This window comes from Ischnura elegans, chromosome 9, assembly GCF_921293095.1.
Source record: "Ischnura elegans chromosome 9, ioIscEleg1.1, whole genome shotgun sequence".
Lineage (NCBI taxonomy): Eukaryota > Metazoa > Arthropoda > Insecta > Odonata > Coenagrionidae > Ischnura > Ischnura elegans.
Genome location: NC_060254.1, coordinates 103307572 through 103451750, shown reverse-complemented (window position 1 = coordinate 103451750; position 144179 = coordinate 103307572). Strand labels below are relative to the sequence as shown.

General features: G+C 38.0%; 1 protein-coding gene and 1 long non-coding RNA gene across 2 annotated transcripts; one reads left to right on the top strand and one right to left on the bottom strand.

Annotated features, from left to right (window-relative positions):
* The first annotated feature begins 70366 nt into the window (after window positions 1–70366).
* Window positions 70367–131680, top strand: LOC124165760 (organic cation transporter protein-like). The gene is made up of 11 exons (XM_046543250.1): window positions 70367–70735; window positions 94092–94326; window positions 103687–103793; window positions 115346–115500; window positions 117318–117486; window positions 120331–120496; window positions 121110–121216; window positions 122775–122992; window positions 125313–125497; window positions 127731–127886; window positions 130952–131680. The coding sequence occupies exons 1-11, from the start codon at window positions 70584–70586 to the stop codon at window positions 130997–130999; spliced, it is 1698 nt and encodes a 565-aa protein (XP_046399206.1). The 5' UTR covers window positions 70367–70583; the 3' UTR covers window positions 131000–131680.
* On the bottom strand, window positions 104570–105413 carry LOC124165761. Its single transcript, XR_006866311.1, has 3 exons — window positions 105109–105413; window positions 104826–104995; window positions 104570–104742 (listed from the first exon to the last, which is right to left on the bottom strand). It is a non-coding gene; the product is annotated as an uncharacterized LOC124165761 (long non-coding RNA).
* Window positions 131681–144179: the final 12499 nt, after the last annotated feature.

Sequence of the window (144179 nt, the reverse complement as noted above, 5' to 3'; positions counted from 1 at the left end):
TTCCAAATTATTTGACGTTTATCTCATCGGCGATATTTCAATGTATTTTCATTATTCTTTAAATATTTTAAAGATATGATCGGGCAATATTAAAAATTTTCCCGGAAATCATTACGGTGAGCTGAGTCTGTTATGTATATACCTTTTTTTACGACATACTTGGACTTCATGGGTATTACTAAACATTGATAGCAAATATATACCATTCTGCATTTAATATATGTACTATTATGTGAATTGGAAAACAATAATGAAATTATAAAAATCAATACGTTGAAATCATTTAAAAAGACGAAACCAGATGTTACAAATATGGCATCCATATTAAGGACACCACACCTATCCAGGAGGATGTAATTTTATAATTAAGTCTTCTGATACGAAAGAAATAATATAAGTTGATTCTCAAGATCATGCAAAGAGCCAGAGGTCAAAGTATCACTTCATAAAAAAACAGCCGAAAAAAATGAGAAATTTATACTGATTTTTCCGAGACCATTGGATTAATAAATATTTAATAGCAAGGAAAAATGTGTCACTAGAAATTAAGTACCCAAAATTAGACACAAAAGAGTATCAATCATTGTGACATTATTGTTGCGACTTTTTTTTAAATATGTCACTTATTATATATTATATATATTATACTCATTAAATTCACGGAAAAATTCAGGAAGGTAGAAAATATTACCGGAATCTCATGTTTCCCTCAGGTAGGGTCTCCGAGGAAGTAAGTACTTGAGCGCGCATGACGGTTGCTGGGTTATCAAAAGGAAGGCTAATATGGAAACCTCGACCTCCACATTACAATGAGAAAATTAAAGAGAAAAGTAAATACTTAAGATAGATTTACGAAAATCCCCATAACTGTCATTCATTTGAATTATTAAATTTAATGGAAATGAAGTAACAAACCGAAATATATGAAAGCAAACGCTATCGTCGTCGTCAACCAATCAATGCCTTGATATTCAGTGCGGGATTTAAGTATTGTGAGTGTTGCAAAAAAAAGCACGAGATCTTAATTTTTGGTGCGGTTTAATTAAATATTTTCGCGTTGCAAAAGTGAAAATATTTATTTATTTTATCACACATTCATTACTTTTATCATCGAGGTTCCTGAATATAAAAATTACAGTATACCTATGTGATCACTAAATAATGGTTCTGAACTGAACTCAAAACTTGGAAGAGGAATGAATGAAATCTTACCGTCTGCCTGCGTCAACGAGTTGCATTCTTTCGATCTTTTTGCTCGTGCTTTCATCGAAGCCTCGAGTAGTCAACTCACACAAGACGTTCCAACGAACTCTGCAATGGAAGAAAACGAACATTCATGAAGAGACAAATCAATGTCCTAGAAAACCGGCTTCATGGCCGAATCAATCAATAAATTTTCTTATAGCGCATAGACGTTTGAGAGTGGATAGGCTCACCTTTTAATAAGATTAAAAAACTTCGAGTGAAAAATAACATTTCCCGTACTGCAGGGGAAATTAAAATAATATTCAATTAAGTAATAATACTTATTAAAATAAAAAATTAATTCCAATTAAATGGAACTATATATTTGTTTAAATAGGAAAAATTAAGGACTGATTTTGAAATGGGTAACCTTTCATAGGATAAAAATAGTTAAATAATTCTGATTCAGAATGAAAAATCAAAATAAAATTTGTAATGAATAAACAAATAATTAGAAACTAATTACAAATAAAAAATATTCGCACTGCTTTATAATGCGAAAATATTTTGCGGAAACTGTTGAGGGAGGTGATATTTCGACATGAAAACACTTGTAAAGAAAATACGTTAATAGGTGATTATGAGTCATCCAGAAAAATGTTGGCACAAAAAAATATTTTGCCCATTGCAATATATTTCTTAAGTTTTCAATTCAATTCGAAGTTAATAGGTCAATGAAATATCACTTCCGGTAACTAAGTACCAAGTACAATTTTCAAACTAAGCAGTCAATGACAAAATTGAGGAGGATATTAAGTTTATTTGTTTATTTTGATTGCATTATGAGCAAATTAGAAGTTCAGTATAAGCATGAGCACAATTGAGTTCCGTTAAGGAATGCAAAATTGAACTTTCTCAAGCGACTCCTTAACTTAAAAATTTGTATTGGAAAAATTAACCAAATTTGAATGAATATTATGAGATCATACCGCTCCTTATCTGCTGCAACTCATGTAGAACCGCAAGAAGCCGGCTCGGTAATGTGCACATCCAATATTCTTCCAAGCGTCTTCTTTCTCCTTAACATCATGTCCAGCGATGAATCGCGCCTAAGGAGAGAGCGGGTTAGTGCATACACAAATAAATAACCCTTCCGAGGATTTGCACCACTCCAAAGCAGCACACAAGAACGTGACAATGGCATCGATAGGAAATCACACATTTCCTACCTAGCCACAGCCACATTCCTGCATGACGCGATGGAATCCGTAATGCAAAACCACGTCACAAAAAACTAAAACTAACGCACGGAAAAAACGCCTAGCCTTACGCAAATTTATGTTCACTGGCCAGAAGGGCCGAAAGCTAAGATGTCGTCTTCTTCTGGTTCCGCGATGCAATCCTCTTCTGTCTTCTCTTCTTCCGATGACTCTTCATTCTTCCTTTCACATCCAGCGATGGCTTGCGGACCTAGGGAGAGAGCGGGTTAGTGCATACACAAATAAATAACCCTTCCGAGGATTTGCACCACTCCAAAGCAGCACACAAGAACGTGACAATGGCATCGATAGGAAATCACACATTTCCTACCTAGCCACAGCCACATTCCTGCATGACGCGATGGAATCCGTAATGCAAAACCACGGCACAAAAAGCTAAAACTAACGCATGAAAAAAAGCCTAACCTTACGCAAATTTATGTTCACTGGCCTGAAGGGCCCAAAGCTAAGATGTCGTCTTCTTCTGGTTCCGCGATGCAATCCTCTTCTGTCTTCTCTTCTTCCGATGACTCTTCATTCTTCCTTTCACATCCAGCGATGGCTTGCGGACCTAGGGAGAGAGCGGATTAGTGCATACACAAATAAATAACCCTTCCGAGGATTTGCACCACTCCAAAGCAGCACACAAGAACGTGACAATGGCATCGATAGGAAATCACACATTTCCTACCTAGCCACAGCCACATTCCTGCATGACGCGATGGAATCCGTAATGCAAAACCACGGCACAAAAAACTAAAACTAACGCATGAAAAAAAGCCTAACCTTACGCAAATTTATGTTCACTGGCCTGAAGGGCCCAAAGCTAAGATGTCGTCTTCTTCTGGTCCCGCAATGCCATCCTCTTCTGTCTTCTCTCCTTCCGATGAATCTTCATTCTTCCTTTCAAATCCAGCGATGGCTTGCGGACCTAGGGAGAGAGCGGGTTAGTGCATACACAAATAAATAACCCTTCCGAGGATTTGCACCACTCCAAAGCAGCACACAAGAACGTGACAATGGCATCGATAGGAAATCATAAATTTCCTACCTAGCCACAGCCACATTCCTGCATGACGCAATGGAATTCGTAATGCAAAACCACGGCACAAAAAAACTAAAACTAACGCACGGAAAAAACGCCTAGCCTTACGCAAATTTTTATTCATTGGCCAGAAGGGCCCAAAACTAAGCCGCAAATATAGCACACGTCTTCTTACGATGCTCCTCTTCTTTCTTCTGTGAATACTTGCGTCTTAAATCTTCTCTTCTTCGTGCAGTCTTCACTCTTCCTTCCTTGAAGTCCAGGGATGGCTTGAATCTGTGAAGAGGTAAGATTAGTACATGCACAAACAAATAAATAAATAACACTAACATGCAAGCCCTAACGCAACGCAACGGAAAAATAATCGCAGCACACGAAAATATGAATCACACGCAGAAAAATATCACACGAAATCACACGATAGATTAAAAAACACACGCAATCGGATTCTTGCCGTTCTTCGAGCTCAATTTGATGTCTTCAATCTTCATGGCTGGAAGGGAAAGGGTTACAGACATGTTACAATTAAGTACAAAAAAACACTCAGTTCAGGCGAGGGATTATCAATGTCCACTCATTCCCGATACACACACGCATTATCTTCTCTCTTCATTCTTCGAGGCCCCCAGCGATGTCTTCAATCTTCGGGGCCTCAGCTACGTCTTGTTTCTTCATTCTTCACTCCTAGAATAAATGGTGTTAGTACAAAACCCACCCAAATACCTTAAAAAACTACACACACAAAAATACCCACATTTATTTCCTGCCTAAGAATGCATTCTTTGTCTACTAGGACCGGTCTCATTGGTAGTAAATAACTTTTAAGTGCACTTTCTGGTACCTTAGTTTCAGCGGTGTTTCGAAACCTTTTTGAACTTGCTCCTTCGAGCCGTTACCTTTTGTGTACTGTTGTTACCTAGAGGTCGTGCTTTGATAGTAGAGTGTGAATTCACTTTCCACCAGGAGTCTCTCATAACTCCAGGTGTGTGGTCCAGGTCGGCCCTAATTTACCATTTCATGTTCAAGATAACCTGATGAAAAGCTGATACGGCAATGACCAGCGTCCGAGGAAAACTGCACTCTTCCCAGCCTTCAACGTAAGTCGATGAATGGTATTCTAATTCATCAATATTCATTCTGAAATTGAAAAATCAAAAATGTGGATTAAAATTCGAGTCAAATCTCTCCGAATAACATAAAAGGAATTAGCATTGGATCCCGAGAGGCCATCGTCTTCTTCTTTTCTTCATTCTTCCTGCTCCACCCTTCATTCTTCCCATCACGTCCTGGGATGGCTTGCACCTAAGGAGAGACCAAAAAATGTAATTAAATTCGGGGGTTAGATTATTAAATACGGGTCACTCCACCTAAATTCAACAAGCGTTTGTCCCTAAGAGTCTCAGATTTTGATATCTGTATAGGTCTACATCAACCACAAACTAAATACCATGAGATCTTTTTTTAATGTGGTTTTAATACGTTATCGATTTTTTCCCCAAAAAATTGCCTTAAATCATATAAACCCCACAATTTGACTATCAAATTGTCGTATAGCCATTATTTATTTCTTTTTTTACAGCTAAATCCTTTCGGAAGTCACTCTGAGTAAAATATTTATAAAGTGCACTTCCCTATTATTGTTATATCTCAAAATTGGCCCAAGCATTTATTATTTAGAATGTAGGCTCATTCATTACCTTAGCATTACAAAAATTAAGTTTAAATCACCTTCTGAATGATATTTTTGAAAATATTTAAACGTTTACTTTTTCTTCCGTGCGTCTTTCCGATTACTTTTAATAGCATTCTATGGACGTGTACTCGGAGACTAGTAATCTATATCATATTAGTATGACCTACAGCGTCAACTATAAAATATCAACCATGAATTCATCAAAATCTGAGACCCTACGGGACAAGCTTTTTTTGGAATTGAGGTGGAATGACTATTATACCCGTCTGTCTTTAAAAATCGTGGAAATGGATGCTAAAACAAAGGCTGTGATGCTAAAACAAAGGCTGTCCAAAGAAGGACACCCAAAAATTTCTAGAAATCTAGAAATTCACATATATTTGTTAATTTCTAGAAATCTAGAAATTCACATATTTGTTCAATGACTTTTAAACAACAGGCATTTTTTAGGGAGCTTGCTACAGTGATATTGAATAGGGTAGGTATATTAAAATCTCTCGTAAACAGATTAAATTATTGTACTTCATTGTAGAATTCTTTTAGCCACTTGATTTTAGCAGTGAAAGATTTGTATAAATATGTAAAATGACTTAGAAATATATAACTTTAATTATTCTAATAGCAGCACTAGAGAATTCGTAGAATAAGTAGTACCAAATAAATACATAGCAAACCAACATTTTGGGAAATATTACATCGTATTAACTCTTTTGTTTTTAAAAATAGGCAGACAGAAAAAGTTAAATATTTAACTCAAAAAATTGAGGTTATTGACCGCACGATGTTAGTATATTACAAGTTGAGCAAGATTCTTTATCTATATTGGATTTGTACAAATCGGAATTCAAAGTTGCTTTGTTCCACCGAGAGCACGATTTAACTATCTACCTAGTTTATTTTGGATACGCTTATTTTGGATAAATGAGTACGGAAGCTCATTTTTAATCAATGATCTGAGTCAATATTTATATAAAAATTTCCTTCTCTCTTCACATAAATCGTTGGAATTGATACTGGAGACAAAGGAGGCAGTCAAGTGAACCTTATTTCAATATTTCACGAATTATCGTAGTGTTAAAATGAAAAATCAATACCTTAAAACCATGGCCCATAACCATGCGTTATTATCGCGACAGAATTGAATGCGTATTTTCAGTGTAAACACGTTAATCTAACCTTCATTCGTTAGATTTATTAAAAAACAATGTTTTATCATTTTTTATGAAAAAAATTACGTGACACTTGCCAAGACCACCTGGTCCCCCACGTGAGATTGGGTGAGAATCGGCTTGACACCTTCGCCCCTCCTAAACACCATAACCATCTAACCCTTTCGCTACTAGCAATGTAAATATTAGCTCGGACGGTTTACGACACGGAAGACGAAAGCAGCATATTTTCGTCTCATATTTTCCTACGCAGGCGAACGAATATCCGTTTCGTTGCCCTTTTATGCCGGTCGCAGCTACGCGAAGTCCTATCGGGACCTAACAAAGCGGGGACATAGGCCGTACCCTCGAAATCCGGGAGCAGGTACCCGGACACCTCGTCTTCTACTACCCCTTTTTGTGGTAAGGTATAGTGATCATTCAGTCAGTTTTTGAAATAAGCATTTGTTCCTTTCTCAAAAAAATATAAAATAATAAGTGAATTATTTGCCTTTTAAAGAGCGTTTAAAATTTTTAAATGAAATTTTACCATAAACATTAACTTATATCTCGATTTCGATATAAAAATCAACATAGAAATTGTTGATGCATTAAATTCGTTAATTAGGACGGTATAGCTCCGTTGAAAAGTTAACAATGCACAGAAAAAACCGAGGAATTGAATTCGAAATCTGCAACATACGGGCAAACAACAATTATCCATGTAACTAATTCACAAAAACTAACCATGAGTTGACCCGGAACCAATTCCGCTGCAAGGGCTATCAACCCGGAAAGGAGGAAGACCAACTATACTTTGAGTCCGAGATAATGCGGAGTCCCCGCCTGGAAAAGTCGAATAAGGTTGGCGCTGAGAGAGTGCGATTATCCGTGAGACCCTTCTTAACCAATGGCCTGCAAAAATGGTCCGTACAGAGGGGACGGATGAGACCCTTGGGGCTCAGTCATGCTAAGGAAACAAAACCACTGTGTCGAAAGGGTTAATGGATATCCCCAAAGATGTAATATTCGTAAGAATTGGCTTGTATGATACAAAGTAAATATAAAGTTGACAGACGAAAGTGGTATATTTTGCTTGGATGTTGAAAAAAATAAAATCCTTTCAGGAAATAAGGAAGGTGGAATAGTAAACCAACGTAGCATTATTTGACATTAACGTCCGAAAAATATGGCTCTGTTGTGCCTACAAGTCAAGGGGAAAGTGGAGGGTCTATCAATTGATATTGAGAGGAACTCTGAGAATAATATGATAATAATACTCGGTTCTCTTATTTTTCACCTGTATAAAGGCTTTAGTATCGAGTACGGACACGTCAAAGATAAGCGTGAAAACTCCATCTGCGAAAAAATTATGAAATTAAAAGTATGAAATGCTAAATATTGAATAAATATATTATAATTTTTCAAACGTTTCAACTTCAGTGGTGAAGGATATGATTAAAAAATAATAAAAGCACGGTCTTATCCTATAACTCATGTCATAAATGATTAGCCTCATTCACTGAATTGAACCACGTACTAGCTTTCTGTACGCGAGAGACTATTTCTACACTTAATCAGCTTCTTTGCTTATTTATGCTTCATGTGACATTTTTTCCGATGCCCTTTGAAGCTTTAGGTAAATTAGCGCCAACGAGAGTGAGACATGCATCCCGATGTCAAATGCTAACCCAGCATAATATCCAGCCAGCATTGTGCGAAAAATCCACGATGAAAAAATTCATTCGCCAGGATTCGAATCCGGATCCCCCCGAATGATCTTTTTTTCCTCAGTAGATTTTAGCACAATCTGTGCATTGTGGGTGACCCTCGCAAATTTACCGCCGTGGCTAGTCCCGGTATACTTATAAAAAAAGAAACACTTATCCAGCCAGCAAACTGAAAAAGTATTTGGCAGGGTTGGCTTATCACAAGCTACCTTCCATAGTTGTTTACGAAACATGATATTAATGTAAGAGGAGTTTGGTCCGTGATTCCAAATTAAAATATCGTTGAAAATGTAATTTACTGCGTTCCTTGGGTCCTAACTTCCTTTCTTCGCAAGAGTTATCGCTCACGGACACTATAAAATTAATCTGAATTTATTCATTGGCGGCATACAAAGAACTCGAATCAATTTTGTCATATGTCAATTTTCCAACAAATATTCCAGTAATTTTCCTGGGCAATGGTTAGTACTTCCCGAATTCCAATGAAATTATTCAAATGATAGAGATTTATATTATTGTATCAGCTTTAAACTAAGGAGCCCCTTTTCATTTTTTCCATAAAAACCAGCACTAACTGATATTTCAATTTTCTACGGACAAATAATGATTGAAAAGCTAATTTTAATCACACAGGATCACTACTACTATGTAGTTTTCCTATTATTGCTCTCAGTGCATAACATATGACGTTCTTTTACTCAAATATCTTCTCTTCGGCAACCATTATTATCCTTTGTATCGTGAAATTCTTTAGAACTAATATCATCTACTTCGGACACCGCAAAGTACAAGTTTCAATATTTCTGACTCTCGACAAGAGGGCAGGTGAAAAATTCTAACGGAATGAAAAAGGAAGATTACATGCGTTCAGCGTAAAGAAAAGTTTTAACTCGAAAGCACACAATATATTTATGAGCGCATTTGTAAAAATTTATACACTAACGAAATTTATCATTAATTAATCGTTACTCGTCATCTGGGCGTTATTTAGACGGTGCGTTAACCTTTTACAGAACTAATCCACAACATAATTTAAATTATTTAAAAATTGTTTTGATCACCTAAATCTACATCTACACACTAACCAGCACGCCGCCTCAATGGGCGTGTGGCAGGGGGTGTTAGGTCGCCTGCCGTTGACAAATAAAAATGATATGCTCTAACAAAATTACGCCCAGCATTTAGTAAAGTCCTTTATTGTCGACTGGAGAAAAACTAATTCCCATACGTATCCGTTCGGCAAAATATCTCTCTCAATTTATCGTTTCTGTCAGACCTGGAAATGTGGCGGGGCTCTGATATGATGTTCTCCGTTTTCGCTTCGAAATATTTCCATTGTCAATTGCTGAAGCATTCCAAGTCTAACGCGCAGCCTCCGAATCTACAGCGGTTCTCAACCTAATTCGTTTAACATCTGTGTAACACTTTCTGTACGCCCGAAGCTGTTTTATTACGAACCGTGCATCTTTCCTTTGTATTTTATTATCTTCAGGAATTAAGGCTGTCTGCAACGGATCCCATACGCTCGCTGCATATTCAAGGTGTGGCCTGGCGAGTGCGAAATAGCACCTCTCTTTTACTTTCTCATCCGAAATTCCACCCACTAAACGCTTGACGAATCCCAGCTTCTTCAGGGCTTTTACAAAAATATTTCTGAAGGCCTGTTTGCACGGTACATTAACAGGTATGTATGAACGCGAGAATAAACGCCAAAACGCATCGAATAACCAACCAACTTATGCGAATGCATGCACAGAAAATAGAACCTGTTCTAATTTGGTTCATTCATTCATACGTGTTCCGTTCCGATCCACAAAAATCATTCATGGAAACAGACATTAACTCGCACGTGTTAATGTATCGTGTAAACAGGCCATTATATGCGTTCCCCAAGATAGGGTCGAGGTTATGGTAACTCCCAGATACCTTACTTCATCTGTCACCATAATGTTAAAAACATCCACAGAAAATACATGGAGATAGTAGGGCGACCCGAGCAAAACAATCACCGTCAGATTGCATTTGATCAGATTAAGTTCGAGTCCCCACTCTTGGCTCCACACATGGACGTTCGTAGATGGAATTTGAAAGCCAGAGTGATCACTAATACGGCGGGATGGATGGCAACGTCGCGATATCGATATTTCATCGACTGAATGACTTGAACCTGAGATTTTTCTATAAGTCGGCCGCCTTATAATAAAAACTTCGAGATACTTGTTTCTCGATGGATACGATGGGCTCGAATTACTTATGGCACTTGTTCAATTTCAGTTACGGGAGGACATAGAAAATTCCAAGATGTTTAAAATCAAGGAAGGAAACATGAAAATAAAGAGAAGCGTTTATCCTCATGCATTCGAGTGCCAGCCAAGAAGACATCGTTTTCTTCTGCTGTCGGCGTCAAAATGATGAGACGCTGTACTTCGCAACTTTATATCTTGGCTTCAGTGCATGCTATAATTTTTTTTATTTATTTATTTATGTCACACCAAAAACAGCACTAAGGCCTTTACATTGGGCTTATAAACAAGATAAATAATATAAATATAATAATGAACAAGTAAAAAAATAATATCATAAATAGCAATCATTTTCAGCTTATACAACAGATACAAAAGGTCATAAAGATAGACTTTTCACTTGGTTATTAAAATTAGAGCGGGAGGCGAAGATGTCAAGAGAGGAAGAAGTATTGGAGACTGAATTGAAAATAGAAGGTAGGCGGAAATTGGGCTGCTGTAGAAGTTCAGTATTGCAGGTTTTGCGAGCAGGAATGCGAAGTGAAAAGAAGGATAGGAGATCACAGGATCTGAAGGACCCATTTAAGATGCTGTAAAGAAATTTTATGTCTATTGTCAATCTGCGGTGGTTGGGGTGTAATAATCCAAGTGAATGAAGTATTTTGGCACGTGAAGAGAATCTGAGGTGAGGTATGCGATGTCGAACTATTGCTAAAAAGAAATTGAGTGGACGGTTGATTAATTTTAGTGTGGCGGGAGAAGCAGTTGACCAAATGGGAGAGCAATATTCAAGGATGGGTTGCACACATCCAATGAAGACTGATTTTAAGGCACTCGGTTCGGAGATCTCGCTCAGACGATATAGGGTCCCAACCACTGCCATAGCCTTGTTAACAACGGTTTTTATATGCTCGTAAAAGGTTAACTTTTGGTCAAAAGTGACGCCTAAATCGGAGTTGGATAAGACAGAGGGAATGGGTTAATTATTTATAATAATGAATGATACGTCATTTTAAAGAAAATTTTATCCTAAATTCCGATTTTTTTAAATTAAAAAATGTAGACACACCAGTGCAATTAATGACTCCGCGCACCGTATAAGTAGCCGTTTTGTCAACTTAATGAACTTTGAAACTCAGCCTAGGGTAAACTACTGCGTCAACAGTACTCTTCTTCCATAAGTATTTACAAACATCAGTGTAGATTAAAAATGGCTTTTGGGTATTTTTAAAGCGCATATTTTGTTTTAAATTAATGAAAATATTTAAACAGTATCTTGTCCTGTAGTTTACCCTGAAAGAAAAATAAAACTGATAGAAACACCTTTTATTTTATTTGTAATTTTTATATGACCCATAATCTATAAAAATATTGATATTTGTGAATGTTAATCAACTCTATTAATGCCATGTTGCCAAAAGGGGCCGCGGCGGAACCTAGAGAGCTGTTGCGAGAATGGATCGGAGACGTATGATAAAGTAAGTTGTAGATGGAAAAAAATGGAATACAGAGGTGGTCACAAAAAATGAATCGTAGCATTCTTTGATGTTATTCTACACCGTTGCTTGCTTTCCAGAAAAAGTTGAATCACAAGAGGAATGGTCCGCGGCCCTTGATTTGGAAAATGTGGAGGAAGAAGCAGAATACATGTGTGGATCAGCAATTTCCATTCAGCATTTTATTTTGGTTGTCAGGAAAAACCAAGGATCCATTTAAAGTTTGTCAGGCCATCGTATAAAGTAGGACTGATCTGCACCACAGGGAAAATGGTGAGAGTGCAGGTGAAGGTTATCCCTCTAGGATTTCCGATACGGAATTTTTAAGTGGCAACGCTCGCAATGACGATGAGCTCATATTGAGAGTAGGTTCCAGATATATCGCGAGAAAAGCTCCCAAAATGGACGCTCTTTGGAAAATGTTCATATTTTAATGTTACATTAGAAAGGCCTTAATTACAAAATTAACTTATTAACACCTGAAGACGTTGTGTTTATTATATTGATCGAAGTGCGATTGACTGATTCTTTCTGCAAAACAGGAAGTGACTTCTGAGTTTTTGAGTCACAAGCTGGTAGATTGTGTTGGAAATTCGTGCATATTATCGCTACTAAATTGAAACAATTAATAGTCTGGCTTGCTCAGATTCTAATCTCAAAGAGCTTCCTGTTGCCTTCCAGGCAAACTATTTTTTAAGTTGAAAGCATCATTGACTGCCACGAGGTGGAAAATAAGTTCACCATAAGACTCTCTACCGGACTGCCAAGAGAATACATATTTCACATACGCTTTTCCCAATAATTCATGCAAGTCTCACGTTGTTGTTAATTATAAAACATTTCAGATGCACATCAGCTACCTTTCCATTTCTCGGCATCGACATTCGGCGCCGACGAAGTCTACAGTTTCACTAAAATACCCTGGTATCATGATGGAATCAGTAACAGGAAGCTTGCTAGGATCAGCCAAAGAATAACTATATTCCTTCATCTTCATGCAATCTATCGCTTTCAATAAAAGAAAAATAGATCAAATAATAGCCCTGTAGTCACAATAAACAACTCCGATACGTCTGCACTTCAATAAATGAATCATAACCACGCCGTCGCTTGTATTCAAGTATGCAACCTCTACCATGGCCGTGCCTCGTGTCCTCGTACTGAATAATGACGTCACTTTTCTACCAGCGAATCATCGGGCGTTTTCGATTCTCACTTGCATTTGAAAATTCTCGTGAACTTGAATGACTCGTGATGAATTAAATATCGCAAACCACGTAATAAAATAAAATAAAACTTTCACCGTGGTATGCAAGCATATATTTTTATATAATTTTGGGGCTCTTGATTATATCTGAAATATATGCAAGTTCCCTATTGTGAGGTACCGTGTCAAATGCTTTCTTAAAATCTAAGAATAAAGTGTATTCATGTCTTATCGATTCGACAGATAGAAGGACATCGTGAAGAAAGAGCGCGAGCTGTGTTTCCGGAAGCCGTGTATACAACTTTATCAAAGGCCTTAGAAAAATCTACTATTACCGCGTCTAATTCTTTTCCCGCATCTATTAAGTCGGCAATTTCATGACAAAACCCTAACAGTTGGGTTTCAGGTGAGTGGCCTTTTCTATATCCATGTTGGCGGTTATACAACCAATTCTCGCATTCCCATAAATTCCAAAGGTAATATGCTAAGTAAAACATGTTCTCAGTAATAAGGTAAAAGGATAGATTAAATCGAAATCCCTCCGTGAAGGGATTCAGGGCAAAATTTTGGCAGGTGGCTCCTCAAGTTTATTGAAGCCTCCTTAATCATCTAGTTACGACAATTATGATATTTCACACAAACATTTTATTTTCGCTTCGCTTCATATGTTTTCTTATGACGTATACCCCTGTCTGTCCTTCCCGTATTTCATTTATAGTTAAAGGGTTCCTAGAGCCCGTCCATATTACTATAGTATTACTTACATTAAGTCATCAACATTGTATTCACTACAGCGTATCAGCATTCAACGGCCACTTGAACACCTTATAAAAACTGTTACAACTGTCATATAAAGCCTAAATAAGGTTTTAAAAAGGAGTACTGATATCCGTATAAATAATCGGTTATAAACTAGGACTCAACAACAGCTGTCAGCTCCGAGTTCTCAACGCGACGAAAAGTCCGAAAACATTTCGCAGTACAAGACTTCTAAGCCTCTGATGAGCTCAGTTATAACCCCGGAACTTTTCCTGAACAACCGCGCACAGTATAGACGTACTTGGCGGCGGAGCCACGTAGTAGTAAGAGACAAACGGTGAGTCCAAATGTGAATCTAAAGATAGGCAGAACCTCGCCAAGGAGCCCGAAAGAAAAGACTGCACGGCCCAAAGTGAGTGTGGACGTGGGTTACTTCAGTACATTCCATCAGCTAATCTTAATTCTGATTGGGCTTATGCTAATGGAGAGTGACTCCAGATTCGGTGGCTAGGTCGCGTTAGGTTGCTTACGAGAGAGGGATGCAGGTCGCTCTGTGTACCAACCTCTCAATTTTTCACCGACTCGGCCCCATCAGTTAAGTAGGACTACTGGGTGTCTATATACTTTGGAAAACGATAGTACTTACATTCTACGTATGAGGGAAGAATGGTAAACTTTCCGAGAAGTAATCGCGCGATAACCAAATGAATCCTAATGTAAACCACCTCTAACATTTTCTGTTATTATTATTATATCCAAATGAATCCTAATGTAAACCACCTCTAACGATTATTCGCGAGTGCATTGGAAATTTTGTGGCTTGGCTACGTATATGACGGCGTTGATAGAAATTCCTATTATCAATAAAAACCGTAAATTACTCTCACTGTAGCGTTCATTTTATTAAAAATATATTAATATGCGTTGTTAGTCGTGATATCTAATTTTCGTAATTGAATTCAAAATGGTGTAGCCTATCTACCCACATGACGATGCTGATGTAAATACGTATTCTATTTATCAATCGCTGATTGATAATAAACGTGAAATATTTCAAATTCGTGTCGTTATGGCGTGTTGTGAGACTTGGACGTTGACAGCAGCAGAGAAGTCAAGAGTGGAAGCATTCGAAATGTGGTGCTACCGGAGAATGATAAAGATATAGTTGAATGATGAATATGAAATGAATCGACTGAGTAAGTATAATGACGAAGTGCCAAGAAAAAAGGGAGAAAAGAGAAATATTATAAAATCCTTAGGATAAGACGGGAAAATTGAGTTGGCAATAATATGAGCCATGATAATCTGACGAAAATCTTATCTTAGAAGGACAGGTGGAAGGAAAGAAGGGCAAGGAAAGTCCCCGAATGTGACATTTCGGATAATATGTTTTTAACGAACGGTTTTTTTTGCATAAAGAATTAATACCTTTGCAATAGAGAAAATTGAAATATCATATGTGAAATATCTATGTGAAAAAAATCATTTTTTATAGTCTGTCATGAAACTTTGTTAAAAAAGGTGGATTTCTGGAAAATATCTGCGTTTCTAGAGATTGAATTTAATATTCTGTAAATATTTGTGGGCCCTTACGGATGAAGTCACAAGCATTCTTCTACTTGACAATTCGCAGTGTGAATGTCTCTTCATCCGACCAATAAAAATCATTATCAGCCCGTTGCGTGCGAGAGGTGAGTATGTCGTGTGCGAATCTCCACGTCCGCCTTCAAAAATAATTCAGCGTGCTACCTCTAGCTTTAAACTAATCTATTTAATGTTAACAGAGTACTATGTTGTGTTTCATCGCTAGAATTTTGTGCATTTGAGTGCTTGGAACGGCAGAGCAAAACGTATCTCATCTCATTTGATGCCTCATCTATGCAGTGAATAACCCAATATGCAATAATTACCATAAGTGTACCTCATCGGAGTTTTTGGTTGGTTATCGAGTAAAACGCATCGGATTTCTTAAAACGATTACTTTTGCAGTCATTTGTATTTGTAACAATTACTTTTACGAAATGCAAGTTTTATTTGTAATTAGCTACTTACGTTGGAAGAGGAATCGGTACTATCGATGTAATCATTAATTGCTCCTAATCGACGCTAACATTATAGATTTTACTGATTTGCCTAGGCCTACGTATAACTTCTAATCCTTGAGTGCCATAATTTCCTTGCTTAGGTTCAGCCACTCTTCTGTTGTAAGCAACAACACAAATGGGTACAAAATACGACACCACTAGTGTCGTATTTTGTACCCATTTGTGTTGTTAAAATAGTTATCATTGTATGCATCGCGAGTTAAAGTGCAACTTTAGCCATTTCTGACTCTAGTTTTCCATATTTTTACTCCAATATTCGACATTAATTGCCAAGTGGTCTTGAGAGTGGACAATTTAGAAGAAGTTAATATAATTTTACTGATTACTATTAAAATCAGTAACTTATACCCGTAAATGATTAACTTTTAAAAAGTAACTGCAATATAGCCGAGTTTCTTTTTCTCAGCACTTTTACAAACACTGCTCATTGGATAAATATACGATAACGGGCAAGTGGTGGAGGGTTAATTTCACTGGCATCCGAGAAGGTAATTGATTACCGAGGAGCAATATGAAATATTTGACATCTGGTGAGACCTGCCTTCATTTTCCATTTCGCTGATTGTCATTTTGGTACCGCTAGATTTGTGCAGCCGAGCTTCTTAGCCAGGTGAGATTCTACAGCCTCGAATTAATATTGATATGACTCCCTTCATTCTGTGTAACGGAATTAATTACGTTCGACTCTTTTAGTTACTCCGGTAATCAAAGATTCATTTCCGTGTCTGAAATCTTCACGATGCCTCTTCGCTTGATTAAACTGTGGTATTAGCATAAAAGCAAAGGAGGAAGTGAAGTACTTGGGAGTTATGATAACTTACAATCAATCGTGGGGAACACATGTAAGGAATATTTCTGGCAGAGCCCTAAAGAAGTTAAGATTCGTGAAGCGTATTGTGGGAAGATTTTCGGATGAAAAACTGAAAGAGAGGTGCTATTTTACGCTCTTCCTGTCCACACCTTGAATATGCAGCAAACATATGGGATGCGGTGCAGAAAGACATAATCCGTGAGCTGAACAAAGTACAAATAAAAGCTGCCTGATTCGTAATAGAACTCCTACGGGCGTACAGACAGCGTTACCCAGCGAAGTAGCCACCGGAGACTCGGTGGCTGCGCGATAGGCTAAGATTGTTTGAACAATTGAGAATAGATATCTTTAAGAGTGACATTGAGAACATGATATTAGAGCCCCTCTATATTTCCAGGTCCGACAGAAGCAATAAATTAATAAAATATTTTGGCGAACGGATAGATGTGTGAATTCGTTTTTCCCCCGAACCATAAAGGACTTTTAAAAAATGCTAGCCGTTATTTCGTTAGAGCATTTTCTTTCATATGTAAACGGCTTTTGTCCTAACACCCCCTGCCGCACGCCTTTTTAGGCGGCTTGCGGGGTAGTATGTAGATGTAAACTAAAGGGCAGTGAGTGCAGCGAGGTCCGGTGCTAAGATTGACTACATTCAGTTCGTGTTCCGCTCCCGTCGGGTATGGATGTGTTCTCATTCCGTGTGGTTGACTCATCGTCTAACGTTGTGGAATGCATCGCCGGTTGCGAGACATTTAGTTTCCGGCTAAATGTGTGAAAATAGTTGCCTTCATTGAGTGGAAGCCTTATTTGTGTAAAGAAAAGTGTGCTAAATCGAGCTTACAGGAGTGATATCCGCCATGCCTACAACATCTTTCTGTCATTAGTTCGTGTGTAAAGTGTAACACATCTACACGGAATACAACTTCCATCAATAGCGATACCTGCCGTAAAACCTACCATGGATTTTCTCTTCAGGAGTCGCTGACATCGACGGGATTGATTCAAGAGGACAATCCTGGAAATGTGTGTACTGCCAAAATTTACGAAAGACATGCCGTATGGACAGAAGTAAATCGGAAGGTAAATCCCTTCAGGAAATATTTTATTTGTTCATAGATGTTATAAAATAACTAAATAAAACGGATCAAAAAAACTAGGGAACACTATTCATAAGCCATAAGATAAATTGGGAGACAGGTTAAAGTTAATTGAATCGCAGGGTAAAATATTAGAGAAATTTTTAGATCAAATATCCAAATTGCAAAGTGAAAAGGTGGTGCTGAAGACGCAACTTTCTGACGCACTAAACCGTTCTGATGGCCTCGCGAAACGCATGTTAGGTATTAAGACGAAATTTCATGGCATCCCCAGCCAATGTGATGAAAATATGGAAGTAGTAGTGAATAAAGTTTGTGCAGCATTAGATGCAGAAATAAATAGTAGCCTAATTGTCCACTACTACCCGGTTAAGACGAAATCTAGTTGGGAAACAGTAGGAATTCAATTCCGAATTCTGAATCAGCACGTAAATGATAAGCTGTTACCTAAGTGCCAAGTAAATTTTTTTTTCTATTCGACTCTTGACCCTGTAATCCTACCTCCTAGTGATGTAAAATCGTTTTCAATAATATCATAGACATCCACGTGTCCCATTTTAGTGAGTTAAAATAATTTACATACCCTAGGGCTATAAAATGATTTCAACTACGAATGTAGCTGGTTAGTTATCGAGTATTGCCGATACTATAAGTTGGGATTTTACTCAATGGATATTTGACAGTGATTAGCCGCAAGGAAATTAAGATACCACTGCCACCTCCCCGAATTATTTTACCTCTGTGATTTAATCTGTTTAGAAAGAAATGTGTTAAGGTAGATAGAGGCATTACTTTTATAAATGTAGTATTGACTCTTGTATACTCTATTATTTTATAAAATGTAAAAGAGAATAATTCGATTTTAAACCCTCCCACATTTCACCGCAACAACCGCACACGTAATATATAGAGCGCACATTCAAGCTATAGAGCCACAACTTCGTAAGTCAGAAACGGTGAGTCACGTATGAAAATGAAAAGAGGATGTACCATGCCGCGAAGTCAACCTTTTTCCGGGGAGATATCGCGGAACAAAATATCGAATTGATGCAAAGATATCGTACTGCCCACTAATTTCATTCCACTCCTCACAGCACGTGTTTCGATTCCTATATAGTCATAATCGGGTACAAACAAATTACTATTCCGGACAGAAATATATATCTTCAAAAGTAGAAGTGGCGGATACATATGCCCCTCCCTCTTGCGGGACCGCCCGCGTCGCCTAATATTTCAGAACCTAAATTGTAACTTTTTTATATCATAAGATAGCATTGTCTTGTATATGCGTATAATCATTTAGAATAAAACTATCTTTAAAAAAAAAACTTTGCATGTGACTTGATAATTCTTCATTACGAGTAAAGCACAGGAGGCTCAAAATATCTTTTGCGCTCCCCCTTGAGTTTTTTCCATATCCGTTACTGAAAAATAGTGAGGGGGAAGTATCAGAAGGAAGTAGGTGGAGGGGTTGTAGGAGGACGCACAGACGGTAAGTCAAGAAGAGTTCATCATACAGGCAACCTAAATTCCGGACTTGCGTCATGTCACGAGGTAAAAAAGGTTTTGGGGATGGAAGTGGGGTTAGGTAGCAGTCAGGGGAGTACATATAAGATCAGAGGGAGTGACTAAAAAACTCATTTCCGTTCAGTAAGTCAAATTTCTTCCTTTTCTTTTTCACCATTTCCCACTTTTCGGCCGCACCTAAAATACGCCCTTTTTCTTGGAACCGAATAATTTTAATATCGAAAATTTGATGTATGTTTTTGTGCCATTGGGCGTTTTGAACAGTTGGGTAACGGTTCTCCAAGCACATATTGCGTTCGGACACACGAGTAAAGAAGTTCCTCCCAGTGTGGCCGATATACACCCCCTCAAGTGAGTCACATAGTTTGTACTTGCCGCTGAGCCCGAAAGAAAAAACTCAGACGGCCCAACGTGTGCGAGAGTTTCCTCAGTGCATTGTAACCGCTAGGGTTTTTGCCCCGGGAGTTCGACTCCCATTTCGCTAGCCGGGCTGCATCCGCGTCCGACCTCGTCGGCGACGTAAAGCAAAGGAAGCAGCTCGCATTGAGTGCCAACCCTGTAAGTGGTCACCGACACGGCCCCATCAATAAAATGGGACTGGTGGGTGTCTGCATATTATTGAAAACAATAATACTTGTTTACATTAATGAGACCCTTTGTGCTGGTAGAAAGGTGGGGTGGCGCAGAATGATAAGCACTGTAACCATATTTGGATTTGTGGTGGTAAAATTTATTTGAGAAAAGTAGAAAAGGAGCCAGTAATTGTAGTTAGCATTATGGATGACGTAAAACAACTTTGATCATTGCTTTTGTGATTCATAATTCATTGATATAGAAGGTATACCTAGACTATAAGTCAATTTTATGGATATAAAAATTATTGTAAATGCCTTTAATGGAAGAATTCCCTATTGATCGTCCATCAAAATATCCGAAGTGTTAGACACAACTTTAATTTACTACTTTCACATTTAAATAGCATGTCACAATTACCCGATATTATAGCTTTGAATGAAATATGAATACAATCTGATTAAATTAATGTATATACAGTGAGTGGGTAGGTACTATTCTTATGGAAGTTGTAATACTTTTGAAAGAGCAAGAGGTGTGTTAGCTTTTATAAGACATGACATAACAACCGTACTGAGGCCTTGTCATATAAGCCCTACTGATTGCTTGTTGATCAATGTTTCATGCAAGTTTTGTATATTTGATCTCTTTGTCGTCTACAGGGACAAAAAATTTCTATTGATCAATTTGTTTTAGATTTTGAACCCTAATCAAAGGGCATATCTAAAAAATAAGTAATGGTCTGTGATATGAATGTTCAGTTACTAATGCCCAGCTGCGATTCCAAGCAGTTTACAAATCTCATGAGTTCATGTGGCTTGACTACCTTAATGACTGAAGCAACCAGAATTACTATACAATGAGCTACCTGTTCAGATCAGGTAATCACTCGGTGGTTTAACACATTTAATGTAGACCTCCAAGCCAAGGTTATGCATTTAGGCATAACGCATTACTCTTGAGTCCAACCCAATATCCAATCTTTCTTCTCGCGAAGAAAACGAAAGCACACCCCCTAATTTCACTTCGCTATAGTATTGCTGCCGTAAATCATTAAATGAAAATGTTCGACTGTATTCTCTGGAAGTATTGTATGAAGAACATGAAATTTCCTAAACTTTTACTACAATTTCAAACATACTGTTAACATGTGTAAATGAGTCTTAAGTATGGTCAGGAATGAACGTGCCGTAAAATTAAAGCCCTGGATGACCGACTCCTCGATGAGCAAAGTTGCGCGTAAAAAAAATCTTTTTCAAAATCTACGTCATCACCCGCACAATAGCGGCTTGAGAAAAGAGTACCTAAAGATAAGAAATAAACTGTGTATATGTGTCCGTAATGCGGCTAACTCCTATTACATGAAACAATTGGACAAAGTAAATCGAAATAAAAAGACATAGTGGAGGAGTGGATCAAGGAATTAACGAGAGCGAAACAAACTTCGGATGCATGAACTAATACAAGGAAATCGGACCTTAAATGACCCAGTTATTATTGATATTGACTTCAAGAAGGAGTTCATCAGCACATTTGAGTCTCCTAAATTGTATCCATTTGTAAAAAATAATTCAATGATTGATAATTCATCAAATAGTAAAAATCATCTAAGCCTAAACTCCTTTTTGGAACCAGTCACGACGCCTGATGTATTAAAAATTGCCAATAGCCAATCTTTAAAAAAGCTGCCCGTCCGGATCAACTAAATGCTGGTATGATAAAATTATCATATAAGACAATGCAGATGCACTCTGCCATTTCTTCAATCAAAGCTTGCCAAATGTAAGGTTCCCTGCATCCTTAAAGCAAGAAATTATTGTTCCCGTTCACAAAATAGTCGAACTACGTGGTATTCACAATTACCGTCCGATTTCTTTGCTCTAAACTTATTCTAACGTACTTGAAAAACTTGTAAAAAGAATACTGGTAAATTTTCCGGAAAAGGAAGTAGTTTTGTGACAGTCAATATAGTACGAGGGTCGTTCAATATGGCTATAGAAAAAGGTATAAAAACAAATTGTATTGGACAAATTATTATATGTTTGAATTTAGTCTCCTTTCAGCTCTATAATTTTTGTTAGCAAAAGTTGTTCTCTACAATCGGTAACAACAAAGAAACTATGGGATGGATACTGCTGACAAGTCACAAGTGCTAATTTCTGAATAACATTAATTTTGGATACTAAGAGAGCAATTTTTCGGAAATTCTAAGGACTTATAGAACGAACCTTGTATTAGGATAGGTAAAAGTACACAGGACGCTTGAAAAACTTTATCACCCCGAGATTCCAGTCCATTATATGTAATAAATAAACCACTGCTGTATGCATATTTATAAAAAAGCTTTGGATACAATAAAATACAAGATGTTTTTGGATAAACAACATCTTGCAGAAATTCGTAGCATTTCTTTAAAGTCATTTCGAAAGTTTCCTGACTGCGCGCTTAAAGTTTTTAAGGTACTACAACAACCATAGAAGTTCCGAAAATATTTGTTCTGGAGTGGTTCAAGGATCAGCGTTAGGTCCAATATGATTTTTATTATAAATCAATCATCAGTGTAATCTACATTTCAGTGGTAAACTAACCGCCTTTGCGGATAACCTAGTCCTGTCTTACAAAAGTGTGAACTGGATTAATGTACAGCAATGCATAAAATGTGAAATAAACGATATCAACCAATGGTTTGCATCGAACAAACTTAAATTAAGCGATAAAATACAAATTATGTTTAAATTGATACAGCAGCTTCCCCATTGACTAATGTTGTGTAACGTTCTTCCAAACGGATTAAATGACATGCTGACAGTTTCACACTGTTTCGCGTTGAGGAATACGAATACCATGGTTTAGTAATTGATGAGCATCTAAAATGGAAGCATTATACAAATAATATTGCAAATAGTTCGAAAAATTGTAGAATGAAACACCACTTGATTCGTAATAAGTGTTCTTTAACTGTAATTTGAAATATTTATTATGCTGTCGTAAATTCGAGGGTAAATTATGGTATGTTGAGCTAGGCTAGTGCATTTAAAAATTCGCTCAAGCGTCCACATACAGCTCTTAGAGCAATTACACTTGCCCCTGCAGCCGGAGCAGATGGCCTTTCACTCTCTTTTCCTATAATTGTTAAACTGCAGGCACTTACTACCCCTGAGACACTGATAACCCCAATCTATTAGTTGCTAAGGTTTTCTACCTTCGTGGTGGATGGAGGTAGTCCAAAAGTCTCGGACAAGCCCCAATAATACTATCTACGAACAAATACTTCATGTGTATTGCCCAAACCAAATGTTATTTTTTTAAAGGCAGCTTTCTTTTCTTGGGACCAAAAATTTGCACTAGTTCGCGAAGAACAACCAAAGAGAGTAACAATATGTATACGACTACGAGAGTAACCACATATATACCATCCTTAAGCAAGTGAACCTGGCTGTATACTAAAAAAATATTATAGGGGATATCTAATAGAAGTATTTTCAAACCATATTCCTTTTTTATTGTTTATTCCATTTTTTAGTTCATATTTATTGTGTGTTTCCAATGTATCAAAAGTTCATCTGGAAGGCATTTCTTGTTTCGCAGCAATATGCACAGAATTACGATTGTATTTCTGAAGGTGATCCCTCCAACAGACAATAGACTCTGAGGTCAACTATAGCTCCAAAATTATTTATGTATGTATGGTATTTAACTTTTTAAATTGTTTAAGGAGAAATGCATGTAACTATTATGGAGGACTGATGATAAAAATAAAAGGTAGGCATTTCACCATTGCAAGTCAAAGCTAATGGTTAAAATCAACGAGAAACTTAAAACGATAAACACGTTTTATTAAATTTGGGTTTTATACGCTTGCATTAATATGGCGACAGGTATGAATAAAACCGTAGGAGAAAAAGATGACTGAATAATTGACTCGCTATTGTACAATGGGCTTCAAAAGTAAATGTCTAGTTGCGACAGGCCACAGATAGTAGGCATAATTCGCTTGACATTTTTTCCGCTTTGGAAAACAGGCACGACAAGAAGAGGAAGACTCGGAGAAAATCATATTAGAACAACACTGTATTTCCAGGTCCTTCAGAAACGATAACAAGAGATATTTTTTCGAATGGATGAATAATTAAATTAGTTTTCCCCCCGCACGATAAAAGAATCTAATAAATTATCGGTAGAAATTCGTTACAGCCTTTCCTTTTTATTCGTTAACGGCTGGTGTCCTAACACCCCCTGCCACGCGCTTATTGACGCGGCTTGCTGCGTAGTATACAGATGTAGAAGAGTAGGTTCTGAGAAAAAGTTAAAGGGGGAAGCTGCGCCTAATATATTGTGCATAAAAGTCTGCTCCTAGTCTAGACCCTATGTGGTAGGTCAATAAAAAAAATCGCAAAGTAACCGATCTACAAATGTTTTCACAGGAAAACTCCTAATTAGTTTCACAGGATCAAATCCAGACCTCTAAGGTCTCCCTTGTCATCACACCACCAACCCTCAGCTCACATTCCATATTACATCCCTTAAGTCATGGAAATTCCCCTTCAAGATTTTGAAACGACATTCATTTGATATGTCTTTCAAAACTAAAGTTATGCGAGCATTTATTGAAAGAACGAAATTTGAGTTGCGGTTGGTTCGGCATATTTATAATTTCAGACATTCGAGAGAAAAGAAATCAAAAATTAAACAAAATCACATTTTGTAACAAATGAAAATGACGAGTCATTATCATTAGTCAATGCTGACCAGTAATTGATTGAAACATGATAATAATTAGTGGAAACTATTGTGCATCCTTGCATAAATGTGGAAGAAGTGTACTTGGTATTTTGTGACGTGCCCTAGATCAATGAATTTATATCAGCATCAAGAATTTCTTTTTCTTACAGATATCCTTATAGATTGCCTCCTATTTCCTTAGGCAGCAGAGATGAGAGGTCTTAAGCATTTTCACGCCTAATTTGGGGGAAAGGAACCCTACTCATGTGTATGATAACAAGGAAGGATGAGAAATACGAGAACAGGCCGGGTCGTAGTGCGCAAGTCAGTCGAAGTAAGCTAAAATCATGCATTGGGCAAGTAAAAATAAACGGCTCTTAAGACAGTTATTTGACTTTAATGCCTACCGATTGAGAAATTGAAAAATTGAGAGAGGAGAGTCTGGACTGCCCAACAGTGAACCAAGCACTAGAGACCCACGCCGCTAAGTATTTCCCTGCAGCCCTAAGAAGGCAACATTTCACAATAGGGTCGATTACTCAGACAAGAAACCGCAATTCATTATTAGAATTCGGTTGATGAAGTGGGAAGATTACTTACGAGGAAAAATGATCTTCTTCATTCAGCCATTCTCTGTTTAAAATGAAAAGATACGAGAAGGTACCCCCACATATTATGAGTTGGTGATGCCATTACATCTCTGATAAATCAGAACCGATCAGAGAGGGAAAGCATTTCTAACTAGAGAACCGTCTAGTTGATCTCTTATAATAATAGCCTAACCTTCCTGGGCTAATAATTGTTGTATTTATTTTGTAAGCAGTTATTTTTTAACTGTACGCACAGTGGCGAATCTATGGGGGGGCTAAGGAGACCATAGGGCCCCCCCTTGGGTGTCCATTTCACTTTAGATAGAATAGTACTTTTTTTCGGACCCCCACTACTGCTGGTCGGCTAACCCCCATTTAGCCTCCCCCATTGTCCCTATTCTGGATCCGCCACTGCTGATCCGCATCTTACTATATTTCTACTGTTTTCATTCTAGTAATAAAAGTATTATCGTCGGAACAAATAAATAAACCAAGCGGCAATGAACTTCGCTTGTTACGCGAGGGATGCTTGGGAGTTCTAGGGGCGGTGACTCGCTCTGCATTAATTTGTGACGGTATCAAATTTTCTGCCAAAGTCTCGATACCTTCGATTTTTCACCGAGAATTGCTCGATAAGTGGACGACGGGTTGTAAACGGAAAAATATGTCAGTGCTGTTATCAAAATTGACGATAAAAGGAAGTCCTGAACTGGTCTATTGTGTCAAAAACAAGTATAAGCTCAAATAAAGACGTATCACTCGAGCTGAGAAATAGATCGAAGTAAGAATGGTGCATAGGAGGCAAAGGAGACAAGTAAGCTGGGCAAATCGTAGTGCGCAAGTCATTAAAATTAAGCTTTAATGATGATTATTCATGGTTAAAGGTAAACCTATTTATCTGAATGAAGCTGAACAAAACTGCAAATCCTCGCAATGGATTAACATGACGACTATTAACTTATCACTGTGAAGCTGAAACATACGTTTCATTCGTTGATGATTGAAACATAATTCTAAAATGGTTTCTTGAATGTTCTCGTGATGCCTTACCTAATGCCACCTCATTGCATAAAATTTTTTAGTATATTTTGGATATTTTTTCCTGTGAGTCTCCCTCACGGAGGAACAAAGCAGACAGAGAAATCTACGCCGAGAAAAAGTTTACAATACCCGTGAATCACCATATGAATGGTCACTACGTCATTAAATAGTTGTTCTTTGCGAGTGCATTGAGACAATGTGAAGTAAAAGCAGAATATACATGAATCAGATGCTAAAGGAAGCGAATGAACCACCAAGGATATGTAAAATTAAAATGAACGAAAATTTGACTGACTTACCATATCTTAATCAGCACACCTCTCCCATGTGACCTTGTAAGGATTTCCCGCAAAATCTGATTTCACTTCACGCAATCGACAGCGACAACGGATTTGCATTCCTGTAAAGAAAGAAAAATAACAAATTCAATTTCGCCTCGACTTAGTGCTCGATTCAAACGATTACTATCCTTTGTAAACCTCAAGTCATAATATAAATATTATCACTAGAAAGAATTAAAATATGCGAGTATGCGAGAGAATATCTGAGTGAGCCATTTTGATACATTTCTCAAGTAGAAATAAACGAAATTAAAGAAATTTATTGGAATTCGATCCCTACCGACTGAGAATTTTTAAAAATTTCGCGCCTAATAGTGAACCAAGCGCTACTAGTAGTCACCAGTAGTCACCCATGCTACAGTGCTTAGGAGGCAAAATGCCACAGTAGGGTAGATTTTTCAGACCCGAAACCACAATTCAATATACATATAAAATGAAAAACACGCGAAGGTAACGCCCACATTTCACGAGTTGATGACGTCATTACAGCTCCGGTAAATTTAACCGTTCAGGTGGAACAAATCATACAGGGAAAGAATTTATAACTTCTTGTCGTCTAATTTCTAATTCTTATTTCCAACTTCCTCAGAATTATGGCCCAACCTTAGTTTCAAAGAAGCGTTTCATATTATGTATCAATGTACTAATTTCCTAGACCAATCCGTGGAATAAGTGGCTGCAAGGTGGAATATACCAACGAAGATTGGCAAAAGATATGATGCTACAGATTCTGATTCACATTACTACATAGTTATGGAATATACGAATACTTTGATTAACAATTTTTGACGCAACCAATATAACACACCGGTGAAAACTTGAAAAGACAATGTCAGTACCAACTGATTATGACGGTATAGAGCAATGTACGGTTCCGAGAATCGCCGATTCAAAAGCCTACATTGAAACCCCGGTCAAAAAATTTCTGGAGCACGTCTTACGACCTTGGTTCACGCTTGCCGAGAAATAGTGAATTTAAAATTTGAGAGGCAAGAGAAATTCACCACACACAAAGATGGATATTTCATACGTTGCAAGTATTTTGCAGTCCCAAAACATGAAAAAAACGAGAACATTTCATGTAAACGAACGATGGAAACTTCCCTCCGAAAAATATATTCACGACCATCATATCGATAACGATTACATTACGTAGCCTCAAACATCGAATAAAATATGAGGATTACTCTTGATAAGCTAGAAGACTATACGGGGTCACTGGTTCTCAGCACTTCGTTGAACACTATTTTCCGTAAAATTAATTTACGGGTTCCACAGTCACTCGCTACAAGAATTATTTCACATGCCTAAAGTCGAAGTCACACACCATCAACACGGTAGAGGAATGTAGAATATGGAAGCTGTTAACTTTTTGGGAACACTCCAGTACTCACCTCTTAACTCGATGCAAGTTGCCGCCAGACTGATGAAAGATTTTCAGGAGAAGCATTGTGGGCCTCTTCGAGTGTCACGTGACAACTAGCCACCACAATAAATAGTTCCGGTAAATTTAAAAAAACAGTAAAAAGAAAGCGACAGCATAACATAAATAACTTTTAAAATATTTAAATCTATTTATTTTAATATTTGATGTTGCTTATTAATTTAATAATACGTTTAGGTGCGATTAGAAAATTGATTCGTTACGCGGAAGAACGAATTTAATTTTAAGTCTTCGCGGAATAACTTTAGCGGAAAACAGATCCTTACGCGAATGTCACGATGCAATTTTTCCAACCTTTTTCGCGCGTAGACCCTCTAGAAAAATCATCCTGTGGAAGGGGGAAAATCTGCTTCAAAGGTCATTCAAAGACGTCATCCGCAAGATTATCATCATTTCACGAAAGTATTGCATTATTCCATTGCCTCTCCTAACAGTCTGCTCCGCGACGTAAAATTGGGCAGTAGTCATGGCTATTTGATGTCGAGCCTACCTTAATTCGACGGCCTCAGTAACTGCCCTACCCCGCCTCCTATCAAGTCTAACCCCCCTCTAGTCTAATCGTCACGAACCTTGGTGTCATTTCAAGCAACTTATTTCTTGATTAGACAGCTGATAAACCAGCCAACCCTCTTCGTCAAGATCACCCTCTTCCTCAGCAGTTACGGAAAGAAGGCAGTGCGAAGGAGACTACGAAAGAAACATAAAAACTCTTCGGATGGCCATTTACGTGAGTACGAAAATGTTTTACTGGCGGTAGAACAATTCATAGGATAAACTTACTTTGAGAAAGTCATGCGGGATTTTTACGATAATGTTCGTAATTATTTTACTGGTTGTATCTGGAGGGTGGGAAGAATCGAAAAAAATTAATAGGCATTTGTAAAATCTCGCTATTTGAGATGTGATTTTTTCGTCAAAATAGCAGTGTAATTAAAGGACGCAAAAATCGGTCGCTAACTGATCTCCATGGCACTTGTTGAAAGCATTAAAATTATTATTATTTAAATGAAATAATTTACTGCACTTTCAAGTGGGTGGTTGAGTTGTACGTTAAGATTCAATTGGATTGCTGTTTTTGTGTTGCTTATCACTTTCCATATATTTACGGTTTCGGTAGTTCCACATAGTACATGAAGAACTTAATGGTAAAGATCAACTCATCCGAATTTGCGAGCATTTATTTTCGTAATGTTTTTTCAATGTAATAATGGTAATACCTTGAGGACATTGGCGTGGTAGCGGTGGGAGAGTCATGGCGATCTCAATTCCTCTTCCTATCGAAATTCTAGAGAGAATGATCATATGCGAAATCCCTCATAATGAACCCCTCCTACCCGGACATTTTATGTGTATGGCAGGAGCAGTCGTTGTACATCGTTGTTTAGGGGATTCATAAACTTCCATACCGCCTTGTTGTACAATACTTGCCAGTGATATTACGTATGAAGCCTGATATATGTTGACGAGTGCCACTGTGGTTTTCATGAATTATTGTTAAACATTGTTCATTCATCTGTTCAAACGAAAATTTTCATTGGTAAGCCATCTAAAAGCAATTGCAATATTTTCAATTTTCCCAGAAATTACGTGGGTGGTTCTATCCCCTCGTACGTTACGACTGCGGCCTTGATTTGAATAACGGTATAGGTAATATAGTAACTCTCTCACACATGGCTAACACCAATGCGATGCCTCTTCAAGTGTTTATTCAAGTGTCGAATTACTCTATTTTCTATGCCAATTCACATAACATTCCAAAAATCATTCAAAATTCTCTGTCCATCTTGATGATTATTTTCTGCCATTCACGTGAATATTTTCGAGACCGCAACGATTTCAACAAGTTGGGCTAAACGATGAAATTTATAGTGCCTGAGAAGTATTTTTTTCTGCTGCTGTTTTCCCGTTGAGCTGCGGCGATGGCTTTTTCTCTCTGGGTTTCCGTCCGGGTTAGGCTCCCCAATTTCTGCCAACGTTTCGATGGACGCGTCTCACTAACAGTATGTCGGAAGTCCGAGAAAAATTCATGGTATATTAATTGCCATTTCCGTAAATTCTGGGTGGCGGAAATATTTCTCTAGGGCATGAAATTAACTGCAGGGAATGGTGTGGCCAATTTTCTTCAATAAAAACCTTCGGTTTGCATAAATTTAACTTATTTCCTATTAACTTTCATCTGTTGAGGCGTTAGACCTATTTACCACTTAAAATCAGTCTCCAACTATTTTCCATGCGTTGATATGACCGGTTAGGCCCAACCTCGCATTACCTCTTTTTGGGGCGAGTCAAGGCCTGTAGACTCAACTGGATCTGAACCTCTCTGCTCGAGTAAAGTGCCCATATAACAATAAATACCATTCTACCTCCTAACCTTTAAGCTCCCACCTCCTTGTCCTTGCTTCGGCCTGCGCAAACCAACCAGGACAAGGAATGAACTTCTCAGCCTAAGCTATAGGATCTTATCTTCGAATAACTCCTATATTTTAAGCTTTGGTTTTTATTTTGTCTCTAGACAGGTTTGTTTTCATTGCCTAACTCTTGCAAAGCAGCTACGGTCTTCTACAAATCCTAACACACCTCTTATAACTCATTTTCAGTGACATCGCCTTACCACAGCTCCGTTGCTTATCAGTTGCCAGCCCTAGTTAACCGCTTCGATTTATCATGCAAAAAAACTGTGCTCATACAAAAACTACCACGTAGTGCCCAACATCAGCGCTGATATTTAGTGTTAGTTTTTAAGAGGACGCATATCTCGAGCTCAATCGGTCTTTTTTGTGACGGATTACTAGCTTAAAACTCATGTACCAACTTCGAATTTTCAGGGTGCATAAAAGAGATCTGCAAGGCAGCTGAGATGGGGAAACATCAGGCTGAGACCCTGCAAGGAACCACATCCGTGGATGCAGTCAGCAGGAAAAGAACGAGAGCTAAAGCATTGAAGGATTCAGTGAGGCATACTGATAAGTACCTACCTAAGGCAGCAGTGAATTTGTGTAAAACGTGCAATTATAAGCATAAAAAAGGAGAATGTCTAGCATTTGGTAAAATTTTCAATAATTGTGGAAAGCAAAATCATTTTGCAAATGCATTTAAAATTAAAAAAATTGTATAATAATACTAAAGTAAAATCAGTTGACTTATCTGCCCAAGACGTAAGTGTTGAACACGTTCTTAATGATTTTGTAATTGAAAGTGTTGCGAGCAGTTTGAGTATACAGATGATTCGAACGTCTGGTCTGAGATTATTAATTTTAATGGTGTAAACGTCAAATTTAAACTAGATACCGGAGCTCAATTGAATGTTCTGCCTTACAGAATACTGACACATTGTAAAAGTGATAATTTGATGAAGGTGGAATTGAAACCCACGTCATTAATATTAGAATCATTTGATGGTCATAAAGTGAAGCCACTTGGGAGTGGCAAGTCAAAACACTACGCAGAGGAATTTTCAAATGTTCTGGATTTCTGGATTCCGGATTTGAGGTCCTCAACTGTAATATGCTGGGAAGGTTCATCAAGAATTGCTCTTTTTACTGAAAAGGATGAAAATGAACAGTGAAATCTACCTCTTTATCTAAATGAATTAATGAACCAGAACTTAACAACATCACTAACTCATGAAAAATAGGTGGTAAATTTTACATTTTTTCAGTTAGAAGTTATGAGAAAATGACTGAATGAGAAATACCTTTTTTGTCATAACTTATCTTTTCCATCCACTTACAGAATTGCCTGGTAGAATTGTAATATTGGGTCTGACTGAAAGACCCCATAGGAAATGAACATGAGCTCTCGAACATGAGGTGATTTTTTTGGAGAAGTTTGCGATGAAAATGGAGTAGCCTTAACTCTTGCAACTGAATGTCAGGCGAGGGAAGAGCATTGGAGGTTTCACTCTCCACCAAAATTTTTTCCTTTACGGCAACTGCCGTTGATATATCTGTTGAGGAGACCACTAGCCCAGGGCAATCCATCCTCAAATTCTCCATTTTTCCAAATACATTGGAGTCCAGCTAATACAGACACATGCAACCCAAACATCTGCTTAATGCAAACAGCTCTAAGACAAAATATTTTCGAAGAAATTGACTTTTTTATTTACAGTATAGTTATTTTCTTTAATATTTAGGGGCTAAGCACAGTATAATAATTCTTTCATGTGCACATTTTAAAGTATAGTACACAATAAAACAACAAAATCCATACAATATTCAATATTTTATTTAAAGTCAATAACTGTACAGTATTGAAAGTCATTAATTTAGAACAAGCGAAATAAAGAAAATTAAATGAGTGAAATTAAACTCTATATAGAATTCTGATACTTTGGCCTACTTGCTATTAGGCATAAACTCAGTCATTTCCGTTTGTCACAATCGGTAGACTTTAGGCCTATGTGTAGTTTTGCCATCGCCTCATTAGTTATATGCCATATCTAATGTCTGCAAAAAAAACTTCGAATTCAACTTTCAGCAAGATTCCAATGAAAAATATGTGTAGCTGGTTTAATGATGTGTACGATTTTCTAGTGTAGGAATTGCTAAGCTCCCCAGGAGAAAATTGCTGGCCTCATACCTGTTGGGAGTGTAAGATGCAGTAAATAGACAAAACAAAAAAGTAAGCTTTTCTTACTTTTGACAAGTATTTATGTAATTGTAATTTTTCTTTCTTGTTCCATCTCTCCCTCCCATGGTGGCCTGAGGAGCCTATGGATTCCCACCTAACTTACTCACTCGTGTGGCCATGTGAACCCATGATGGTTTTTGGCCTCGCAAACGAACCGCATTCACTCTTCTGTCATTTCTATTTCCAGTCCATATCTCTTTACATCCTTTGGCACTTTGTCTCTCAAACGCAGTCTTGGTCAATCACTTGTCTTATCAATTGGTCTACAGTTAAGATGCTATTTTATCATACCGGCTGTTAGTTGACAATTTAAAGATGGGAAAATATAGCGACTAAAAAGAAATGGCCAAAAACAGGAAATAATGGAGACAGCGTTGGCGCAAGGGACCTGCCAACAGGCAAAACTCCAGATGATGATGATATCCATCTTAAAAAATTGCTTTTTATTGTTGTAATTATATCTGACTCACTACATATAAATCTCTCTCAGTTATCTTTTTATTTCTGATTCTTAAAACTACCCTTCCTATACCCTTAAGCAAGGATAGACGGAGCGTATTTTAGAACATTGGCGGGTAGGCCCTATCCTTCCTGGAGTGTAGGGTAAAGGCAGATGAAGGGTTGGGCCATTCTCAATGAAGGGTAAAGGAAGGGTAGGACTAATATGAAAACAAAAAATCCATAAAATAATATGAAAATAAAAAAATCGCAACTAAGCTATTACAATCGCAACTAAATTAAACGAATGGGGATGAGTTGTAACAGTGATTTCTAAAATTAGAAGACAGAAAAAAATTACCCTTCATGTGGACTTGAATCCGGGACCCACACACCGTGAGACCCACGGCTACCAAAGTAACCTTGCCTATTATATATCTATTTATTTGTTTCAGAAAATAACATCGGCATTCAAATCCCGTACATCACTCTCGCCATGTCTCCTTGACAGCCACTTAGAAACATTAGGTCCTTTTCACACAATTATAGCAACTACTTTTCCTTAGAGGGCTTTTAAATATTTGTTGTGCATCCCGTCTAGCTTTGCTATCAAAGGCTGCTTATGTTCTTTTACAGAGAAGAGGTTACAAGGAAGGATGGACGAAGGATAGTCCTAAACTTGCCTTACCGTTGATTGAGTGTAGAGGAAGGGCAGTCAAATGGAAGGGGAAGGAGTCCCAAGGAAGGGTATACCCTTACGTTACACTCAAAGATGTTGGATGAAGAACATGATATTAGAATGCCACTACATTTCCGGGTCCGACAGAAACGACAAATTGAGAGAGATATGAGAGAGAGATAGAGAAAAAATTGATTACTTTGGACTTGATCCCTCGCAAGATTTTCATGAAGTTACAGCGCACAGTATAGACCCACTCGGCTACGGAGCCACGTATTGTTCAAATTTCCCTCCCACTGGTGCAATGGAAAATACCGAAACTCGATTTCAAAACTGCGGCGAAAGTGGCGCCGCTCCATTTGTTGCAATACTTTTGAATCCGACTGTACATATAGATGGATAAAATCACGAAATATATGTGGTATTAAATCGGTTGCTACATACATAAATATTTTGTATACGTTAAGCTGTTTGTACTTCAGTCATTTTGAACTATTTCTTTCGACTCATTTTGTCGCTGAGATCTCTTCCATGATCATTTAATTTCTCTCTGGCCGAGGACTATGATTAGTAGCAGTGGCGTAACTATGACTGGGAATGAGGGCATATATTCCTCCCCTAATAAGTTTAATAATATAATGAGATAAATATTTAAAAAAATATTTAAAGCTATTGTCTAGTTTGGACTTGAATTGACTCTATCTGCTTAGTGTTAAGTAAATAGAGGCAAAATGATGTAAAATCTATTTCCAGGCATGCCATGTTTCAAAATTTTGCCGTTGAACCCTCTCCTTACCGATTTTCGCCACCCCAGGCCATCCCATTCTCCCCCTCCCCCCCCCCCAAATGTCCTATGTTTTGTATAAATTAAAAATAAAATCAAGCCATCTTCATATGAAAAAAAATATTGAAAACCGTTGAATGCGATAATTTTTGTTCAATTTTTTAATTGAGAAATATTCGAGGAAATTTGGGTTATGGAAAAATTTTAATGAAAGGATTATATTCGTAATTTCAATGCTCGTTATTTCTAATGGTTGTAATGTATTTATAATATGGTATTTCCTGGAGTATAGGTCATTTATACAAAAGTTAGCAGCCAACGTTTCGGTTTATTTTCTTAAATCATCTTCAGGGCTATGTTAGAAAAAGTGTGAAACAATATAAAATACAGAGAATAAGACGATACACAATATTTGTACATAAAGAAGGAACAATTGGGTATTGTAATGTATTTGTAATGACGAAATGTATTGAAAACATTAAGTATGTTTTAAATGGAACATTGTAGATTTTGAACGTCAGAATGTAACGTAAACACTCTTTTAGATTGTGATTAGCTTTTCTCCATGCCAGCCTGCTGAGCACTATTCTCTTTATCTTAAGGCGCCTGTAATAGAACTTAGTTTTGTAGCAGTTCATTGTCAGTCGATATTTTCTAGCGAAAACCCCATTTTAAATGAAATACCTTGTGAACACCGTCGATTTTGCTGTGATGACTTTGAAAGTAAGAGTGAAGCTAACTTGTCCACCTCGATATTGTCATTTCAGACTGTCTCCCGCAGGCGCAGCTAAGTAGGTCACCGGTGGACATTTTAAATTTTCTTTTTCACATCACCGGCACGTTACGGAAAGCTACATGATGCATCTCTTGGACTGAGTTGCTCCAAATTAAACCTCATCTTTCCAGACGGTAATTGTGGACACTGTCTCAATTTAGAATCATCGCATTGAATCGTAAGTTATTTTCCTTCTTACTTGGACCTTGAAGTGAGTGATTCTTTGGCTTTCTTGTCATTCTCTCCGAGTTTTTGGGCTGCCGTACCGCACCCAAATCTGGAAGTGGACTTGATACCTTTTTTATGTCGGAGAAAATGATTTTTTTCTCGTTAAGCGGGTGTTCTGTCCTCCCAAGGATACATCGATGCGTTTTATTCGCCAATAAAGGAATCCAAGTGGGAAGCGAATTTGGCAGCTGGTCGAGGGGTCCCGTGTTCAAATCCCGGATGAAGCCGAGTCCCCGAAGTGAGAGATGGCCCACGGAAAAAGGAAGGGGCTGAGGGATAACCTCCCAGCAGTTATGGGGGTCCGCGAGGTTGAGAAAATTTTGAGAATTTCGAGGCATAGAACAGCCTCGAAGTGAGAGCTGGCCCACGGAAAAAGGAACTGGGGGGTGTTTCAGAGTCTCGTAGGATTGGCGGCGTCGGAAACGGATTCATTCCGAGTCGATCGGGAACCTATCCTACGCTCGTCTTCCGTGCGTTTCACACATACTATCGGAAAGCGTTCCGCTTTTGGTATGACGTCAACAGTCATCCTCCTCCGGGAAACGAGAAAACGTCACAATTTTCAAGTGACAAGTGAGCAGCGAAAATAACCTCCCGCAAGATTTGATACTTGACAAGGGAGGCGAAAGGTATGTACGGGCATAAATAAGTGCTAATTGATACATTGTCACATAATTGACGTTGTTGCCGGGTAAAATTATTTTAGAATTGTTCGTATGTAGTTTTTTTTAACGTAATACCCTGTCGTTTTGAGCAAATTACGGGAATGAAGGAAAATTTTGAACGAGTTTGTTCTGTCATTCTCGTGAGAGCATAGTTGATTGTTCCTAAGAACTAAATTACAGGCAGTCACGAAATCCATAATTTTTTCCAACAACATATGGTTTACTTACTCAATTGTTTAACCAAATTGTCATATTTTCATTCAGTATCTCAATTAAATATGAATATTGACCATCATAAATAATGTTATGGCCTTCATGATATGCCGTAAACGTCTTAAAAATTTTCCGTGAAAGTGGAGGTACGCTGGAAGAAAATATAGCGATTACATTAGGTTGAATAGTGTACATTAATAGTAATGGCTCGAGTTATGTACGTTAAAATAACGCAAAATAATTTTGTTAGTTTGTTATCTGTTTTGCACGTTCTCGGTTATTTCTATAACACCATTTTATTTGGTACGAAAATGACAAATTGTTGCTACTGATGCAACTTGAAATACATCTTCTAAATTATATTTCAGTGAGCGATAATTCCACAAAGAAAAAAATATTCGCTGCAAAAGGGAATCGAACCTATAACCTTTACCTCGCTGCATACTGCCTTAACCCGCTGCGCCACCGTCAATTGTTACAAAACGGCCGAAATTTGTAAGCTATAAATAGAAGGATGGTATGAGGGAGCTTCGGTATAGTTGTTATCGTGGCTATTCCCGTTATGCTTGAACTAGTATTTCATATTAAAATGAATATTTAGAATGTACATGGAATGTACTGAAACCATGTACCACGTAATCAGCTGAATTAGGTACATAACCACGTCTAATTTCGATGTGACTACGATGTCAAGCCACACACACAATCATTTCAAACTATACAAATTGTTATACTTCCTAACCCACGGACACGTATTCAATGCATTATGCTACCTGCATATTTGTAAGTCGTTACGCCATGCATTCCAACTTGTTTCACGTTCTTTTTGCCAAATTACTCGTCCAAATAACAACGCAAACGAACTTGTACCGTCAATGATACAGTCTGCCTATTTATCGCCTAATTTGCACGAGAATTAAAGTCACTTGCACTTATATTACTCTATCAGAATATCCGCATATATCAGCACTCATGAAATAAAGTGGTATGATTTTATTATAGCCAAATACTTAATAAAAAACAGCAATATAACATATCTCCACTCGCCACGGGAATGAGTTTCCGGCACCTCTAGCCCACTCGACTTCTATCCGATAGGAAAGCCGGCCTTGAGTCGATAGGAAGCCAGTCTGAAACGCACGGATTGCCTGGCCGATAGTAAGTGACGCAGAATCCGCGTCAAGTCTCCCGATCCGCTCGGAAAGGGAGACTCTGAAACACCCCCCTGGCTCCCAAACCCTGATTGGTTTGCGCGCCTGTGGCCTAGTTTTGAGTGAGCTCTAGCCTCACCTAACCAAACCAGCCAGCGCCGCTGCAGCGGCTTGAATCACTGAATAAGAGGGAGTGAGGTAGACATGTGGCCATCAAAGCCATTTCTCTATATCCTTGGAATTCTTCTCAATTTCGGGACCAGATTCCCGTTTGATAAAGTGTGATAGCGTGGAAATCTTGTCGTATGCCCACTCGTGCCACATTTAGATTGATTTTATTTCTAACTTCTGGCATTATTTTAAAGTCTGAAACGACGCAGGAATAGTTTATCTTTCATAACCCATTCATCTTTGGGTGTGCCTTTGCTAACATGCGTACATGCACGCGCCGCCACTGGTGGAATGGCTGGAAAAAAAGTGCGTGGAATCGATATCCCTTGAGAGAGTATTCAACATGGATAAATCGAAACTTTGAGGTCAAATTAATGGATAAATAATGAAACTTGAGATTGCATTTTTCGTCAGAAGTCGGTGATTCATTCGGTTGACCATATGAAGTGATTTATTATGATATTCTAATTATTGCTTAGTTGGAAGCCGTTGGCTACGTTGATGTTCGTTTCTTCTAGGCTAATTTCAATCGCTTCTTTTACAATGCAATCTCAATAAGGGGCATAGTCCTTCGTATTTTTTAAATTTAGTCTGGCCGAGGTCCAAGCAATGTTTTGCTACCGCAGATTTCATTGGGTAAAACAAGCGTATGCATCTCTCATGCTCTGGGGTTTTTCTTAACCAATTGATGTTCTCTTTATCACCATCATAATTGGTCAACAATCCTATTTGTTTTGACGCAGCTCTCCATTCCTCTCTCCTATCCGCTAGCCTTTTCATAGTGACGTATTTTTTCTCTTCTACTTCCTTTAAAACCCTTTGTCCCATGTAACTCATTCGGGGCCGTCCCTTGCCCATCTTCCCTTCCACCTATCATCCTACGATCATTTCCAACATGCCATCATGTCATGTGACCAACTAAATTTTACCGTCACCCTTTTAAGGTTTTTAGAAAACTTTTCTTTTCCCTTACTCCTCTTCGAAGTTCCTCAATACTTGCACGGTAGATCCATTCGATCGTCGATATTTTTTATTTTCAACATGAGTTTTCAATGTATATAAGTGAACAATATTCTTTCATAAGGTAGCAATTCTGTGTATCAAGAGCAATTCACTCCCAGCTATCTTCTGTGATCTATGGTCATTGAGATTAATTGCCTCAATTCCTGCTCCTTGACGCACACGCTGTGAAAATAATAATAAATGTAAAATGTCTAAATATAATAATAATAATAATAAATAAATGAAATAAAAATAAAATTTCATAAACATAAAACTCCAAAATATCTCAAATTTACCACTCTGGTAACAAAAAAATAAACTAGCTTCAGTAGCCAACACCAGATTATATCATTATACTTTATGCAATAAGTGCACCTATATCTTTCAGCATTTCGAATTTTTTGCACCAGTGACTTACTGTGTCACGTGTAAATAAGCGCAACCAGATCTCTGGAGTTTGTTTTGATCTCCACGTGTACAAAGATAAAATTTCATAATCCAACGCTTTTCACGCTAAGCCTTTTATCGTACAAGGATATTTTCATTGAGATAAGTGAAAGCACTTCACAGATTGTGAGATAGAAATTGTTATTTTTTTTAAGTTTTGATTAGGATAAAACATATTATAGTAAAATATAATTCCACTTTTACACAATTGTTTTAATACGTACGAGGCACTTCGGCCCATATAGCCATCATTTGGAACAAAAAATCATAGTATACATGAGAGAATCACATTTATACATTTATTCATTTTATCTAAAGAAATAGAATGCAACAGAAATACGATCAATTTTAGCTAGGGTGGTGAATCGGCTGCTGTTTTCGTAGAAAAAAGCAAAGACTGAGTTTATTTTTATCATAAATCACTTAAATTTCATGTTAAATAATTCTTTTATGTTTCTAAAGAAAGGTTGTAAAACAAATTACAACTATATTTTAATTCCCGAAAAATGAATAGTTTTCCCGCTATTTGACATGAAATATCTAAAATATGGCGTTTAACAAACAATAGCTAGTCATTAACAAGCCTTATCTCGATTGTTACTGGTTGCCAAGGAAACATAAAAAAGAATTTTCTTTGTTGTTTTATAATCTTCAATTTTACAATCTAGGTAATCTTCAATTTTTGGATGAATGCATATTTTTCCAGTCATTTGCGAAAAACTAATAATAAGCATTGATTTTTTTCGATGAACAATTGTAACTTTCAATGGCGAATCACTCGAAAAATATTAATGTTACGAGATATTAATAAAATAATATGGATATAAATAAGAGATATAAATAAAATATTAATAAAATGCGAGAACAATTTTCTGCTTATAATTAGTTTTCCATCGATTCCGATGGTCAAAATTTAATAAAAAATTTCCATCCCCGAGATGGGGTGGAAACCACCCCCAGGGTAAAAGCGCCCGTCAGCATGACATGGATTTTGATCCTTGGTCTATTCCCTACCTACTGTCAAAATTTCAAGTAAATCCATCCAGTTTGAAAAATTTGCAAGCCAAAGTGCTTCATTTCGTGTACTAATTAGGGGAAGAGGTGGAGGAGAATTCGACCAGTATGAGTATGGGGTGGGAAAACTTTGAAAAAAGGTAACCAAGGAGATACGGAAAACCCAGGGCTAGAATGAAGACTCTAGTAATAGCTGTAGGAGAGAGACAGTGAGAAAAGTTTTGCTAAAGCTATTACTTGAGTTAAATACAAATCAAATCCTCCTCCACCTCTTCCTCAAATGTATAAATGTGGTTTTCTCATGCACAGTGATGTTTTGCATCAGATGATGGTTCAGTGAACCGAAACGCGTCATACACATTAATATAATTGTGGATAAGTATAATTACATTTATTTTCAAATGTCGAACCTCCGCTACGTCACGCCGGAAGCCGTTGGATTTATAGTGGAAAATATCTTCCCCTTTAAAAGATACGGAGCTGATCGTGCGGTGATGACCGTCAGAGGTTAGTCTCTCATTCCTGATATGTCTTACCCTATCTAGGTTATGAAAGTGACTCCGCGATATGAATGCCTCTATGAATGAATTTATTGTTTGGCGTCAAATAAAAATTGTTTTTAAAAAGCAGTAATTTGGTGTAACTCATCCTAGTTTCATTGCAGTAAATTATTTGAAATCGGGATATTAATCTACCAATGGGGAAAATGCCCAATTTTTAAAAGTATGGTCCCTACCTCAAATTTTCTCTCCGGAAATTTCGTGGATGAATAATGTTTTTTAGCTGAGTTATAAGCCTTCAAAAATAAATCTACATCGGCTGCTTGAAAACACGACGTCATCGGACCGTGACGTCACGGGACGGTATCCACTGATGACAGACTGAGGAAGTGGATAGAAAATCGGTCTATGCAGGGGTTCAAACGCAAATTTGGAGAAAATAATTGCTGTTTTAACGTCTAACGGCAAATTTTGAATATTTTGGGTCGCCAAGGCGTTGTTGAAACAAATAAAAGGAAATGGTTTGGGGAGATTTGGAAAGATTAAATGAAAATAAGTTGATTGCAGATTGTGGTCTACGTTACACACCTACATCATTGGCTTAATGGAAAAAGTGTTTTGCCGCATGGATACTCAAAAGAAAAGCGTCCATAGCGTACATAGTATTCGAAAATTTTTTTTGTGTCTCTGAAATACTTTTTTATTACCTTTTAACGATCATTTGGATCTCAAATCGGGACCGATTGGGAAAGCTATGTAAGCTCTGATTGCCAGGTTATTAAGTAAACATATAAGAAGAATTTTCAGCTGGCAATGGATCTATTTAATCTTACTGGGTAGTAAATAAAAAATATTTTAAAAAGCTCGTAATATAATTTTTAATAATCGAATAATTATTTACCGGCTTGCTTCTACTCAACGTATCGCGGTTGTTACGAAACAATCACTGTTTTTTATCAGAAAATCAGCCGCCTTTAAGGAGTCGACCAAAAGTAAACTGTCGTATTGTGCCTTCTTAAATCTCTCCTAAGTCAATTTGTCCTTTGAGGAACTACTACAAAGCTCAACGATGATTTTTACTTCGATATCTTGAATTAAAGGCTCTACCTCTCTGCTCTCTTAGCGAAGTGAATGGTGTACCGTGCGATAACGTCAGAAGGCGTTTCAGGTCACGTGAGTTCAAGCGATGTTAGAGCGCTTTTAATTAGCATTTAATAACGTTTGTGGAATACTAGGAGAGTTTTGGCTTATATATTTGGAATCGTGAGAAAATTGTCCATTCAATGAGACCTATTAGTATGATGAGCAAATCTCATGCATATTCCCCATTCTCAAACATTCTCATTTTCCATGGATTTTCACAAGGTAAAGCCAGAAACAAATGAGTTCATGTTCCCCATTGTTATACCCCCCTGTTTCTAGGTGTTTAGCCCAGTATTTACTCTACTGCCCGCGGAACCTCTAGGTTGCTGGTTCGTGACCCGTCGAAGTTTCTATCCTTCACTAATCAAGAATATTTCAAAATATTTTTCGACAATAGAATTTTTGTGTATATTTCACTCACTTAAAATACTTTTCATCTACATGAGCTGATCAGCTATCAGTGATTAATGGCAATTATCTGTTTTTTTTGACCCCTTAATCCTGTATGGCGGGCCCAGAGGTTGTCCATAGGGTAAGTCGTGGTGGTGGGATACTATAATCTACCTCACTGTGCGACGCGAACTCTATATACGCCAGTGGTGTGAAGTGTTCGAGGAAGGTCATTTCTTTTCTCTGTGCCGCCTGTGATGTCACTCGAAGCTCTGAGAAAAATGTCTTCGCACACCAAGGGGGTAACTTTATTTGAGCTAAACGGATGGTATGCACAACTGGCCAATATCATAATAATCGAGGACGCTTACCGTACGGAAGTTGTAAATCAACATTTATCTAAAAAAGCAGGTACGGTAATGTGGTTATTAACCTCTTCTAAAGATGGAGATAATTTTCTGTCATTTTAGATTCATGTTCACCATTACAAAAGGTTATGTTGACATTTTTACTGACTTATAGAAACTCCTGATCAGCTGACAATAGTGACAATCGGTGGGCTAATTTTAAATAATTTACTACAATGAAACTAGGAGGTGGAAGACCGATTACTTACAACATGATCATTTCCTATAGCCTTTTGAACCAAACAAAAAGTGCGACATTCAACTCGCGGAGTCGACTTTCGTAGCCTCCCCTTGTGAGGTTAACATCTAAATGTATTCGTTGCAAATTTAAAAAAGCTTCGATAGCTAAATCAAATATTTTCTCTAGGTCAAAGTCAGATTTTTTGTATCAAACAATGAGTAAACCAGCTAATATCAGCCAACACAAAGATAAGGAGAACTTTGTGGATTTGAAGATTACGAATTTAGGTTTCATAATATTTCATCTATTATTATCTCGTTGTTGTTATCTGGCTGTTTGTTATGCGATCATTTTTTTGTTTAGCATCCAAAACTATGTTGAGTTAAAGGAGACGTTAATTTTCCGCAATTTTATTGCGTTCCGTGTAACACGTTTAGACCATTTTTACATTCTCAAGCATCAAGATTTTTGCGAAAGATCCACAGAGAAAAAATCATTCGCCTTGACCGGGATCACCGCAAAAAGTTATCACCGCAGCTAGTCCCGGTATACTTTAAACTAATCAAGATTTCTTCTCATTATGCCGTTCCACTGCATCTTGCCAGTCCTAAGTTATGTTTTTTCTTGAGCTGGAACTGGGCATTGTACTTGAGTATGACCTAATTGTCGACACATGTGGTACGGTAAGCAATAAACTTGAATGGAAACTTGGATGGATGGAGTGCGGAATAAACTTGTGGAAAAGTGGCATCTCTTTTTCGATACCTCGGTGTGTCAACAGGGTCAAATGGCGCAATAGCAATTCCCCCCCCCCCTCAATTAGGTCGAAAGATAAACTACTACTAATAGATGGATAAAATCGAATTTTTTCAGGTTGCCTCTTTGTACAAATAATTTTATATATTTTCCGGTAAATGTACCAAGTCAAACGAATTAAAATAAACATTTGTTTTAAAATGAGGGTCTGTTTTACGCGATTTGGCATTAGTAAAATGACCTTCTTCATGTGCATAGTAGTATCTTTTTTCATCAAAGAATTTGCGTAAAACTGCTGTATTTTTAATCTTGTAAATCCCGTATTTTCAAAATCGCCGAACTCCCTTCCACTGGGGAAATTACCAAGACCTCCCGTTTTCCCGCCCTTTCCGTTCCCACCCCCCTTGGCCCAAACCGCCACTGTGATCTTCCACTATATCTTGCCTGCCTCAATAAATTTTATGCAAAACCATATCTCATCCGGAACTCATTCTACTTTTTTGGTGAAGTTTGGTAATATTGTGAGCGGAACACTTTTACAACAAACATGTAATACCGTTAACTGATTGTGCACTTTGAGATTCTGGCTGCTATTTGAGTAGTTTTTACTTCCCCGGTGAATTTGTTTGAGGGGAATTATTTTCAAAGAAATATTTTGTGGCATAAAAACGAAAATCTTTATCTCATGGCTATACATTCATATTCATCTCCATGTAATTCATTTTTCTTTCAATTTTTGACTATAAGGGAAAGCTACACCTTTAGCCATGGATTGATACATCACAGTGATATTTGTCGCGGTTGAACCAAAAGCTCTAGACCTGCGACTCATAGTACTTCATATATTGTATAGTATATATTGACAGTCGGTAAAATAATACATATTTTCTTTAATACTAATTTGCGTATTAAAATTACAATGAAAGCACTTATTGAAAGCAGGAGCGACTTGTCGCGACGGTCCTTTAAAATGATGGAAAAAGGACAGTCCCTATAAATACTGCCATACCTCTAATAGACCCTGAATTAACTATGTATTTGCTTTCCTCGGACATGTATCATACATATCCAGGACCATCCATATCCAGGTATCATAAGTATCTATGTGATACAGCCGTTAGTTCTAATCGTAGTGCTGATAAAACTTGAAGTTTCTCAAAGCATAAAATATACTTGGACCCAGGTCTTAATGTTGCTTCATCACCAGTTGAAGTAGAATGAGTGGTATTTAGAGGTTGCGACTGATTTTCCAGTAGTTTGTTGCGTTGTGATAGAGCGAAGGTGGAGAGAATCTCGGCGTCGGCAATATGGGTGCCCTTAACGATAGGCACCGAGGGGTCTATGGCTTGACATCCCGTCCGACGGACAAAATACTATAGGTACTCCAAGTTGCCCTTCACCAAGTACTTTAGCGGGTATCGGGCAATACCTGGAAAAATATTGCCACTAACGAGATTAGAAGCCAGTCCTGTGAGGTGAAAAGCCAAAAATGTGGCAACGATACAACCCAAACCCTCTATTTTCCCATAAAAATGATAAATAATGCAGGACATTTATCAAGAACCGTCCAGAGTTTCGTAATGGGTTCTAATTAAACTGTGTATCTTGCCAACCTACCTTGTCTTGATGTCCTAAATTTGATGTCTTAGCACTGTATTATTATGTTCTTGCTCTTTTTCTCTTTTCTTTATAATCTTTTCAACTCTAACTTCAATTTGTTAAACTTCTTTCTACAAATTGAAGTAAGTAGTTTTATGGAAAAAGTTGTTTGTTTAATTGTTGAATGGAACGTAGAGACGGCAGAAGTTTTGTGCGAAGTCGAAAATTCTTCGTAGCAATATGCAATTTTCATGGCAAGTCGTCTAAGGAATGGTAAATCGCAGTCATCTTTTAAAGATAAAGAGCAAAAGCAAAATACACAGATACTTTACGCTTTACAAACGGCTACTTCATCGTGCATATGATGATTGCAACGCCTCCATTGGATTGTTATGGCCACATTTGAAACTCCATATTTAATTTTTATTTCTAAATATTACTCGAGATAATGTTCCGAACGCGGCAAAAGTGTAAGAACATTGCATTATTATCCACTTCTGAGCTATCCCGAAAATTTTAGCACTCTAGGCAATAAGGATGTAGTCGAAATACACTTCGTTTGATTATGAAATTCATTCCCTGAAAATGGTAAAAATAACGAAAAAAATGCATGAAAATCAAAGGTTCATCGGATAATTTGGTTGACACCATAAGCGAAACGCTTTTTTTCTGGATTGGCCAAAATGAATTACTAATCGTTAAAAAAAATATTTCATCAGAAAAAAACGACATTTTTGAAATGTCTTTTTTTCTACATTTTTATTTTTCCGGCGAATTACAGAGGATGAATGAGGAGAATAGATTAGATTAATTGGTAGCGGAAAGGAAAGGGCCGTATTTATAGTCCGCTTCTGGGAGCCTTCTATCGATAGAACGCTTCCACATGTCTTCCAAGTACGAAATCGGTATTTATAGACGCATAGTAACCTTCTGGAATACACCCATTGTCACAACAAGCTGGGTGAGGATTCAAGCTTGCCCTGCGACATAATCGCGAAGTGGTGGAAGCAGGAACTACATTAGTTTGAGTTGAAGAAGAATCTTTGTGTTATTGTGTAATGTTTTTCAGGCTCAGTTGCTTCTGTAGTGCTCTCTTGAAGTTATGTATACTTATTTATACCTTATTAGCAATTATTATGATTCATATGATATCATATGCTTAAGTATTCCTGCGATATAGTTCAAATGTTAATAGTAGTTTCTTCACGGTGTAAAAACTATTCTGTTTCTTTCTTTAGGATGCAGATATGTTCCCGTTCATGAAATCGGTCACCAAACAATTCCAGAAACCTCCGCTTACACTCTTTTGATATTCTTCAGGACGATGCAGAGTCGACGGAAGAATTTTTTAGTTGTGTAGAGGGAATGACGTGTCTTTACGCAGGATTGCAAGTTTATTTCCTTCTTGATGCTCATAATCCTTCCGAAGTTTCTTCGTACGAGTTGTGATAACAAGTTTATGTAACGGTACTAGTGTTCAACATAAAATTTCGGTGGAATCGTGTTTGAAATAGTGCTACGTATCATGACTTTGGTGCATTAATGCATAGCAAGAACTACCCGACATCGCGAGTGTTATCTGTTATGAATTATTGACAGATTTAATAATAAATGGTGCTAAAATACATGGCGAAAGTGTTTTCTTGTTTCTAATGTCTACTATTTAAGTTTGTTCCGTCAATTTGAATATAAACGTGGCCAAAAGTGATAGTTTCCAAAACATCACCGGCGTCAAACGGTAAACGTCAATTAATATTATTTATTTTCCTTAGTAAGTACTTGATTTTTATTGGTTTTATGAAATTGATTAATATACTTGCTAGCTGTGGCAAATATGTTTCGTTTGAGGTCTACAATTTTAAAAATACTTCCCACCGTGTTATTAATGAATTGCCAATCCTATCAGTGTATTTCAGCTTGAAATTAATATATTTTATTATGTGCAGTTTCAGAAAATTTTAGTTACAGTTTAGAAATGTTATTTAAGAGGTAATAAGACAAGACTACAGACAGACTGACTGGCAGAATAAATGGAAACTCCTTAACAAACTCATCTAACATGACGAATTATGCCGTAGTATTTCATTAATAATAATAATAATTATTATTATTATTAGTTTCCCAGAGGAAATAATACATCATTATACATGATATCAAGTGTATAGGGCCCGTCAAAAGAAAATATATTTATGAAGGAAATGTTACAATTCACTGTATAGATATTCTTTTACCCTACAAAAACACTTCTCTAGTAAATATGCTGAAACTGTCTTTTTAAAAAGGTTAACACTACTTATATTTTTAATGGATGCAGGTAATTTGTTGTACAATTTCATACTCATGAACTCAGGCCTTATAGATTGCAGGGTAAAGTTTGATAATTTGACAAGAATTACATCTCCTGGTTTCATACGAATAGAAGCTATTGTTCCTAATAAAATTGGCAATATGCTTTTTATACTAGTTGCAGTAAGTATTTCAAGGCTTTTGAAGAAAGGGCAACAATAAGCACAATACTTTCATCTGCACATACTTCCCATAAACTTCTTTTATATGATGAACAAATCAGTAAGTAGTGAGGAAGATCCTCATATCACGATACCATATGACATCCCAGAGTAGAATAAGCAATATTATAGGGTTTTCAGGCTTGCAATGTGCTTTAGTATTGAAATTTGGTAAACTATTGGTTTCACTTTTTAACACAAGTGTGCTCTATGTGCATCCCACTTCGAATTACTAATTAATAAATTTCAAGAAGTTTTATACATTCCACATTATTCAAATTATAATTTTTGCACCACAGCAGATCATTCTCCTTGAGGCTGTGCTTAACAGAAAACAATGTCACCTTAGTTTGATCATCATTTAACTTTAGTTCATTGTCATCACACCATGTTTGCGTGCATTATATTTTTACAGGCATCAATTATCATGCTTACAATTTTACTTTTTTATGAAATGGTTACAATATCTGCATACATAATAAACTTAATGTTGGAAGTTACAATTTTATTGGGTAAGTCATTGATAAATATTTAAAAAAAAGCAAAGGACCCAACACAGACCTCTAAGGTAAAACTTTTTTATCCTCTAACATAGAGGAGAAATAGATTGTCCCATTTTCCAGTAGGCTACTCTGTTTTCTTTCATGAACATATGTTTTAAGCCAATTTAATTGAACACCCATAATACTTATTGATTCACATTATTAAGTAATATGACATGAACCACAGCATCGAAGGCTTTGCATAAATCAAAAAAATATTCCCATTTCTTTATTTTCACTATTCATCTCCTGTATAACATTGTCAATGGCATTAATTAAAGCCAACCCTGTTGATTTTCCATGCTGAAAACCGCATTGGTGAAGTGATAATATGTTTTGTCTATAAAGTTGGTCAATGAGCCTTTTGCAGAATATACACTCAAATAATTTGCCAAATTGTGGTACTATATATATGTACTGGCCTGCGGTTTTGCAGGTTATTTCTGTCACCTTTATTCTTTCATACTGGGACAACCTTGGATGTCTTCAATGAATCTGGATACATACCTTCCTTCAGGGACTGATAGTAAAGGTCTTAATTATGAGGGACCCACATTCTTTAATTGTATTTCCCATTATTCCATCTAGTTCAGCAAACGTTTTCTTGCCTATCCTGGTAAAATAGGAGCACAGTTCACTCTCTAAGCACAGTTGAAGTACATGGGGCAACATATCTTATAGTTTACCTGAGTAGCTCTTATTTGGGTGGAATGGGCTGCCTTGTAAAGGTGTAAGAACATGCAATTAAATGCATTGGATAGCACAACTGGGTTTGTTGTAGTTTTCTCTTGATTATCAGTGACTTGGTCAGGCAGTATGACGGTGTTGGTATTGAGATCCCCCAGCTACTTTAGAATAGTGTGAGGTATTTCGAAACCTTTGGTCATTACATATTACCTTTTTGTTTTATTTTCAATAAATATTAAAAATATTTCTTAAGGAGAGAATACTGATGTTGCAACCCATCATCTTTATTGGACTGAATTTGCATACACAACATTTTTAGCACCCTATCTATATAATTTTTAGATTTCAGTAATAACCCAATTTTTGGTGTTATCCCTCCTGGATTGCTCTGACTGCAGTGGAAAAGCTAAATCAAAGTAATACTTAAATCTATATAAATATTTGTTATAGCTATCATTTAAAGATCTTTTACTATACATGCCTTTCAATCTTCTTGATTCAACAGGACCCAAAAATAATTCGAACTATGCTCATTGAAGAACCTACATTTTCTTAGTGTTTTTGCCTGATGATGCTCCTCATACACATGGAAAATAGATACTATAGCCGAATGATCTGATAATACTGGTTGGAATACTTTAGTAATAATATTGACTTCATTATAATCAGAAAAAAACATTGACCAGACGTGTTTCTGTGTCAGCTGTAACTCTTGTTGGATTTTTTACCAATGGTTTCATATGATAGGACTGTGACATTTGCAAAAACAGTCTTTTCTCCTACCCATCCTTCAATAAATTGCAGTTGAAGTCACCAAGTACAACAGTTGGCCTTGACATTTGATTAGTTAAATTGTACAACAGGTTATCTAAATTTTCCAAGAAGCTGTTAAAGCAGCAAGCAGGGTAATATGCATACTGATAAAAGAATGTAATCACTATGGGCAATAGTGTACTTTACAGCAGCACATTCAAAGAACAGTTCAGACTTTAGGGTTTTCACCAAATGTGACATGTTACTAAACACTGCTGAACATTTTATACCTATAAATATGCCATTACGATGATCCTTCCAACGAAAGGAATCACCAATAACATAGCCTGATATTGTTATGGCTATTTCTTTCATCCAATTTTCACTTACACAGATAAATTCAGGTTTCTCCATCTCTGCTAGTACTTCTAATTCAATTAGCTTACTACTAAGGCACTCAATTTTTAAAACTAGTTTTTTAAGCTCTGAACGTCACTTTCAATGATTCGAGCCAATAGACCCTAGGTTGTGGACTAGTCAAGATTCATCAGTATCAATGGTTGCATCACTATTTCCTACAAAATTTGACTTATTAACCACATTACCAAAGGCAAATCTCTCTAAACCTGTATCGTCAGCCCATACGGTTACATCATACAATTTATCTAAGGGCCACCTCAATTTTAAAAGAAGCAAACATATATTAACTTTGTTCATCGTGGGTCTACTTTTGAATGAAATTTTAATTATCTGACATAGGATCTCAATCATTGTATTAGGATGAATATGGGCCACAGAAGAATTTGCATGAATATGATAATATAATATAGGCAAAATAGCCACTTCACTCCCCCATAAATATTTACATTTTACCACCATTATCATGCCAATGATTTCCAAACTTGGTGTCCTCATTTCACATTAGATATCCTCTGAATTGATGGAATAGGCAACCACAAATATTTAAATAATTTATTGGAAAAAAATGTGATATAAGAAAATAAATCAGGTATAGAATTCTCCTAACAGAAATATGAATTTGTGCTTCAGCAAGCTCCTCACTCTTCTCGAATTTCTCTTGCTGCTGATTCCAATGTACTTGCTTTTGCACATGAGAATTCTGGGTTGTCATTTCATCCAGTGAAAAGTTTCTCTTCTTCATTTAAGATAGTCAGCATGTAATTTTGTATTCTGTCTTCCCTAAATTAGACCTTTCTTCCTAAACATTTCGGGCTGAAAATATCATAAATGGATGAATATTAACAAAATAAGCAGCAAGCAATTAATCCTAAACCAAAATTGCATCAGATTATTATTAATGCCATCATGAACTTTTTTCTCTCATGAATGTCATTTATTCGCAAGGAAAACATTTCATACAGAACAGGGAAGGCCAGTTATATCGACTGTCCGATAGAAATGGCACTAGAAAAGGCGAAAGGGCCGTGATCGACATAAATTTTTTTTTAGATATATCTAACTAAAACGAAGATTTTGACTCGAGAATATTCGTGAGTTTTGAAGGATTACAAGTTATAATGACTGACATTTAAATCTACCACTTAACATTAACGTATGTCGAAGAAAGAACTACTTAAGAGAAATAATAAATAAAAAACAAGCAGCTGACCATTGTGTTACCTGTAATAGATTGGCACGTTGGAACATAAATCAACAAGTAGCGTGGTTCCAAATGACATTTCGATTCCTCACTAGTTAACTATCTCTCAGGGTTTATTCGCCAGTTGCTTTCTTCAGCACGCGAAACCACGTTGGTAATTTTTGTTGACACTGTAATAAAAGCAATACCGTAAAATGCTAACGAAATGGACGAATACATAATACCTACTAATATTTCCGCGATGTTTAACGAACAATAATATATTCGCTGCATATCTATTCACCTCAATCAACCACATTTCTCTTACCTTTCTTTCAATTTATCCTTTATGGACAATGATTTTCGTCATGAAAAGAAACTTCGCTGATTCAGTTGAATTTATTTCTCAAAACGATAATCGGATTTATTTATCCTCGAGATACTGCTTCTTTCTAATATTTCCTGCAATTTTCCTGTGATCTCAAACCGTTTTCACCCACATCTAGCAAACTATTCTTTTCTATTTCCGAAAATAAACAACATTTGTTTGGCCATTTCCAGAGGTTAAGCTAAAAACAATGGAACGGCGAAAAACAAATCTCTATCCTTTCGTTGGCAACGTTGCCATGTATAACACCCACAAGCCACCCAGTCGGAAGTCTTCCAAAAGAGGTTTATAAATACCGATGTCGAGAAGTCGTCAGGAAGCCATCCGGATGGAAGACTTGTGGAAGTCTTCCATGGAAACGACTATAAATACGGCCCTTAATGCATTCTTCCAACATTTTTCCGGGTCTGTCAAGGAGATTAAAATAAATATCGGATTTAATTGTTGCCATCTGCACGTGCGAACGCTAATGAGAAAATTTATGGCTATCCGGTCGAGATACGAAGTGATACTATTTTGCACTTTTCACATAAAACCTTATTTCACCAACACAACAACAACCACAACTGGACATAAGTAAATAAAGTTAATAAGTGAACATTAGGGATTGTAGAACATAAGTGACAGTGAAAAAATGTGTAAAAATGAAAATGATTGATTGAACCTGAATGAAAGGTTTTAATTGTGCTATGTTCTCTTGCCCCTCATTCCAAGTTTTCCAATGCTTTCGTTATGGGAAAAAGGTCATGACACGTTGAGGGCCCCGAAGCCGTTTTCAAGAGCGAAGGCCAGAAATGGATTGCGTATTACATCACTTTAACGTATTTCCAACCTATCTTCAGAATTCTATTGGTATAATCCAATTAAAAGTTCGGAAAATAGTAGTTGCAATATCAGTCTGCCACTCCATGCGTTCCTTACGGGAAATACCCCAGACAGCACATTGGTAACACTATACATATACCGTAAGTATACCAGGTGTATACTTTTTCCTTGAGAATCTGTATACATATTTTAGATTCTAAGTATACATAAACAGTATCCTGAAGCGCGTACGTATACATCATACAAATATTATTTATATACCTTTCATATAATGTATACGTATGTGCTACATATGGAAACAATGTCCGATCAGTGAACGAATACCTGTCATACATATTCCTTACGGGGAGTACGGGTGCGCTATCCTGGGGTTTGGAAAAGTGATAATGTGAGGATTTTGATCGACAATAATTCGCAAATATTATGCTTAAGCATTCCTCATTCTATTAGCCTTGTAACCGAGTATTTGTTTGGTATAACGATGATTACAAATATTTCATAAAATGCATAGAATAACCCAATGAACGTTTTCCAATGCTTTCGTTATGGGAAAAAGGTCATGACACGTTGAAGGCCCTGAAGCCGTTTTCACGAGCGAAGTTCGGAAATGGATTGCGTATTACATCACTTTAATGTATTTCCAACCTATCTTCAGAATTCCATTGGTATAATTCGATTCAAAGTACGGAAAATATTAGTTGCAATATCAGTCTGCCACTCCATGCTTACCTTACGGGAAATTCGGGTGAGATAATGGGGGGTTTGGAAAAATTAAAACTTTAGGTTATGGATAGACTATGCACGTTTTCCAATGCTTTCTTTATGGGAAAAATGTGCATTGACTATTGAGTACAACTGTGTGCATATACGATAAATCTCATTCATCCTAAAGAATCTTCGTTGGGTGTCACGCCCATGAAGATTTCAATGCATTTTATTCCTATCATTCTTTAAGACAGTTCATTTGTATGGAATCCAATGATACGATAAGCAAAGAAAGAAATATTAAAACGAAAACAATAAATAAAGAAAATATGTGTAGTTATATTTCGAACAGCAATGAATGTGCTTCCACTCCTGCCATTTTTTTTACGTTGAAGATAGAATAAACTTATGCCTCATCAATCATTATTATTTTTATGAAGATCTTTTGGAATCTATGTTAACTATTTGACTGTATTGTGCTATAATTAATACGTCAACCTTTAAGTTTTACCATGGCATCACATTTTTTTCAGTCACAAATTTCTTAAGGTATACTTTGTGAAAAAACTAACAGCATACATTCAAGACAAAGTGCTCATCAATACTCTCGCAATTCTTAGTTCAATATAAGTTTATAATTATAAGCGAAAAAGCCGAGTTCATGCTTACACCGCGAGACGAAATACAGCCTTTTAAATCACGATAGAACCTGTCACGGTCTTTCATCGCTCTTTGAAAAATGAAGTTCGTAATGTCTCGCAATATTTTCTATCGCAACGAAATGGAATCTGTAAAGTATGCCTAAACTCTTCTGGAAGTTGGGTTTTTAGAATTTCAGCAGAAAACAGCATTCGAATGTGCACTTTCCTTGAACGGTAATCATGTGCATGGAATGCACCCTTCACCCAACATCCTCAAATGCAATCGAACGGAAGGCATAAACTTTCTAGCGGATGACAATAAAAAAATATTGCTAGATAATTTCCAAAGCCGTGGAGCCGTGCGGGAAGTGAGAGATGACAGTTAGGGGTGAAAGAAGGTGTGATGGGGTGGGGGGTTGGGAGGGATGAGGAAAAGGAGCGACGGGGTAGATGTGGGGATCTCGGTTTTTGCAGTGGTTCACTTGTCTTTGGGCCCTCTGCCTGGTAAGACGTCGTTTCATCTATCCCTGTCGATAATAGGCCGTAGTGTTTGGTTCCCATGTGTTCACCCATGGCTTCCATAGTGCTCACCGTGATGTAGGAGTGACAAAGTTGTTTCTCTGCTGCTTCTATCACCGATCGATCCTGTAGACTTCTCTCGTCCGTCGACGTCTCACTCTAGTTTGGTGTGCACTGTCGTATATCGTTTAGGATGACGTCAGCCGACTTCGACCGGATTCTGGATGAGTTGGGACACTTCGGCCGATTTCAGCTGGTCATCTACCTCCTCTTGTTCTTCCCGCTTTACTTCTACGCTGCTTTTGTGCTGACTTTTGCCTTCGCTGCCAGCGAACCGGATTACAGGTAGGAAGGATGCAACTGTCTGTGGTACAGTCTGTCCCATTGAAATATTTTTACTTTTGAAGAAACAGGAACAATGTATTCTTAAGATTAGCGTAAAGGGTCGATCGCTTAGCTACAGAGTACAGAGTAAGGGGTGCGGGTTTCAAATCTGTTATAACGCCCTCAAAATCTTCAAACGGAAAGCTTCGAAATTTTAGCTGGACCAGGGAAAGTTATTGGCCCACCTAGCATCAAATATATTTTTCACACGCCCGTGGATTAGTCTGGATGGAGCTCTAACCTGATCATTTCAAACCAAATTACGGTTTGAATCATTAGAGGAACACTAGAATGAATAGTCGAGCTATTTTTGTAACAATTCGGAGGCTTCCGCGGTGATTAAATTGATAAGCTTCCGAATTATTTCCGCGTCGACCCATATTTTTATACGACCAGCATAATGTTAACATTAAGATTTTTTAACGTCGACTCATTTCCATAAAAATAATGAGTCGACGGGGAATTAACCCGGAAATTAATCATATATCTTTGCTATTATTATGATGGATTTTGAATGGTTCTCTTATTGAAAATTCGGTGTTTCCTAAACTTTTATCCTTCATGAAGATCTTTTCGTTGCTTAAGTTAACATTTTACGATGCTCATTATTAGAAATAATTTTGGTGCGTAGCCAGAGCGACGGAAATATCCATTTTTGGCTCACATGCTTTTATTTTATTTGTATATGTGTTCCATTTCTTTTTTCGGCTGATTTTATAGTTTTCTTTCGAAAATTTTGGCATTTTCCCTTCTCCTTGAAGATCTTTACTGTAGTAAAGTTTTACTATTTGCCATGCCCATAAATTAGGAAAATATTTTGGTTGTAATATTGGAGGACAGAAATATACACGTTAGCATGCATATAATCTTCTTATTTTTTAATTACATCCTTTTCCAGCCCTTGCATTGCTTTATTTTCTATATTAAACCATTTCAATTCGTTGGCTTAGGTAGCTGCCTGGTAAATTCCTCGTCTGCTATGTCGAAGGTCGAGGGTTTGAACCCAGCCTGTGTAGACTACCTCTATCCAGGGCACAGGTGTTCTGGCTTGTGCAGTTTTCAATTTTGGTACCCTCGATGTAAAGGCCATTATGAGCTGTTGTGGGGGTTCTTGGAAATTAGTAAATAAATAAAAAAACGAATGGTATTATCAAAATGCCGATATCGTTTCTACATTAATGAAATGGCTTAATATGCCATTCTAATATGAAGACCATTTTTTATCGTCTCATTGTTTAATAATTGCATTTAAATGCAGTTACGAGTAAACTTTTTGACCGTTTAGTTTTCGATTATATTCAGCAATCTTTTCGTACCGGTGGTCTTTTCACAAAGTATTATGCATTTCCCATTAAATTGTGGTCTAGGAGAAACGATATCGTGTAAATATGTGTCGTAAGTATAACTGTATGTTTGCCCAAATAAATTGTTGTTAATTAGCTGAATTAACCAGAGGACTAGGTGGTGGGAAAAGGGTTGCCATTTGTCGGGAGTATTGCGGGCATGGTAAATTTCGGATGTTGGCGACGCCGCGCCGCGTCTGCCAATAATATGATCGCGATTCTCCCGGAAATTTCTCAGTAATAGGATTTGTACTATATATTTAACTTTAAATTCTCACTTTTTAATTCTTAGAACTCAATTTTCAATCGCTGCTGACCAATTCACGCCGTCGAGACAAAGTAAATACCGAAAACTTATTTATGGACACCATATTTAATTTATAGGAAGTTTATATATTTATTTATCTATACTTAAGAGAACCAATTATTCATTCAGGAAAAAATATATATTTGAAGCATTTTCCCTTCGAAAATTTAACTATTCGTACTTCATGAGGCGTAGCCATTGAAAATGGCACCCGCAGGCCCGAATAAGGTTGCCCTTTATGAGTGTCGACGCTGCGTCTGCCGAAAATTAGATCGTAATTTTCTCAAAAAGTACTCAGAATGTATATATGAAATATTTAACGTCAATTCCTTGATTCTTCGAACTCAATTTTCAATCGCTAGTAACCAATTCACACCGTAGAGACATACAAAGTGATCGCTGAGGAAGTAAATACAGAGAGGACAGATGGCGCTGAAAGCGTTAATCACACGATGAGCATTCGGCTATGTTCTAAATAAGGAAATTGTGGTCGCCTAGCTGCAAGCAAGCATTTAAGACGTACAATTTGAGTTTTTTCCACCGTTCTCGGGTTTCCAACCGGGCGTGGTTTTGGGTAAGGAGGCTTGGGGGTGGGAGGGCTTAAGGCAAGAATAAGAATAAATATTGAATTCTATAGTAATTATAAGTATTGTATTAATAGTACTAAGAACATCGGTTATATCAAAACCTCTATCTTATCAAAAAAGTAAATAGGGCAGATTCTTTCATCGAAGGAAACGAAAGGCATTGATTGCGATTCGTTACCCACCATTAGTGTATTCATAATATACAAATTATTTGGTTTTAGAAATACCGGTTTAGACGAATGGCAATGGTCAATTTTATCCTCATTTGAAAAAGGCCAGATTGGCGCCCATGCGGTGCCACTCCACGTGACGTCACAGGGACCTAGTTTCTGTACGAGTAGATGGGAGTTTTACATCGTCTGAGATTACCAATGCATGCATGAGGCACAGAGCTCAGGGAAACATCTCTTCATAATCACCTATTAAAATTGCCTGAGGTTGGAAAGTTTCCTTCGTTTGATAGGGCGTTAATAATCCTTATTTAATCCAAGCGCTACCAGCTGGAAGTGTACTCTGCTACCTGCTAGCATCCTGCGTCGTATCAGCGCTCAAAGCCTCGCCCCAAGGTTACCTCACATGGCGACAGCGGGAACCAGAATGACGTCACGCGGGGTGTTCCCAGCATTCATATTTAGCCGTCGCGTTTTCGCGCTCTTGAAAATTTTCACTTTTCATTTAATCGTTAAAAATAGATATCGTCATTTAAAAATCTAAAAGATTGAAATACGTACTCCAGGAGTAATAATCTTTCGATTTAGGCAACAAAAAAATAATAGGAAACCACCCTATTGTAGACCGGGAAAAAAGAACACCTTTTGAATGTGGATTTCACCCATTTATGTATCTATTATGTGAGGCGTTTGGGGGTGGGGGTGCAAGCCGACTCTCGCATAATCTCACGCGTCGGAGAGGAGGAAATCCTGGCAAGTATCGCGATTTGTTTATTTCTCAACAAAAAGTGTAAAATAGTGGTCCTAGTAATCTTAAATACTAGTCTTAACTAATCTTAAATAAAAAGAGTCAAACGAATTATTTTTTCATAAATTCAACGTAGGGAAGCTAAGATTATCGTATTTATACTTACTGAAAATACGCCATTTGAAAAATCCTACGTGATATAAGAGGGAAGGGGTCGAGCCAAATCTCATGATATCTCACTAAGGGGGGACAGGGGGGTCCAAATATCACCAAAGTCACCCCGCGTAATTAATAGACGCCCCTCAATCGGTCCCAAAACGTTTCGACGGGTAAGTCTGCCATCGTCTTCAAGGATGGAATGTGGAGCCGAATTCTTGTCGGTATTACCCAAAACCACAACCAGTGGAAAACTCGAGAATTATTACTTCAAGCATATAGGATGTATGCGTCAGTGTTGTTTTGTGCAGGTATGCGAAGATTTTTTAAATTACAGTAAATGGTTACGCTTGGGCGAAGATTAAAACGTAAAGAAGCGGTTTAGCTCGGTACTCTGTGATTTACAGCAAAAATAACTCCAGGATGAGGGGAAAATGCAGATTTTTCAACTAGGCAAGTTTAATTCAGTTTTGCTAGTGGTTTTTTTTAGTGAATACTGGCTATTCCTACGCTTAATAAGTCCAGGGTTGGTCTGCCTAGGTCGGCTGGTCGGCGATCGCCGAGGGTCCTGAGCTCAGGGGCTCCCCAGACTCCACTGAATTGTTGATAATACGCTACATAGTTCATACTTCTCGTAACCCTCTGAGGGAGTAGTGTAGGGAACTGCCATTCAGAGGACTGTGGAGGCTCTGAGCAGTAGCGTAACTATGGAGGGGGGGATGAGGGGATAGATTCCCCCCAAAGCCTCGGAGAAATAAAAAAAAATATTCACAACTGTTATCTAGTTTTGACATTTAATAACTGCATCTGCTTAAAGTTAAATTTTTAGTGCCAAATTTATGTAAAATGTATTTCCTGGCATGCCATTTTTCAAAAATTTTCCCGGACCACCTGTTGCCTGGGGGGGAGGTCCCAACTCTAGCCCCCTTCATCCCCACCCAAAGCATATTCCTAGTTACACCACTGGCCCTGAACTTCAGCACCCCCCCCTCCCCGCAACGCTTGCGTATATCATGAAGCGGCGGCATTCGCTGGGACACTTGGTCGCGTCTCCTCATTCTCTCCCTCTCTCTTGTCCCACCCTTAGGCCAAATACGACGACGAGTTCTTGTTAATCTCCCTCTTGAGATGAGACCACGGTGGCAACCGCAGGTGCGACCGTGTATACATCGTTATATTTTGGGGAACTACTATGGATCATGTGACAGCCCATTTTTTTCCTCGTCCACTCTTCCTGAAGTCTCCAGTTCCGTAGCGAAACCCGATAGCCCCGCTGGTGTCTCCAGGTAGTTTTACCCCAATTCATTCGTCGATAAAAATATCATATTACAATGTATGGCTATAGTTACACATCTTCCTTGTCTGAGTTTTTGACTAATTGTGAGGGACTCGTAAAGAATTACCGTGGGACTCAGCGCCACGGACGGGAAGTAGGGAAGGAAGCGTTAATGGAGGGGGGAGGTTGCTCACGCACAGCACAAATATTCTCTATTTTTCCTTACACCGATCGCGAAACCCTATGGTATATATGTATATATAGTTCAGTGAATGCTGGTTTGGTTAGTGAAAGAGTTTCATCCTCTTTTAAGTGATAGTATGAAACGTGTTTACAAAAGCGGAGCGCAGCAAAGAAATTAGAAGAAGAAAAAAGCTCTTTTATGTTAATAATATCTAAAAAAAAAACTTGAGTGCTTCGCTTCACTAGAACAGTGGTTCCCGTATTGATTTATTACACAATGAGATTTTAGATACCGATTCAGGAACAAGTTTAAAAAATACCGTCTTGTGACGCACTTCGAGTCAACTTGCCCTGCGGTACTTTATTCTCTCCATAATGACGTTTATTTTTTAGTTGTTTTTTTACATACATTTTAATTTTTCGTGCGCTTAGTTTCTATTTTAAATACAATAAACGCAAAGAAGGGAAAGAAACGATCTACTATTCCAAAACCTGCATTGATACTCCTGATGCCAGGAGCGGACCAGGACAGGGCCAGTTTGTACCAGGGGGGAGTCTGCGGAATTCCCCCCTGCCGAAGGGGGTTTCGGGGATATTTGGGATTTTCAAGATTCAAAAACGTTTTTTCAACTCAAGAGTTTTTGGCTAATTCTTTGATAATAAAAGACACTACTCTGCACATCTAGTAGGCGTTTTGTTAGTAAAAGGTTTACAATGGTCATCTGCATCTGCGTTCTACCCCGCAAGCAGACTCAATAGGCGCGTGGCGGGGGATGTCAGGACACCCGCCGTATTCATATAAAAAGGAAATGTTCTAACGAAATTGCGCCTAGCATTTATTAAAGTCCTTTGTCGTGCGGGGGAAATAACGAATTCCCGCACCTATCCGTTCGCCTAAATATCGCTCTCTTTTTTTTGTGCCTGAAAACTTATTGGGGTTCTAATATGATGATCTCCGTGGTGCTCATCAAGATACCGATACTCTATTTCTCAAGCAATCTAAGTCTAGCCTCCGAGTCTCTAGCGGCTCCCAACCCAATACGTTTCATATCTGTGTAACGATTTCTGTACGCCCGTAGCAGTTTTTGACGTATCGTGAATATCTGATAGGTTGGAGGGAATGAGGCCTTCAAGAGGAAGCACTCCACGGAAATCTCTGCCGTCTATCTTAAAACTATCCCTGAAATAAAATTATTCCAAAAAGGAAGGAAATTGATATTCTGAAATATTCTTCCGCATTTTCGGCGGGCGGGTAGCTTCTGTTTCTTTGACGCATGCATGTTCTCTGTTTGATATTTCAAACCCCAGCTCAACTATCACTTGAAGGGAGTTTCCGGATAGACAGTTGAATTCAAGTTCGGCTTCGTGTCAAATATTAGCAATATTTAATGAACTTCAATAGTTTAGAGTTTCCCTAATTGATTATTTTGTATTTGTTAGGTGCCTTAAGTGAGTAGATGCTGTTATTATTAATTAAGTTTTTATATTGTATTTTTTATGAGCCCCTGAACAAATAACACTTAATGATGGACGAAAAGCACATAATAAGTGAATCACTGATTGGGTCCATTAAAATTCGAAATTTACTGATAAAAATAGTTTTTCAACTACAGCTACTCCAATATATAGAAAAGAGGGAGAATATAATTACTTTATCATCTGCAGCTGTGCAGCCCGGTATGGACCTTGGCTTTCTCAATAATATGCCTCCATTTAGTTCACCTTCTTGCTTTCTCCCTCCATCTTGTAACTCCCTTTGCCTTCAACGACGGCGGTCAGGGGTAATTAGGGGCCCTCGGTTATGACTCATGATGATTTTAAGAAATTGTATTCCCGGAAATGGATTGTAACGCTATTCTGGCTCTTAAAAAATAGATAAAGGTAAAAATATAAATTTCGTAAGAAAAAATATAATCAAAAGTGAGAATTTCGCAGCTAATAATGTGTAGTATTGTATTATGGGTTCTATCATCTATAAATTAGCGAATATTTTCCTGAAAACTGCTCTGAATTCTAAAAAAAACGTTTAAAAAAACTGGTCCTTATTTTTTAACTGCAAAGAAACTTTGGTTCAACTAATCTGAGTATTTTTTTATTATACCATTAAGTTACATTCTTTAAAAGATGGGTTCCCGAATTAAAAAGTTTACACTCAAAGTTTGCCATAAAATTTTCGGCCAATAACGGAGACAGGGGACTGCCCATCGCCAGGCCTTCCGTATGGTGATAGAAACCGCCGTTAAACATAGCGCAGTCCCCTGTCTCCGTTATTGGCCGAAATTTTTATGGCAAACTTTGAGTGTTAACTTTTTAATTCGGGAACCCATCTTTTAAAGAATGTAACTTACTGGTATAGATATTTGAATGACAGCATTTGCTGCAGGTCGGGGAGCGATCGCCAATTGAACTGTATTTTTTTTTTAACTTTTAAATAGTCAACACCCAAAGGCCAATTTTAAGCTGGAGAAAGACGAAAGTGGACTGCTGAATTTTTTAGACCGGAAGATATCCCTGATCAATGGTAACCACGAGTTCGGAGTGTACCGGAAGAAGTGCAATAATGACGCCGTGATCCCTATGGACTCAGTCCATCCCGTTACTCACAAACTGGCATCATCATAGGCGGATCCAGGGGGGGGGGGCACGGGGGCACGTGGGGGTTTTTAAGGGTCTGGGGGGGCACGGGCCCCCCCAGACCCTTAAAAATATGCTAGATTTTTAATACGGTCTCATTATCATTTCGTTCGTTTTGTATTACGAGGTATCCTTGTGCCCCCCCCCCTGAACAAAATTTTGGATACGGCCTTGCTTGTGCCCCTCCCAGAAAGAAATGCTGGATCCACCCCTGGGCATCATTCCACTCTTTGATTCATAGGCTAGTGTCCCTACCCCTTCAACCGGTGGAATTCTCAAAATAACTCACCTTAGTCAAACACATAGCTCAGTGAACGGCTACAGTGACGGTTTAATAGACAGACTTTTAAATAACAAACAACGTGGAACAAAGAAGTGGTGCTAAATACTTGTATGATGTCATTCCACAACATTTCGTCTGCTTCTGTTACTTTTAACTTTAATAAATGCCGAGTGAGATCTCGTTAGAGTGCCAATTTTCCCGAAAAAGTGAACTGGGGGTAGGGGGAGGTCGCTACCGCAGGCCATCTCATTCCCCCCTCAAAGCATATCTCTAGTTGCACAACTAGCCTGAGCCAATGGTGCAGCCCACCTGATCCAGAAGAAAAAAACTCGATTGCTTTAAACCAAGGCTCTTCGACCATGGGTGTACCCAACGAGGGGCAGGAGGGGGCAGCTGCCCCTCTAGAAGCAAATATTGACAAACATTTTTAAGGAAAATAATATTTTTTCAAGCAAATAATTTTAAAAACTAATAAAGTGCTGTAACAGTTTCCTTAAAATGTTGTTTTCATTCACCTTTTCCATGCTTAAATCTTACCTACAACTTGAATAACCATGGCTTCCCCCCCCCCCTAGTTTTGATCCGGGGTACGCCCTTGTCTTCGATATTCAGACATCTTATTTTCAATAAATTACAACTTAGAAAGTCGTTTGCGTTTTCGTGACATTGATCTGAGGCATTTGTGGCAACCATCACAGACTTCTCTCGTGGAGTGCAAGCTAAGAAAAGTTATGAAAATATAAAATGACGATAGTTGGATGACATTGCCTTGAAAAATAAATTCTTAGTGATCGGAAATTTAAGATTTGTCAAAGCTATGACACAAAGTAATGGGAATTGTGAAGTTTAATTATCGTCCATAACTTCCTGCACGCGAATTTGTGGTCTTCATCCTGGACAATGGTGATTTGTTGCGGCTAAGAAGTTTTCTCGGAGCAACTCAATTGCTAGAACATCTTAGTTCATTGTCGTAGAACCAAATCACTTTGTATTTATATTTTGGTTTCCTGCTAATAACCAAAGTAGCAATAAAACGTCAATCTCCATGAAGGTTCTGTATCGCCATAACATCCAACGATTTTATCGATGGGTTTTTCTTTTTAATAGGAAAATCCTTCAAAATCTTTGACACATTAATGGCTGGTGCCGGGTTTCGCTATGTAGTGGGCCCTTTTCGCTTCTATAGCGTAGAGGGTATTCCCCGTCCCTCGCTTCTTTCCCTACCCCAGAGGCGTCGTCGGGCTCCTATCGCGGCGACGCCTCTTTCCTTGTTTCTTCATTTCCAAGACCCTCCCTGGGAGCGCAGGCGTTTAAGTCTCGGACTCATTAGTTCCCGGCCCCGTTGCGTTGTAACCCTCAGAGGACTCCCCATGAGTCCCGATCGCCATAACTTCAAAATTTATATTCATGATATGGTTTCCCAAATTTCGCTACAGGATGTGTAATGTATTACCTAATCTTTGTGAGAGATAGCCTGGTCTGTCTGATATTTTGGTCTGTCAACTACCCAAAAACATTATAAAAAAGGCAAATACTTACAAAATATAATCGGTTTGTTTCCAACTCTAATTTTCTCTTGGGCAAATTTTATTTTTTCAATTGCTGTAATCATTTTTTTAAATATAACATTTTAGGTCGACATTTTGCAATTTCATTATTGCATCTTCAGGACTACTGGATGTAAGCATATTATATCAATTTATAAGAATATCAATTTTGTTATAATTTTAGCTCTAATTACCGTGCAAAGCTTCAGCCTGGGGAGAAACAAATATTTTACTGAAAAATTAATTGCCTGAAAAGTTTAGTTACTGTAAAAAAAATGTGTCCATTTTCCCGGAAAAAAACTATCCTGTTCCCAAACGCTTGTAATATAGCTATTAGGATATCCTGTTGGTTTAGGTGTACAAAAAACTAGCTGCAGCCACTGAATATCCTCATATTTCTAGTGTGAACCAAATTACATTTTCCGGTAATTATTTTCTACCTCCTTTCATCATCGTTTACCGTCGCAGTATTTTTCTAATCCAATCCAATTTTTAGGTTCGTCACTGCTAATGAAAAACATTCATTAGAGAACAATTTATCTTAACAGAGCGTGAGAATTTTTAAGGAAAGCCTTCGGCTATAGAAATAATGTTGCTGTACAAGGTATTGATAGAAATATCTAATCTGAATGGAATACGGTGTTATGCTTTGATTGCAACAACCTTAAACAGGCGCATTGCAATGGTAACATCTCTTAAAGGGTATCTTAATGTTCCCCATAAAACTCTCCCTAGGTAATGTCCTTCGTCGTAATTTACTCTAAAGACCTTTTATTTGAGATGTAGAATCTAAAATCCGAGAAAATAAAAAAATAAGCCACACACAACCAAGCGACGTAAAAACTTCTACGTATCAATACGCAATTTTAAAGGCAAGTCACAAAAAGAATGGTAAATCGCAGTCCTCTTTTAAAGATAAACAGCAAAAGCTAAATACGCAGCTACCTTATGCTTTACAGACGGTTATTTTATCGTGCAAATGATGATTACAACACCTCCATTCGATTGTTATGGCCACATTTGAAACTCCATATTTAATTTCTACTTCTGAATACTACTCGAGATAATGTTCCGATCGCGGTAAAAGATTAATAACATCGCATTGTCATCCAGTTCTGAGCTATCCCGGAAATTTGATCGTTCTAGGTAATCAGGAAATGGTCGAAATTTGAGATGCAAGAGTTTTCCCGGAAGGACAAACAAGAAAGTGAGTGTAATAAAACGTAGTATAAAAACAATAAAATAGTCAGGAATTGTTTTTGGTGTCACAATGCAAGTATTCCGACGTTCCCTCGTGTTCTTTCTCGTTAGCTTTAAATTTTCATCCATTTCTGTCCATTTCTTCATAATTTCTTTACAAGCTCGCGCCGTTTGTCAAGGAGCGTATGCTTCTTTTCAAATTTGCTTGTCCCCCCATAAATGGCTCCTTCCAGGCTGCAGGAAATTCAACGGTAAAGTTTTATACATCATCGCGAAAATACATGTGACTGAATGAATAATTCAACTCAATGGTTTACGACAAGCCTTTGCCTGGATATTTTCCTATAAAGGGATCATCCTGATTCATCATCATCATATTCATCACCAATCGGAGATATGATATAATAATTGTGGCAGTCTCTACATTATTTGTGATTGAAAATTTTCAGAAATGATTAGAATTACCGTAAGACTCATTTTTCCGGAATTGGAGATTGTTTTGGAAAATTAAATTAAAATGTAGTCACTTATCTTGGTAAAGAAGTGCTGTCAAGTTTGGTGTTCCATAGAAATATAGGACGGTGCGGATAAGATCAAATTCTTGGTTCTTAATCGCTCTAGTTTATGAAACATGCGATTGATGAATACTTTGTAAACGGAAGAATAGTGATCAAAACGATCGCCCAGTGTGTTTGAAATCAAAGAATAAATTGATGTTCTCACGGATTAAAGAAAACGTTTTTTAAATCTTGCTCGCTAATTTTTATTAGGCACGGTGCACCGCGGTGACGGAAAGACGTTTTAAATGTAATGCCGAATAAGAAAAATATTGAATATCAAGTAATCCGCTCTACGGCCTTGACAGGTGAATCTAATATATAAAATTCTCGTGTCACGGTTTTTTGTAGACAAACTCCACCGAAATGGCTGTACCGATTCCTATGAAATTTGATGTGTGTGTTCAGTGGAACCGAGAATATGTTGTAAACTATATTTCATTCTTATCTCGGGGCCAACGAGGCCCTGGAATGGGCCCTGAGTCATTTCCATGAGAAATACACGTAAACTTCGTTTTTGATGACTGCAGACCTTTTTTCTTTTGCATATTTAAATTAGTGAAAATAGTCATACATAGTTGAGACATATACCATTGGAAAGAAAAGATATGCACATTCTTATTCCTGCAATCGAATTTTGTTTTCCAAGTGATTAACGGTGAATAAAAAAAACTTCCAAAAAAACTAATATTTTAGCGTTTTTGGCTTACTGTCCCCTTGACGACCGTCAGTACTGTGTATGTCATTTGAAATCTCTTTCTACCACTATAAATTATGAATGGCATGTTCCAAGGAGATGTATTACTACCACAAAACCCCATTTTACCGACTGATGTGCCAATTGAGTAGAAACGGGTTCAATTTCCAATTAGATTGGCATTCGCAATGACAAGTCTGAAGGCCAAACGATGTCAGTTTGTGGCTTTGAGGCACACCGTGTCTTCATATACGGACAATTATACGTGACATGTTCACGCGTGGGTAAACAATCCAGTTTGTTTGTTTTGGCTAAAGGTAGATGTACTAAAAATATCGCACACTCCATTGGACTAAGAGGCTGATAATTTTTTTTAATAGTCATGATTTGTGATGGAGATGTAATTTGAAATTTATTGATTACTAGCTGGCAACCCGATGTTGCTCGGGAAGTATTGTACCCAGAGAAGTGGGAAACTTGGAACTGGGAATTCATTGTCACCTTGCAGAAGTTTTAGGTAAAAGAACAAAGCAGGTCTGATGATGGTATACATATACATAACTGCAAACAATCGAAGCATTGATTTCTGTGTATCGCGCACTGGATGAACTCACGCATACCCCAGAAAAAAAGTTTTGCACCGAAAGTATTCATAGGTAAGATTAGAATCCTTATAGTTATGTTTTAGCAGACAATGTCAAGAGCTTCGTTTACTCAGCAGGATTAGCAACCACAGAAGTTTCTCGACGTGACGTAACTAATGGTAATGAAATAAGGACGCAAAGGACGCGTGCGACAATACCAAAAGAAGCAAGCACTACGTGATTTGGGAGCATGAGATACACATGCAAACTAACTTGGGTGGATAAACAGACATCCTCTTTTATATATATAAAAGATAATGAAAGCACAATGAATTAAAAAAATGAATGTTTACTGTTTTGTATAGGTCAACATCGTTCTCACCAGCTTCCTCTTTCAGTCATAAACCACACCTCCCCACACACTTACAATAAGTTAGTTATTTTTTATTTGACCACCAAAATATTTAGTAGAAATAATTTATAGGGCAAAACAACGTTTGCCAGGTCAGATAGTGTTAAATAAAATGATCCAAAATCCGTAAAAAGTTACAATTATCCGTTTTCCACTGACACGGAATTTGCTGCAATGGTTTGCAAAATGGAAAGGTCTGCAGGGACCAAACACAGCCTCTCAACCGGTAAGCCTTTGCCCTCACTTACACCCACACGCTAAGCTGAAACTGCAGGGAGAATACGCTCAAGAAGAGTGTGTCAAGATGTACAGACTGTCCCAAGGTTCGTGCGCATTTTTTACCTGTAATTTTAGTAACTTTGCATCGAGAAATATTCATGAAAATTAGCACACTTATGGGGAAAGGTCCTACGTTCTGTTGAGTGTAAGCAAAATTTAAAGTGTTGACCTCACAGTGGGGGTCCAAACACAAAATCTGAATTTGCCCTACGGGGTCAATGTTAAAAAAATCGAGATAGAAAAAAGTCTGAATTTCATTGACCAAGATGTCAATTCTTAGGTTTTCGGACACGAGAAACTCGAAAATAACTCTTTTGTTTACGAAAATTCAACCGTTGACCTAATAAGGTCACCGTCAAGGTCATAAGGGTGGCCAAAAGAATAGCATACCAACAAAGGTGTCGATCCATGGGTTTTATAGGGTGCCCAAGTCATTGGTATTGTCCAAATACCCGTATTATTCACTAATTGACCTCCAAGGTTAATACGAAGGTCAAAGGTAAACGTCCGGCCATCGTGACAACCAAGGTGTCGAACCATAGGTTTTGAAGGGTGCCAAAGTCGGTTAGGCAGTTCATAGATCCTTTACAGGTCAAAAATGACACACGACCCTTGGGCAGTCTGTATAATAGGAAAGTGAGTAGCGTACGATTATAGTTTTACACCGACCCGGATTTGCTGCAATGGTTTACGGAGGTGGAAAATAATTCCGTGTCAGCGTAAAACGAATTAGTGTAACTTGTTACGGTTTTTGGAGCATTTTATTTAACATTTAAGAAAAATTTTGTTCAGGTAAAATAATATTTTATTAGATTTGTTTTATATATTCTGAGTAACGAAAAATGACAGCATTTTAACAATTTACGTTACAAAATTGGAAACAGGATGAGTTGAAAAATTCAAATATTTATTTTCGTTCAAAATTCAGTGACGTTAGTTCTGCGAACTTTGTATGCATATTTCCATAGCAGTTGCGGAAGTCATCACATCCGCCTCAAGGCAGACCAGCAATATCGATAGTTTTGACCGCAGTGATTGTTTTTTACTATTGGGCATTCCAATAATCATTGGTCTTGATACACTTCGTTTGATTATGAAATTCATTCCCTGAAAATTATAAAAATAACGAAAAAAATGCATAAAAATCAAATGTTCATCGGATGGTTTGGTTGACGGAATAAGCGAAACGCTTTTTTATGGAATGGCCAAAGTGAATTGCTAATGGTTAAATAAAAGCGTTTAATCAGTAAAGAAACGACATTTTGTGAAAGAGGCCTTTTTTCTACATTTTTATTTTTCCGCCGAACTATAGAGGATGAATCAGGAGAATAGATTAGTGAAATCGGTTACGGAAAGGAAAGATTTAATGCATTATTCCAACATTCTTTTCCGGGTCTGTCACGGATATTAAAATAAATATGGGATTTAATTGCTGCCATCTGCACGTGCGGTCGCTATTGAAAAACTTTACGGCTATCCGGTCGATATATGAAGCGATAGGGTAATACTTTGCACTTTTCCACATTAAACTTTATTTCACCAACACAACAACAACCACAACTGAACGTAAGTAAATCAAGTAGTAACTGAACATTAGGGAATGTAGAACATGCGACCAATTTGTGGAACAGTGAATACATTGTATAAAGGGAACAAATTGTGTAAAAATGAAAATTAATGATTGAACCTAAATAAAAAAAATTATTGTTCTTTGTTCGGTGCGTACACTTACCCTTCATTCTCCTACTATAGAGTACAACTCTGTGCATACATGATGAACCTAAGAATCTTTATTGGGCGCTACGTCCACGCAGAATTCAATACATTTGAATCCTATTAGTAATCACGACAGTTTATTTGTATGCACTGGAACTATAACTCCAGTGATACGAGAAGCATAAGCAATATATTACAATGAAAACAGTAAAAAAGCAAATATGTGGAATTATTCAATTGAGAACCACGATGGATGAGCTTGCACTTCTGCCATCTTTATAACTGTACTGTGGTATAATTAATATGTCTAATTTTAGTTTTACTATGATCTCATTTTTCTTTCAGGCACAAATATTTGAGGTATATTTTGCAAATAATCTAACAGCATACACGCAAAGACTTGGTGCACATCAATATGCTCGAGATTCTTAGTTCAACATAAGTTTACACTTATCAGCGCAAAAGCCGAGATCATTCTTACACGCGTGAAGAAATACAAACTTTTAAATCACGATGAAACCTGTCACGGTCTTTTATCAATCTTTGAAAAATGAAGTTTGGAATATCTCGCAATAATTTCTATCGCAGCACTATGGAATCTCTGAAGTATGCCTAAACTCCACAGGAAGTATGTTTTTAAAATTTCGGTAGAAAGCAGCATTTGAATGCGTATTTTCCTTGAACGATAATCATGTGCGTGGAATGCATCCTTGACCAAACATTCTCGAATACAATCGAACGGAAAGCATAAACTTTCTATCGGACGACGATAGAAAAACATTGCTAGATAATTTCCAAAGCTGTTGAGCCGTGCACGAGGTGAGAGATGACAGTTAGGGGTGAAAAGAGGTAAGATGGGAGAGGTTTGGAGGGGTGAGGAAAAGAAGCGATGGGGTAGATATGGGGAGTTCGGTTTTTGCAATGCGTTCACTAGTCTTTGGACGCTCTGCCTGATAAGACGTCGCTTCGTCTTTCTCTGTCGACTATTGGCCGTAGTGTTTAGTTCGCATGTGCCTCACCCATGGCTTCCATAGTGCTCACCGTGATATAGGAGTGAAAAAGTTGTTTATGTGCTGATTCCATCACTGATCGACCCTGTAGACTTCTCTCATCCTAAGACGTCTTACGCTAGTTTGGTGCGCAGTGTCGTATATAGTTCAGGATGACGACCGCCGACTTCGACCGGATTCTGGACGAGCTGGGACACTTCGGCCGATATCAGCTGATCAACTACCTCCTCTTGTTCATCCCGCTTTTCTTCACGTCTGCTTTTGTGCTGACTTTTGCCTTCGCTGCCGGCGAACCGGATTACAGGTAGGAGGGCGGCAATTGTGGTGCAGTTTGTGTCCTGTTGAAATATTTTAACTTTTGAAGAAACGGGAATAAGTATTATTAAGATTAGCGTAAAGGGTCGATCTCTTAACTACAGAGTGATGGTATGCGGGGTTCAAATCTCTTGTAATGCCCTCAAAATCTTCAAACGGAAGTCATCGAAATTTTAGGTGGACCAGGGAAAGTCATTGGCCCTCCTACATCACATATACTTTTCACACGCCTGTGGATGAGTCTGGATGGAGCTCTAATCTGATAATTCTAAAACTAATTTCGGTTTGAATCACTAGAAGAACACTAGAATGACTAGTCGAGCTATTTTTTCTATTATTACGGAGGCTACCGCGGTGATTAAATTTATGATGAGTTTCCGGGTTAATTCCTCGTCGAGTCTCTAGTTACCTACAACCAGCATGAATTGTTTAACTATTTTTCCTGTTATTATCATTGATTTTTGATGGTTCTCTAGTGATTTTCTTTTTAAAAATTCGGTGTTTCCTAAACTTTTATCCTTCATGAAGATCTTTACGTTGTTTATGTTGACATTTTACCATGATCATTAAAATAAATAGTTTTGTTGCTCAGCCAGTGCGACGGAAATAACCATTTTTGGCACACATGCTTTCATTTTATCTGTATTTGTGTTCCATGCGGCATATTTCAAAGTTTTCTATCGAAATTTGACATTTTCCCTCCTTGAAGATTTTATTGAAGTAAAAATTTGCTATTTATCCGGCCCATGGATAAGGAAAACATTTTGGTGGTAATATTGGAGGACTGAGATATTCACGTTTGTATGGATATAATATTTGGCGACGCCTCTTCTGTCTATAATATGATCGTGATTCTCCCGAAAAATACTCAGTAATAGGATTTGTACTAAATATTTAACTTTAAATTCTCACTTCTTAATTCTTAGAACTCAATTTTCAATCGCTGGTGACCAATTCACACCGTAGAGACAGAGTAAGTAAATACAGAAGACGTAAGAAAATTTATTTACGCACACTTTCTATTTACTTCATTGAAACTTCATATATTTATTTAAAGATACTTTAGGGAACCAATTATTCATTAAGGAAAAAATATATTTTTGAAGGATTTTCTAAGTGAAAATTTAACTATTATTACTCCATGAAGCGTAGCAATTGAAAATTGGGACCCACAGCGTCGAAAAAGATTGCTCTTTATGAGTATCGACGCCGCGTCTGCCGAAAATAAGATCTTGATGCTCTCAGAAAGTACTTAGAATGTGTATACTAAATATTTAACCTTATTTTCTTAATCCTTAGAACTCAATTTTCAATCGTTAGTGACCAATCAGACGGTGGAGACCATCGCTACAGAATAAGTAAGCACAGAGAGGACGCTGAAAGCGTTAATTACACGATGAGCATTTGGCCATGTTCTAAATAAGTAAATTGTGGTCGCTTAGCAGCAAGCTAGCATTTAAGACGTTTAATTCGAGTTTTTGCCGGCGGATAGTTCGAAGTTATAATTCTTGAGTTTCCCACCGGATATGGTTTTGAGCAAGGGGGCTTTGGGGGGGGGAGGGGTTAGGGTAAGAATCAGAATAAATATTGAATTCTATAGTAATTATAAGTATTGTATTAATAGTACTAGGAGCATTGGTTATATCAAAACCTCGATTTTATCAAAAAGCAAATTGTAGACCGGGAAAAAAGAACACCTTTTGAATGTGGATTTCACCCATTTATGTATTAATTCTGTGAGGCGTTTCCTGGGGAGGGGGGGCCATGCCGACTCTCACACAATCTCACGTGGTGGAGAGTTATCATTTATTTTTTTATTCCCCAACAAACGATATAAAATTCCTATCTTAGTAATCTTAAATTCTAGTCTTCACTTATCTTAATCATAAAAGAATAAGACGAATTGTTTTTCGCTGTAAATTTACGCTGATTGCCTCCACTGAAATGGCGACGCCGGATTTTCGTGAGGGAAGGGGGGAACCCGAAATCCACTTTTCTTTTTCCATTCCATTTTTCTCCCCCACTCCAATTTTTAGCGTGTCCACGTGTATGAGTGTATCCGATATTCTGGTGACCAGGTTTCGCAAAGGTGTTTGGCAGGGTGTGAGTTTTCACCGATTAAATTTGATCACTTTTCGTAAAATCCTTATTTCTCGTTGTAGAACCTCGATCAAAAGATGCATTTAATCGCTCAACGGCAATGAGTATGAGAGGATTATTTTTTTACCCCGAAGTATTGGAATTAGTAAAGTAAAAAACGTACTACGACAGATCATACCGGCAGAGGCCATCTCATGCTGTGACGCCCGTCTCCCGAGGACCCGGGTTACCTCTGAGAGCCCGAGGAAGGGTTCGAAAAAGGGTCGCCCTTCGGTCAGTATACCTGGCTGAATCTTGGCCCCACGAAACTAACACTATCCACTCCTCGCATTAAATGAATAAAATTTAATCTTTGCTTTTCCATAGGCATTTTATTAAAACAAGATCATGTTTTCGACAGGTAACGTCATATTCTGGTTAACGGTCAGTTAACGTCAATGTTCTTCCCTATCTTCCTTAAAGATTACATTCACCCTAAATACCGCGGTCGTGTGTTATTAAACATTCTGTGGAAAAACCACGAATATTAAAAAAGAGGATCCTCAAGTCGGCCTCTAAACGTGTTGTCACCCACCACGCATTTCAATTAGTTTACAAAAGTCGCCACTGGCGTCGCTGACGGACAAATTGATCCGATTTTCACGTGGAAATAAGATAAAATAAGCCGTTTTAACCGAAATTTATTCACATGATGATGTTATCTTTCAAATCCAAAAAAATCAATGTTATTCCTCTCAATTAGACACATTGTACTGCAAAATGTTTTTAAAATGTGGATCGCATCGCGCTCTTCATCACGCCGCGGACATTTTTGAAAACCGGTTATAATGCGACCGAAGTGGCAACGGAAATCGCCCTCCCATGGGATGGAATTGGGCCTCCTCCCTTGCAGTTCCCTTGGGAAAAACTTAGCTTTAATTTTATCCATCACAAATGTTCATCAAATTCCACTAAGCATCGCCGGAAACGACCAACTCTTTCCTCGGACTGAGGCAATTTTTAAAATACTTGAAGTGTGGGCTCGTGTAGTGGCGCCGACTCCATGGGGCTTGGGGCCCCCCCTCAAATATTCGTTATGGGTTTAAGGAAAAAATGTGTTAGGCTTGTCAATTTTCCCCGGAGTCCCCAGATATCGAGATTCGATTAATCACGGTTCTTATGTTGATCATATCTTCTTCTAAGTAATCAACCCTTGGGTTGGTTTGCAGCAGTCTCTCCATCTCTGTCTGTCCTCCGCCAGCCTCTTCAGCTCTAGGTAGCTGTTGCAGCCCATGTCCTTCATAACTTGGGTGATATAGCTCAACCTCGGCCTTCCTCTGCCGCTCTTCCCCTCCACAGTGCCCTCTAAAACTGTTTTTACCAATCCATTATTTTGTCTCAGTAAATGTCCTACCCATTTACTTCTCCTTGCAGTTAGAATTCTCCACAGGTCTGCTTTCACTCCCAGTCTTTCCAGTATCTCCTCATTCGTTACCCGGTCTACCCATGAAACTTTTAACATTCTACGGTAGCACCATAGTTCAAAGGCATCAATCCTTTTTTTCTCTGCTGCTCCTATCGTCCAAGTTTCACTACCATAAAGCATTATGCTCCATACAAAAGTTTTGAGTAGATTCATCCTAATCTTGATACTCATGTTTTTTGAAACGTATATCTTTCTCTTCTTGTTGAAAGCTATTTTTGCCTGTTGTATTCTACTGCTTATTTCCCTTTTGCTTCTGGCATCCGTGGTGATCTTGCTTCCTAAATACGTGAATTCTTCTACATTGTTCAGCTGTGTATTACCCAAAGTTATATGTGCTGGTATTCCTGTTTTGCTTACAACGAGTGTCTTGGTTTTGGTCCTGCTTAACTTTAGATTGTATCTAGCCAGCGTGACTTCCATCTCCCTAAGCACTTCTTGTAGTTGGTCTTCACTTTCTGCCAAGACTGCTAAGTCGTCCGCAAAACATAGCTTATATATCCTCTGCCCATGGACCTTAATTCCTGCTTCCGGTAAGTTGCTCTCTGCCTCGTCCAGTGCTCTTTGTAGGTATAAGTTAAATAGCGCAGGTGACAATGAACATCCCTGTCTCACTCCTTTTCTAATTTTGGCCTGCTGTTCATATTGTCCAAATCTCAGCACTGCAATTTCTTCTCTATAGAGACCCCAGATAATTCTTCTATCTTTGTAATTTATCTTTGCTTCTTTCATTATGGTAAAGAGCTGCTTCCAATCAACACTATCAAAAGCTTTTTCAAGATCAACAAAAGCTATGTAGGTGTTCTTTTCTTTACTCAATCTTTTTTCTAGTATGATTCTAATGGCAAGTACTGCATCTCTGGTTCCTCGTCCTTTTCTAAATCCAAATTGGTCTTCGCTGAGGAGAGTTTCAACCTTATCTTCAATCCGGCTTAGTACAATGATAGACAGTATTTTAGAGGCATGTGTGACAAGGCTCAATGTGCGGTATTGTTCACATCTGTTGGCTGATGTTTTCTTTGGGATTGGTATCATTATACACTTTTGGTAATCTGAGGGAATGTCACCTGTTTCGTAAATCTCACACACTAGTTGATATAGTGCATTATGTGTTTCTTCTCCAGTCATCTTCAATAATTCTGCTGGTATGTCATCTATGCCAGGTGCTTTATTATTCTTGAGTTTTGATAGTGCTTTTTCAAATTCTCCCCTCAGTATGCTGTCTCCTTCTTCTTCTTGATTGATTTCACCTTCGTTCTCAATCACTGTGCTTGTACTAATTGTCATATATCCATCATATAACTCCTCGATGTATTGTTTCCACATTTTTCCCAATTCATCTTGTTCATATATTATTTTGCCATTTTCGTTCCGTAGTCCATTGCTTCTAGTTTTATGATTTCCAAAGAATTTCTTCACTATTCCATAAGCCGAATCCATTTCATTACGTTTCATATGTTCTTCGACTTCTTGGCATTTTCCTTCCCAGAAGGCCTCTTTTGCTTTTATGGTTTCTCTGTTTATTTCGTTTCTGAGAGCCCTGTACTGTATTTGTGCTTCGACTGTATTATTATTTTTTAATTTTCTTCTTTCTTCAATTTTTTGTACAAGGTCAGCAGTTATCCATTGTTTCCTGTTAATCTGCCTCCGCTTGCCTAATACTTCTTCTGCAGTTGTTAGCACCCTGTTTTTTATCATTTCCCATTTTTCGTTAATAGTCTTTGGCTTTGGTTGATCATATGGCTCTTCTAAAATGCTTAGAAAACTTAAAACTCACTACTTATAAAACTTCTCGGGGCAAGATCCCCGGTTTGAGCCCCCCCCCCCCCCCCCTCCCATTATTTTTTGCAAGTCGGCATCTCTGCAGTGGCGTAATTAGGAATATGTTTTGGGGGAATGGCATAGCCTAGGTTGGCGACCCTCCCCTCCTACGATACGGGGTTCGGGGAAATTTTTGAAAAATGACATGCCTGGAAATACATTGTACACCATTTTGGCGCTAAAGATTTAACTTTAAGCAGATGCAGTTATTGTACATCAAAACTAGACAAGGTTTCAAATATTTTTTTAATTTCTCTAGAGGCTTTGAGGGGGGATTTATCACCTTATCCCCCCCATAATTATGCCACTGGCTTCGTGGATATTACTTGGCGTACGGGTCTCTTTAGTCATATTTGTGTTAAGTATACCAGGACTAGCTACGGTGATTACTTTTGCGCGAGTCACCCGTAATGCACAAGTTGTGCGAACAAGTTGTTCTGTTGTGTCTACAAACACCCACAGGTAAGAATGAGTTCTCGTTAGCTTAACTGGCTAAAGCACTTAACCGGAAATCGGGGGATCCGGGTTCGAATCCTGGTCAAGGCGAACGATGTTTTATCTGTGGATTTTTCGCACAACTTAGTCTTGAAGTAGTCTTAGTAGAGAAGTGAACTCGAAATCTCGTTTTGAGGCCACTAATTTCCACTCTGTATTACCCAACACATTTTATCATCAAAACATTTTACCAAGGTTACTGCTGCTAGTAGTTTTTTTTAAATGATTTCTCAGAATGCGATCAAATGAGAAATTTTCTGTTGAACTTAAGAATCGAATTCTTAGAACCCATGAGAATAAAATAAAATGGTAAACTTCCACACAAATTTATTTACAAAGTACCGACCCGGTTTCGACACGTGGTGTCATTATCAAGGTCAAGTATCGAAACCGGTGGTCCTCTGCAAATAAAATTGTGTGGAAGTTTACCATTTTATTTTATTCTCATGGATATAAAATATTTCCACCATATATCGCCGGACACTGTGAATTGAATTCTTAGAACCTTGTGGAGGGGACCCAGTGTTGAATTTACTATATCTTAAACAATCAACTTCTTGAATTCGACGCCGACCGCAGGGATTCTTTAGGAACGCTTAAAATTGTAACTGCACACGACAGAATTCACTCCACGAAATGAATTTTAATGCACTAACGCCTCCGCATGGAGGCTCCACAAGCATATCTTACAGATGTGTCCAAAAAGGCGGCAGCACATATAAATAAACAAAATAGCTGCCGTATACAAACTATCCCACGGGTCGTGTGTCATTTTTGACCTCTAATTTTAGTACTTAACTATGCATCCATCAAGATTCATGAAAATTGGCACACTTATGGGGAAAGGTTCTAAGTTTTGTTGAGTGCAAGCAAACTTTTACAATTTTGACCTTTTGACCTCACAAAGTGGGTCCAAACCAAAGATTTGAATTTGCCTTATGGGGTTTCAATGTTAAAAAAATCGAAATAGATAAGTCTGAATTTAATTGACCAAGGTGTCTATTCTCAGGTTTTCGGACACGAGAAAACAGAAAATAACACTTTTATTTGCGAAAATTTAACCGTTGACCCAGTAAGGTCACCGTCAAGGTCATAAGGGTCGCAAATAGAATGGCATGCCAACAAAGGCGTCGATCAATAGGTTTTAAAGGGTGCCCAAGTCATTGGTATTGTTCAAATGCCCATATAATCCACTAATTGACCTCCAAGGTTAATACGGAGGTCAAAGGTCATAGAGGTAAACGTCGGGCCATCGTGACAACCGACGTGTCGAACCATAGGTTTTAAAGGGTGCCAAAGTCGGTTTTGCAGTACATGAATCCGTATTGTTGATTTTTTGACCTCCGATGGTCATAATGGCGATCAAGTATTATAGAGTTTACCGTCGGGCCATCATGACCACCAACGTGTGAAACCATAGGTTTTAAAGGGTGCCGAAGTCATTTTTTTAGTTCATAGATCCATATTGTCAATTTTTTTCTTTTGAGTGTCATAATGGGGTCAATAGTCAGAGATGTATGTTTTGAAATATCAGGGAAACTAATGTCCCCAACCAATTGTTTTGTAGGGTGACCAAGTGAGCGGCGTAATACGCACATCCACTGTCTTTTCCGACAAGCTTCCCTTGCCCTCTTAGTTTCATGCCGTAGTTGATTATTTATTTCCATAAACATCGTTTTGCCCGACTCTCTCTCCCAAGAGGGCATGAGAGGCCTATCGGAAAAGACAGCGCAAGGAAATAGAAAATTTTCAGAAGGAAGGAGAGGTGTGCGCGTTGCATATCGATGGCTAAGTTCTAACAACGCGTATCTCAAAAATAGCAACTTTTCAGGAGAGCAAAAAAAAAACGATTAATTTTTTATGCTTGTACACTGAAATTAAAAACCAAAAGTTCATAAAAATGAAAAAAAAGAATTCATTTTCATACAAAGAGTTGTTTCTTGCTTATATTTTATTTTTTAATGTTATTGTAATGATTTTATAGCTGTTTCAAACCGGCCGAATTTGAGATACGTGTTGTTAGAACTTAGTCATCGATACGTCCTTCGGAGGTCAATAATTGACGAGATGGATATACTTTATGTTCTGTCTTCGGCAACCTTAAAAACCTGCATTGAATCTAGTACAATCTTAACACAGAGCCCTGTTCAGATTACTGAATTGTTAGGATTAGCCGAAATGCTTGTTAAAAAACGCTTTGGAAAAGGAAGAACGAATCACAAGGGCATAGGGACGTGGATGGGAACCTATGTCAGACCTTAGACTTAAAATTAGGCTAAACCTATTGTTTAAACGTAACAGCATTTTATTTTCCGAATAAGTTAGTCATATCTTACGAACGACAACGTACTACGGTATATCAGATCAAAAAATGTCAATGAGGAGGAAAGACTGTTGAACAGACAGAATCAGAATGTAGTTTTTTCCTCGTTCAATAAGATACTATTACGGTAGCGTTAGGACTTTTCATTACGTTAGTTGACTTGTAGCCTGGCCTACTATATTATGTATTCCTTACTGCATGTTTCTGATTTTTTCTAGAATTTCTAATAGCATGTTATGCATATTCTAGCTTAATAGGCAGATTCCCTTCATGAGCGATTGGCAAGTCCTGCCTTTGCACGAACGTGGAAGTATAATTTGCCAATATGTGTAAAATCTTTATGACCGTGTGGTGTGTGCATGAGGGAATCCTATTGAATGCTCTTGATTGATCCACCCCCTGCCAAACCCCCTAGAAGTGGCTCACTGGTTATTATGTAGATGTAACTGGCCGAGATTGTACTCGCCCTACCCCTTCTCCGATGCACCAAACTCACGCTGATAACTCATAAGCGCGCCAGGCTCGTTCGGCAGTCCTCATTGCTGTAATTTACTTTAAATAAACTATTGAGAATAATTCATACATTATATGGGTATTATATTTTACACCTTGTGTATTAAGACTTTATTGTAATGTGTTTAAGGTCTAAAAGTTTCGGAAAAGAACTGCACGGTCTCTCGAAGACGTTCGGATGAAGCGGATGTCCGGATTAGCGGGACACCACTATATTGTACGAGGAAGGTTTTTTTTCAACCTCCGACCGCTCAGAAGAAACACCATACAAGCGACAGGCGGGCACTGCGCAGGTAGGGAAATTGCGCGTCCTCCGTACCACACTCTCAAGTCATTTCTGACCGTAAGTTGTTAGTTTAAGGTTAGTGGCAATCTCATTAGCTACACCGACTCAATTGATTCTCTCGCCGAGTGTGCATTGCGGAGCGACAGCCAGAAAACTAACCGAATGGCTTCAGCATTGACAAGTCTTGACCTTTATGCCGATGAAAGGGTATTTTTCTTTGATGCAATGTGGCATGAGTGGGAAAAATGCGTCCATTCCCATTCTAAACGAAAGAAGAGACATTCTGACTTCTGGAAGCGTTCTTATCCATGGCAACGCCTGTCATCTCTGCGCTGATGCAGCCCAACTGCTCCTTCAGCAATTTCAATGGGAAATTTTCGATCATCCGCCGTGCAATGCCGGCCTAGTGCCGGGGGTCTTCCATCTTACCCTGAAATGAATATGTGGCTAGAGGGCAGGCGTTTCAAACGGGCGGTGAGCTTCAGGACAAAGGCACAATTCATTTGAAGTTATTGGCGGCAGCATTCCATTAGGATGGTAGAGTAAAGCTTGTCTACATGCACGACCAATTTCTCAATGTCCGAGGCGATTACGTCGAAAGGACACCACAAGTGTAATCAACATTTAGCGATGAAATTATGTATAATCAATCGCTTCGTCTTCTGATCATGACCCATCGGAGGTTAAAAAAAAACGTCCCTCGTAAGTTTTACTCGTTTCCGATCATATTATTCTGTGGGCAATCGATAATGGAATGATAATTAATGCGAATAAAACAAACTTAATAAAATTCAAGAAAGGTAGAAATGTCGTATCAACCGATAACTGCGTTATGGGAAAAACTCTTTGGGAAGTTAATAGCAGCAAATATTTAAGAGTGATATTGAGTAGGGATTTACAATGTTGACGGCATGTTGAAAGCACTACAACTTTTAAAGTACCTATTACGCTTCTCATTTAGAGCCATTGGAAAAAGCTGCACCCGTACGAAAGATTTTGCCAACAGAACATTCGCAAGGCCCATTTTAGAATATGGAGGGTCACTTTGGGGGCCCTAAGTGGGATGAGATGTAAAAAAAAAACTATCAAAAATTCAACATTTATTCGCCAGATTCGTGACTGGGAATTTCAAAAGGAAGGCCAGTGTAACGGAGATGATGTACGTACTACGGTGGGAATCCCTTGAATTGAGGAGAAAAAAAGCGCGGTTGAAAGGGATTTTTAAATCCAATGTTGGTGATCCTGCATGGATAGATATTAAAAAAAGATTTAAAGAGCCGCAATATTTGTCAAGAAAAGATCACAAACAGAAAATAGACCCTCCGAAACAGCAATCCAATTCGATGACATATTCTGGTCTCCACCGCGAAATATAAAGTTATTTATGGGAAATTTAAATAAGTTTTATTTTAAGGGTCTTTTTATTTTGTTATTTATGTTAGACTATGCTTGGATTACTTGTTTATGTATTTATTTTAAATTTAATTTTATCTTTGTTACCATCCGACCAAATGGTCGACTTATAATTGTACTTTAAAAATAACAATATAATAATACTGTTATTACTATATTATTATTATTATTTTATAGTTTATTTGTCCCCAATTTTGTCACGACAATCCCTTTTTTTTGTAACCCTTTATGGATAAATATATTTATTGATTACTAGCCGTCAGCAAATCTAATCCCTTGATGTGCATGGTGTATCTGTGCTGAAGTCCTGTGTTTTGTTGAACTGTTGTGAGCCATCCTACATGTTGAATAAAAGCTCATCCCCTGCTAACCATCCTTAGGTTGTCTCTGAGGGTATTGCGTAGATGTAGATATATTTTGCAAAATACCGTAACGAAAACTAAAAAAAATAGTCTTAGAATTCGAGTTCATTAAGCAAAAACGTATATCCGTTCTCAAATGTGAGGACAAAATTCTAATCGGTAGTAACTGCTGGTATTTTTGGAGAACTACTTGAATCCACCAGTGAAATGTACAAATACCTTCTCCGATATCCTGTGGTAAAGTTTTCACGTGGCGTGTAACAGACATAACTACTATTTACAGTCCCAATATATTTTTATGCTTACATTGCGGCGCGCCGAGTTATCGATGGAGCGATTATTGTTTATAGCATGAGCTTTGGATGCCAAAATACCGAAAAAATTGTGTGCGAAATGAATTACAGGTTGACTGGTTATTTATCGAAGGGAATTATTCAAGCAAATCGGACAAAATTTTCAGTGAAAGTATAGTGAAAAGTAATTTTCGCGTTTCAGAAATACGTGATAATATTGCATTAGTGAGTAGCACAGTAATTTTGCGCTTGGTATTAAGCATACCACTTTCGTGGAATACTTTTGTGAATATTTTCCGTACATATGAAAGGAGTTGATGTTGTGGAGGGTCCATTGCCTTGGCGTTTGGTGTTCTTTATCTAGAGATTCTAAAAACTCCGAGGCCTTCCTGATAAAAATTTTGACTTGTTCGAAGGCGTCTGCTCAGGGGCCGTATTCTGTATTTCGTCGGTGCCGCACCGGTCGGTTTCCCTTTCAAGCCCACCGACTGGACATCAAACCGTACCGACAACGGATTCCGCACCGACGACGACACTTTAAGCGATTCTGTAAGGTCGTCGGTTTCAAACCAGTCGGTACGGTTCCCCTTCCTTCCCAAACAGGGAAAATCCGAATATATCCGAAGTTTCACGTGTCTCCACCAATGAAAGAAGGGTAAAAACAAGTGAAGACTCATTGGCACAGTTTGTTGTCGTCATTCTCAATCTTTTTATTTGCGGAAATTACGACTTATTGCTAGATTAAGATAAACGATATTGGATAAGTTGTTAACAATGCTGATATAATGTGTGGTAGTAATGCTGTACCTACAGAATCGAAGGAAACAATATTACAACATCACAATAAAGTTGGTATGTGATGGAGATTGTTGTTGCTGGAATGAATTATTGAAACTATCCTTGAGATCGTAGTTTCTTTCTTTAAATATTGGTTCCGTATAATGCTATTTATTCATGATTTGGTAATATAGTTGTCATTAAGTAAGTTCCGTTTAAATGTTATCAACGGAAGGTTATGCCATTGGCACCGTAGCAGACGAAAATAGCATACCATGGAACGTGAACGTAGGATTCAAATGCAAATGTAATATTAGAGGAACAAGTTAGGAAATTGTTATAAAAATATGGAGCTGGGTGCAATTAAAAGAAGTGTAATGACGAGGAAGTAAATAAATTGTGATTGGGTGAAATACATATGTATAAGTTGCGCATTCCAAGTGAGAGAAAATGATAATATTGCGGTAAACCTCATACTTATTAACAAATATCTTCTTTTATCGTCAAGGGAATCAATGGCTGACGATGAAATGAAATATAGTTGCCCGTTACAAATGAAAGAAACTGATACCGTTGTGGCAAACTTCATACTTAAATAAAAAGATCTTATTTCTATGCCGAGAGAAACGCCAAATTGATGATTGAGTGAAATAACAGTCGCCTATTCAGAGTGATATAAAGTGATAACATTGCGGCAAAACTCATATTTAATCAAAAATATCTTTTTTATGTCAAAGGAGCAAATAAATGATGATAGAGAGAAATAAAGCCTATTACAAGCGAGTGAAAGTGGTAACATAAATGAGAGAAAGTCATTATATGTTAGCAAACCTCATTTTTATTAACCATCATCTTATATTTCTGTCAAGGTAATTAATATAGATGATGACACAGTGAATTATAGAGGCGTATTCGAAGGGGCAGAAAAAGATAACATTGCAGAAAACCTCATTATTTACTCGGTGATGAGGTAAAAACAAAATAAAATGTACAATGCGCTCCGGGGAGTTCATGAAACCCACTAGTCGGTGGCCGTACCGACACCTTTTTGCTGTCGGTACGGCTACCGACGATCTCCCGTCCTCTCGTCGGTGCCGCACCGACCGGGTTCGTACAGAATCGCACGACTTCTTACCGGGAGTCGGTGTGACGTCGCACCCGACGAATCGGTGCCGCACCGATCGGTTTGGAGTTACAGAATACGGCCCCAGTTTCCTTTGCTACCTTCGACCTCAAGATACGGTTTGCAAAAATATTCACTTTTTCGTAACTGTGAACTGGTAAGAACCGGAAACGATGAATTCCTTAGTTACACAGACTTATTTACGATTCCCTATCGGTCAAAGGAAACATTATGATGTGCAGTTTGAGCAACCTTGGTGTCTAAAGGTACGCGAGGTAGACTAAACAGGAAACGGTAGATTCAAAAATGATCTTCTTTTTTATATTCCACACAGTATTTATATAAAAAAGTGCTGATTTTGATCTTTTCAGGTGTTTATCAAGAAGTAAAAGGCAAAATTAATTACAAGTTTTATTTACTATCGGCTATTACAAATTGCCCTTTGCTTAAGGCTTTAGGTATATCTAAAAATATGAGTTATTTTAGAAAGATTAGAAGTAATTGTGAATACTGGCGTTTAAAATCATCGATAATTACATTATATTTGAATTCACGTACGCTTCAAGGTGGCATTGCTTCACGTGCTGCTTTTTTCCGTTCTTCAACACCTTGATGATGACCTAGAAAGGTCGACACCGGTAAATTTTATATGTAAATATTGTGTATATCAGTGGCGTAACTACGGGGGGGGGGTGAGGAGATTGACCCCCTCCCCTCCAAATCCTCAGAGAAATAAAAAATATTTAATACCATTGTCTAGTTTTTTCATATAATAACTGCATCTCCTTAAAGTTAATTTTTTAGTGCCAAAACGATGTAAAGTGTATTTCCTGGCATGTCATTTTTTTCCCGAATCTCCGGTTGCCTGGGGGGTCGCCACTCACGGCCATCTCATCGCCCCCCCCCCCCCCCCGAAAGAATATTTCTAGTTACGCCACTGGTGTGGAATACAGCAAAGGTTATTTTTGAATCTATCATGTCACCATTCCACGAAGTTAACTCGCTAATCTCTTATTTTGAACAGGAAATGTTATACATAGACATTATACTTACGGAACTGTTCAATTCGGCGAGATAAATACTTAGCCATTCCATAACTACCCCGTTATCTCTATTAATGATGCTTGTATTCCATGTGTAAAAATATGCCCGAAATATTGGCATAATAGGTGTGGCTAACATAAATCTGCTGTTAATGCCCATCTACATCTACATCAACCCAATAAAAAAAATAGCCGCCTCAATAGTCACGTGCCAGGAGATGTAACGACAATATCCGTTAGCGTGTGACAAAAACATGGTGCGCATCGTGATTTTCCTGCCTTAATTTGACCTACAATTAATTTAATCCTTTATTGTGGCGGGAAAAATAAATTCCTCCACCAATTCGTTCGGAAAAGTGTCTCAATGATTTTATTGTGTCATTCAGAGGTCGATAGGTAGTGCCGAAATGTAATAATGCTCTAATGAGAGAATATTTGTTTTCGCTAAACACAATGGCTTTATGATGACCGAAGCTTGGCTGGAGCTGAACACCAGATATATTTAACTTTCCTTGAGATTATTTTTTTCTTAAAATTTTCGGAATAGTGTGACAGATAAATTGGTATCGCTGATACAGTGATGTATATTAGTCGTGCGCTATCAGCTGCTAATCGCTTCATCGAAAAAACAGTCAGACAAAAAGTGCTAATTTAAATGAAAATCGAAAAGAGGAAACTATTTAGTCTTAGAAAAGCTTTTATTTTGAATAGAGAAATTTGGAGGGAAGCAAATTGAAAGGTCTGTGAGTAGAGCAGTTCCCAATAAGGTAACGCATTGGGTTAAGAGATATAATAAGCGAATAAACCCATGAAAATGAGTAACTCCTCTCAAGTAAATTTGACTCCTAGAGAAACCGCTTTGGTCAAAATGGGATCGGAATAAAATGGAAAATACAACTAGCCAATTATTTACAATTGTGTTCCGTCTTTACAATTTCTTTTGTATAATAATGCGTGATTTTTATGTTTTTATTCTGAAGGAAGTAAGTGGAAAAATATTTTCAAAGAACGGCTTAGCGAATTTCCATAAAAATAAAGTTTTTCTTGTATGAATGATATGCCTTTGATTAAGTCTGGCGCTTGGAATACCCGCACAATTATTCTTTGTGCAACTATGTAGAATTTTTATAGTTAAATTTACCCACAAAGGGTGTTACACTTTGGAATGAATAGCAGTCGATTTCATTTTATGGCAAGGAATCATGCAAAGACAGCAGCTACACTAATAGTGTAAAAATATATTGTTAAAAAATATGCCTTTACACCCTTAAATTATGAGCGTGGTTACAGAAAAATATCACTGCAGCCACTATTGTTCCCTTCCTCATGAAATGTAGCAATCAATAAGTTAATGAACGATTTTAATTATTCCTGGTGAATACTTCTGACGAAAATCTCTCGGGTTCTCAGCCAGGTTAATGCTTTTATATAAACCGACGTTTAAACTAACACAGCCTTGAGGATGGGAGGCAAGTCGTCTCCCGAAACGTCGGCTTATATAAAAGCATTAACCTGGCTGAAAACCCGAGAAATATTCTTCAGAATAAGTTAATGTATTACATTCCATTTGTAGAAGCATTTATAGCTTTAGATATATTCTTACCATAACGTATTTTTTCAATTAGATTCTTTTTGTATTCTTTACCATTTGTATGGCCTGATTTTTAAGTAGCAGATCACTGGTGTCATGCCGCTGGAAAGCGCCGGAACTTCGTTCCGGCACTGGTAAACAAAAGACATAAAAGTCAAATAACACTTTTATCAATTACTGGTTGACAAAATACAAAATAGTCAAATAACACTTTTATCAATTTTTTTGCCTAAAATTTTCTAATTTATACATTCGTAACCAAAACAAAGAATTCAGTAATAAAATGTAAAAACTTACTTGTAATAAGAAAACACACAGAGTAATATTTCACTTCTGAAAAAAAGTTAAGGAAAGTGCGTTCCGGCACTACTAATTTTGCCATGACGTCACTGGTTCAGATTTTTTTCCTTTCTCTTCTGAGCTCTGACCACTTTCTTTCTACAAGCATTCCATTGAGCACTCGTTAAATGTTTTGATCAGTCAGTCAATGCGTGATGACGCTTCTCTTTGAACTCTGCAGTGAGCACGTTCTGAGAGATAACCTAATCAGAAGATCATAAAATGTTATTTATTGGATTAATTGCAGATTGCTTCTAAGGTGTTTACTTTTATCCATCATCCATTTCTTGAAGGCTCGATACACACAATCACTGCGTTTATACAGTTTCACAGAATCAATTGTTCTCGACCACTAGTGCAGGATTAACCACATTTAGCCTTATATAAGTCAGGAATTATAATGGCCTATTGCACTCGTAATTCTAAAAGATAAATACGATTATTGCGGAGGTGTTTGCGTAAATGTTTTAAGGGTAATGGTAGAAAATACATCCCAAGTATCGCAAAATAGTTCGCATCACTTTTTTACTTGAACTTTTTTTAACTTTTTTATTAGATATTTTTTTCCTCAAAATATTGAAAAATATCCTGTCAATGGAGTGAAATAAGGGGTACCTGATGTGCGAAGTATAAATTCCAAAAATATTATAGTCAAAAAGTTAACATCACTCGGTGGGTAAATTAACGTTATCGCAAATATATGAAAAACATGTATTAGGCGAAAAATCAATCAAATTTAAATCAATTTGGGAGTTGATCTCTCCAATCTATTCGGGTTTTCACGGAGTTCGTTGTGTTTTAGTGACAACAGTTTCGCTGACATTGCAGTCAGCGTCTTCAGGTCGAAACTGTTGTCACCAAAACACAACGGACGCGGTGAAAACCCGAATAGATTGGAGAGATCATCTAATCAACGCCGCGAAAATCTTCGAACCTCAATTTGGGAGTGTTTAAAACTGAGTAGTGAGCATTTTAGCAGCCGTTGGTTGACGAAAAGCACGCTGACGATGCGACTATTGTCAGCACCTTTTAAGAACAACTAAATATTTTGATTTTGCTGGAACATTTTTTGCATTAAAAGTTTTTTGTTTGCACTGTTTAGTTTCCTATTTTCTAAAATAAGTGTGAGACAGTTTATGGGTGCTTATTGAGTGGAAATATTTAGCTGCCTTAACAGATTGACGCCTTTGTTTACAAAGAAATCAATAGAAGCAAATCTACGGTTCTTTGAGACTTATCTCCAAGGAATTCCAATCTCCACCTCATAATATTATCCTATCACGGCGCGTGGCACTCCGTAATCTTTAAGTCAAACATTAAGTCGGCGGATCTGATAAGGACGACAGCTGATCTCAGAACTTTGGAATGCACTGCAGGTGGTCTTCAAACAACCTCATATTTTTTATTATGTCAACATACCTACGTCACCCTTATCAGCCTTTGCAATTTTTATGTCCTGCCAAAAGGCTGAGATTATCAAATGATCACTCATTCTGTGACTCAACCCCAAGGTTAGTTATGTTAGGCAGAGCTCACCCCAGACTAAGGCGCAAGCGTGTGAATATCATACAGTCATGGTAGTGGTGCTTGTTCTTTTCCCTGAACCACTCCACACTTTGCTCCTGTTGCCCAAGGGAGTATTTCACCTACCCAAACGGTTTTTTTCAAAACTGCACGCGTTATAGAGTTATTTCCGGGATATTAATAATAATAATTTTATTACACCACACACAAATTACATGACAATAGCAAAATTGAGTCATTTTAGGTAGCCGCGAAGGATAACCTGTTTGAGGCTACCATCCAAAATAATAATACATTATGCTTTACATATAGTGTAGCTCATTTTGTGTTACCTTGATAATCTATACTAACAAAGCTTAAGTGCGTACATGAAAAAACAACTAAAGTAGTATTTATAATTCATTTACATAAATATTTTATAACAATATTTATTCTACACTTTCTTTAGTGAGAAGCTAAGAATGTGCATTTTGCAAAAACTTTTTCAAAGACTTTGAAATACAGCATGACTGGGGTAACAAATGAAAAACCTTTGGTCCTACGTACAAAAAACATTTTTTAAAGAAAGTCAAATTCGGTTGTGGTGAGGGCACACTTATTTTACGCAGGGTAAAGGGAGAAGGCAGGTACTGAAATATTTTAGAGTTGCCACTTCTAGCATAAAAATATCGTAGGACCTAAAAAATATATAGATGCCTCAACGGAAGCAAACGCAAATGAAGAAAAAGTGGGAAGGATCTTTCAAATCTGTCCTTTTTCAAAATAATACGTACAATTCTTTTTTGTAAAAAAACGGCAGGTTCCAAGGAGTTCAAATATGCGCCACCCCAACAAAAAATGCCATAACTTAGTCTGGAATGTACTAAAGTGTTATAAATTATCTTAAGAAAGCTTACAGGACATTAGTTTCTGATTATTAGTGAATTATCACATCGCACGCAATCAAATGTAAATTATGCAAATGTAAATATACGTCAATAATAAATACCTCTCCCAGGGCTACCACCTTATCGTGGTGGAGAGGTTTGAGTGCCCCAATGACCCGGAGAGCTATGCTGGCGGGAGCGTATGCTCCTGGTAGGGCCACCCAAGCCAGACAGGTCGAAGGGTAGGGGACTGACTAAGTGTAGCCCACTGGTCCTCCAGGTTGGGGGTTGTGCGTCAGGCCGGTAACCTGCCCATGTAAAACCTTCTTTAACTCATAAGCTTCACAGAGAGCCTCGGAATAGGTTAGGATTCAACAGACGACGTCTAGGCAAAAGTAAGGACATGAATACGGGTATAACGGATATATTAAACATAGCCACATGGAATGTACAAGGCTTAGGCAATCACGAGTTAGAACTTAACAACACCCTTAAAGAATACAAAGTGAATATGGCGGTCATCACTGAAACAAAGAAGAAACTCAAAGGGGCAAAAGACTTGGAAGATTACGTAATGATATACAGTGGAGTTGATCAGAATAAAAGAGCACGTTGTGGAGTGAGTGTTTTAATAGACGAAAAATGGAAAAATAATATCAGGGAATACACTGTCATAAACGAAAGAATAATAACGGTGCGACTCAAATTTGATAGGGGTTATTTAACAATACTTGGAACATATGCACCTGAAGATGGGAAAAAGGAAGAAACGGAGATTTTCTATGAGCAACTGCAAAAAGAAATAGGGAAGTTAAATAACAGGGACTACGTAGTAATAGCTGGTGATCTTAACGCTAGAATTGGGAAAGAGCCAATTCCACAATTGATTGGAGTACATGGAGAAGACCATCTGAACCAAAATGGAAGTAAATTAAGAGAATTTATAACTTTCAACGAATTAAAAGTAACGAACACATTTTTCAAGAAAAAAGATATCAATAAATTCACCTGGTCAGCCAGGGGTCACCGATCCCTAATTGATTACATAATTGTTAACCGAAAATTAGCCTCGAGGATAACTGATACACATGTATATAGAGGAGCAAATATATGCACCGATCATTTCCTTGTTAAGGCAAAAATACAACTATGGGCAAGGTGGAAGAAGCATAATACGGAAAAGAAACAATGTCAAGTAAAGAAAATCTTCAAAACATACCTTTTGAAAGAGAGTAGTATTCGAAAACTGTACCAACACAGGATTACACAACTGCTCGAACAGATAAAACCAGAACATGACATCAATAAGGAATGGGAAAATCTTAAGAAAGCTATTTTACAAATAGCTAATGAAGTTTTGGGCACCAGAAATAAAAAGAAACGGAAAAGAGGTTTAAAAATCTGGAGCGAAGAAATAGCACAGGCCATCGAAAATAAAAACAAAGCATACAGAGAATACCTACAGAGAAAAACAGAGGAAACGAAAGAAAAATATCACAGGGTCAGAAACCGCACGAAAGCAATAATAAGGAATGCACATATGATATCATGGGATAGATTTATAAGTGGAGTAGAGGATGATATTCATGGTAGGCAAGAAATAGCATATAAACTGATGAAACAACTCAACAAATCAGAGAAAGATACTGCCCAACTAAATGTTATACCGAAGGAAGAATGGATAGAACACTATAGGAGATTATGGTATGATCCAACATTAGATGATACTATCAACACTCCAGAGGAAACAATAGGAGTAGACCCTATTGATTTGAAAGAACTAGAATGTGCTCTGAATAAGACAAAAAATAGGAAAGCTGCTGGCATAGATGGAATTGAATCAGAGCTGATAAAATATGGAGGTACATCTCTACAAATAAGAATCCTCCATCTATACAACATGTGTTGGAAAAAGCTTGAAATCCCAAAGGATTGGAATGTGGCGAAGGTTGTTTCATTGTTTAAAAAAGGAAAAAGAAATAATCCAGAGAATTACAGAGGTATAAGCCTACTAAATACTGCATACAAAATTTACAGTAGAATGATAAATACTAGACTACAAGCTATCTCTGATGCCATTTTATTAGAAGAACAGGCTGGATTTAGGAAGGGAAGATCTTGCATCGACGATGTTTTTACTTTAAAACAAATAATTCAAAAACGAAGAGAGTTCAATCTGGAAACGCATCTGGCATTCATAGATTTTGAAAAAGCATTCGATCGTGTAAATAGAGAAATGTTATGGTCAGTTATGCAGAAAAGAGGGTTTCCTAGACATCTGATAAAAGCTTCCCAGAGTCTATACAGAGACACCAGAATTGTAATTGACACAGGGAAACAGATCACCCAAGAAATTATCATTAACCGAGGAGTTAGACAGGGTTGCAGCCTATCCCCAACCTTGTTTAATCTATACATAGATGACGTTCTAAGAATGTGGAAAGAGAATAATGTATCACCAGGCATAGAAATAGGACCATCTCAATACTTAAATACGATGCTGTTTGCTGACGATCAGGTTATAATACAAGATAAAGAGGACAAACTCCAGATGGCAGTACACAGACTACACGAGTTGAGCAAGCTATACAACCTGAGAATTTCAAAAAACAAAACAAAGACTATGGCATTTTTAGGAAGCAACCCGATAAGAACAAAAATTGTTATTGAGGATCAAGTCCTGGAGCAAGTGTCGCACTTCCAGTACTTAGGATGCGACATAACATATGACGAGGAAAAAGATATTATAAATAAGGTTAACACTTTCCAGAGAATATGTGGCACTATCAGAAGAACTCTAAAGAACAAAACAAGAAAAGAAACACAAATAAAATTTTACAAAGTGATGGCAGTCCCTACTGTACTCTACGGATCAGAATGTTGGGTAACAAAAAAGAAGGAATTAAGGCAGATAGAATCGTCTGAAATGAAATTTTTAAGATCAGTTAAAGGTTGCACAATATTGGATAAAATAAGAAACACTCAAATAAGAGATGAACTGGGTGTCCAAGCAGTCACTGACAAATTAAAAGAATGCAAACATAGATGGAAAGAACATTTACTTCGAATGCCAAATGAAAGAATTCCAAAGCAAGCAATGGAATATCAACCATTTGGCAAGAGAAGTATAGGAAGACCAAGGAAAAGATGGTGATGTGGAGCCGGAACAGGCTTAGTAGCCTAATCCTGGAAGGAAGAAGAAGAAGAATAAAATATAAATGAAAACTTTAAATAAACATTTTTGCGTGTTAATAATGCATATAAAGATTTTGTGTAGTTGCGTGCCGATGGGAGGATCGATAATGCGTGTAGAAATATGAGCCTACAAAAAAACCTGAGGATAAAAGTCCTTTAAACAAGTGCTTTAAAGTGCTTTAAAAACATATTAATTTTAACCTCGCTTACTTTCACTGACAATTATTAATTCGATTCTAAACCATATATTTTGGCGAATACTTGAGTCTTGTGGATCTCGTAAAAATATTCGCAATCGGCTCTTCTTTTCTCGAGGGGTACTTTTTATCTTCCAATCTACTAATTAGCTTATGTACTGCTATCATACGTCTACAAAATATAATGTAGCTAATAATATCATCAGTGATTATTACCTATTGGAGGAATCCATTTTCTCCTAAAGGCCTTTCCCATAACATAGAGCTTTGTGAGAGGCAAGAAAGGAAATTTTAACGATGATACAGCTATTGTATTTTTTAGTTTAAAGTGTACTTCTGTAGTTGCCAAAGATAGGCGAGTTGCGAGTGCATAGGCATTGATAACTTTATTGTTTTTTTTGCCCTAGAGAAGGGCACGAAAGACTCCACTGGAAGAAGTCAATTTAAAATGCCCATTTAAGTAGCCCAAGTGAGGTATTTTACCTGCCACATTAGTTTTCAACTTATTTAAACTTCATAGCCTCAAATCATATTTTTTCCGGATAGATTTTTAAATAAAAAATGTATTGGTCTACCGTAGTGCTCCATCTCACTACGCTGTATCGCAATCAAATAAGTTCTGAAGTTGTTGAAATACCACCCTTGGACGACTAAGAGCTGATATATGAGGGGCTTTTTGGGAGGGGTGCATTTGATAGGAGGCAAGTTGGATAAGGTGGAGATACTAAAATGATTTTTCCCTCAGACCAAGTAGTTTGCACACTAATACGGGTCGGTAAAAACTTCCCTAGCCACTGTATAGCTTGCATAATGGACACGAGGAATTTGACGACCTTTGTTGCAAAATTTTCCGCATAATAGTTCACATAGAGTTTATATTACTATTGTGTAGAGTATTTATGATAGTGCAGTTGTCGTTCTAGCGAGTGACGCCATTAGTTTTATTAATCCATACACCGTTCCTGTGCTTAATTGTACGAGCAAAGAATGACAGTTTAGAACTCTCCGTATAGCAGTTTTTTTCCTTTATTTTATTCTCACCACCCCGCCGCTCTCACTCACGCCTGCCGTAGTGCACGGGTAAACGAAGCATGTTTTTCGCGTCGTATGGGAATAATTTTTCTCCGAATTTATTAAATAGATTTGACCTACATTTTGTTCTACGCTTTTGTATAGATTCCCATCCTTCCTCGCCTATTTTCGATATGGATGTGTTTTCACGGGTTTTCAGCCGGTTGATGTTGTTGATGGACGCCGGCGCCCATCAAAACCTTAACCGGGTTGTAATCCATGAGAAATACATTAGCATCTGGAAAAATCTATGAGTTTTTTTTAAAGATGTTCCCTCTGAAGAAAAAAAGAAAATTTTCTAGAATCTAATGTTATTTGATGAAAAAAATGTTATGAAGTTCAACATATCGCAAGAGCATTGATAAAAAAAGTAAATACGTCAACATACTAATTTTTGAGTCGCGAGGAAATGGTCTTCGTAGTTTAAGTAAAATCTCATTAGGTGAAATAGGCTTTGCGATTCGCTGATAAATGCCAAATAGACATTCAAATGATAAACATTAAATTCTTCAATTTTACTTACGGCTCAATTCACTCTTTTGTCCCGACAGATGCTTGGTACCGGAATGTGAGAATGGATTGGGACCGTATTCGCCCACGTGGCTGAAGAATGCAGTTCCGTTCGGTGAGGATGGGAGGCCCTCACTGTGCACGAGGTATGCGGTGAGCACAGGCGCTTCTGATTGGGTGAATGGCACCTGCCCAGCCGATGGATTTCTCAAGAATGTGACCCATCATTGCAATGACCTCATCTTCCGGGGTGAAATGGTCACCATTGTGAATACGGTGAGTACTTAATGTTTCAATCTACGTCTACGAGTTACCGTGTAAGCCTCCATTTGGATGTGTGTGGCATGGGGTGATTACGCACCAGGTATTCAGCACTCGTCCTAGCCTAGAAACGCGCTAGTTAGCTGGACAACGGCCAAACACTCAGGAAAACGACACGCGGTCAAACCAGAAGCTAGGTGAGTACTATTGACGCGAACATGCTACCATGCAATTAAAACTGCTAGTTAGTCAGAGAGAAACGAAACTGAATTTCATACAAACTTCGGCAAAATTTCGTACAAATGCTTAAAGGTCAGCGTTCTACCTTTTTTGCTCCAATAGTAGTGTATTTTAGAATTTGCATTTCCAGTATCTACGCGAGATGATGTCGCTCCGCGACGAAACCGAATAAAATTCATTATAATCATTAGTCAACTATTGTAAGATTGGTTTGACGAAGCTCTCCATTCCTCTCTCCCATCCGCTAGCCTTTTCATGGTGACGTATGCGTGGCAGGGGGTGTTAGGACACCAGCCGTATACGCATAAAAAATGAAGTGCTCTTCGAAGTTGGGATTAGCGTTTGTTAAAGTCAATTATGGTTCGGGGAAAAACGAATTCCCACATCTATCCGTTCGGAAAAAAATATCTCTTAATTTATCGCTTCTATTGGACCTGGAAATATAGTGTGGCTCTAATAATATGTTCTCCTTGTCGCTCTTAAAGATACCCATTCTCAATTGTTTACGCAGTATAAGCCTAGCGCGCAGCCTCCGAGTCGCCAGCGGCTCCCGACCCTATTTGCTTAACATGTGGGTAACACTGTCTGTACGCCCGTAGCAGTTTTTGACGAAACGCGCAGCCTTTCTTTGTATTTTATTCAGTTCGCGGATTAAGGCCCGTATCATAAAAGTCCCCTCGAAGTTGAAGTTGAGGATGGCCTCGTTTGAAGCCGGCCTAGCTCGACGAGGAGATCCCTCGACCGCGTCATATCATAAAAGTCTCCTCCAGCTCGGCTCTTAGGAGGAGGGGTTTGAGCCAGCGGAAATGACGCATTGTTGAGGACGATGTTTCTGGTTTCAGAGTTGACAGTCTTCCAGCATTGTTCCATGTTCATTTTTTCGAATCGTATTTGCGCAGACATGCGCAGTAGCGATATACCGAATGCGGCCGGGGATATACCCGCCAATAGAAACAGAAATGGCTAACAAGGGGAATACACGACCTGACGACTGGGGTGGCCGATTGAGCTCAAATTTTCTGATTCGGTAGATCACGGCTATCAACTAAATATGCCGAAGCAAGGCGACGCACTTCTCAAAACTTTTCGAGAAAAAAGCAATTAAAAATCGTAAAAAACGGGTCTACGGTATATCCGGTATTTCCTTACATTTACTTAAAGACAGCGGTGGCCCAGTGGTAACGGTGGTTGACTGTGGATGTAAAAGGAAGGCGAATTCGATCCTCACTCACGGTCCTTTTTTTATTTTATTATTCAAGGATTTTATTGTTTGCATTTTTAAAGATTGTTTTCTTATCTTCGTTAGCTCAATGAAAATATTTTTAATTCATTTTTTTAAACAATAATAAGTGCTGAAAGGGGTAGGAAATGAAGCAAGGGCTATGTAATAGCCTTTCCAAGGGCGATTTTGTCTTTATTTGTTCTCTCTAGGTATATTAGGGTATTGCGGGTGTAAATTGTCTTCTGTAGGGGTGGGGTCAGAATAATGACATTTAAATTATTAATTGGGAGGGAAATCCACCCTATCGACGGATTATGCTTTCATTGGGAGTTTAATTGAGAAAATTATTCGTAAGCATGAATGACGCGTGTATACCGTCAAAAATACAGGGCAGTCGATGCGGCGGAGGAAAGAACACGTTCTCCGTTTGTTCGAGTAGTATCCCGAAACTTGCAAACGAAGAATTTAGTAAAATAAAAGAAGTACCGTGAGTGAGGATCGAACTCCCAGTCCTTACATCCACAGTCAACCACCGTTACCACTGGGCCACCGCTGTCTTGAAGTAAATGTAAGGAAATACCGGATATATACCGTAGACCCGTTTTTTAAGATTTTAATTGATTTTTTCTCGAAAAGTTTTGAGAAGTGCGTCGTCTTGCTTCGGCATATTTAATTGATAGCCGTGATCTGCCGAATCAGAAAATTTGAGCTCAATCGGCCACCCGAAGGTCGTGTATTCCCCTTGTGAGTCGGAGCGCATGGCCAGGCAGGAGCAGGAAATTTTGTGCAATTTGGTGGTCAAGTACAAGGGCGTAATTGAGTGTAAGCGCTCGGATGCGGAGTCCGTTTTAAGCAAGGCAAGATGCTGGCACAAAATAACGGAAGAGTTTAATAATCGTGGATGAATAATCATCATCTTCTCGCAATGGCGGAAGTCACCTCAAACGCTTTGAGCCGACAATAATCGAACCTCAAAGTTTGAGCTGAGGCTGGCCTCAAAATTCGACGTTTTTGAGGTTGAGGTCGGTTTTGTGATATCGCATCTCCTCCTCCTGACGACAATGAGGTGGAGGCCGGCTTCGAGGGGACTTTTATGATACGGGCCTAAGTCTTTCAGCACCGGATCACATACGCTCGCTGCATATTCAAGGTGCGGTCGGACGAGATTTTCAGCCGTGTATCTCACAGCAAAAGGGAAATACTAAGTAAATTACTTTTCACTTTAAATTCTACATGAATAAAATGCACAGCCACGTAAAAGAAATTTTGATTCGACTCGGAGGTTCAGCCATCTCTAGTGATACCAAAGTTCGTTTCACTCTCTAATTGTTTTCTAACCCTTTCTTTCGTCATATTAAATAGCTATAGGGGATGATATCATTAAACATTTTCTTCCTGCTTGGTAAGCAGTGGGAGCTCTTCAATTTTTTCTCAGAGTTTTTTAACACTCAACTAATTGGAAAGGCAAATATTTTTTCGCCAATGTTTCCACATGAGTCAAATTTATGTCCTAATACGTGCCGATATGTTATATATTTCATGAATGACGGACAATATATTTCGTCTCTTTTGCGCTTCGAGAAGATATAATATGGTATTTCCTGGAGTATAGGTCATTTATACAAAAGTTAGCAGCCAACGTTTCGATTTATTTTCTTAAATCATCTTCAGGGCTATGTTAGAAAAAGTGTGAAACAATATAAAATACAGGTTATCGATGTCTGTTTTTTTATTGCAAGAATTTTTTGTTTTTGAAATATAAATCATTTCCTTGAAAAGTCTTTTTTTCAATATAACTTCATGATATAAAATTTCGGCGTTCTCAAAATCAAAACTATGGCCATTGATTATGCTATGGCTAGCAAGAGCACACAGAGTTATACCACCTTTTACTGTTGATTTGTGTTGTGATATTCTATTTTTTAAATATTGTGATGTTTGTCCTATATAACAAGTGTCACAATCGAGGCAAGAAATTTTATATATTATATTACTGTTTAGATTTTTAGGGGTTTCAGATTTTATTTTTGTGTATAGGAGCTTGCTTAGAGTGTTATGATTTTTGTGTGCAATTTTATAATTTATTTTTTTTAATACCTTCGCAATTTGTTCAGATAATTTACCAATATAGATGATTCCACGGTATGGGGATGTTGTCCAAGTATATTTCTCGTTGTTGTTTTCCGCAGTTCCCAGCTTTGCAGCTGTCTCCTGGGTTGGGGATGTTGTATTTGCTGAATCATTTTTGTTTAGTGAATTTTGAGTACGTGAAAATCTAGTGTTGTTTTTGTGAAGTATAGAATGAACAAGTTTCTTTGGAAAATGGTTTTTCTTTAGAATATCCTCAATTATTTTAAAGTTTTTTTCGTGAAATATATTATCGCTCAAATTCAGAGCTCTAAATTTTAGCGCAAGTGCTACATTTACTTTATGTTTAAGAGGGTGATGTGATTGGCAATTTAGAAATCTGTCCGATTTGTGTGGTTTCTTCCACCAATATATATGAATCGAACCATCGTGACTTCTAATAGTTAGCATATCAAGAAATGGTAGAGTATTATTTTTATCATATTCTATTGTAAATTGCAATTCAGGGTGGAAACTATTAAAATAATTTAAAATGGTGTCTTCCTTGATGTCATTAGGAAGTGATAAATATAAGTCATCAACAAACTTGTAAATGAAAGGAATTTTGAAAGGTAAACTAGTGATTACATTGTCTAAGAGCTTCGAGAAGATGACAAATTTAACAATTCATTGCACCAAAATATACTCTCCACAATTACATGATCATGTTAACAATTAATAATGCTTTTCCCCCATTAATCTCAGTTGCTTGTGCTAGAATGAATTTTCATTTTAGTCTCGCATCATTTTCATAAATTTGCAGTCGATTAAAACTTTTAAATGAGCTTCTTCAAACCTTTTTCGCTCGTAATGCAAGGAAAATGCAGGAAAGAGAATTAAGATAACGGTCATGCGAGATTCTTGAGTGGAATGCCCAGAAAATGAATCTGGAGAATCTTTCAAGCGGCGTGAAAAGGTTAGGAGTGAGCACCCCGCAAAATGTGCCGCCCTTTGACCCGCCAAACGCGCGATGACACTCACACTCCGACACGCACGCATGTATGCGAGGGGATTCGTGTGCGCATGGAGTCAGACTCCCGCCGCACAGTGGGCGGAAATCGGAAAAAGCCGGACAAAATTGTGTCATAAAACGACCGTTTCCGCAGTAGAATCCTGGGGGTCAGGGATCGAAGAGTAAAGCAGTTGTAAGAATCTCAGCTGGTGTCTTTCTGGCAGGTCTTTTTGTATGAGTCCCAGAAAAACAACTCATTTTTTCGAGGTTTGAACGCTTTTAATAGAAGATCTTCGATCATATCCATAGAAAACGAAATGAACTTCAATGAAACGTGCATTTACCTCGGCTGAAAATCCTCCACTGTCTTCACCATAGACCATTTGAGAATCGGTGTCTTGAAGCGAGACATAAAAACGGTGAATGGTGAGAGTTAAAAACCAATACAGTTCCAATCAGGGGCGCAGCTAGAAATTATGTCTAGGGGGGGGGGTGTTTAGGCAAAACTGATACTGGGGAGTCTGGGGGTGTGGCATACCCGCCCGGGTAAGCGGGAGGAGCGGGGTCCCTGCCCCAGAAAATATTTAAGAAAAATGGTTCAAAATGGTGAGTTTTACGGCTTTCTGAGGGATACTTTATTAATCTATACATCATTCTATTTGTATTATTTATTCAATTAAGTAAAATAGATTAAAATTTCTCTAAGCTCTGGGGGGGTTTTATCCCCCAAACCCCCCCTTGCTGCGCCACTGGTTCCAATAACCTTACCGCGTCGCGGCTAATCCAACTCCCGACGCGGGGAGACGAACCCTGCCGCGCGATCGAAAAATCAATGTTATTTCCGGCGTCGCAAACTTATTTCAAAGGTAACTGCATAAACACCTCAATAATTCTTGAAAAAATGCTCCCATATAAGTTACTTCGCGTGACTTTGCCGAAAACCCATTTGAAACTCTACCTAAATGTAAAACTTTGTCAAAAAACAGTATCCGCCATTTTGTAACTGCATGGTAAGAATTTATCAATGATACTCTTTGAGATTTTGAAAAATTAAAGAAAAAACACCAAGGCATCAGATTATGTGGTTTTTTTATTCCGCAAGAATCCACTCATACCATCACCATCTTCTTACTTCGGAAGATTTTCAGAGAAAATTGAAGACGGGCGTTTTTATGGAAATTTGCTCACGTTTGAGCCTCTGTATCTCAGTAACGGGTGGGATCTATGTCAAATGAAGTACATATCCATAAATTTCAATCTTTTTTGAGTATACCTGCGAAGTTTCAAGTTTATAACTCAAAAAAATCCATTTGGTAATTTTGTCCGGCTTTTTCCGATTTCCGCCCACTGTGCGCCGTACCCGACTCCAACACGCTCAGTGTGCGCGGACGGAGTCGTGAGCGTCGCCGAGTGTCTTTATTTCCTGTCGCCCAACTCCAGCACACAGTGCGCGCAGAGGGAGTCGTGTACAAAGGGAGTCGCGACCAGTGGCATAGCCAGGAATTTCGTTCGGGAGGCGGGGGGTCCAAAACCAGGGGGGAAAATATTTGACAAACAATGCACTAAGTAATGGGTTTAAAACTAATTTTAACAGTTTACATAAACGAAAAAACTTTATTTATTAAAAAATATTTAGTAAATTCATGACTGTTTAATATTTTGTTTTCTTTTATGAAGAAAAATAATTGCGTTTTTATATTTCGGGGGGGGGGGGGGAGTCCGGACCCCCTGAATCCCCCTGGCTACGCCACTGGTCGCGACTCACCAAATAAGACTCTCTCGCCTCACAGCTCTATCTGCAGAGTAGCACATTTGAGCTGACTCACTCATACAGTACCCATCACCATGGGCGTACCCAGCGAGGGGCAGGAGGGGGCAGCTAGAAGCAAAAACCGCAAATGTCTTTAAGGAAAATAATATTTTTTCAAGAAAATAATATTAATATCTAATAAAGAGCTGTTACAGTTTCCTTAAAATGTTGGATTCATTCACCTTTTCCATGCTTAAATCTTGCCTACAACCAGTGGCGGATACAGAAAACACTCAAGGAGGGGGCGCAAAAGACACATTGAGTTGCCTTTACTTTTATCGTGATAAAAAATAATCAAGTCAAAGGCAGAGTAAAATAAAATTTTAATTAAAGTAATTATACACTTATGTATGACGATGCCATCTTATGATATAAAAAAGTCACAATTGTGGTTCTGCAATGTTTGGCAATACGGTCGGACGCGCAAGGGAGGGGCGCGCACCCCCCATCTGTATCCGCCACTGCCTACAACTTGAACAAACATGGCTTGCCCCCCCCTCCCCCCTAGTTTTGATCCTGGGTACGCCTTTGCCCAACTCTATTATGTAATCCTGGAGAGTATGCAACAAGACCTAGCACCAAAATTGTTTAATTCCGGCAAATTTTTCAGGTTCATCAAAAAAAATGTGCAGAAAAATCAAAGATTAAAATATACTTATAATTGAAATAAGTTTTAGGTTTATTCGACAAAATATGCTCATTTTATCAAAGAAACACACTTATAATTTATTAAAAGTTGAACTTTTTCCAAACTATGGTCTCAATGAATCATGGGTTAGCGATATCGTGCTGAGTTAAAAATTTGTCGTCTAATTTTTATAGCAATCCCAACAGGCAACTTAGAGTTGGGCATTTTTTTGTGAGTTCTCTGAAGCCAAATCCTCCCGATCAAAATGTACTGTCAGCTTCGGACCATCCAGAGTCGTATAGCTCAGCCTTCACACATGATCAAAAAATCGCTCTCATTTCCGTAGATGCAAAATTGTATTCATGATTTTTACTCAATAATCTTTTAAAAAATCTCCAATTTGCACTGTTAAATATATTTCCCAAGTTACATATTTTGCAATTAGCGAAAGATAATGCCTACTTTATGTAAAATTCCACGTGAAAAACAGGTACCCAATTTCTCACAGCAAAATCAGAGGAATGCAAGCCAAAATCTTTACATTGTCTGGATAATGTTGGCTAAGCTCTAACAGGAAAGTTATGTAAGTTAAGGAAATATTATTTTTTTTATTCCATAATCATCATACCTCCGCAAAACCACCCGCTTAAATTCAAGTATGTATATTTGAAGAAAAACGAGACCGCGCGTGTTCCTGGGAAAATGGTCATGTTGAGGTGTTTTTTCTCAGTAACGGGCCTCATTAACGTAAAATTACATATAATTCCAATATTTTTTATTAATTAATGAGTATCTAAGCTAAGTTTCCAGTCTCTATCTCAAAAAAAACTATTCAGGACTTTTATCTGGCTTTTTTTCCAATTTTGGACCAATGTGCCTTCCCCACCTCCCTCTAAAAAACCTTTCCTTTATTCATTGTCAGCATTCCTTCCCTAAAATGAGCACATCTATTTGTATCGTCCTCCACATTATACCCACCATGCCTCAGCAAAAATCCCGATTTGTGTTTTTCATGTTCCTCCCTTGCATTTTCCATTCCATAGCCCAGGGTGTTGTGGTGGAAAATAGGGTGAACTGCTTTAATTTGGCCATAGTTGTTCCATCTTCTTTGCTTAATCGTTTTATATTAATTCAAACATTTGAAGGGCACATTTTTCAGCTCCCAATCTTGTTTTTGATTATATGTATTATATGAAATTGCTGGTTTCACTGGCCTTAGCGACGGCGGGGTAAAGTCCTCGCCTGCCACACAAGAGGTTGGGGGTTTGAGTCCCACCTGGGTAGGTTTCCTGTATCCAGAGCATGGATTTTTGAGCACATTTAGTTGTTAAGTTTAAAACCCTGATGAAAAAGGGCCATTAGGGTGGTTTCCTGCTATTTTTTTATTGCCTAAATCAAAAGATTACTACTCCTGGAGTATGCATTTCACGCTTTTAGATTTTTTAATGACGATATCTATTTTTCACGATGAAATGAAAAGTGAAAATTTTCAAGTGTGCGAAAATGCGACGGCTAAGATTGAATGCTGGGAAAACCCCGTGTGACGTCATTCTGGTTCCTGCTGTCGCCGTGTGATGTGACCTTGGGGCGAGACTTTGAGCGCTGATACGACGCAGGATGCTAGCAGGTAGCAGAGTACCCTGCTAGCAGGTAGCGCTTGGCTTAAATAAGTATTATTAATGCCTTATCAAAAGAAGGAAACTTTCCAACCATTGGCAGTTTTAATAGGTGATTATTAAGACATGTTTCCCTGAGCTCTGTGCCTCATGCATGCATTGGTAATCTCAGGCGATGTAAAACTCCTATCTTCTCGTATAGAAACTAGGTGACGTCACGTGGAGTGGCATCGCATGGGCACCAATCTGGCCATTTTCAAATGAGGATAAAATTGACCATTGCCATTCGTCTAAACCGGTATTTCTGAAACCAAATAATTTGTATATTATGAATACACTAATGGTGGGTAACGAATCGCAATCAATGCCTTTCGTTTTCTTTCATGAAGGAAACTACCCTATTAGGCATTTTTTGTTGGTATGGAAATAATTTTTTTTTATTAATGCAATAGAAAAAACTGTCACACTCAATCTTATTTTCTGCAAATGCATGTGTTCCAGGAATCATATTTCTTATAACTTTAGATTCTTATCAGGCATTCCTTTCCTGTCAATATTAATCAAAATCAGTCTATTTATTTCAGAGGATCTCTTCCTCCAAATTTCAAATACGTTTTTCTGCCTCTGGAAAAATATTTAGCCTTTTTTCATCAGTTTCATTATTTCTTTCTGAAATTTCCATGCACCTATCACAGCATTCAGAAAAATTGTAAGCCTCAATTATTAATGTCAGACCATAAATTAATGAAATGCACTCATGAAAGTCTTTCTGTTTTGCAGTTCAACTTAACATGTGTGAATAACAAGTGGAAATTGACGTTAATTGGAACAATGAACTTTTTAGGGCAATTTTTTGGTCTACCCTTGGCTGGAGCCATGTCAGATCGGTGAGTTGAACCCATTTTCTTCAAACATAAAGTATGTAGACTAGTTTCTCAATGTATGTACTATTTTATTGCAAATTTCTTCTTCAATACTTTCATTCAATACTTAACCCTTGACCAATGACGTGCAATTCTTGTTACACTACCAGTGACGTGCGGTCTGGGAGACCGCAATAAAACAAAAATTCATAAAATATTGCAACGCCATTTTTATTGTTTTGTTTAGTTTTTCTTTGAATGCTTAACTATTATATAACTTATATTAAAATTTTTACACTCCCAATACGAACCAATTTGTCATAAAAAATTGTGATTTGAAGCAGGATCAAAAAACTGATGCCAAAAACACTTGAGTTATAATTATTATATTTATGTATGTATCAATATTTCGCCAGATTCAAAACCCAAGGAGGAATGAAAAGTCATTATGACATCATCTTGATGTCATTTTCAAGTCATGGCTTGGTAGTCACGGTGGCCTCAAAATGGTCCCTTGAAATGACATCCTTCGTGACTCATGATGATGTCAATATGACCTAAAATGACTACCTATCATTTTGACCTCACTTTGACTATTTTCGACCAAATCTATTTGTTCTTCTAATGACAATTCATACTATAATTTTTGTATTTAGATTGTCATTTAGGGATAATTAAACACTTCAGATATGAAACTCAACCTTTATTAGGGTTTATTGCAACAAAAAACAGATAGATTTTACAAGAAGAAATTCCTCAGGATTTGTTTTTAATTTTCCTTTTAAGGTTCCTTTTCTCCCTCTTCAAATACAAATCGAGAAAAATCATCTACATTGGCCATTTCAGTTGATTCTGTTGCATTTCCTTTCCCTTCAGTTGCCTCTAGTTGCTTAAGCAATTGTCTTGAACCACCGCTGAATCTTTGCCTTCGTTTTCATTACTTTATCCTCAGGGAAATTCTTCCATCGTGGGACTGCAAACAAAGGAAAAAATAACATCAAGAAGCTGAAAGTTTCTAATTTTGATGATACATTAAATAGAAAAATTGATACTAACTGCATATAGCCTTAAGGTATTATGATGTAGGGGTTGTTGAACATAATTTTTCCAAGCTCTCCATCCCAATTGATGCAGCGAGCAAATTCATTTGTACACATATATATCTGGTCGCATGGGCTGAAAACTCCATCAGTATGATCAACTGCAATTTGTCTAAGATGTTAAACCTGTGAGAAAGGAAACAAAAATAAATTTTAACTTTTTCATATGGCTCAAGAAGGGAAAATAGAAGGGTTAATTTGATGGATGATGTAGAGCAGATAACAGTCAATTTACTCACAAATGATTTGAAGAGAGATGAGGTTTTCAGGAGCTCTTCAAAGTTGTTTAAATCCTTCTCGTCATCCAGAGAACTTTTGGCATATTAGCTGCTTCAAACATCCCATCTTCTGGATTAATATAAAGCAAATTTTCATTTCCTTTTCCTCTCCTGTATGATTGCAATCTCTTGTCTCGTTTGTAAAAACAAACGTAAATAAATCAAGAAATGGCAGATAACGAACGCTCCATTGTTGATTTGAAATGAAGACGGATATTTATTATTGGCTATTATTCCCGTAGTGACGTACGCACGGGCTCTCACCGAAAATATTATGAAAACGAGGAGAAGCTTAATTATTTCTTACGCAAATGCAGCAATCAGCGACGATGAGTTATTTAAAAAAACCGCGGCGCATTCTAGTTTAGAAATGGCGCGTCACGGATTTCCTTCGAAATATTTTGGCGAAATAGGTTCGTTCCCGGGGACTTTCTTGCGGTAAAAGCGAGTAATAGACCATTTTTCAGGAACAATTATCATATATCGTCATTAAATCTCGGACGAAATTCGATAAAAATATCGACAACAAAAAAATCATAAATATCATCCGATATCCATTAAAATATGACGATATCCTAAACCAATATTTGTATCGGACGATATCCTAAACCAATATTTGTATCGGACGATACAAATATCAGGGCCCATAAAAATCGCCTACCGATAAAATACCACGATGTATCATTTCATAAAAAAATCTCCAGCCCGATAAAAATTTGCCTTCAGATAAAATATATCACGTTTTATAATTCGATGAAAAAATACCTCCTATTGAATATCGCGATATACCATACATTAGTAAGTTTTTAACGCACCGATTTATGGTCTAGCTTAAACAAAGGCCAACCCTATACATATTCCAGCCATAAACATTTTCCCAAACTAATTTCCCTATGCCAAAACATGATAATTTATCGCGCGGGTGATACATCAAGATTTTTATCGCGGCTGCGGCTTTTATAAGACAATAAATCGTGATATTTTATTCGAGCAGCAATTTTTATTGGATGATATTTCGCGATATTTTAGCAGTGGCGATTTTTTATCGGATTATCAAGCGTAGTATTTTATCAAATGGCGATTTTTATTAGGCCCAATATTTTTTATCGGATGATATATCTTTATATTTTATCGAAAGGATATTTCTACCTTATAATAGTAGTTCCGTAGTATTTTATCGGAAGACTATTTTTAACGATTCCGATATTTTTAATGGCTCAGTTAATTTATCGCACCCGATATTTTTATTGGACGATATATCGTGATATTTTATCGGTTCCGATATTCTATCAGTCCCAATACTTTTATTGGGCCCTTTTTATCGGACAATGATTTTTCGATAATGTACGAAACTCGAATTCGTATGCCCGATATAATTAATTATCGCGATATTTCACGATACATATCGCCCTGGGCAAGTGGTGCAATCACGTCTTGGGGTATCAATAGGGGAAAGGAAGGAGGGGAGAATTTTAAGGCTTTTAAATTTAGACCTAAAACCTGGCTATGCCACTGAGTTAGTGGCCTATTGGATGTAGCCATTAGCTATTGGGAGATGGGTCCCAGGAGTTCAAACCTGGGGTGAAGCTTTGGGCTCCCCAAAATTAATAATTATCTGTAGAACTAGCCCATGGAAAGGAACTGCCCCCCTCCTTATGGTGTGATATTCGCATGCGCGGTTGTGTGATTAAGTGTCAGGGGTGAGCTCTACCCTCACCTTTCCAAACCAACGTTCAGGTTGGAATGCAGGGAGAGCGAGTGTCGTAGACAATATTTGATATTTTTTTTATATGCTCTCACTTTTAATGAAAACATCTACAAATGAATTCAAAGTCAAAATGACGTCACTTTGACATCAGAATGACCCGCAAAAAGTCACCTTCACGGTTATGACTGAATGGTGACTTTTCGTGGGTCATTTTGAGGTCAAAGTGATGTCATTTTGACTTTTCTTCCTCCTTGGGTTAAAAGACCTAAATGTTAAAGTTGGAAGGCTAATTGTAAGTAGTAAGTAGCCATGAAATTTATCCCGCTTATTCCTTTTCTTGATGAATTCTTAGTAAGTGACGTGCGGTCTCACAGACCGCTAATCGAGTTCAATTGCAAATTTACAGAAATTAATAGAAGGAACGTTAAATTTTAAGAGTGGGATGTCCTTGTTATGCAAAAATATGAAGCTAACAAGAATTATAGATATTTTGAAATCTTAATTTTGAAAATATTCATAATTTTAGGAACGCAGCGGTCTCTCAGACCGCACATCACAGGTTAAGGCTTAAATTCATTGATACTCTCATAGAGACTCTGTTTGTGTGTTTTGTCTTCATTGGTTTCATAAATTCCTTTTGAAATGAAAACCTAATTTTTCATGAATCTATGTCACTTATTCAGTTTTCTGAAGGAATAGGCTTTTGGCAATTCCCTTTTTGGAGACTAGCTAGAAAAAGGAATGGAAGGTCCAAAGAGAATGGTCAAAACACTATTTGAGTCTTGTAGCCTCTCAATGAGATTCAGCTAGAGCTACAAGGGAAAAAAATCAATCAATCTTAACCTCTTACCCTAAGCTAAAAGCTTACCAGCCAATTTTGACAGATCTAGATGTAAAACCCTAGAAAACTCTTTTGAATCATTGTATTCATCAAGTCTATGAAAACCTCCTCCAGCTACTCTTTTGAATTTTACGTTGCTGCTCATAAGCATTGCCCTGTCCTGGGGGAAGAGTGGACAGGTTCGTGGTCTGATCCGGTGCCAGGTAAAATAAAAACCAAGTCAAGTCAAGCACCAGATTCTGGTCTGAACCCAACCGAAAACTACCTGAGTTCTTCTCATATCACTTGAAGTCTTTCATGAGTACTTATGCAAATAATGATGTCTATTCCATGAGTTACTGATAAATAGTGAGGGGTCGATCGTGAACGATTCAATCAAAAAGATTGAATCACGTAGTGAATCAAATGACTCATGATTCATTTTGTTAAACAAGTCGATCAATAATCACTCCGACTTCCGGTTTCATATCAATCATCCCGGTTTCCGTTTTATTTCAAAATTTGGAACGAATGATGGTTGATCTCTTTTCGTCAGGGCAGAAATAGTTGTGAGAAAATTATATACTATGTTATAAAGATCTGAATACTTGTGTCATCTTTTACTTATATGTTTTCCAGCAGCTTTTAGTATTAATAACGCCACTACACGTAAAAGAAAAATATGAAGATGACTAGGTTCTTTTGGTTATTAAACGTGAATGCCTGTCAGAAATCCTCAAAAAATCAACCGTGATTCATTGTAAACTTTCTGCCACAATTTCTCAGGAGAAGCAATCAAGCATTAAAGACTGAGATTATAACGTCAACATGCGCTGACTATATTTTATAAATTTACCTCTGCATTATTTTCCTTGGTGTAAAATTATATACATCAGAGTATGCTGACTATCTGTTATTTGGAAATCACAATCAAAATAGTATATGAAATGATAATATGGATTCGGCGTTACCAATGCCCTTCGCAGATGCGGCAGCATTTATTCGATTATTCAAAGTGATTTATTACATCCATTGATTCTTTCAATCTTGATTCCTTTGAGTCTTTTCAATCATACTGATTGAATCAATTGATTGAATCATTCACGTGACTCAAGTCAAAATGATTGAATCACTAAAATGATTGACTCTGCCCATCACTACTGATAAATAACTTTTCCCTCCAGAAAAATCATATGTACTGCTTTCTCCCCTCGTCTTCTCACGATCCATGTCTGTCTTCTCCTTTTCTGTCTTCCATCCCTCACGTCTTCAACTGAAGCGTTCCAGTCCTCCATCACTAATAAATTTTTCCTCCCCAGTATTTCCCTTATTATCCCCTTGAGCTATTCAGACACCTCCCCTTCTTCTTCCTTCCTATGGTTACCAGTGGGCATGAATTGTCCCTCAGTTTCTACTCCTAAAATCCTATTGGTTACCTGCTTTATAGCTACCAGTATTTTACCCATTTTACTACTTTATACCCAGGCTACCCCTCATCGACTTTCCTCCCCCTAGCTAGGCCTATCTGCCTAGGTCTGTCTGGTGAATGATCGCCAAGGGCCCTGAGTCTAATGAGGCCCCCACAAAGATTGAATCTATGTATCATGAAGCGTATGTGAAAGATGTGATAAAAACAACTCAGATTACTAGATCCCATTTTCATACAATTAGAAAATAATACATTTTCTTTAGCTGCATTATTTACAACATACCAAGTGTATAAAATCTTAAGAAAAATTAAATAATGTTATAAGATAAGGGAGAACCTCATGCTATCTTGAAATGGTAATTCCGAAAGGTTATTCCTTAGATTTTTTAGACTTCATTGGAGTTTCAAGGAATGAATTCACTAAATAGATAGTATAACCATAATACGTCATCAAACATTATTAGCTTTGAAACTCTAACTTTTAATTGAAATTTTTCTAAAGAAATTGCGATTTTTTTAAATTTTAATATAGTTTTCAAGAGCCAGAATAGCGTCAAAATCCAATAGCATCCAAATAGCATGCAAAATCCAAATATTTCCGCAGAGGGGCCTCACAATCCTTCGGTAAGGAAGGCCCCAACATGAGGCCTAGCCAAAGTCTCCCAGTCACTGCAGACTGCCCCTGGCTGCCCCTCACTACATGTCATCCTGTGCCAATCAATCCAGTGGTCCCTACTATCCGTCCGTCTCACCTTATGCAATCCCAAAATGGTAACTATCCTCCCTTTCTCCATCTCCCTTTCTAAATTTTCTAATTTACCTGTCCTCACCATTTTCTTAACACTCCATGTCCCTGCATCAGTGGGGTAGCTAGGAACTTCATTTTGGGGGGTCTAAAACCAGGGTGGAAAGTTTTTTGAAAGACTGGGTACTAAGTAGAGGGTTTAAAACTACTTTTAACACTTTTCATAACAGAAAAAACTTCATTTGTCGAAGAAATCTTTTGTAAACACATGACTTTTCAATATTTTGTTTTCTTTCAACAAGGAAAGTAATTGTGTCCTTATATTTTGGGGGTGGTCCGGACCAGGGGCGCAGCTAGGAATTAAGGCTGGGGGGGGGGGTTTAGGTGCAACTAATGCCGGGGTGTGTGGGGGTATGGTATACCCACCAGGATAAGCGTTTGGCGCGAGATTGATAAATTGCAGAATTTTAAGGTAAACAGTTCAAAATGGTGAGTTTAACGGCTTTCTGAGGGATATTTTATTAATCCTTACACTAGTCTATTAGTAATATCAATCCCACTAAGCACAATAGATTCATCACCATCATCATCACTGGTCAACAATCCTAGGATTGGTTTGACGCAGCTCTCCACTCAGTTCTCCTATCAGCTAATCTATTCAATATCAATCCAATTAAGCACAATAGATTAAACTTAAAAATTTCTCTGAGCTCTGGAGGGGTTTTTAACCCCCAAACCCCCCCCCCTTGCTAAGCCACTGATGCAGGCGACCCTGTAATGGGGGACACGCACCCCCTGCACCCCAAGTATGTATCCGCCACTGATTGGAGACCCTACCAACTATCTCTACACTGTAAATGTGGAGCTTAATAAAATTATTCTCAGATTTATCAAGGCACTTAGACCATATGGGCAGGTGTCATTCATGGCTGCAAGCTCAGCAAAGGTTCTTGAGGTTTGAATGATGCAAAATCCTTGAAGATATGTACGACCAGCTGCAGCACACGAGAAAGAAGAAAAGAAGACCAAGTGGATGGAGAAGGAGAGGTCAGCAATGAACGTAGGGCAGTGCCATAGCAAGAGCTCACCAGTGGCTCAGCAAGGGGGGTGGAGGGTTTGGGGGTTAAAACCCCCCCAGAGCTCAGAGAAATTTTGAAGTTTAATCTATTGTGGAAGAGAGTTGGAAAACCATTAGAAGTGATCTGCAGGCAGCAGCGGAGGAAGTTCTTGGTAAAAGAAGAGTCGTTATGAAAAAACCATGGATCACGCAGGAAGTATTAGATCTCATTGAAGAAAGAAGAAAATATAAGGCTGCAAAAATGGAGGAAGGACATAATTGTTATAAGAGAATAAGGAATGAAATATGTCGTAAAGCGCGGAAGGCTAGAGATACGGGGATGAAAAATATTTGTGAAGACGTGCAAAGCAATCTTAAGCACGGAAAAGTAGAGGCCGCCTTTAGGATAGTGAGGAACCACTTTAAGGAAAGAAGCGTAAGATGTAATACCCTTAGGGACAAAAACGGAGAACTAATGATTGAAAACAAAGACAAAGGGAAGAGATGGAGGGAATATCTGGAAGATTTTTACTAAGGAAGCAGCTTAAGAATGAATGCTATCGAGAACGAGAGGGAATTGGATGCTGATGACATGGGAGCCCCAATCTTAAGATCAGAATTTGATGCGGCTGTAAGAGATCTCAGGATAAATAAAGCGTCTGGCATTGATGATATTCCCAAAGAGCTAATTAAAAATGCAGGAGAGAAGACGTTGAACCAGCTATACAAAATCATTAGTGAAACGTATACGACAGGTGAGATACCAAAGGACTTCGAGAGGAACATTATAATCCCTATTCCTAAGAAGAAAAGAGCGGAGAAGTGCAAAGATTTTAGGACAATTAGCCTTACTACACATGCATCGAAGATACTGACAAGGATCATCTATAGAAGAATAGAACGAAGAGCAGAAGAGTTCTTGGATGAGGACCAATTTGGATTCAGAAAAAACAAAGACACAAGGGAAGCAATATTGGCCCTTAGACTGCTCATAGAGAAGAGAATGGAAAAGAACAAGCCAACATTCGTTGCGTTCGTGGACTTAGAGAAGGCATTTGACAACGTGGATTGGAGCACAATGCTTGGAATCTTAAAGGAAATTGGGATTCTTTTCAATGAAAGAAGAATCATTCACAGTCTATACAAAAACTAATTAGCAGTGATAAAATCAGGGCCCAGCTGTGAAGAAGCAAGAATTAGGAAAGGAGTGCGACAAGGCTGTACATTGTCACCCGTAATTTTCAATGTTTACATTGAGAAAGCCATTAATGAAATCAAAGAAAAGGCATTGGGAGTGAATATCCATGGAGAAAAAATTAGCATGCTAAGGTTTGCCGATGACATAGCTGTTATAGCAGAAACAGAGAAGGATTTGAAAAATATCCTGGTTAATATGGGTAGGGTAATGAGTAAATATCAACTGAAAATAGGCACGAAGAAAACCAAGATCTTAGTATGCAGCAGAAGAGAAGAAGTCAAGACTAACATTAAAATAGGGAAGCAAAAACTGATAGAGGTGGATGAATTCAATTATTTGGGAAGCAAGATAACTAGTGACAGGAGAAGCAAGAAAGAAATTATCAGCAGAATAGCCCAGGCGAAGAGAGCATTCCACCAAAAGAGAGACCTGCTAACAGCGGGAAACTTAAATATGGGAGGAAAGAAACAATTTATAAGAACCTACATCTGGAGTATGCTCCTATACGGAAGTGAGGCATGGACAATGACCGCAGCGGAGAAAGCAAGGATAGAGGCCTTTGAAATGTGGTGCTACAGAAGAATGATGAAGATCAATTGGATCGACCGAGTTAGTAACGAGGAAGTCCTAAGAAGGGTAGGAGAGAAGAGAAGCCTCATGAAAACCTTAATAAGAAGACGGAACAACCTTATAGGCCACATCTTGAGACATGATGGCCTGATGAAGACAATCATCGAGGGACAAGTGGAACGCAAGAACGGAAAAGGAAGACCTCGAACAAAATATATGGAACAAGTGAAGAAGGATGTGAATGAGAAGAAATACGTAGGTTGCGACGTCAAAGTCCCACAATGACAAGTAACGCGAGATACTAAAGATTTACTTATCTGTTGCCCGGGCGTAGCTTAGACTCGGTGAACCGATGCTGGTAGAGATGGGGATGGTTCCCCAAAACCTTGGTTGAGAGATAGACAAATGGGTGCCAGGTGCATGCATTGGATGCACCACCAAGGTAGGTACGTCACAACCTTTTATGACGAGATGAAATATAACAGATGCAAGTTGTATTTTTACAAGACTTTAATACAAGTTCATTAAAATTCTGGGAGTAATTATGAGTTTCCTCCATATACAAACAAGCCTCCAATCGGGAAGTTTCTAGACGTAGCACACACTCACACAGGTCACACTCTCCAGCAACTTCATCTCTATCTTCTAACCAAACTTGGTAAAATGAGGTGAAAAATAAAATAAAATTATGGCTCCTGTCATTACAAAAAAATTAAAGAATGGCTGCATGCACCCTCAGCTTTTTGGGAGAGGAAGAGAAAATCCACCTCACAGCCACATGGCGACTAACGCCATTCAGAAAGTAGCAGCTCTCTGCACTACAAAAAGCCCTGCAAGTAGAACATCGCATGCCAATGAATACGGAGAGAAATTGACTCTGAGGAAACTTAGGGTGGGCGGAGTGACAGGACTTACCGAATTCGGGCGGAGCTAGCAGATTTGCGGAGAGGACCTCTTACTCGCGAGTCTGAGCAGTGAAAGAAAGACCGTCGTTTGCGCACGTCGCCAGGAAGGGAGGACTCCCGGGAGGGAAGGGGAGGGGAGGGGAGGTGAGGAGGGGAGGTCGGGGAAGAGGAGAGGGGGAGGGGAATGCCAGAACCTGTTTCTCTGAGGCAGTCGGTGCGCGTCAAGACCGCGTAACTAAAAATTTTCCTACGGCTTGCAGGCATGCGCAGGAGTCGCGGCGGAGACCGTGACAAGGTGTGAAAAGATTAGCTGATAGGAGAACTGAGTGGAGAGCTGCGTCAAACCAATCCTAGGATTGTTGACCAGTGATGATGATGATGATGAATCTATTGTGCTTAATTGGATTGATATTACTAATAGACTAGTGTAATGATTAATAAAATATCCCTCAGAAAGCCGTAAAACCCACCATTTTGAACTGTTTACCTTAAAATTCTACAATTTATCAATCTCGCACCAACCGCTTATCCTGGTGGGTATACCATACCCCCACATACCCCGGTATTAGTTGCACCTAAACCCCCCCCCCAGCCTTAATTCCTAACTGCACCCCTGGTCCGGACCACCCCCAAAATATAAGGACACAATTACTTTCCTTGTAGAAAGAAAACAAAATATTGAAAAGTCATGTGTTTACAAAAGATTTCTTCGACAAATGAAGTTTTTTCTGCTATGAAAAGTGTTAAAAGTAGTATTATTAAGTTTATCTTAAAATTCCGCAATTTATTAATCTTGCACCTACCGCTTATCCTGGAGGGTATTCCATACCCCCACACACCCCAGTATTAGTTGCACCTGAACCACCCCCACCCTTAATTCCTAGCTGCTCCCCTGGCATGCATTGCAGAACCACACGTGTAACTTTTTCATATCATAAGACTGTGTCTTGTTAATGTATATAATTACCTAGTTTAAATAAAACTTTCTAAAAATTTGCTTATTGTAACTTGATTATTTTTCATTATGATAAAAATATAGGTAGCTGAAAGTATCTTTTGCGCCCCCCCATTGAGTGTTTTCTGTATCCGCTACTGTCTCCTATGACCATTCCAACGATGTCTTTTACATGACACCATCACGTGGACCACCTTTTGTCTGGCTCCTATCCTTCGACCTATCTGACATGGGTGCCCTTATAGGAAGTAGGTAACTCAGAATTATTCCTGCCAGTGCAGCTCTAGGGGTCATGGGAATGCACAAACTTTTCCACCACAGCAAGGTTGTAATCTAAAGGAAAGGTCCAATAAACTAAGTTTGGAAGCGTGAGGCCAGTGGATTTCCAAACTATGAATGTGCACATAATGATAATTGACCTATAGTTAGCAAACGATAGAATGGCTGGCAGCCACAGCATGGAATTTTCTTCTGTACCCCTCTTGTGCTACTTTTATTTAAATAAGTATAGCCTACATCAAATGTTGGCTTGGTTTAGAGTGAGCTCTACCCTCACCTATTCAAAACAAACTTTTGATTAAGCTCTGAGGGAGTGACATCATGTCATTGGCACATTCTGCAGTAAAATGATTTAGATTAAATATAATTCAGCGTTTGGAATCACAAATGCCCCAATCCCTCATAACTTCCATCCTATACATGATGTCTATCAATTAGTATATATGTACATATTTATTGAAATCTGGTCTGGGTTGTTGTCTGCTCAAGAATTTTTGTCATTGTCTTTGATGGCTTCTTATAATTTGTTTAGATTTGGCCGTCGAACAGTACTGGTCTCTGCAATTATTGGGCAAAGCATTTGCGGAATAGCTAAAGCCTTGGCTCCCAGCTACCTCTTTTACATAACTCTGGAGTTCATGGAAACACTAATTGGAGGTGGTCTCTTTCCCACATTATTTGTTCTTGGTGAGTGTTTATATTATTTTCCTTCTACATCTGATCTGTGTTTTTTACAAAAAGCACAGTGATGGGACAAATATTGTATAAATGTCATCTGGCTCAGTTAAAGTTACACTGTAAAAATTGTTACTAATCACAGTTACAAAGCACTCTTTGAAAAAAATAATCAGTACAATTATAATCACTTTTAACTTTGCTCCTTTACATGATACAATAATTGTCAATATTTCCTCAAACATAAATGCTGGTTCATTACTAATGTGCTATTTTTGTGTGGTATTTTGGTGTGGATTTTTTAGTTTATTTTGAGGAATAACATTAAAACCACCATTTTAATAATTTTTTAACCCTTCCATGACTGCGCAGGGCAACTTCACATACCCTGAATTATTCTTTTAAATACCTTAAAACTTTAATGCTGTATAGTTTGTTTTTAATTTTTTTTATTTTGTCCCTTTGATATTTTTTATATTTGAGCTCAACCACTTTTTCGTTATTTAGGCGACAAACGATTTTTTTAGCATTTAAATTGTTTTTGAAAATTTCAATTTTTATTGGTGGGGTCACTGAGTTCATGTGGGTCATAGCTGGGGTCATAGCTGTTGGTGGGAAGAAAATGAAACATATTTTTTTATATAAGTGCAGGGATAAAAGTTGCATACAATAAATTTATTATATTATGCCTTCTATAACGCCAATATTCTATGTGATGGCACCTTTTGTATTTGTTTTTTTGAATCATGTTAATCAACGTACAGTTACAATAGCAAAATATGAAAGATTCCTGCCATTTTGCACAAAATCAATCTAAAAACCTAAATGCAGCCTGCAATGCATTTATAAACTATACAAAACAAGTTATTATATCATTTAAAAAAGAGCCATGGTGTTGAATTACAGGAAAGACCACGGATGTACCTAGCGAGGGGCAGCTGCCCCTCCCCCTAGAAGCAAAAATCGCAAAAGTCTTTAAACAAAACAGTACTGAATTTAAACGAAAGTATTCAACAAAATTTCTTTAAACCAACGAAAAATGATATGTATTAGTATAAGATATGTAACTAAAATAAAACAATTTTTCAAGGGAATAATCTCGTAAACTAATAAAGCGGTTTTATAATTTTCTTAAAATGTTGCTTTAATTCACCTTTTCCATGCTAAAATGTCGCAACTTGGCTTGCCCCGCGTAGACCATGATTTGCTCCCCCCCCCCTCCAAGACTATGGCTTGCCCCCCCACCATAGTTACGATCCTGGGTACACCTTTGGAAAAGACTAAAATACAACATATAATTTATGAATTATAAACGGGGACCTGGGATACCCCACATAGTTATTTGTGTAAGTTTTCTAGGCACAGCCACAGAATGATTAATGCCATTCCTTAAAATAATAATTGAAATGTTTGATTGAGGCACTTATGCCTACATTATTATGTTTAACAAAAAAATGTACCCCTCTGGATGAGGTAAATGTAACTGCCCCTTGATCTGTGCATTTGGAATTCAAATTTTCACTTTCTTTTACTGAAATGTAATAATTACACAGATGCAAAGAATGCTTTCACAAACATTGCAGATTAAAAGCAAAAATTACTTTCTTAAAACAATTCGAATGCAAGTAAAAATCGGCACCTGATGAAGGCCTCTTTAATCATTCAAATTACTAATATTAATATACCAGTGGTGGAAGGTAAAATATTGGGCCTTATAACAATGAAGTTCATAAAAAAACGTTAAAATACTTGTTTATCATTTTATATATATGAATATTTTTCTTTGTGACTTGGTAAAACTCTTAAGATTAATTTTACTTCAATTTCAGCTCTGGAATTAGTTGGACCTTCACGTCGAACAATAGGCGGTGTCTCCATAAATGTGATATATGCTTTTGGCACCGCATATTTGGCCTTACTTGCCTGGGCGCTACCATATTGGAGGCACATGCTTTTCGCAGTTTACGCCCCCACTCTTATCTTCATTTTATACTTATGGTAGGTGTAATTTCTTGCTTATGGTGATATGTATTATGATACATGCACTCTTTTTTGCTGCACTGACGTAAACTGATTCATAATTACTGCGAGGTCATGCGTGTATCAGCAGGTTTAAGAATTTCTTTGCTTGGGGTCTAAGTGTACTCATGAACCTCCCACTTATTTTAGTCTCTCATATTAACCAAAGCCTGTACCTATAGTGGATATATTATGGTACATATTTAGGGTGTTATTTTTCACTATTTACAATTTAAATTTCATAGCTTTTGCCTGTTTCTTAACTTGAGTTCCTAGGATTAAACTTTGCATTTTATACTAGATTTTTAATGCTTTTAAAGCTGCGTTTGGATCCCTTAGGGGTATAATTGTCACTATACCACCAAACTACAAGAATATATGTACATAGGTATGTAATAATATATTTATTGGTTCAAATATTGCCCAAAAAGCCAGGTTTGCTTTGCTAAGGCGAGCATAAGACCTGCAGTGTGGAAAATGTTAAGGTAGGTTTCCATGGTACATTATGATAATCACTCACGCCATGGGAATTAGCAGAATAGGTATTTGGCTGGAAATTTGGCTGAGGGGAGAAGGAGGTTAGGACCACCCACCCAGGGGTGCAGCCAGGAATTAAAGCTAGGGGGGGTTTCAGGCGCAACTAATACTGGGGTGCTTGGGGTATTGCGTACCCGCCAGGGTTAGCGGGAGGTGCGGAGGCTTTCCGCCGGAAAGAAAATATCAAGATAAATGGTTCAAAATGGTGATTTTTACGGCCTTCTGAGGGATATTTTATTAATCCTCACTCTATTCTATAAGTAATATTAATCCAATTAATTAAAATAGATTTAACTTAAAAATTTCTGTGAGCTCTGGGGGGGGAGAGGTTTTATCCCCTTAAACCCCCCCCCCCCTCGCTGAACCACTGCTCCCACCCTCCACTTCAGGAGCAGTTCTTTCTCAACTGGAATTTCTTTTTATTCTTGCCTTCTCAGAGCTTAAATTTAGCCTAATTTCTGCTGACATTTTACTGTGATATTGATAGAAGTTGCCTACACATTAATCCTTTCCTGCCAGCACCGACAATTAGAAAACATTTTCCGTGCTACAAGTAGCATGAGAATATTTTAAACCTCTCTGTATGGAGCTCTTTTTTGGGGTCGAGTTACCCTGGTACTTTCGTCCCTCTGGTTTGGGACCCAGCTCAAAGGGGCACACGTCCCTTTTACCCAGGCCACTGGACTACACCCTCTAACCCATCATCATAGGCAGATCTAGGGGGGGCATGAGGGCGCGTACCCCCCCAGACCCTTAAAAAATATGCAAGATTTTTAATACCGTCCCATTATCATTGCATTAGTTTTGTATTACGAGGTATCTTTGTGCACCCCCAGAACACAATCCTGGATACGCCGCTGCCTATCATAACACGAATCCACAGTCAACTTATTGCGTTACCGGTGTTTTATCAACCAAAAATTGTATTTGGTTTTCAATAACTTACTCTTCTAAAAGGATTACTAACATTTTTTAAGGATTGTTGAATTTTAAACATATTTCTAGTGTTAATAACAACAAAGTTAGTAAATGAAAGGTAATAAGGCTATAAGTCCGGAAGTATGTTATTTCTTAGGTCAAAATTTCATTTTAAAATTGCTTAAGCACAGAACAAAACGAAGAATTAATTTCAAAGTATAAAAAAATTGTAGTATAGAACAAAATATATCATTGCAAAAATTACTGACAAAATAACCACCTTGCAATGGATTCCTGCAGTGAGGATGATCATAATTGAGTGGGAGGGTCAGGCTTTATTGCCGAGGAACAGCCCTAAGGACCCGCTAACCTGGGTCTCAGGCCAAGGCTGAATGCATCAGACAATTTCTATCTCAGCAGTCACTTCCCTTCCCTTGCATCGGCCAGAGCCGACATCCAGTCATCTTCGTTGAAAAATCCACGAGAGCTATACCCGACCCGGATACAGGCCTCTGCATATGAAAATGCCCGTCAGCTCCACCCAACATTCCATAAGGTATCCACGTAATTTAAAGTTTAGTTTCTGGGATTCGAAAATGGAATTTTGGTATGAACGCTGAAGTGAACACTCCAATCCCATCCTTCTTATTTCATCTTGAAAGTTTCATTTATCCTACAGACCACCTCCTGATTAGAACTTCCTTAATTGTCATTTTCACCATATGTTACGACAATGAAATGGTTGGTCTTTGGGGCAAGGGATGGCATACAGATGCCTGGAGAGATGTGAATGACTGAGTGGTGCCCCAGAAGGGGATGGACCCCGTTTGGGGTGCCCGGGCAGGGGGTTGTATTGTTAAGGTTGCCTTGGAAGGGGAAGGGAGAAGAGACAATAGTGTGTGTGTGAAGGGACTGGAAGGGATGACAGTATAAGCAACAGTCACAAAAGAGCTAGGGTCGGTGTACAGTGCCTACTCCACGAATGTACGAACGATTCCAAAACAGCAGTAATTATAAAAACTATACTATACCTATATAAAAACTAAAATACAGTCCATTTTAAATCTACAAAGTTTTATGTATGTTGACAATCCGAAGGTGCAACACCATCCATTTCACTTTCTACATCCTCTCCTACACCCACATCACAAATTCCTCTGGCCTTTTCTTGTTCTCCTCTCTAAGCGTTCACGTTCCAATCCATGGAATTATGAACTATGTTCCACATAAGACCATTTACCATTCTTTTCATTGCACATTTACTCTATGATTTTCTCAATAACTCTTCTCTATTCATAAAAGACTCATTTGGTGCATGACATAGGATATTTTTCTGACTTTTCATTTTTTTCTCTTGCTGAATTCCAGGTTGATTCCAGAATCTGTGAGGTGGCTAATGTCCCGTGGTCGATTTGAGGATGCCTCAAGTGTGGTGCACAAAGCAGCGACTCGCAATGGTGTTCAGTTGTCAAATGTAGCATTGTCTATGTTTAAGTCTTCATCAGACTCAAATGGAACTCCTCAAACAGAACGTGTGAGTATGATTTTATGGTTTGTAACCATCATAGCCATTGATGGCTTGAGTAAATAGGGACAGCTGCCTCTTAATGCGTAATATGAGGATATGATTTTGGAACTGAAATGCCAAACAAAAACGTTAAAAAATGGGAAATGAATTCCAAAGAGGGTAGACACTAGAATTTTTTTTCCATAAATGATGGCATCAATAACAATTGTCTTGCATCGAAAATGCCCAAACATGTGTGGGAGTAAAATTGAAATTTGTACCTGCCGTGCGAAAGGATCTAATCTCATGGAGTGCGTGTTTTTTTTAAGTTCTCTGAATATTTGCTTATGGTGCATTTATAAATGGTGCATATGCAGTATACTGCTTCACATTGAGTATTTTGCATTGAGTCAATTCATATGCAAATCAAACTATCACTATCAGAATTATAGAATTTATTTTGTTTCATCATATGCTTATGAGTTTTTGTTCCGAAGACATCAGTAAATGGTGAATGTTGACCCAGTTTAATATGAACTTATAATATTTATTTTTTTATTTTTTGCTCAACCTTTTTCATAACACATTTTTATGGTTTATTTAATGCATAATTATTGATGATGACCAAACTCTATTTTAGGTGGAATCAAGTGATGATATACCTGATGGATTTCAATTCAAATTAATCAAAGAAATGCTAACATCAAAGATACTCGTTATACGTCTTTTGGTGAATTTTGTATGCTGGTGAGTGGCTGCTTATTGAATAGATTATGTATCTTCTTATTGCATACCTCCTGAAGAAAACCTTACTCATCTTCTCTAATTTGTATTAATAGCTAAAATTGGTGGTCCATCTAGAAAAAATTAAAATCTTTAGTTTCATTAACCACTTCTTTTTTCGCATTCCTTTCATGAATAGTACTTGAAGGTTTGATAAAATGATTGAAAAAGTAGCCTGGCCGACTTTTACTTTATTCTTAAAGCTTCACAGGAGCAAATACTTGTTATAATTGAATATAAAATATTCTATTTATATAAATTAGAGAACTGCCAGAAATCTTTGCTGCCCGACGTACTCCATAAGTTTGCTTGTGTGAAACATACTCTCAAGGATATGTCGGCCTCTTTCTCTCTTGCCCATTGTGTAAACCATATTTTTTGCGTTTTTCTTTGCTCCATCAATTGCTGAAATTCCACAAGTAAAATCAAAACATGAGTACAGAGAATCCACTTTACAAACACCAAACCTCGTTACTATTGCTCAACACTTATACTTAAGAGAAAAGAACAAAATGAATTCATAATGACTGGTATACTTACTGATGCAATATAAAATTAACATAAATAGATGGTATGAAACAAAAATATCTATTCATCCTCCCCATTTTAAATTTCATGATAATGTGCTTAACTCAAATATGTGCCAATATTTCATTTTAGTATTGATGCCATAGATAAAATAATTTATTAGATACTTTGAGCGGTTAGGTTAGTGATTGGACATGGACTGTATGCACAACATAAAGCTTTTAGTAGACAGATACCAAGAATAGCTCGCGGATGTATATTGATATTGTCCTGAAAATTTACAAATTTGGATGAGTGGAACTCACAGTAAGGATGTTCTCCTTACAAATTTTAATCATGTGTGACATATGATTACAATGTTGCACTAATTGTTTTCAATGGAATGCAACCTGTAAAGATTTTTTAATAGTACACTGAAAAATCATTTTTGTCATATTATTAATGGTCTATTTTTAGGTTACGGTAAAGGCAGTTAAAAGCCTTGTATTTCCAAGTATTTTAAGATGAAAAATGTGCTATGTAGTAATACTCCCACAGCTAATGCAGTAAAAACAGTAATTGTGTAGGATATACTATAATTGACTCATGATTCTAGTAATTTTCCATTTAATTTATGGAAAGATCTTCAAGGAATTCTTTGACTTCTATCAAATACAGATTACATATTTGAAATACATAATCCATTTCCTGTATAACAAAAACATTGAAACAAACTACTCAAGGAATGATATATGCCTCTCAAATTGCTTAAGAATCACCTTGAGGTGAAATACTCAATACACAAATGGTTGTGTATTCCATGAAAGAATAATTAACTGTTTCTCTTGCCAATACATGTGAGATTAATATCTGTTTAAAAGGATATGCGCACATAAAAATTTGTATTTCTTTTCCAAATACTGTATATTTTGATAGTGGTGCATGTAGTAAGTATTTGAGAAATATTTTCTGCTCAAAGTGCCCTTGACTACATTAAAATATTTCTTTTTCACAGGATTAGTTGCACGGTTGTCTACTATGGTTTGTCACTTGGGTCTGTGACTTTGTCTGGTGACAAATACATGAATTTTGCAGTTACTGCATTGGTGGAGGCACCTGGTAATATCATCGTTTGGCCCATGATGGAATGGGTTGGTCGAAGGAAAACTCTGTCAGCAACTCTCATTTTGGCTGGAATCCTCTGCATTGTTGTACCATTTCTATCACATGATGGTGAGATTCGATTTGCTGATGTATTGATTCCTTTGAATTCTTTCCATACTGAATGAAAGAGACAATATTTCAGCCCAATAGTGAAAGTGTTAAGAGTTTAAAGTAGATTGGTTGATAAAGTAGGTTGATAAAGCCAGATTTATTGGAATATTTTATAGTGCTTCTGTACATAGAAATTATTTTTAGATTGGATTCATTTGGAGAGGTGGTACTTTTTGGAGGAGGATATTCTTAAGACTGTACCTCCCAAGCTTTTCAAGTATGGGTTAGAGGCCTAAGTCCCCCCACACTAGCTATGGCTTTATTTTTATAGTACACTAGCACTGTTCAAGCTAAACCCTTTCAGGCAAAAATAATAGCTGAGGCAAGTGTACCTACTATATTTGCGAGCCGAAACAAAGTGTCTGACTCCTGGCAGGCAAAAGCCTAAGCTTTTGAAAGGTGATAGCATGTTTAGCGCTGAGGTGCTACCGTGCTTATGTTGAGCAAATAAAAAGAGCACAAAATATCAATACAAAAATTTTGATGCGTAACAAATTACTGCTAGTGTAAACTTGAAAAACTAAATTGACTCTATGATGGCCGTGGATTTTTGCTGTCGTTTCGCACAAGAGGTGAGGGTCCTTTTCCAACTGAATCGGGGACACTACTCCTCAGCTAAGGACACCAAATCCCTGCTCCCATTCTTTTAGGGTTCCAAGGGTCATACCGGGACTTTAAACTAATCAAGGGCGAACACCCCTATGCATAGGCGGATCCAGGGGGGGGGCACGGGGGCACATGCCCCCCCCCCCCCCCCAGACCCTTAAAAATATGCTAGATCTTTAATACGGTCCCATTATCATTTCATTCGTTTTGTAGGACGAGGCCCCCCCCTGAACCAAATCCTGGATACGGCCTTGCTTGTGCCCCTCCCAGAAAGAAATCCTGGATCCGCCCCTGCCCCTATGCGTTCTATGTCCGGGCCTGCTCTCTGGCTGTGGTGCTGTGCGCACGATTTGGACTGCTTGTGGCACCATATGCTTAGCAGTCCAGCAACACCTTGTCCGGTAGTGTCTAAAAATATCCACAGGGAAGAATGAAGCCTCGGTAGCTTCACTGACTAAAGCACTTGACCGGAAATCGGTGGATCCAGGTTCGAATCCCAGTCAAGGCGGATGATTATTTCTCTGTCGATCTTTCGCACCACTGGTTACTTCTTTATCCAGGAAGAATGAGTAGCCTTGCATGTAGCCTTAGCATGAGTAACCTTGGATGAAATGTTTTCCCATAGAAAATTGTATATATATGTATTTTTTTCAAATTATATCTCTTTGAATAGAATTCAAATGGTTCACCTTCCCAGTGAAACATCATGTGCTGCATTCATTTAGGGGCACACAAGATGAAAAAAGTGGGAAATTAACAAATATTCATGCACACGTAAGAGGTACATCCATTCTTGTTCAACCTAATAGCACCTATTTTTTCAGTAGGGGGGGAATAATTGTACGTGTCATGTTTTCACATATTCTCCTTGATAATTTTCATATGCTAAAAGTCTCTCATTTGTTCATTATTTGAGTAGAATATTCTCATCACTGGGCAGTATGTAGTACCTCGTAGCAGCTCCATTTTTTCTGCCCTTTTCTTTTATCAGCCAATGACAATAGGGTAGTTTCCTTCATCAAATAAAACGAAAGGCATTGATTGCGATTTGTTACCCACCATTAGTGTCTTCATAATATACAAATTATTTGGTTATAGAAATACCGGTTTAGACGAATGGTAATGGTCAATTTTATCCTCATTTGAAAAAGGCCAGATTGGTGCCCATGCGATGCCACTCCACGTGACGTCACATGGACCTAGATGCTACACGAGTAGATAGGAGTTTTACATCATCTGAGATTACCAATGCATGTATGAGGCACAGAGCTCAGGGAAACATACCTTAATAATCACCTATTAAAACTGCCTAAGGTCGGAAAGTTTCCTTCGTTTGATAAGGTATTAATAATCCTTATTTAAGCCAAGTGCTACCTGCTAGCAGCCTGCATCGTATCAGCGCTCAAAGCCTCGCCCCAAGGTCACCTCATATGGCGACAGGGGGAACCAGACTGATGTTACACGGGGTTTTCCCAGCATTCAGATTTAGCCGTTGCGTTTTCGCGTGCTTGAAAGTTTTCACTTTTCGTTTAATCGCAAAAAATAGATATCGTCATTTAAAAATCTAAAAGCGTAAAATGGGTACTCCGGAAGTAATAATCTTTCGATTTAGGCAATAAAAAAATAATAGGAAACCATCCTATTATTTCATGTGTATTCTTTTTCTTTACAGAAGAGTTGCAATGGCTAGTGACCACTTCCTTCATGCTGGGGAAAATTTTTATCACGGGATCCTTTAACGTTCTTTACACTTATTCATCGGAAATGTTTCCCACTGGCCTTCGAAGCTCTTCACTTGCAGCATGTTCAACGTTTGGCAGAATTGGATCCATGCTGGCTCCGCAAGCTCCACTTCTAGTGAGTAGTTAACTGATAGTGCCTGAAAAGCTGTTACCATAGGAGAACCTACTTTTCCTTCCCATGCATTTTCTCTATAGAGCTTAATATTTTAGCGTTTGAAATATTTTCAGGGTGTGTATGCTATGCAATATATTTTGCAGGATCTTATTTGTTGAATTGGTCAAGGGCTTTCCAATGTATGGGACTATATCAATTGTTATGGCCTTCACTACCATTGAGTTTGAGATTTTTTTTTCTTTCCATGTATGGAATAACCTCCTGAATGTCTACTGCTTAGTGTATGTTGAACCCAGGTAACGTTGTGACAGAAAAACTCTTATTTGGTTCACAGAATAGGTATTATTGTCAAGCTACCTATGATTAGACAACTTGGTCACTTTCAAAACCTTGAAAATGACATAAGTTGCTTAAGATGAATGAAAATTGAACTTTGTTTTTCCACATATATATGTATTTATTTAAATACAACCGCAGTTTCGACGCACTGCATCATCCTCAGGCGAGGAGTACAATGAAAGATCGTCTTACATACCTAGCCATATAAACCAGAGTAGTGGGGGGGGGGGGGTAGTCAAGAGGTAGGGGGAGGTTGGGAGGGAGGAGGGTAGGTTTTCCCTGGTTGTAAAAGCCAAGGGGATGTGAGAGGATGGGGAGGTAGGAAGGGTCGATGCACCCAAGCTGACCAAATGCAGTGAAAGGTGGGCAAGGAGTGAGAGGTAGGGGAGAGAGGGAAGAATACAATAGGACATTAACCGAGTACAAAATTTTCAATGTTTGTGAGCATAGGCGGGGGTGGGAGTGGGTTAATGTTGAGGGAAAGGGGAAAGGGAAATCACTAATGTGTGATGGTATGGGGTTGATGGAAGAGGGAGAGGTTGAGGAGTGGGGAACGGGAAGCATACAGAAGGTCATTAACAATATCACAATTGCATCTCACACATTTTAAAATTTCAACTTGCTCCAGAGCATCCAGCCTGGGGCCTTTTTTTTCACAATGTAGGATTTCCAAGGAAAAATCGCTGGTGTCGCCTTTGTCTAACGGGTGTTTAGCAAAGTTGGAGTTGGCATTGTTATGTTTAAAGTAAGCTACGTGCTCTCTTAGTCTTTCTCTGAATTTCCAGCCAGTTTGTCCTATGTACACTGCAGAACACTCGCACTTAAGTTTGTATACACCACTTTTTTCTAGACTTGGGATGACGTCTTTGGATCTTGAGATAAAACTCCTTAGATTATAATTATTATAGAAGGCAGGTCTGATGTGATTTTTTGGGAGGGATTTGGTGGCTAGTAGGTAGTACCTCTTTCCAAATGAATGAATCAGGAAGTTTTTATGTTGGGATTGCCGCTTTTAAATAATTAGCACACATTTAAGAACATGGATACTTGTAATTCTTATGTTATACAAGGGGTTATCTCACAACGCATACCTACTTCCTTCATACTAGCTCATAGAGATTTGAAAAAGGAAAAAATAAATAAATACCCATTCAATTATAATTATATGTACATATAATAAACCAAAGTGTTTTTTTCAATTGCGTACATAGAAAATGTGGGAAAAACACGCAAAAGTAGCGCGAGAAGTTCGCATTTGTAGCCGCGGGGCGCTGGCCAGAACATCCTAATCCATTAACATGCAGTTATATGAAGAGTGGTAGAGGTGGGGGCTGCTGGTGCCATGACGCTTCTAAGCTTGTGCCTTATGGAAGTCTTGGGATGCCGTCCAAACATGCGCAGAGCGACGTATCTAGCGAGTCGACATCGCCGCTACAGCTGGTGGCATTATAATCTGGCATCTACTTGGTGCTGCAGTGTTGCAGAATACCCTGTTATGGTTTAAATTTTATTATTATAAATATTTAAGTTATATTATTTTAAATTAAACAAATTTAATACCTAGATAGACTTAAAAACTCACTAAAATGCACAAAATAGTAAAATATTTTGACCCCCTGGTGAAGTGTGCTCCCCCCCAAATATTTGACTCGCGAGCCGCCACTGGTGCTTCACCTCCCCTCCAAAGTTCCCCCTCCACAGCCCCTTTCTTCTCCACTCGCTAGAGTTCCGCTCATTCAGGGAACCATTCAGTTTTAACCAGATTGTGACCTCTTTCCAAATGAATGAATCAGGAAGGACTCCTCCAAAATTTTTTCTGGCCTGACTGTTGATGAATGAAACCCTTTTAGGCAATGAAATTCTTCACAGTTTTAATATTAATATTTTTCTACAGGCAGTTTACGGTGCAAGCCTTCCATACATAGTGTTTGGCGCAATGGCATTGATTGCTGGGTTCTCGTCACTCATTCTGCCCGAGACACTCAACCAGAATCTCCCAGACACTGTTAAGGAAGCCGAGGAGTTGAGTTGGAGGAACACGAAGAAGAAGGCAAGCTCACCTCAGACCTGAGAGTGAAAGACTACTCCATCGTCCTTCCTCCTTCATAAGTCCACCATATTGGTGATCCAGTGATATTTTCTATTCAGTTTCATGTTTAAATACAGACCTTACAATGTTCCTTCAAAGTATTGACAAGCACTGCAACTATGAATGCAGTTTACAGGGATAGTTGTATTACCTGCATCTGACATGTTTTGACCCTTTTACTGCCAGCCCATTTCAGGTACGAAGACTGCCAAGGCTATTTTCCAGAATTTGCAACATTTCAGATTTTAAAAATTTCAGCTAATTAATTTTATTTTATATGTCTAGATTTTTTCTCAATTCGTAAGATAAACATAATTCTATCTTCTTACCATAGATAGAGTATGGGGGTTTACTTAAATTACAGTCATTGAAAAGGCCATAAACACGAAAAAAAGTGAAATAAGTCAGGCCGATATATCGGTTGGGAGTAAAAGGGTTAAATTTCAGCCAATGTAATGGAAAATGTATCCTAACTTTTCGTCATTCCCATTGCCCTGTATTTTCAGGGAAAGATTTTTCGTATGCTTAAGTATAAGGTTGTCATGTGATTGGAGTTCATTGTATCATTGATGTTTCAATATTTGTTGAATGAAATCTCAGTTGATTGACGTTACAAGTTTCAGGAGCTTGACTGCGCAATAATTCAGCAGAGGAATACTCATTCACTATGATCTATGGATACAGATGAAAGTGAATATAGTCCTTCCTCTGGCTCACAAGGTTTTTGAATTTAGATTGCATTTTTCAATGACTGCATGAAAATTTACTATTGTCTAGTCCGCCATGGTTGTTTCCTGAAATTTGTAAAACCTAAGTGTTTTTTCTGAGTTCAAGCATCTTGACAGCCATTGGGCAGTTGTGCACCTTTAGTGCTCGTTTAGTACCTGTTTTAGTTTTCAGTATTAATTGTACATTCATATTTCTGCATCATGAGACTTGTTAAGCACAGTAAGTACGCATTTAGCAGATAATCATTCATTCCTGAACTTCTTCGCTCCTAAATTTTCCATTGCGTATTCTTTTCACACATTCTCACCGTGATGAAGTAAATCCTTTATTTCCTTTCATTTTATTGCCTGTAGTCGTCAGGGTGAAGACTGGCTTGGTGGATATTTTTATGCTAATCTTTTTTTCCAATATTTGCTTGACTTGACACGTACACTCGTCATAAGTTATCATAGAAAATTTCCATTACAGCAGTTTCCTGCCCTTCAACATCTTTGGTAATTTTACTATTCATATGCCATTCACTACAGTTCATTAAGTTTTTGTGCTTCTTTTAAATGTATCTGTTATCTTTACATATACATATATTCTTTTCAGCGACTTCTTTTGAATAGATCCTCTTTTCAGTGCCATTCAAACCTTTTCTTTACTGCTCTGCCAAATATATTTTCTTCTGGTTTTATTTTTATCTTCTAAGCAGAAGTTCATTTCACTCTATTTAACCAAAATATACTTAATACTCCTTGTATTCAATTATCAAAATGTATTATTTTATTCTCAGGTTTCCAGTTTTATAGTTTCTATGTCTACACTCACGCTCTCCCAGTGATCACTTGGTGTTATTACTAGAACTTACCTTGGCTCTGTTCATGCTGTCTCTCTCTGTTTCATATTAAAAATAATTATTTGATTTGATTACTAGTGCCTTTGAATTGTGGTATTATTCATTCTTAAAACAGCTTTATTCTTTGGATTCAAACTCCAAGTTTTTTTAGCTGTTATATCATTGGGAGAGAAAATTCATAAAAATTCAGTGTGTACATGGATAGAAAGGTTATATGGTGGAAACCTATTCATGTTCCCAAAGTATTATATTGTACTGTAAATGGAGGCAAAATCTTACGAGGCAAAGATGACCTCATTATTGTTAACTGGACATGGAGGTAATAATATAATGCGGCATAACCACAATAGCAAAGCTAAAGGCCTGTATGGGTATTCAAGCTTATTGGCCCTTTAATTATAATCTGTTTGCTTGAAGAGGAGGTGCATTGAAAAAATAACTGTATCATTGAAACAAAATGCTAATAATACTCTTGATCAGTTTACTGCCAGCAATACTTTGTTTTGTGTCGTGATGCAGGCCTATTTAATTTCCTTGCCCCGTCCCACCTTCTCTGGTTCATATTTTAAGATGTGAAAGTGTCAAGAGACAAGCAAGGTCTCTTAACCAAGACATTGGCAAGTTAATGCCAATTCTCCTCTCAGTTGATTAGGTATTGATTTATGTAATAGAAATTTCAGAGAGATTTTCGAACCAAATTTAATTAGCATTTGGATTCAGTGTCTATTTTAGCAGGGGCGGATCCAGGATTTTTTTCTGGGAGGGGCACAAGCAAGGCCGTATCCAGGATTTTGTTCTGGGTGGGGCACAAGGATACCTCGCAATACAAAACGAATGCAATGATAATGGGACCGTATTAAAAATCTTGCATATTTTTGAGGGTCTAGGGGGGGCACGTGCCCCCGTGCCCCCCCCCTGGATTCGCCTATGTATTTTAGCACAATTTGCTACATAAAAGTTTATGGAAAAAGTCATACTTCCCTACTATTACAGAGGCATAAATTGGATATTTTAACTTTTACAAATAGTGTATGTACATACAGTGTTATGAAATTATTTTTTGTGTTGGCAGTCCCTCAGATTACTCCGAAGCTTATGCCTTTGCCACGTGGTACCACAAAATGCTTTTTTTTCCCATACTAGCTCTAGTACACTTAATGTAACATTGAATTTTTTTTTGTTAAGATTCTTCAATATCTGGTTGAGTGAAGAGAAAATAATCTTGTTGACTTCCATTGTTGAAATTTACACTATTACCTATCAGATAGGATTTTACTACTAAACATAAACTTTCTAAAAAAATTCGATAAAAATATGTATCTCATTTCACGATATCTTAATGATAAATATATTAATATGCCTCCACAAAGCCTTTTCACTGTACTAAAACACTTTCATGGAATGAATAAAAAATTGCATTAAAGCAAATAAATTTACCAATGCTCTTTATTTGCAGAAGTTCCTACCAAATTATAAAATTGGATACTCACCAGCAACGCTGTAATATCAAATGAGGACAAACAGAAGTGTGGGACTGGCATTGATAATTTGTTTTCATTTGGAGTTGCATGGGTGGCCTCTGGAAACATGTTAAGAATTTCATTGTCAGGTGCTGTTTATTAATCTTCATTCACCACCTGAAAAAAGGAAATTTGAATAAGAGTACATAAAAGAGATGTTAATGAAATATGCGTGCTCCAACTCCAATAAGTGATGATCCAACAGCAGCTTTAAAGTGTGGGGAGTAACAATGGATTTTCTTTTCTAATATTCCTATCTGAAGCTTAAGTCTTCTGTGGTGTCATTAACATAATTCTCTGCTTATTTATAGAAAATCAAGGCTTTTAAGAGCTTCTTCATTTCTTCAGAAAATTTATATTCCATTTCAACCTGTTTTATTTATCTAGAGCTGTATTTAAAATTTCTGCAATAGTTTTATCATTAAATCATTTGACATTTGCCAATATTGTCAATTGATATCAATTCGTTTAGTTTAATTTATCTATATGAAAGAATAATTCTACTTACTAACAATATCTAAATCTGTTCAAACATGAAAACAATCTCTAAACAAGAGTTGAAGGACATTAACTTACTTGTAAAAAAATGTACATCAATTAAATTTCTTCCCCCCCAGAATAAACTCACTAACAACCTTCTCAGATAACTCTCCTGTCCTTTTTAATCCTCTGGTTTCATTTTACTAACACAGTCTTACAGTTACCTATATATTCTCTGTGGTGATGGATGTTTTTCATTCTCTTTAATTTTTCTACTGAGCCTTCAGAATAGGGTGGTTTCCTATTTTTTTTTAATTGTCTAAATTCAAAGATTATTACTCCTGGACAGGGGCGCAGCCAGGAATTAAGGTTGGGGGGGATTTAGATGCAGCTAATACCGGGGTGTGTGGTGATATGGAATACCCAGCAGTATAAGCTATAGTTGCGAGATTATTAAATTGCGGAATTTCGGAAGCGGAAGATAAACAGTACAAAATGGTGAGTTTTACGGCTTTCTGAGGGATATTTTATTGATCCTCACACATTTCTTTTAGTAATATCAATCCGATTAAATAAAATGGTTTAAACTTAAATATATTTCTGAGCTCTGGGGGGGGGAGGGGTTTAACCCAAAAACCCACCCTCACTGCGCCACTGCTCCTGGAGTAGGTCTTTCATGCTTTTAGATTTTTAAATGACGATATCTATTTTTGCAATTAAGTGAAAAGTGAAAATTTTCAAGCACACGAAAACTCGACGGCTCAACCCGACCCGATTGCATCCTTTTATCGGACAATATGCTGATATACTACAGTAAATACCTACTCCCGCAATATGCTTCTTATGCAAAAAAAATCAGCTTATACTCTGGAAAATGATTCCCAAAAGTTTTCAGTTTCCTGAGCTAAAAAATACCGCCCCCCCCAGAGGTGGATACATGTGGGGGGCCCGCCCACCCTTGCAGGGCCGACTGCATTGCCGAATATTGCACAACCACAATGGTAACTGTTTTATATCATACAATAGCATTGTCTTGAATATGTCCATAATTAAATTAAATGAAACTATCTTTAACTTTGCATGTGACTAGATTATTTTTTCATTATTATGAATGTAAAGGAATTTCAAGAAATCTTTTGCACCTATCGCAATGAAAACTAATCAGTTTTCAGTTTCTTGATGTTCTAGTAAGAAAAAGGCAAGACGGAAGCTTGGGACATTCGGTCTTTAGGAAGAAGACCCACACAGACAGGTACTTAAACGCGGCATCACACCATCACCCGCGTCAGAAGTCCTGCGTTATGAAGACCTTAAGACATAGAGCCCTTGCCGTTTCTGATGAAGATAGCATGGAAAGTGAAATGGAACATCTTACTTCAATTTTAAAAGGAAACGGATATGCTAATTCATTCATTAGGAGAGCTTTGAGGGAAGTCAAGGCCCCGATGGAGAAAATGAAACCAAGTGCTTTTGCAGTTCTGCCTTACATATCAGGAACAACGAACCGGATTGCTCGCATCCTTGGAAAAGCCAACGTTGAAACCAGGTTTAGCACGTTGAGGAAGATCATAGACCTACTTCCATCCGTCATTGATGCTATTCCCCCATTACAAATGGAAGGTATATATGAGATTCCGTGTTCATGTGGGTCTAGTTACATCGGACAGACCAAACGGAAGATAGTGACAAGGCTGAAAGAGCATGAAAGGGCGCTGAAGGCAAGGCAATGGGAAACTTCAGCTGCCGCTGATCATTTTATGTCGGGGCCAGGACACAAGATCCTCCTGGATGAGGCCAAAGCCATTGCAAGAAAATCTGCATATTATCCACGGCTTATTAGAGAGGCAATAGAAATTTCTAAACGACCTATGAATTTTAACAGGGATGATGGATATAATTTAAGCCATGTGTGGAAGAGATATATTTAGAAAATTTAATAACAATATCCCACTTTTCATCTTCCTTTTATAGTAGATGTTTTAAAGAAGTTGGAGTTTATTTTATTTTTATTTACTTTTTTAAATACCTTGACAACCATGGACCAGTTTTTCCAACGGTACGATAGATGTTTATATTTTAATTCTCCTGACGACGTTCCCAGTAAGTGGAATGAAACGTTGAGACAAATATTAAGCATGCAGACGTACTCCCGAAAATGGATTGTAATAGTGAAAACTAATCAAGTCATGCGCAAAGTTTAAGAAAGTTTTGTTTAAACTGATTATACACATACAGAAGACAAATCCCATCATATGATGTAAAAAAGTTACCATTGTGGTTCTGCAATCTTAGGCAATATAGGCGGACCCTTAAGGGGATGTAAAAAAATAGTGAAGCTGTATCATTTTACCTGATGGGGTGTTCATTTCCTTTTGTACTGCTGCTCTGGAACTTCTCTGATGATGCCTGCCCAACAGAAATCTCCCAGCATACACTGTGTCCATTTGCCAGCATACCTTTTTTCTATGTTCACGATTTCTTGATGGAAGCGTTCCCCCTGCTAGGCACTACGAAATTTAGAGAACAATCTTCCCCGTTTTACCATTCACAAAGACTTCCATGACAACAACTGTAACAGAATTCAGATGTCCAAGAGTTGTCTTGTTCACCAATTTAACACGCGAAATAAAGTTCATAAGATGTACTCAAAATTGCAGTCATCTCTTTCCTTTGGTCTTTGAATGTTAAATCCCCACAGGCGTAACAAAATGAATTGGGATTAATTTGCAAGATCGCGTCATGATCGCGAGAAAACATTTTATCGCTCGCAAAATAACACACTAAATCAGATACACCACTAGAGAAATAAAGAAAGAACATGGGAGATTATAACCCGACACGCACGAATGAGGGTGACTGAATAGACTACTGGTTTCTTTAAAAAATGAACATCAGCAAGTGCAACTGCCAAGACACATGAAGACTCATTGCAACGTGTCAAGCGTGTCAAAACATGTGGTGAGTAACTTTTACAATGTACTTGACTGCATTTGACTGGATCGCAAGACCGCCAGAGCTACTGGCTCCATGTGTTCCTTTCTCTAGGAAATGTTTGGGACAAAGAGCGCCAAGTCGACGAAAACGACGTCAATAGCATGTGCGTTAGGGCGGATCGGAAAAATCGATTTTTTTCAAATCCGTCTGGCCCAATGAAAAAAAAAGTTGGGAGACCGATCGAAAATAAGGCCTGAAATATTGAGACCTCTACTAACCCCTGACCCTTGCTCAAATGCCACTTAGAGGGGGGGGAGGAGGGTCAAAAATCGAAAAATTAAATTTTTTATGGTCATTCCCTGTAGATTTTTCCGAGTTACATTCCTTCAGATGAATAATTTAATGCATTTTGACGTTCCTGCCACCGTTAAGCCACTAAATGCCTAATTTGAGTGCGCGCCCGCGAAGATATTCCAACGCCCACGCAGCGTCGCGGATAGAGGAGCGGCAGGCCGATCCCGTCCCCTCCCCGCTCGCTTCTTCCCCTCCCACGCCTCGAATTCAGCAAAATTCATCCCGCTTGTGCTGCTAGGAAGGCACTCATCTTTGACCATATAAATCGGCTGATGGTAGAAGGTAAAAAATAATTTATAGTGAGACGACTTGTCCTTATTTTTGCGCCTCGTCGGCGTTAAACAAATCGACGTTTCCAACTTTTAGAGAAGTGATGAAATATTTTCGTAATATTCGCGATATTTTTAGATCGGAGACCGCCGGAAAGGAGCCTGCGATCTATGAAGAGGCCCTCCGAGAGACTAGAAAGGTGTGCAAACTATGGACACGCGCTTCTCTTCTATAATGTCCAAGAGTTGTGACTATATGATTTTGGATGGAGGCCGCTCGCGTCCCCTCCCCGCTCACCTCTCCCACGCCCTAAATTCATCAATATTCACACTGAGTGCGTCTTTCTTCGTTATCAGAATTAATATATGATGTTTCAGCATCTTCTGTGAATTAAATCGCGAAAGAGTTACTCAATTATCTGCTTTCCAGTCTTTTCTGTTGTGTCGTTCCTCGTCTTTCCCTGCTGTCAACAAAGTTCGTGTGACCTCTTTCACGAATCTTTCGACCGCATGGGTAATAAAAGGAATATTTAACTTTAAAGTTGAACGTTGCTCACACGAATTTGGAATTTCCACAACGGTAAGGTCAGATTTAATATATCTGGAGGTACCGTGGTCTCTCCCCAATTTATCAGCAGCGAGGCTTCCGTCGAAATTAAAATCTAGCAATAAAAAAATCTCGGGTTGGTTGCCAAACGCGTGTTCTTGCGTACATTTAATATGTTTTCCCCTTTTTTTGGCGTCTCGTCGGCGTTAAACAAATCGACGTTTCCAACTTTTACAGAAGTGATGAAATGTTTTTTTAATCTTCGCGACATTTATGATTTTCTGACTCCCTAGATTCAGAAAATCATAAATGTCATAAAGTACTGTAATCATTGTTGTTATTTTTCCCGAAACAGCCTCGGTCATTATGATTTGGTCTCTGTAGGCTTTTCTTTCCGAAATACGCCTGATTTTTTTACCTTTTTATTAACTCGAAACTTCCATCTTACGGGATCTGAGAGCAGTAGTTCATGCTATGTGATTTCAAGAAAATTTCGCATCTGAGCATCTTTTATCAGTCCGCAATTTTTAATAGTTGAGGTTAAGTGATAGGATGTGTCCCTATACTAGTAAGGGTATATGTGACTGGGAGTCCCTCAAGGAAGTGGCTTGCCCTCGCTGGCCTGTATCCTCGGTCCTCAGAATGATATCCGGGAATAGGATATTTTTACCCTTTAATTGCCTTCCGCCCGACGTTAAAAACTATTGTAGTACCTACCTGGTGATGGGAAAAAAACATTTTTTCCTTACACGTTTTTAAACGTCGAATAAAAAATTTCATAATTTTTTTCAAATTTTTCCCTTTAATGAATTCAATTTTTACCTGGAAAGACAAATTCTTTAATTATTTATGTTTAGATTACTCCTGAGCACTAAAACTATTGCGCTTGACTGCTGATCGAACTTTGGGTGAAGACCGAGGACGAACCCAAAAAACAATCCTCAAAGTGTTAGGTTACCTCCCTACCCTGAATACGTGAAATTCACATGCCTTTTGACTTAGTTCGAGGTGACCTCTTCCTTTATCATTCCAAACCAGCTTTCGGGTTAAATTACTGAGTGAGATTTGTGTTTGTATCAGAGAGTTTATTAGCCGCTTCCTTAACTCAGCTTTATTTACAGAGGATCTAATATCCTCCGGTAGAGTATTCCATATCCCACAAGATGTAAAATGATTTAGCGCAGTGGCGGCTGGTGGTTATTTATCCAGGGTGTGCATTAGAGAACATATACGATAGTGAAAAAGGGCATGAAGTTCAAATGAATACTGCTAAATAGCACTGAATGCATTGACGGACTAGGATCCTGAGCACAGGTAGTGTAGGTGGCAGCTACATCGCTGCACTACCTGCGAGCTTCTCACCAAATATGCGCGTGCGCACTCGCGTCGTGTTGAGTCTGCTCCCAACACCCATTTGAACATGGCATGCTCCCCCCGCTTACCTCGTCCCGCCGGAGCACCTTCAAGCGATCGCATGGACCGAATATGCGTCCGGCGCGATGTCACGAGATCGCACACTTGCGGAGGGAATTCGCCAAGGAGATAGCTATAGCGTTCGGAGCTTCATATCACATCCATAAGTAGACAAGATTTTTATCCTTCTCGTTGTAAAGGAATAGTTATCTTTCATAATTCATTCATCTTTGGGTGTGCACTTGCTAACATGCGTATATGCACGCGCCGCCACTGATTTAGCGTATAAAACAGCTCGCAAAGTTGGTATGATTAGCAGCTCAAGTTTTTCTCTCGTTTTTTTTTATATTTCAAGTTCATTGACGAAGCGTGCACAGCTGTGGGCGAGCAGCGACATGGATTTTTGGGGAAGAGGAGTCATTCCGTGGGTCGTAAAAGACAATTTCAAGTTTATTCTCGAAGAGCACAAGATAAGGAAGGACAAATACAATTACTGTTGATAGTGCTCCCGAAAATCACCTTCACGGGCCGAGAATAATTCTCCACGGGCCGTCGCCTCCAAAACATCGTTTCCACGAAGCCTCTCAAATGCCACGAGGGCAATCACCGACGAATACCTTTGCATGCGCAATTGAAGCCTTAGGCTGCCTCCAACGTGACTCCAATTTTCTCAGAAAATGTCTCGCGTCAGAAGGTCCCTCCTTGGGAACTACTAAGTTTATGGCATTTTCATGAAAATGTCTTATTTCGATCTTTTGATTGTTCGTGGTGTACATAGGTGGTGTGGCATAGGAATAGATTTCCCGTGCTATCGTTCACTCAGTGGTTCAATACGAAAGTTGGTTAGGATCAGGGGCGCAGCCAGGAGTAAAGGCCGGGGGGGGGGGGGGAGGGGGGGTTTAGGTGCAACTAATACCGGGGTGTGTGGAGTATGGAATACCCACCAGGATAAGCGGTAGGTGCGAGATTAATAAATTGCGGAATTTTAAGATAAACGGTTATAAATGGTGAGTTTTGCGGCTTTCTTAGGGCTATTTTATTAATCCTTACGCTATTCCATTAATAATATCAATCCAATCACATAAAATGGATTAAACTTAAAAATTTCTCTGAGCTCTGGGGGGGGGGGTTATCCCCCAAAACCCCCATTCGCTGCGCCACTGGTTTGGATAGGCGAGGTAAGAGCTCGCCCTGAACCAACCCACGGGTATGTGAATTTCACACGTTCAGGGTAGAGGGGTCCAGTTCCTTTCCCTGGCCAAACACACACACTGTGGACTTCGTTTGGGTTTGTCCGAAGGTTTCAACCTGGATATAAACACAGGACCCCTGTATCAGCAGACAAGCGCTCTACCCATTAGAGCCCTGAAGAAATTAAGATTCGTTTGGCGGATTGTGGGAAGATTTTCGGATGAGAAAGTAAAAGAAAGGTGCTATTTCGCTCTCGTCCGACCGCACCTTGAATATGCAGCGAGCGTATGGGATCCGGTGCAGAAAGACTTAATCCGCGAACTGAATAAAATACGAAGGAAGGCTGAGCGTTTCGTCAAAAAATGCTACGGGCGTACAGACAGTGTTACCCAGATGTTAAGCGTATTAGGCTGGGAGCCGTTGGAGACTCGGAGGCTGCGCGCGGCTTAGATTGCTTGAACAATTGAGGATGGATATCTTTAAGAGCGACACAGAGAACATAATAATAGAGCCACACTATATTTCCAGGTCCGATAGAAGCGATAAATTAAGAGAGATGTTTTGCCGAACAGATAGATATGGGAATTCGTTTTTCCCCCGAACGCTAAAGGACTTAAATAATCGCTAGTCCCAACTTCGTTAGAGCACTTCATTTTTTTTAAGCTGTAAACGGCTGGTGTCCGAACACCCCCTGCCACACGCCTTTTAGGCGGCTTTAGGGGTATTATGTCGATGTAGATGTATATATTTTAATTAATGAAAACGTAAATCAATGCAAGGATAAGCTTCTCGTTTTTGTAAAATTTTGTGTATATCATTTCATTTTATATATTCTCTTTTGATTTTTTCTCTGTTACAGAAACGTGCCGTATTTGCGTAGAGACTTTTTTTGTTTTATTTATTTATTATTTTGTGTGTGTGGCGCATCCCATTGAAAGGAGCGCTTGGCGTCTTCATCGAAGGGTCCCACGTTCAAATCCCGGGTGGAGCCCCCGCTCATTCCAAATCAAAATCCTCAATATCAAGAGGTAGCTCAGGAAAGGAACTGGCCCCCTACGCTGGTGAACGATTTTGGCGGATCAGAACGGAACAAGTACGAATGCATGAACCAAATTAGAACAGCCAGTGGCGCAGCGAGGGGGGGGGTTTGGGGGATAAACCCCCCCCCAGAGCTCAGAGAAATTTTTAAGTTCAATCCATTTTACTTATTTGGATTGGTATTACCATAGCGTAAGTAAGCATATACTTACTCTATTTTATTACTAATAGAATAGTGTAAGGATTAATAAAATATCGCGCTGGCACTACACTATTTTGTAGTGTAATTTTAATGACGAAATGTTAAACTGCCACGACAATTATCATTAGGTGTCAAATGTTCAAGTTTTCAAATTGAAAATTCTTCAAATTTGATATCTCCCAGAATCAGCTCTGGGTTAGAAAGAGTTAAATGACTAAACGCTATAATTTCACCGAATAAACAGGGAAATCGTCGATAAATTTTAATTTATTTCATTTCAATCGAGGGATATCGTACGATGAAAGACCCCTGCAGACTGTCAGACAAATCTGCACGTTGCAAAAAAAAGGCTCGGCATTTGGCTTCTTCTTGTATTTTTGTCCATTACGGCCTCAGAAAGCAGGGAGCAGAAACCCATGCTTATTTCACTTACATATACATCCTCTTGGCATGACAAACAATCAATTAAGCCAACAAAAATTGGCGTATGCAATCTGTTGAGACCTGAGGGACTAAGAGCGGAGATTTGGGGACTACTAGCCCGTGACGTCGACAAAAATTTCATTTTTTATATGTCTTTTCGACAATTTCAATCTGAATATGCCATTTGTTTTAGTTTGGAATCTCCCTAGTCATTAATCACGTGTTATACCTAAGTCATAAGAAGATAATTCAGATTATAGCTGAATTTTACACTAGGTAATATGAATAATTATAAGACTGCATATTATAATTGCTATAATCATTTGTAAAAATAGTCGATAAGTGCATTTCAAGTTTATCCTGGAATATCATAAAACGAAATACTTTTGCTCATTTTTACTCAAATCTGTCGATATGTTGGGAAACACACCGCACTGGGCTAAGTGACTTATTAAACCCCCAACTGCTAAGAAAGAGACTGGTATCGCTGCATTCTACATCGAGTTATGGAAAAATCGATTTCGATTAAAATAAAAAATCGAGTTTAAAATGCCAAAGATCGAAGAAATTAGGTTCGAGCCTTGATTTTCGAGTGTTGATCCGAAATCCATTTTCCAACTTCGATCTTGGCCATTTCTTTTTGTTTGATCTCTATGCAAAATTTTAGTGAAATCGAAATGTTCCCAGCGGTGGTCCCAAAACTTTAACGTGTAAATTTGTAAATTTTTACAATTAATAACTCAAGCATCTATTCTAAATATATTTTTTGGGATTTTTTCTACATCTCAGATGTCTATTTTGAGTATTTTTCGAATGTAAAATAATTTTTTTGTGCAAATGTATTTTTTATATTTTTTTGCAAACTGTATTGGTGCTTTTTGTACAAACTAATTTTTCAATCAATCGATTTTTTTATTAAAATTTTGATTTTTGTTGAAAATTCGAGCTTTTCATTTAGATCGAAAAGATTGTTAGAAAAATCGAGTTTCATCGAAATTTTTCCATTTCTATCTGCATTCATCCATTCATAATACCTTAGAGTAAGTATATTCTAGAGGGCTCATGGCATAGGCGGCAATCGTATCGACAGTTTTACTCTCAAAGAGCTGATAGATGGCCCTGGAGTGGCGAGCAAGAGGCGATAGAGTCAGCTTTCAAGGTCGTTTCCTGTTCCTTGCCTCTCCCCTTTCCTTCCCGCCGTCCCCTCTTCCTAACTCTCCGTCAGTATCCCAAGCATCGAAGGAAGGGAAGACGATGTTTGCTTCGGGCTGATTGTGAGAGAAAAAAGGCAGGGTCCTATAGGGATTTCTTTCTCGTCGGGCGAGCTGCGTCTTCCACGAATCCTTCCCTCTTCTCTCTGCTTGGCTTTCCCCATTACTACTGAAAACAGTTTTACAACATACAGCTGTGAATAAGTGTTGAAACTGTCTCATGCACTTCAAACATTGCAGTCTGAAAGCCAAGAGGAGAGAGAGGGAATTTTCAGGGGGGCCCCGGGCCCTTTAAATATATATTCGCAAACTAAACGAATAGGCTATCAGTTAGATAGGGTCACGAAAGTATTCACTCGACCACCACAGGTCTTGATGAAATTGTGAGAGGAAATATGCTCGAATATCGAATGGACGTTGGAGGGGTTTTACATGTACCAGTGTAATACTATGCGAGACAAAATGATTCCATTGACGAATTACTACAGCCTTCCGCAATGCGGTACTGGAACATTGGTAAATTTGAGAGATAATATCGCTGATAGTATTTTGCCGGAAGATATGATACTGAGCCACTTTGTGAAATTTTCTGCACTCCATTTAATAAGGCAAGGAAATATCACCCGGGATTTAGTTCCACGCTGAAACTTTGATGCGAAAGCGGAGACACATTTATGATAATTGGAGTTTTTGGTTTGGAGTTTCTTACTTCAGGAATAAAGGACATATAATATGTAATGGTTTACGAACAACAACATGCGAAAAAAATATACAAAACAATTCACATTTATTCAAATAAAAGCTGGTACCAATTTTGCACAACATTTTAATAAGTTCGACGCGTTTCGGCTCACAGAGCCATCATCTGGTACAAGACTCTGTCTTACATATAATCACCACCTTTATATCTTGTATGATGTCAGGCACGATATGGTGGAAGTTCTTAATATTAGTAAAATTAGACAATGCAATATTTCCACTGACTTTTATTATGACGCTACGCGTTTCGTCGTTACAAACAGCATTATCAAGTGTAGCATAGTCTCAAGAGTTCCTCCTTATATATGTCTCAGTGCTTGAAGGGGTAAGGTGGAGGTTTGGGTGACGAGAAGTGGGGATATTGAAGGTTGTGGGAGATAAAAAACGACCCTACTTAATTCCTAAAATGTTAATTTTTAAAGTATTAAGTATTTTAGAATTTTTTTTAGACCGGCAAGAGCAATCCGACACCGGCGTATAAATTACGCCGCGCGACCGGCCGTGTACCGCCTGTGTACCTTTATATCTGTATCACCTATAAATGTACAAGCTTGAACTAAGACAGCGACTGGTCACCACTTAAATAGGTTGACTTTTTTTAAATCTACCAAAAAGGCTGATTTATTCCTTTCATTCATTGTCAATACTTGAGGAGGAAAGAATTAAATTCTCCAGAAGACGTGGTGAAAATGATTCATTTCACAGGGTTAGCTATAAAAACTTTAAGATTCCATAGAGAAATTAGTTTTTAATGCAGGCATATGCCAAAAAAGAAGAAGATTTAGAAAATCTGGCGAGAATATTGCTGGCACATTTATTAGCTGAGTTTTCCAGAGTTACATCCAGATAAGCTCATAAATATAATTATAAAAGAAATTAAACGAAACAAATATCATTCAAACAAGTCATATTCAATTTCCTTCCATTATAAAGGATGAATTACGATCGAAAATGCTGATAAAATTGATCTAATCGATCTTTTTTCCAACAATGCATAACAATTGGCGACTCTTGGCTACCGTCACTAAGGTAACAATACTTTGAAAAAGTAACTGAAGGAGAGTAGACGGAAAAGAATCAAGCGCTGTATATTAAGCCAAGAAGCACTTAAGGTGACGGAAAGTAAAGGAGAACAGAAGAGCATAGGTTCGCGCCCAAAAAAATGGGATGCTGCTTTGAGTACTAATTCGATAATACCGATGACTACGATAGACTATACGATAGAAAGTAGGAAAAGTTCACGAACTATTATGAGACTACTCATACATTTTCAGTGGATGCTAAAGTATTCTCCTTTAAGAGTGGTTATTTCAATTAGGTTAAAACCACATCGACACAGGGCGCGAGTATTTTTTACCTCGTTTAGGGCTACTCACCTAACTGAATATAAACTCAAGGAAGAAAAGGTGAGTTAATGAGTTTTGTTTTACAAAGTTGACTGTGATCATATAAAGAAAAAATTTAAAGAAATGGTAGGAAAAATAAATCGTCATCTTCGCATGATGTACCCCAAAAAATACAGATTCATATCACTTCATGGATTTGACTTTAATATTACGAATACTATTAAATGGAATACTATTCTTGTTGTGGGAAATGAGTCTCCTTAAAAGTCATGGGGGGTCGTCTGACCGTAAGTCCACGTTCCCACGCTAATTATATCTTTCTTTGTCTTTCCCAGACTCCTGTCAGGCCCTGTTTAGGTGCCCTAGAAGGAGGAACCAGAAGAAAAAATATAATGTCAGAAGACCAATTAAACCGATCGAAATTTTCAATTCAGACTCAGACAGCGAACCCGTTTCGTCGGACAGTTCGTCCACAGACTCTGAGCCCTGGAATTTACTGGTGGTCCATCCTCCACCTTCGCGATGCACGCAGATCATTCGCTTCGAAAAGTTACCACCAAGCCCTCCGCCAGAGCCTGATAACACCGCCCCTCCGCCAGAGCCTGATATCATTGCCCCTCCGCCAGAGCCTGATATCATTGCCCCTCCGCCAGAGCCTGATTACGCTGACAACACCACCTTCTTCCACCTAGGTGATCGCGGGCTCTTCCAGTATTGGATATATTTCTATAATTAAAATCAAAAGAAGGTAATTACAATATTTTTTTTTAATTTTTGCATATCGTTCCCAGTGCTGTACCAAGTTTTTTTTAAGACTGTCATTTAGTTTTTTTTAACGGGGAATGTGAGAATTAATTGCAAGAAAAAGAAAACTAAATTTGACAACCTAACGACGGGGTACCTGTGCAATACCTGACAGGGGCGCAGCTAGGAATTAAGGCCAGGGGGGGTTTCAGGCGCAACTAATACTGGGGTGTCTGGGGGTATGGCATACCAG

Coding starts and splice junctions, on each gene's coding strand:
- LOC124165760 (XM_046543250.1), top strand. CDS start 70,584: ATGACGACCGCCGACTTCGACCGGATTCTGGACGAGCTGGGACACTTC. Junction 70,736..94,091: donor GCCGGCGAACCGGATTACAG/GTAGGAGGGCGG, acceptor TTGTCCCGACAG/ATGCTTGGTACCGGAATGTG. Junction 115,501..117,317: donor TCCCACATTATTTGTTCTTG/GTGAGTGTTTAT, acceptor CTTCAATTTCAG/CTCTGGAATTAGTTGGACCT.